Source organism: Actinia tenebrosa, unplaced genomic scaffold (assembly GCF_029948245.1).
Source record: "Actinia tenebrosa isolate PJP-AT-01 unplaced genomic scaffold, QUT_ActTen_1.0 PGA_scaffold13__45_contigs__length_12533684, whole genome shotgun sequence".
Lineage (NCBI taxonomy): Eukaryota > Metazoa > Cnidaria > Anthozoa > Actiniaria > Actiniidae > Actinia > Actinia tenebrosa.
Window position 1 is genome coordinate 3,837,068 of NW_028292573.1, and position 140,000 is coordinate 3,977,067.

Here is a 140,000-nt window from a genome sequence, read left to right on the forward strand (position 1 = left end):
TCGAGCTTGGATGAGTAGTAAACCATGGTTACCGTGACTATCGAGCTTTGTAGATGGACTAGCAGCCATGGTAACAGTGACAATCGAGCTTTGTAGATGGACTAGCAGCCATGGTAACAGTGACAATCGAGCTTTGTAGATGGACAAACGGCCATGGTAACAGTGACAATCGAGCTTTGTAGATGGACAAACGGCTATCGTTACTGTGATAATCGAGCTTTGTAGATGGACAAACGGCAATCGTTACTGTGATAATCGAGCTTTGTAGATGGACTAGCAGCCATGGTAACAGTTACAATCGAGCTTTGTAGATGGACTAGCAGACAACGTTACTGTGACAATTGAGCTTTGTAGATGGACTAGCAGCCATGGTAACAGTGACAATCGAGCTTTCTAGATAGACTAGCAGCCATGGTAACAGTGACAATCGAGCTTTGTAGATGGCCAACGGTTATCGTTACTGTGACAATCGAGCTTTGTAGATGGACTAGCAGAAACCAATACTATGATAATCGAGCTTTGTAGATGGAATAGTAACCATGGTTACCGTTACTATCGAGCTTTGTAGATGTACTAGCAGCCATCGTTACTATGACAATCGAGCTTTGTAGATGGAGTAGTAACCATGGTAACAGTGACAATCGAGCTTTGTAGATGGACTAGCAGCCATGGTAACAGTGACAATCGAGCTTTGTAGATGGACTAGCAGACATCGTTACTATGACAATCGAGCTTTGTAGATGGACAATTGGCTATCGTTACTGTGAGAATCGAGCTTTGTAGATGGACTAGCAGACACCTTTACTGTGACTATCGAGCTTTGTAGATGGGCTAGCAGCCATGGTTACTGTGACTATCGAGCTTTGTAGATGGACTAGCAGCCATTTTAATTGTGTGACTATCGAGCTTTGCAGATGGACAAACGGCCATCGTTACTGTGAAAATCGAGCTTTGTAGATGGACTAGCAAACACCTTTACTGTCAATATCGAGCTTTGTAGATGGACTAGCAGCCATGGTTAGTATGACAATCGAGCTTTGTAGATGGACTAGCAGACACCTTTACTGTGACTATCGAGCTTTGTAGATGGACTAGCAGCCATGGTAACAGTTACAATCGAGCTTTGTAGATGGACTAGCAGCCATGGTAACAGTGACAATCGAGCTTTGTAGATGGACTAGCAGACACCTTTACTGTGACAATCGAGCTTTGTAGATGGACAAACGGCTATCGTTACTGTGATAATCGAGCTTTGTAGATGGACAAACGGCTATCGTTACTGTGATAATCGAGCTTTGTAGATGGACAAACGGCCATTGTTACTGTGACAATCGAGCTTTGTAGATGGACTAGCAGACACCTTTACTGTGACAATAGAGCTTTGTAGATGGACTAGCAGCCATGGTTACTGTGACAATCGAGCTTTGTAGATGGAGTAGTAACCATGGTTACTGTGACTATCGAGCTTTGTAGATGGACTAGCAGCCATGGTAACAGTGACAATCGAGCTTTGTAGATGGATTAGCAGACACCTTTACTGTGATAATCGAGCTTTGTAGATGGGCTAGCCGCCAAGGTAACAGTGACAATCGAGCTTTGTAGATGGACTAGCAGCCATCGTTACTATGACAATCGAGCTTTGTAGATGGACTAGCAGACACCTTTACTGTGACTATCGAGCTTTGTAGAACTAGTAGTAACCATGGTTACTGTGAGCATCGAGCTTTGTAGATGGACAAACGGCTATCGTTACTGTGACAATCGAGCTTTGTAGATGGACAAACGGCTATCGTTACTGTGACTATCGAGCTTTGTAGATGGACTAGCAGACACCTTTACTGTGACAATCGAGCTTTGTAGATGGAGTAGTAACCATGGTTACTGTGACAATCGAGCTTTGTAGATGGACTAGCAGACACCTTTACTGTGACAATCGAGCTTTGTAGATGGAGTAGTAACCATGGTTACTGTGATTATCGAGCTTTGTAGATGGACAAACGGCCATCGATACTGTGACAATCGAGCTTTGTAGATGGACTAGCAGACACCAATACTGTGATAATCGAGCTTTGTAGATGGACAAACGGCCATCGTTACTTTGATAATCGAGCTTTGTAGATGGACTAGCAGCCATGGTAACAGTGACAATCGAGCTTTGTAGATGGATTAGCAGACACCTTTACTGTGATAATCGAGCTTTGTAGATGGGCTAGCCGCCAAGGTAACAGTGACAATCGAGCTTTGTAGATGGACTAGCAGCCATCGTTACTATGACAATCGAGCTTTGTAGATGGACTAGCAGACACCTTTACTGTGACTATCGAGCTTTGTTAATGTAGTAGTAACCATGGTTACTGTGAGCATCGAGCTTTGTAGATGGACAAACGGCTATCGTTACTGTGACAATCGAGCTTTGTAGATGGACAAACGGCTATCGTTACTGTGACTATCGAGCTTTGTAGATGGACTAGCAGACACCTTTACTGTGACAATCGAGCTTTGTAGATGGAGTAGTAACCATGGTTACTGTGAGAATCGAGCTTTGTAGATGGACAAACGGCTATCGTTACTGTGACTATCGAGCTTTGTAGATGGGCAAACGGCTATCGTTACTGTGACAATCGAGCTTTGTAGATGGACAAACGGCTATCGTTACTGTGACAATCGAGCTTTGTAGATGGACTAGCAGACACAAATACTATGATAATCGAGCTTTTTAGATAGAGTAGTAACCATGGTTACCGTGACTATCGAGCTTTGTAGATGGACTAGCAGCCATGTTAACAGTGACAATCGAGCTTTGTAGATGGACTAGCAGCCATGGTTAGTTTGACAATCGAGCTTTGTAGATGGACTAGCAGACACCTTTACTGTGACTATCGAGCTTTGTAGATGGACTAGCAGCAATGGTAACAGTGACAATCGAGCTTTGTAGATGGACTAGCAGACACCTTTACTGTGACAATCGAGCTTTGTAGATGGAGTAGTAACCATGGTTACTGTGACTATCGAGCTTTGTAGATGGACTAGTAGCCATGTTAACAGTGACAATCGTGCTTTGTAGATGGATTAGCAGACACCTTTACTGTGATAATCGAGCTCTGTAGATGGGCTAGCCGCCATGGTAACAGTGACAATCGAGCTTTGTAGATGGACTAGCAGCCATGGTAACAGTGACAATCGAGCTTTGTAGATGGACTAGCAGACACCTTTACTGTGACAATCGAGCTTTGTAGATGGAGTAGTAACCATGGTTACTGTGACTATCGAGCTTTGTAGATGGACAAACGGCCATGGTAACAGTGACAATCGGACTTTTTAGATGGACTAGCAGCCATCGTTACTATGACAATCGAGCTTTGTAGATGGACTAGCAGACACCTTTACTGTGACAATTGAGCTTTGTAGATGGACTAGCAGCCATGGTAACAGTAACAATCGAGCTTTCTAGATAGACTAGCAGCCATGGTAACAGTGACAATCGAGCTTTGTAGATGGACAAACGGCTATCGTTACTGTGACAATCGAGCTTTGTAGATGGACTAGCAGACACCAATACTATGATAATCGAGCTTTGTAGATAGAGTAGTAACCATGGTTACCGTGACTATCGAGCTTTGTAGATGGACTAGCAGCCATGTTAACAGTGACAATCGAGCTTTGTAGATGGACTAGCAGCCATCGTCACTATGACAATCGAGCTTTGTAGATGGACTAGTAACCATGGTAACAGTGACAATCGAGCTTTGTAGATGGACTAGCAGCCATGGTAACAGTGACAATCGAGCTTTGTAGATGGACTAGCAGCCATCGTTACTATGACAATCGAGCTTTGTAGATGGACAATTGGCTATCGTTACTGCTAGAATCGAGCTTTGTAGATGGACAAACGGCTATCGTTACTATGACAATCGAGCTTTGTAGATGGACAATTGGCTACCGTTACTGTGAGAATCGACCTTTGCAGATGGACAAACGGCTATCGTTACTGTGACTATCGAGCTTTGTAGATGCACTAGCAGACACCAATACTGTGATAATCGAGCTTTGTAGATGGAGTAGTAACCATGGTTACCGTGACTATCGAGCTTTGTAGATGGACTAGCAGCCATGGTAACAGTGACAATCGAGCTTTGTAGATGGACTAGCAGCCATGGTAACAGTGACAATCGAGCTTTGTAGATGGACAAACGGCCATGGTAACAGTGACAATCGAGCTTTGTAGATGGACAAACGGCTATCGTTACTGTGATAATCGAGCTTTGTAGATGGACAAACGGCTATCGTTACTGTGATAATCGAGCTTTGTAGATGGGCTAGCCGCCATGGTAACAGTTACAATCGAGCTTTGTAGATGGACTAGCAGACACCTTTACTGTGACAATTGAGCTTTGTAGATGGACTAGCAGCCATGGTAACAGTAACAATCGAGCTTTCTAGATAGACTAGCAGCCATGGTAACAGTGACAATCGAGCTTTGTAGATGGCCAACGGTTATCGTTACTGTGACAATCGAGCTTTGTAGATGGACTAGCAGACACCAATACTATGATAATCGAGCTTTGTAGATGGAATAGTAACCATGGTTACCGTTACTATCGAGCTTTGTAGATGTACTAGCAGCCATCGTTACTATGACAATCGAGCTTTGTAGATGGAGTAGTAACCATGGTAACAGTGACAATCGAGCTTTGTAGATGGACTAGCAGCCATGGTAACAGTGACAATCGAGCTTTGTAGATGGACTAGCAGACATCGTTACTATGACAATCGAGCTTTGTAGATGGACAATTGGCTATCGTTACTGTGAGAATCGAGCTTTGTAGATGGACTAGCAGACACCTTTACTGTGACTATCGAGCTTTGTAGATGGGCTAGCAGCCATGGTTACTGTGACTATCGAGCTTTGTAGATGGACTAGCAGCCATTTTAATTGTGTGACTATCGAGCTTTGCAGATGGACAAACGGCCATCGTTACTGTGAAAATCGAGCTTTGTAGATGGACTTGCAAACACCTTTACTGTCAATATCGAGCTTTGTAGATGGACTAGCAGCCATGGTTAGTATGACAATCGAGCTTTGTAGATGGACTAGCAGACACCTTTACTGTGACTATCGAGCTTTGTAGATGGGCAAACGGCTATCGTTACTGTGACAATCGAGCTTTGTAGATGGACAAACGGCTATCGTTACTGTGACAATCGAGCTTTGTAGATGGACTAGCAGACACCAATACTATGATAATCGAGCTTTGTAGATAGAGTAGTAACCATGGTTACCGTGACTATCGAGCTTTGTAGATGGACTAGCAGCCATGTTAACTGTGACAATCGAGCTTTGTAGATGGACTAGCAGCCATGGTTAGTATGACAATCGAGCTTTGTAGATGGACTAGCAGACACCTTTACTGTGACTATCGAGCTTTGTAGATGGACTAGCAGCAATGGTAACAGTGACAATCGAGCTTTGTAGATGGACTAGCAGACACCTTTACTGTGACAATCGAGCTTTGTAGATGGAGTAGTAACCATGGTTACTGTGACTATCGAGCTTTGTAGATGGACTAGTAGCCATGTTAACAGTGACAATCGTGCTTTGTAGATGGATTAGCAGACACCTTTACTGTGATAATCGAGCTCTGTAGATGGGCTAGCCGCCATGGTAACAGTGACAATCGAGCTTTGTAGATGGACTAGCAGCCATGGTAACAGTGACAATCGAGCTTTGTAGATGGACTAGCAGACACCTTTACTGTGACAATCGAGCTTTGTAGATGGAGTAGTAACCATGGTTACTGTGACTATCGAGCTTTGTAGATGGACAAACGGCCATGGTAACAGTGACAATCGGACTTTTTAGATGGACTAGCAGCCATCGTTACTATGACAATCGAGCTTTGTAGATGGACTAGCAGACACCTTTACTGTGACAATTGAGCTTTGTAGATGGACTAGCAGCCATGGTAACAGTAACAATCGAGCTTTCTAGATAGACTAGCAGCCATGGTAACAGTGACAATCGAGCTTTGTAGATGGACAAACGGCTATCGTTACTGTGACAATCGAGCTTTGTAGATGGACTAGCAGACACCAATACTATGATAATCGAGCTTTGTAGATAGAGTAGTAACCATGGTTACCGTGACTATCGAGCTTTGTAGATGGACTAGCAGCCATGTTAACAGTGACAATCGAGCTTTGTAGATGGACTAGCAGCCATCGTCACTATGACAATCGAGCTTTGTAGATGGACTAGTAACCATGGTAACAGTGACAATCGAGCTTTGTAGATGGACTAGCAGCCATGGTAACAGTGACAATCGAGCTTTGTAGATGGACTAGCAGCCATCGTTACTATGACAATCGAGCTTTGTAGATGGACAATTGGCTATCGTTACTGCTAGAATCGAGCTTTGTAGATGGACAAACGGCTATCGTTACTATGACAATCGAGCTTTGTAGATGGACAATTGGCTACCGTTACTGTGAGAATCGACCTTTGCAGATGGACAAACGGCTATCGTTACTGTGACTATCGAGCTTTGTAGATGCACTAGCAGACACCAATACTGTGATAATCGAGCTTTGTAGATGGAGTAGTAACCATGGTTACCGTGACTATCGAGCTTTGTAGATGGACTAGCAGCCATGGTAACAGTGACAATCGAGCTTTGTAGATGGACTAGCAGCCATGGTAACAGTGACAATCGAGCTTTGTAGATGGACAAACGGCCATGGTAACAGTGACAATCGAGCTTTGTAGATGGACAAACGGCTATCGTTACTGTGATAATCGAGCTTTGTAGATGGACAAACGGCTATCGTTACTGTGATAATCGAGCTTTGTAGATGGGCTAGCCGCCATGGTAACAGTTACAATCGAGCTTTGTAGATGGACTAGCAGACACCTTTACTGTGACAATTGAGCTTTGTAGATGGACTAGCAGCCATGGTAACAGTAACAATCGAGCTTTCTAGATAGACTAGCAGCCATGGTAACAGTGACAATCGAGCTTTGTAGATGGCCAACGGTTATCGTTACTGTGACAATCGAGCTTTGTAGATGGACTAGCAGACACCAATACTATGATAATCGAGCTTTGTAGATGGAATAGTAACCATGGTTACCGTTACTATCGAGCTTTGTAGATGTACTAGCAGCCATCGTTACTATGACAATCGAGCTTTGTAGATGGAGTAGTAACCATGGTAACAGTGACAATCGAGCTTTGTAGATGGACTAGCAGCCATGGTAACAGTGACAATCGAGCTTTGTAGATGGACTAGCAGACATCGTTACTATGACAATCGAGCTTTGTAGATGGACAATTGGCTATCGTTACTGTGAGAATCGAGCTTTGTAGATGGACTAGCAGACACCTTTACTGTGACTATCGAGCTTTGTAGATGGTCTAGCAGCCATGGTTACTGTGACTATCGAGCTTTGTAGATGGACTAGCAGCCATTTTAATTGTGTGACTATCGAGCTTTGCAGATGGACAAACGGCCATCGTTACTGTGAAAATCGAGCTTTGTAGATGGACTTGCAAACACCTTTACTGTCATTATCGAGCTTTGTAGATGGACTAGCAGCCATGGTTAGTATGACAATCGAGCTTTGTAGATGGACTAGCAGACACCTTTACTGTGACTATCGAGCTTTGTAGATGGACTAGCAGCCATGGTAACAGTTACAATCGAGCTTTGTAGATGGACTAGCAGCCATGGTAACAGTGACAATCGAGCTTTGTAGATGGACTAGCAGACACCTTTACTGTGACAATCGAGCTTTGTAGATGGACAAACGGCTATCGTTACTGTGATAATCGAGCTTTGTAGATGGACAAACGGCTATCGTTACTGTGATAATCGAGCTTTGTAGATGGACAAACGGCCATTGTTACTGTGACAATCGAGCTTTGTAGATGGACTAGCAGACACCTTTACTGTGACAATTGAGCTTTGTAGATGGACTAGCAGCCATGGTAACAGTGACAATCGAGCTTTGTAGATGGAGTAGTAACCATGGTTACTGTGACTATCGAGCTTTGTAGATGGACAAACGGCCATGGTAACAGTGACAATCGGACTTTTTAGATGGACTAGCAGCCATCGTTACTATGACAATCGAGCTTTGTAGATGGACTAGCAGACACCTTTACTGTGACTATCAAGCCTTGTAGATGGACAAACGGTCATCGTTACTGTGACAATCGAGCTTTGTAGATGGACTAGCAGCCATGGTGACAGTGACAATCGATCTTTGTAGATGGATTAGCAGACACCTTTAGATGGAGTAGTAACCATGGTTTCTGTGACTATCGAGCTTTGTAGATGGGCTAGCAGCCATGGTAACAGTGACAATCGAGCTTTGTAGATGGACTAGCAGCCATGGTAACAGTGACAAACGAGCTTTGTAGATGGACAAACGGCTATCGTTACTGTGATAATCGAGCTTTGTAGATGGACAAACGGCTATCGTTACTGTGATAATCGAGCTTTGTAGATGGGCTAGCCGCCATGGTAACAGTTACAATCGAGCTTTGTAGATGGACTAGCAGACACCTTTACTGTGACAATTGAGCTTTGTAGATGGACTAGCAGCCATGGTAACAGTGACAATCGAGCTTTGTAGATGGACTAGCAGACACCTTTACTGTGACAATTGAGCTTTGTAGATGGAGTAGCAGCCATGGTAACAGTAACAATCGAGCTTTTTAGATAGACTAGCAGACACCTTTATTGTGATAATCGAGCTTTGTAGATGGGCTAGCAGCCATGGTAACAGTGACAATCGAGCTTTGTAGATGGACGAGCAGCCATGGTAACAGTGACAATCGAGCTTTGTAGATGGACAAACGGCTATCGTTACTGTGATAATCGAGCTTTGTAGATGGACAAACGGCTATCGTTACTGTGATAATCGAGCTTTGTAGATGGACAAACGGCCATTGTTACTGTGACAATCGAGCTTTGTAGATGGACTAGCAGACACCTTTACTGTGACTATCGAGCTTTGTAGATGGACTAGCAGCCATGGTAACAGTGACTATCGAGCTTTGTAGATGGACTAGCAGCCATGGTTAGTATGACAATCGAGCTTTGTAGATGGACTAGGAGACACCTTTACTGTGACTATCGAGCTTTGTAGATGGACTAGCAGCCATGGTAACAGTGACTATCGAGCTCTGTAGATGGACTAGCAGCCATGGTTAGTATGACAATCGAGCTTTGTAGATGGACTAGCAGACATCTTTACTGTGACTATCGAGCTTTGTAGATGGACTAGCAGCCATGGTAACAGTGACTATCGAGCTTTATAGATGGACTAGCAGCCATGGTAACAGTGACTATCGAGCTTTGTAGATGGACTAGCAGCCATGGTTAGTATGACAATCGAGCTTTGTAGATGGACTAGCAGACACCTTTACTGTGACAATTGAGCTTTGTAGATGGACTAGCAGCCATGGTAACAGTAACAATCGAGCTTTGTAGATGGACTAGCAGCCATCTTTACTGTGACAATCGAGCTTTGTAGATGGAGTAGCAGCCATGGTAACAGTAACAATCGAGCTTTTTAGATAGACTAGCAGACACCTTTATTGTGATAATCGAGCTTTGTAGATGTGCTAGCAGCCATGGTAACAGTGACAATCGAGCTTTGTAGATGGACAAGCAGCCATGGTAACAGTGACAATCGAGCTTATTAGATGGACAAACGGCTATCGTTACTGTGATAATCGAGCTTTGTAGATGGACTAGCAGCCATGGTAACAGTGACTATCGAGCTTTGTAGATGGACTAGCAGCCATGGTAACAGTGACTATCGAGCTTTGTAGATGGACTAGCAGCCATGGTAACAGTGACTATCGAGCTTTGTAGATGGACTAGCAGCCATGGTAACAGTGACAATCGAGCTTTGTAGATGGACAATTGGCTATCGTTACTGTGAGAATCGAGCTTTGTAGATGGAGAAACGACTATCGTTACTATGACAATCGAGCTTTGTAGATGGACAATTGGCTATCGTTACTGTGAGAATCGATCTTTGTAGATGGACAAACGGCTATCGTTACTGTGACAATCGAGCTTTGTAGATGGACAAACGGCTATCGTTACTGTGACTATCGACCTTTGTAGATGCACTAGCCGACACCAATACTGTGATAATCGAGCTTTGTAGATGGAGTAGTAACCATGGTTACCGTGACTATCGAGCTTTGTAGATGGATTAGCAGCCATGGTAACAGTGACAATCGAGCTTTGTAGATGGACTAGCAGCCATGGTAACAGTGACAATCGAGCTTTGTAGATGGACAAACGGCTATCGTTACTGTGATAATCGAGCTTTGTAGATGGACAAACGGCTATCGTTACTGTGATAATCGAGCTTTGTAGATGGGCTAGCCGCCATGGTAACAGTTACAATCGAGCTTTGTAGATGGACTAGCAGACACCTTTACTGTGACAATTGAGCTTTGTAGATGGACTAGCAGCCATGGTAACAGTGACAATCGAGCTTTGTAGATGGAGTAGTAACCATGGTTACTGTGACTATCGAGCTTTGTAGATGGACAAATGGCCATGGTAACAGTGACAATCGGACTTTTTAGATGGACTAGCAGCCATCGTTACTATGACAATCGAGCTTTGTAGATGGACTAGCAGACACCTTTACTGTGACTATCAAGCCTTGTAGATGGACAAACGGTCATCGTTACTGTGACAATCGAGCTTTGTAGATGGACTAGCAGCCATGGTGACAGTGACAATCGATCTTTGTAGATGGATTAGCAGACACCTTTAGATGGAGTAGTAACCATGGTTTCTGTGACTATCGAGCTTTGTAGATGGGCTAGCAGCCATGGTAACAGTGACAATCGAGCTTTGTAGATGGACTAGCAGCCATGGTAACAGTGACAAACGAGCTTTGTAGATGGACAAACGGCTATCGTTACTGTGATAATCGAGCTTTGTAGATGGACAAACGGCTATCGTTACTGTGATAATCGAGCTTTGTAGATGGGCTAGCCGCCATGGTAACAGTTACAATCGAGCTTTGTAGATGGACTAGCAGACACCTTTACTGTGACAATTGAGCTTTGTAGATGGACTAGCAGCCATGGTAACAGTAACAATCGAGCTTTGTAGATGGACTAGCAGACACCTTTACTGTGACAATTGAGCTTTGTAGATGGACTAGCAGCCATGGTAACAGTAACAATCGAGCTTTTTAGATAGACTAGCAGACACCTTTATTGTGATAATCGAGCTTTGTAGATGGGCTAGCAGCCATGGTAACAGTGACAATCGAGCTTCGTAGATGGACGAGCAGCCATGGTAACAGTGACAATCGAGCTTTGTAGATGGACAAACGGCTATCGTTACTGTGATAATCGAGCTTTGTAGATGGACAAACGGCTATCGTTACTGTGATAATCGAGCTTTGTAGATGGACCAACGGCCATTGTTACTGTGACAATCGAGCTTTGTAGATGGACTAGCAGACACCTTTACTGTGACTATCGAGCTTTGTAGATGGACTAGCAGCCATGGTAACAGTGACAATCGAGCTTTGTAGATGGACTAGCAGCCATGGTTAGTGTGACAATCGAGCTTTGTAGATGGACTAGGAGACACCTTTACTGTGACTATCGAGCTTTGTAGATTGACTAGCAGCCATGGTAACAGTGACTATCGAGCTTTGTAGATGGACTAGCAGCCATGGTTAGTATGACAATCGAGCTTTGTAGATGGACTAGCAGACACCTTTACTGTGACTATCGAGCTTTGTAGATGGACTAGCAGCCATGGTAACAGTGACTATCGAGCTTTATAGATGGACTAGCAGCCATGGTAACAGTGACTATCGAGCTTTGTAGATGGACTAGCAGCCATGGTTAGTATGACAATCGAGCTTTGTAGATGGACTAGCAGACAACTTTACTGTGACAATCGAGCTTTGTAGATGGACTAGCAGCCATGGTAACAGTGACAATCGAGCTTTGTAGATGGACTAGCAGACACCTTTACTGTGACAATTGAGCTTTGTAGATGGAGTAGCAGCCATGGTAACAGTAACAATCGAGCTTTTTAGATAGACTAGCAGACACCTTTATTGTGATAATCGAGCTTTGTAGATGTGCTAGCAGCCATGGTAACAGTGACAATCGAGCTTTGTAGATGGACTAGCAGCCATGGTAACAGTGACAATCGAGCTTATTAGATGGACAAACGGCTATCGTTACTGTGATAATCGAGCTTTGTAGATGGACAAACGGCTATCGTTACTGTGATAATCGAGCTTTGTAGATGGACAAACGGCCATTGTTACTGTGACAATCGAGCTTTGTAGATGGACTAGCAGACAACTTTACTGTGACTATCGAGCTTTGTAGATGGACTAGCAGCCATGGTAACAGTGACTATCGAGCTTTGTAGATGGACTAGCAGCCATGGTTAGTATGACAATCGAGCTTTGTAGATGGACTAGGAGACACCTTTACTGTGACTATCGAGCTTTGTAGATGGACTAGCAGCCATGGTAACAGTGACTATCGAGCTTTGTAGATGGACTAGCAGCCATGGTTAGTATGACAATCGAGCTTTGTAGATGGACTAGCAGACACCTTTACTGTGACTATCGAGCTTTGTAGATGGACTAGCAGCCATGGTAACAGTGACTATCGAGCTTTGTAGATGGACTAGCAGCCATGGTAACAGTGACTATCGAGCTTTGTAGATGGACTAGCAGCCATGGTAACAGTGACAATCGAGCTTTGTAGATGGACTAGCAGCCATGGTAACAGTGACTATCGAGCTTTGTAGATGGAGTAGTAACCATGGTTACTGTGACTATCGAGCTTTGTAGATGGACAAACGGCCATGGTAACAGTGACTATCGAGCTTTGTAGATGGACTAGCAGCCATGGTAACAGTGACTATCGAGCTTTGTAGATGGACTAGCAGCCATGGTAACAGTGACTATCGAGCTTTGTAGATGGAGTAGTAACCATGGTTACTGTGACTATCGAGCTTTGTAGATGGACAAACGGCCATGGTAACAGTGACTATCGAGCTTTGTAGATGGACTAGCAGCCATGGTAACAGTGACTATCGAGATTTGTAGATGGAGTAGTAACCATGGTTACTGTGACTATCGAGCTTTGTAGATGGACAAACGGCCATGGTAACAGTGACAATCGGACTTTTTAGATGGACTAGCAGCCATCGTTACTATGACAATCGAGCTTTGTAGATGGACTAGCAGACACCTTTACTGTGACTATCAAGCCTTGTAGATGGACAAACGGTCATCGTTACTGTGACAATCGAGCTTTGTAGATGGACTAGCAGCCATGGTGACAGTGACAATCGAGCTTTGTAGATGGACTAGCAGACACCGTTACTGTGACTATCGAGCCTTGTAGATGCAGTAGTAACCATGGTTTCTGTGACTATCGAGCTTTGTAGATGGACTAGTAGCCATGTTAACAGTGACAATCGAGCTTTGTAGATGGACTAGCAGCCACTTATTTCTTTTTTGTAAAGAAAGCTGTGACGGTCAGGTTTTTTGGGTATGGGTTTATTTTGCCTGTTTAATAACTTTTCTTGGTTTTTCTTTTCTTCTTGATTGCTTTTGTGTTGTTGCTAGGTAAATGGTTTCATTAGATTTAATTATGTTAATGTCGATGCTAGAGGTGTGCAGTTCCCGTTTAGTTTCAGGGGTTTGGTCGTACGCTATAGCTGAAGCTTCCTCGTAAGTGCAGTTTTCTCTATCGGTGATAAGTTTAATGATGATTTCAGGAAAAAGTACTTTTGATATGTATTGCGGAGTGCAAAAGTTGTATCTTATGTTTGAAGTTTGCAGACGTTTGGCTAATTCTTGCAGCAAGTCATCCAAAGTGTTTTCCTCGAAGTAGGTTATTCCTGGAAATGTGTAATTTGTTTCAAGCCGTTCTTTGTGCGATGATTTTAGGTATATAAGATGCCTTTGCTGGCATTTGTCCGGTGATTCTTTAGAAGTCGGTGTGTTTATAATCTCTAATGCAAACGGGATGATGTTTTGGATTGTTTGTTCTACCTCTTTTATTTGGATTCGGGAAAATTTCCACTCACGGACAACTGCTGATATTCTGTACGCAATAGAGGTTGAGTAGGTTGTTGACGTTATGATGCAGGTGTTTGTACAAATGATGTCTCCAAAGCTACTTTCCATTTCGCAAAAGTATGATCCATCGCTGCTTTGATCAACAGTAAAGACTAGCTTATTGCTGGTTTCTTCAAGTGTGATGATCTCTCCTTCTGACGTTTCCTTCTTCCAAGTGTACCTTAGAAAAGCATCATCTTTTGCAATAAAGCGGAGAGTACATTTAGAGCCACGTTCGCACTGTTTTCGTTTGGGTAAGTCAATGTCAATTGTCAGTTTTTCGCAAAAGTTACGGTCATGTTTAATACCGCCTTGTAAAATATCATCCATGATTGATGCTCGATGAACGGCTTCAAAGGATGATCCAAGAATTTTGTTTCGAACAAATTTTAAACAAAAAACACCACAGCTAACGGCATCGTCTTGCTTTGGGTGGTGATTATCCATTGAAATATTCAAATCGTCAAAAAAATTACAATATCCCCTTACTATTGCAATCGCAGATAGATAACATTTAATCATTTTAGCTTCCAGCAGACATTCTTGAAAATCTCCATTATGCAAAGGATCGTACAGTGTGATCTTTTTGACATTGACATCCACAGCTGCAATAGCCCAATGTCTATAACGGATGGATCTGTGTATAGGGAACACGATGTGATCAACGCTTGTCAGGTCGACTTTCTTAAAGTGTGAATGACAGAGATTTAAGAGGTCTTGCGTTGTCTTTGGACTTGTTGGAGAATGGAAAAAAACTGACCTAAGCTGCGAAAAAAAATTGGTATCATAAACAACACATTCTTTATTTTCCAAAAGCAACGCTTGTTTGATCAAATATAGGTATGCCAAGATAATAGTGTCATTGAGTTCTCCAGGGTTGTCCGGTAATACATATGTGTTATTTAAAGGAGGATGTTCTAAGGTTTTCAAATCCCGTCCGTATATTTTAAGCGATTTCACTGTCCCAACGATTTCATTTTTTTTTGGTAATATCCAGTGCGTCATAGGGTGAAATATATTTGTGTTCTTGCTGTTTTTCATTTTCAGCTGTACGTGCGTCGTCAATACTTGTATCGTGAACTTCAATCTTGTGTTTGTTGTCGTTTTGCGCTCCGTCTTCGCTTTGTATGTTGTTTACACTGTCGAAACCACTTTTATTGTGAGAGAATTCACTTTTGAAATCGGTATACTTGCTCGCGTCCTCGATCTCCGCTGAGTGTACAGTGTTTTTATCTTTTTCTCCATCAACTCTAACATAAAACAGCATGTATACTTCTCTTGTGACTATTCTTTTAGACAAGTATGCAAGGTTTTTATGTTCGACCTTTTCGTCATCAAAAAGTACTACAGTATCATTGTCAGGGAAAATTTGTAGGGCAACATAATGACCTGAACTCAACGCCTGTCCTTTGTGGAGTATTACAGCTGCTAATATGTATTCAGTGGGTGGAGAGCCCTCGTGCTTCAACTGTGATACATCGATTGTGATGTCCAATGTCAATGGAGAATGATCTTTAGTATTTGCGGTGACATCATTACGTTTTAGTACACAGACAAAGTTCTGGGGGCAGGTTTTTAAAAAACCCTGTCGTGTTTGACAAGTCTTTTGACGACAAGTCCCACATTCTAATTTGTTGTCATCGATAAGAACTTCTTCCTTGAAATATTCAAAGAGGCAGTCCTTTACTGAAGATGTCATTCCGTTTCTGGGGAGCTCCACAGCAAGTGAATGAAATGAATCCTCTTCACTCTCTCTTGAATTTCCACAAGTGCAACAGGAATTCTTGTATTGCACTGCGCCCCAAAACGTAGAAAAAAAAGGAATGGGTGTTCCACCAAGGTCGAAAGAGCAGATTTCCATAATTTTGGAGAAAGCTTCATGAACATCGTGTTGCTTACCAATCTTCAGACCCTTTTTGTGTAATTGCTTGAGTAAATCAGTGGGATTCAATGGCCTTGTATAATCTGCACTTTCCTTAAGTCTTGTAAAAATCATGGCAAGGTAATTGAACATCATTGGAAATAGTGGTTTTGCGTCCTCTGTTGTAATATCACCTAAAGTGGTAACTGAGAAAGATTGCAACAAAGCGTTCAACCAACAGTTGTTGTGTTTGTTTTTCATTCCTATCGAAAAAATAGGACAACTTGGGCTGGTAGATGGTGGCGTTCTTTTACCTTTTGGCATTCTGGATTCGAGAGAACCAGTAGTTATGTCATTCATATCATAGCTATCTTTTTCCTCGGCAGTGAGTCGCTTCCACTTTTTAGAAGCTATTTTAGAGACTGCTGGGAGATCTTTACCTTTGTTTGAAAATGATTTAAAATTCTTGGTCAAATAATTTGAGTACGCTGAAGATTGTTTTTTTATTGGTTTCATAGTTGTTGTCGTTGACTTGTTTGAATTTCTAGAAGTGTTCTTGGTTAAATTTACTTTTGAGTTGACTGGGGTTTTTGGCATTGCGTTGGAAGGTGGCTGCTGGAACTGTCCACGGCGCTTATCTGGAGATGACGATCGTTTGACCTTTTTGTTCCATTGCTCGGTTGATCCAGAATAGAGATCGAGATCATCACAGCACATTTCTTTTCTTTTTCGCTTCAATTGCATGACAGCCCGTTTTTGTATTGTGTCGCCATATAAACGGCACCTAGCTTGAATAAACGTTTTTTGAAGAGACACAAATTCATCGACGCGGAGATGGTGTTTTCCATTGAAGTCGTCTGTTTTCATTAACTTCATGTAGTTCTCGATCGTACCTTGGGTTGTTACTTCTTTTGAATTTTTTTTAGATTAGAATCTTGATTTTGAAATTTTACAGAGGAAAAAATTACTCCACAAAGGTGCAATTGGGAGAAGACGCTTTAAGTATTCCATGAACTCTGGTGAATAGCATCGGTTTTCGTCTTTTCCCATGACAAGCGTACTGGAACGTTCTTCCATGCTGTGAGTTATCTCAAACAGCTTCTTTGCAAATGGACCTTTAGCATCAGGTTTTGTAAAAGACTCGTCCATGTTAGCACAGTCGTCTGTGCATTTGTGTTCTATCTGAGGTTCCTCTTTGTTTAATTTCTCAATTTTTTGTTGAATTCGTGTATATGCTTTTTGAACTTGGGGACAGTTGTGGGAGGTCAGAAAGAGAAGGGATATGTCTTCAAGAATTTGTTGGAACTCGTCAAATGTACAGGCATTAACAAGAAGAGATATTGAGTACAGCAAGAAAGAATACCAACGTTTGCTGTTAGTTTTACATATTTTTTTGCAGATGGTACTTGCGTTGTGCATCAAATGGCTACAACAGATATGAGGTGTCATTAAGGTAAAATCCTTCTCACTTCCTTTGCCGTGAACTATTCGCCAAGCTCGCTCGAGGTACGATAGCACAGTTTCTTTATTAAATTCCTGGAGGCATGCTAGTAGTATGGCTTTTCCCTGATCACTGACTATTTGCATTGGCGTTCGAACATTGTTGTGACCAAACAAAAGCCCCTCAGCGTACCTAAAGGATTGCAAGAAGTGTTGAATAGTGGGCACGTTGTGACGGCTCGTTATCAATTCTGCAACTGGTAAAGGTGGTTTTCCGGCAACAGGGCTGGGAACGACCAACGTGTAGTACAAAACTCGATTGTCATCCCAATTGGATATGATGGTACCTGTAGCGTCAAGAAATGCCACCATGTTGCGGCAGGTGTCGTGCCAAAGGCGAATCTGTCCTTCGGTCCAAAGATGAAAGACAAGTGGAGAGGCAGCTATATATTGCACATATCCCTTTATTTTAAGCGAAGAAAATCCTTCTTCGTTCATGAATGCTTTGCGCATTGAGTCCAATGACACAATGGCATTGTCGTTCAGTCTCAACGAACGCCTAGCTTCACTAGCAATTTGCTGAACAACATTGACACTTGTACCTGCACCTGACCAATTACCAGCACTAAATGACGAACTCTCAATGTTGTCTACTTTTTCATTGTGAGCAGTGGAGGGTTTTTCAGATGTTTTTTTAAAATGTTGAACCATTTCTTGCCTTGTTTCGCCGGTGATGGGACGAGCCTTTCTAATGCTCAGGTCGTGCTTCACATCGCCGTTAAAAGCAATATGCAAAATACGTTGCCTCTCTTCACTGCATAACATGAAAACTTTAAATTGGAGAGGGCAGGTTTTGAAAGCACAGCGGCCACTTGCAATAAATGAATAACTGGCAGTGCTCTGTCGACTAGAAAATCGCTTAGCTTTGTGCCCTTTAAATACAAAAGGGCAGTACGGGTTGAGTTTGTTCAGATATTTGTAAACGACATCAGTCCATCCTTTAGCAAGATGCGTTCGGCGAGAACGAGATGGTTTGATCTTATCCCAATCAAATGATTCCATAACGGATGTGGAGTTATTGGGTACCGATGCAGTGAAAAACACCCTGTCTGTTGTAGCAATAGAACGAGTAAGTCTTGAAACAGTCTCTACTGTGATGTCGTCCTTCATAAGAAAATAAAAAGTTATTATCAGAAACGTGGTCTAAAGAAAGGGTACCTTTAAAAATTAACTACCGCTAATGTGTTGTGTTTTTGCACTTTTGCCTTTTAACAACAAATATTTCACAAATATTCGAAATATTGTGCACGCGTAAGCAATCAAATGCTTTGGAGTATATTAACTGTCATTTACATCTAGTAGAACAAGTAATATGACATACCTTTAGTGTGACTTCTTCACATGGAACATCAAGCCCATTTGCGTCATCATTATTTGGCTAAAATACGTAAAGGGGAATTTTATATTAGTGAAAAACTTGCACAAAGAGAAAAGGGGTTTTCCGTTATAATAAAAAACGTTTAGGTCAGAAACATGACAAAAACAAGCATTCTGTTAACCACTAGTTAACCACTATGGTTAACTGTCTGTCACCAAAAAAAATGGTAAGATGGGTCAGTGCATCGTCCGTATAACAGTCACTAGTTCAGAATAATAAGTGATCATAACATATGCTACCGCTGTACACTCGCTCACCACTCAATCGACGCCATCATTCTGTAGTTCAGCAAATATGTCAGTTCATTATTATAGACGGCAGGCATACCTTTGTAATTAATGATTTTTTTCCTACCTCAAGCACTATCGTTGGTTTGAGTTTTTCACCACAACTGTCCATTTCAACATCATTTGTTGGCTGCAATGGGCAAAGAAAAACAATATATTTGTTTGTTTATGCAGCTGCTCTGGCTATTTCAAACGAGATGCACAGTAAGGTTGATGCAAGTTACTTCTGCTAATGGAGCTGTGGTGTCTTCTTGTGTCTTTTTTTGTTCTGCCACAATATTCTTCTTCTCCTATTTTGAACAAAATCTTTAGTCTTGATTATTTAGAGCAGGACGTACGATTTTTGGTAATTAAGTATCATACCTTGGAAACCGTATCTGCTAAACTCTGTACGACGCTTGATTTGGGTTTTCTTTTAGGAAACAAGAGTGGAGTGACCAAAAAATCTTTCAGTTTAACTGATTTCTAAAAATTTAAAACGAAAACGAAATTTTAAACGATATTGAGTTCTTGAAGTTAACTTTGAGTTTTAGTTATTCTAGACATTTCATATAAATTTCCATCGTGTAAACCTTTACCAAATAAGTCATTTGCTCTGGGTTATCGACGTCTTTTGTTTAGAGTGCACGCACTAAAACCGTGAACATTAAATAGTACTAATTAGTATTATTTCATACAGAATCCTTTGTTTGCTATTGTTTAATTATCACTATTTAGCGCTAAAAATTAGTATTTGCTTCACGGATATAATGTGAGCACTCTATTATCGAAATACCGTCACTAGAAAAGTATTCCGTAAGACTCCATTCTAGTAAGTTGTTTCACATATTTTGGTAAATATCTTGGTAATGTAAAAAAGTAGACTTACTTCTCGTTTTCTCCTCAGATTTCGTTTGTTTTCAAAAACCTACATTGGAAAACAGCAGTGAACATAAGCATAATATGTGCGCTATGTTAAATGAAAAAGGAAAGGTTATTGTAAGAAACAAATTAAAAAGTAATATGAAACTTAAGCATACTTACGTTGCTTTTCTCTTGGACAGCTTCAAATGATTCTTTTTCAACTTTTTGGCCTTTGGACAGACATTCGTACTTGTTTTCAGTATAAATGCCATCAAAACTCTACCGATTGAATTGAAAAATTTAAGTTCATTTGTCTCTAACATGTGCCAGATATAATCCAAATAATATAATACTATATAAAATATGATAGATTTTTTACTAGGACATACAATAGAATATTTCAAAACGTTCTGGCTAGTACCTTCATCACTTTTGAAAACGTTTTGAAAAATTTTATTATAAGTCAGACTCAAAAAACCTTTAATTAGAGTAAAGGATATCATCCTTTAATCTTTAAACATCATCAATGACGAAATAGTTGTTTAAAAGGCTAAATTATTATTGTAGTGTAATGCAGTGTTATATATAGTCCATTTCAATAACTTCTCAATGCACAGTTAGATACCGAACTAATTACAAAGCTAGAACATTCTCACCTTGATCATTTTAAGACCCTGAGTGATTGTCCGGCTGGAATTCGAACCCCGTCCTCCCGGTTGACAGATCTGATGACAGATCTTCCAACCCTTCAATCGGTTCATTCTTTCAGTCATTTGGTTGTGCCGTTGACCCGGGAGGAGGAGGTGGGGGGGGGGGGGACTCCGGGGTAAACTTACGGGGATGCTCGTCGGAAATTTTTCAAAATAACCCTAAAAGATATTGGACGTTTTTTCCAAAAGGGCGTGGCTTGGCAATTTTTAACCAATAAGAGATACAACAAAAACAATACTATCAAAATACAACATAATAAATCTAACATAATCTAACATAATGTAACATCATTGTCTTTGGTTTAAGTTTATTGCACGGCGGTAATAATTCCCGCAAAACGTTAGAAATGCGGCTTATTCACTCACTTGACACTGTCAGTCCCCATGGGATGAATCAACACTTCACTTTTAATTAGTCATGCTTCACTTTCCATTTCTCATTTATTGTTTTTTTCGGTCCTTTTGTTTCTTTTTATTTCTTCATATGCTTATTTCTCATTGGTCACTTTATTTTCCATCTTAGTATTTATAATTTATTCATCCCTTCTCATATTTTCTTTCCACTTACTCCGACGAAGGACTAACATCCGAAACGTCAGTTTCACAAAGCTTTTTACGGTGATTCAATTTATCCACGAGTTCCTACTGTTCTATAAAAATACACCAGAGATTCTTTTGTTAAATATTAATTAATGACTGGATTTGTATACATGCGATGATTGCGATGAGCTAGTTCCTTTTTCAACACCCTAAAAGATACCAGAAAGTGCTGAATTGCTTAATATATCAACTTTACGGCACTAAAAGAGACCAAATCGCTGATTTTTACCCCTAAGAGATACGACGAGCATCCCCGCACGATTACCCCCGGCGTCCCCAGGGCCGTTGATCCTTCGTATGTCAGTTCTCAATTTTATTATATGTCAGTTGTTATCGTTTTTGTTATTTGTTCACAAATCAAATCCACCTATATCTCCGTCCATTCTTCCTGCAGGTCATCCATTCATATCTTTATTTTACCATACATTGCACCCCTAAAATTCAGTCATGTGATCCATTTAGCCATCCATTCATTCACGCATTCATTCACAACATTCCCCTTTAATGCGTCCATTAAACAATTCATACATTCATTCATTTATTCATTCATGCATATCTTCATTATATCATTCATTCATTCAATTCATGTCATTCACTCACTAATCGTTTTATTCACGCACTCATCCATAACATTTACCCATCCATCCATTCATTTATTCATTCATCTTTTTCAACTCACACTCAATTATTTATTTTTTCATTTGTGCACTTATTTATGACAATCGGCCGTTTGTTATTTCACTCTGTTTGCGTCCGTCAAACCATTCTTTAGCAACTTTTGTATGTATTCATCCATTTGTTCTTTTATTAAGGGATATGGACCATTAGAAAAATGATAAGGGTGGGGTAATGGGCAATTTCCGTCTTGCAGGATTTTATTCCCCTTTTGTCCTTCTTTATATTTGTTAGACATTTGCAAATTCATTTTTCCGTTTACTTCTTAGTTCGGTTCTTCTTGTATTATTCTATTTACTCCTTCATTCATACTTACATAAATTCATCAAATTCACCGATTTCTGCTCATAACTGCCGGTGGAGTCAGGACTTTATAAAAAGATTTCTTTAGAAAAGAAATTTTGTACTCTTTGAATGATAATCTCGTAGGTGATAAACGTCATTATTGTTCATATTGTGTATTCATTTAGACATTAAAATTGCCAGAAATATTTTTTTTTACTCGGATTTGTGAATTATAAACGAAAATTTTCAGAATTTGGATAGAGGATGGTTATGTTTACACAGTTTATCAATGAATGGGAATGAATGGGAATATTTTAGTACATCTTAACGCTGGTGTTATCAAATTTTAGAAATTGTAAAAGAAAACTGTAATTAATCTAAATTTTTTTCTCCTTTCCTATTTCAGACCAATTATTGAGTTATTATTGTTAATTAAAAACGATTTATTAACAATGAATATCATTATTATTCATGCATTTTCTTCATTTTCTTTTTTCTTCTTTCCCAAAATTAATGCAGGCGTATTCATTTATTATTTAATCCGTCAAAATTTTATTCGACTCAATTAATGCGACCATTCATCCATTTACGTGTCGATCCACCCATTGAATGCATCCAGTCCGATTTATATAATAACTTGATTCATTTATTAGTCGTCATTCATTAGTTCATTAGATTATCTTCTATCAATTCATGCGCACATTCCCAGGTACTTTTCTATTCATTTAATACAACAAAAAACATTTATCTTATTTTTTGTTTTACAATGATTGACAACATAATTGAAAACAAATAAAACCTTTCCAAAATGATAAGATAAGAATTACCGGATAATGTAATTTAAACAAAGGTCATGATACGCCGAGGGATATACTACTCCCTGAACTGTCAACGTTGAGGAATTGTAACCCTAGGCTGTAGCTTAGATGAATAGTATAATAGTATAGTATAGCACATGTGTAGCTTTATATGTCGAGGGTACTCACTGATAAACTGTTTCTTTAGCTTATTGTGGTATGTTAACGCAGCTTTTGTTGCATTTGTTAATAGCCACTACCATTAAGTACACATACAAGCTTTGCCCACGCTCTGAGTTTCCGAGCTGGAATATAGCTGTCCTCATAAATATAACATACTTTGTCCCCAAAAAGTTTCATCAACTTTTGTTTAAAGTAACAATAAAAATTTAGTTTAATCATTTAAACAGTTCAGACGGTTTGTTTTGGCTCTGTTATCTCGGCATACCAAACTGCTTGATAGCTGGTAAAAATCTTGATTGGCATGATTATAGTTTAACTCTGGCATGTTTGGCCGGAAACCATTTTCACAAACAAAATTAAAATCCATTCAAATCAATAAAAAAAACTTATAAATTTTGGACAAATATATGAACCTACCTCGCCTTTTCTTGAGAGAACGCTACGAACACTGTTTTTTTCCTGAAAATTAAGTGCGTAGCTTCTAGCACCGCCGATGTCCTTTGTCCAAGCGTTGTAGACGGCTTTCACTTCCCGTGCTGAACATTCAGTCCTTCTGAAATATTCTTGAGTCGATCTTACAATAAAGCCATCTTTTTTGGATATCGATGGCTTTTCATTTTCATTGAAAAACCAACCAAAGATGGTTCCAAGTCTCAGATAGTCTATCGAGTGCTTTTGCAAATGACGCTTGGCCTGAAACGTGATGATCTTAAATGTGCTATCATTTAACTACAAATTTTACAAATCAGCCAATGAATAAGTTTACTTACCTTAAAATATTTCTTATTAGCAAACTTCATTATCAAAAGAAAAGCGATGGTAGAAAGAACTTGAATGAGAATTGAAACTAAATGCGCTATAAGAGTCAATAACGGCGTTACCTCACGCAAAAGATAAAGATCAAGTGCATGTTAACGTTAATTTTTAACTTAAAAACTTAAACAGTCACTTTTATTTCTTATAGATCTTTTAAATAGTATCATTCAATCAATAAAAAATAGACTTTGATTTATAAACTGATATTCTTTAAATAATACAAAACGACACTTGACTGGTGAGAGCATTATCTACTTTGTCCCATATACTGAACGCATTCCTTAAAAAAATGTCGATATAAGAATATGTTTTCATTGGAAAGCATGGTAAATGACACAAAGAAGCACAGTATACATTAAGTTCATATTTTACAATGCACGATGGTAAAGATAACTGTTTAGGTTAAGTTAAGTTTACATCATCAAGCATGTCAATGTTCATGATACTTATTTGATACTCAATGACTACTAAAATATATATGTTTCATTTATTTAGCTCAATTAAAGCACGAAACTCCATAAATTAACTTAGTACAGATGAATAATCTTATTTGAGTTGCATAGGATGCATTATATGACATTTTTGAGTTGGCTGCCGAGTTGGCTGCTAATTTCAGCCCGGTAACTTAAAGTGCCCGTACTGCTTGAGACAATACTTTTAGTATTGATTCTACATGAAGTGAATACTAGTAGTTGAATGATAAAACATTTTCATATGATTTGAGTGATGTATCTTGAAGATATCAAGGTTTACACTTTTAGCTCTGATGCAATCTGGGTATTAATTAAAAATACAAATTCTTGTTCAAGAAAAAAGTATTCAATAAATATCAAAATCATACTCATGGTTTACACAATTTATATTGTAAATTTGGTGTCTCATAATGGCCTGTGTTTAGCATTACAAGTTAAACAAATCTAACCAGATGTCGTCACATTCAAAAGGTACGCAAACTCAAATGCAGAAACATTTCACCATTCAATTATTCACTTCAAGTAGAATCAATACTAAAAGTATTGTAGGCAATAGGGGCACTTTGTACACCATGTCAATAAAATAATGCATGTTTTTAAAATCAATGTATGTTTATGTACTGTATCAATAAACCGATGATTCTTATCAAACCTAACCGAACAAGGTTTAAACTATCGTCCTTGCATCATTTTCTTCTTCCTGTTCCTATCTTTGCCCATTTTCTGTTTCTGCATGAGCCTTTCTTTTGCTTTTCTTGCTTTCAGTATTTGATCTTTGGATTTCAGTTCGTTTTTGGCCGAAGGAAAGGTTTTTCCTCCTTTGTGAGCGCCCTTCTTGTTAAACTTTCCTGAAATAAGGATTTTTGAAGTGTTTTAGGACCAAGTGAAGACGTAAGCCCCCTTGTTAAGTCTCGTTGCTTTTGGGGCAAATATTACGGTAAATATGTTTAAATAAAAATAAAGTGAAGGTTGAGCTTGATAAATACAATAAATGCATAACATTAAATGCATTAACACATCGAGTCCAACCAAGACTTGGAGTCCATGTTTCAAGGTCTATTTGCTCATGGAATATTGAGGGTCAAACATTTGTTAACTAAAGACTATTTAGTGTTATGCATGACAAAGGATTAAAAAAAATACACAGACACACAACATGATGGGATTTCACAGAGGCATATCTATAGGGTGTCTCATTTAGAAGTTGATATTTTTGGCGGGAAGGAAACTAGAAAACCCGCAGAAAAACCCCTTAAAGTAGAGGAGAGCACAAACTAGAAATTATAGGGAGAATAAGAGAAAAATATCAATGCCCTAGGCGGGAATTGAACCCACGTCTTCGGTATTTCAGTCCGATGTGTTGACCACTACACCACAAGGACCAACCACGTTGGTAAGGCAGCCGGAATATGAAATGTAGGGTATTCGCGAGGATCCCAGAGCGATATTTTCAGTCTCTATAGGTAAGTTGAACACCGTAAATATGTACGCAAAGAATAGACATAGAATAGAAATTATTACTACTAACTAGAAATTATAATTGGCCGGGTTGTACAAAGGGTGGATAGCGCTATTAGACGGATAAATCCTTATGCTGTTACCCAATAAATTTCCGTCGGATAGCGCTATCCAACCTCCATGCAATCGGGCCATCACGTTCAACTCTCAGTGAGGCGGGACCTCCATTACATGGTACGTTGTCATCCGCACAGAAAAAGAACCAGCATGGACGAAAAATCACCAGTTAATACTAACCCTTTTTGCCACGCTTTCCTACGCCCTCGTCATCACCCATGTCTCTCGTAGTGCCGGGCGCGTCCATACGATTTTTCTTGATCCAAGTTTTATATCTGTGCCCGTTAAGAACACAATGTTTTCCATTGATTTACTTGGGGTTCGTTATAGCGTATGAAGAGAATAAGGGCAACAGTCAAATACAAGGAAAGAGAAGTTGAATGGTAGAGGTGAAGGGAAAGGGCGTGGCCGAGCTCAACGTACGCTAATGATTGACATAGAGCTTAGAATTTAGACCAAAAACAAGGGAATGGCAACGTTAACGGTATGCTTGAAAATAAAGGCTTAAAACAAGGGCAACAGCAAGTGAATGAAAAAGAGGAAGAGCACGGTAGAAGCTAGCTAGATGGTGCACAAGAGGTACAATGCGTGCCGGCCAAAGACTTGAATAAGATCTAAAATTTAGATCAAATCCAAGTGCGGGGCCAAGCTATGCTTTGAAATTAAATTCTGAAATTAAAGGCGACTGTTATTGGATGGAACACTGGGAAAGACGAAGAATACGGCAGAAGCTAGTTGATAAAAGCATGCCATTTGAACTTAGAGTCCTGTACTGTCTTTATGTTAACTGAGATCAAGGATCAAGGTAAGTTCGAAGAAAAAGCATCCCTATGTTTGAATATTACGGCTTACAAAATTAGGTTTTGAATTCGCTATCATGAATGATTGTGAAATATTTTCCAAAAGAATTCATTTCCCAACCACATCGCTGATAATTAGCTTGAAAAAAGTTTTGAGCGTAGTTGGCTCCAAGGCTTGGCATTTCAGACAAAGCCGTCGAAAGTCCAATCAAAAAATGAGATACTGGTCACGCGTGAGGAGAATTAGCTGTAAAGGCAATAGGGCGTGGTCAAGTATAAGTACGAGAGGTAGGGAGGGAGGGACAACTGTTCAACAAGGATACATGTCTTTCTTGTAGGTGGCAGGGATCCGCGCCCCACTTTCTGTTTTGATTTTCTTTTTCTTCTCTTCATCTGCGCCGATAAATCTTTTCCTCTTTCGGTCCCTGCCAAGGAAAGAATCGAATCATGGAAAAAAAGGCATACAAGAGAATGTGAGAAAGATCGCTTTGTCTCTGAGCAAAATTGACGTGTGATGTGAAGTCTTTTATGTCCGGTTCTCACAAGGGACACCAGCCGAAGAAGCAGTAACGACTCAATGTTCTCAATATGAAAAAAAAAAAAAAAAAAAAATAGCGACGAAAGATGCAACGCAAGCGCAAGCGCACGGAAGATTTTGCTTTTCTTGCGTTGACTTGCGCTTTTGCGTCGGGTTGCGTCGTTAGTGAAAACCAGGCTTAAAAGACCAAGCGAATCAAGCAAAATCAAGCAAAAATTACTGCGTCGATAAAACACCATCACTGACATTATGTTTCGTTTATTGGTTGTTTGTTGTAAGATATTTTTTCCTTTTTTGTTTCGTTTCGTTTTGTGTTGTAAAGAGTGCCGCTGCTTTTATGGGACGTATCCAATTGAAGATTTCCATTTTCCTTTTTATTATCAACCCATGATTTCCTCTCAGCGTTTTACCTCCAATGATATCAGTGCATCAAAGATCTTAGGGGGTTCTTAGATTATAATCCTAATTGTCCCCCACCCCACAAGGTTTTCTATATAAGGTATCACTTCATGCATAACTTCATACCATTTCTTGACATGCTTGTTTTTCCGTAATCCAAGATCGTCGTCCCCATTGATTTCGATAACTGAACCGGCTGCTACTTTTTCAAATGTGCTTAACCCCATTCTACGACAAAAACAATGATATAAAAACAGTTTTTACAACAGTAGAACGAGAAGCCTATTCGTAGGAGACTAGAGCATAGGGAGCCCAATTTATATAAAAGTGTTAGCTTGAAAAAGAAATCTGGAAAAAAATATCCTTCACCGAATGTTTTTGTTTAAAGCCAAGAAAGAATAGAAGGTAATGGAAAGGAGAAGTAAGCCAAAAACAAAAAACAAAAAAACTTGTAATTCTACATTGCCCTTTGGGGGCGCGCCTCGCCGGGACCTCGAATCTAATCACGATTGTTTGCGTATGTATTTAACTTTTGTTCCTTTGTTCTTACAACTCTAGGGTGATGAAAGCCTCTAAATAAAATAAAATTTGGCCATCAACATGTGTAGGGCATCATAGTGGAATTATATGGGAAAACAAAAAAAAAATATGCATGATTTTCCTAGTTCAACAGACCAGTTTCGAGTTCCAAATTACCGCTGTGTTCCTTGATTACAGACTCATTTACTCAGGGTTAGCCTCGTATCAGTGTTTAAATATTCACAAATACCAACGGTACAGTAAAGAATGCACAACTTCAACAATACAAACACTTTGAAATTCCACGGACCTACACTGGAAGACCTGAATATTCTGAATTAAAAAAGAGGCTAACCCTGTGCAACAGACAACTCGAAACTGGAGTATTGAAGGGTATAGCACTTTGCAGTTAACGATCACGTGTCTGTGCTGGAATGCAAAATTTTTGTTTTTATATTAAATTGGTGATTCTTTTTATTTCACCCATGGGAATCAAAATGTTCATTCATTTGCTCTCAGTGAATTAATCAGCACGTGATTGCTTAGCTGCAAAGGGCCTATTCTGGATTTTATTTTGGTCTAACACACTTTTATCTAAATTGGGCTCCCTGTGATAGGGGCAACAAGGTCAATCGTGTCATTTACCCCAGTCCCTTCTCTGCGTAATGATCTGATGAACGGTGAGGTATGTAGTTCTCATCTCGGAAGTTAGAGGAAGATCCTGCAACGAGGAAATATTAGTCAACATGATTGCCACCACATACCTGCTCACCCCCCCCCCCCCTCCCCCCTCCGCCCAATCAAAAGACATGGCGGCCATGTTGGATGATATAACAAAAAAGACTAATGATGAATCTTTTGTTAAATTCATCCAACATGGCGACTGTGAAAACCATGAGTTGCAATCCATCTTAATATAAATCTGGGGTAATAATTCGGTTGTGTATCTCCTTTGTAATCCCTCTTGCGTACCTCCGTGATTCAATATATATAGTGTTACCGAGGTTTTCGATATTTCGCAAACTCAGACATTTCAACGGCTTGTTGTGACATTGGTTTTTCACTGCCGCCAGTCAAGAACATAAAAGGTACCAACTGATTGATAGCAGCCAAAATTTCAGCAAGCAAGCTCGCAACTACCGAGTTAGCAGAATATCGTAAACCGCTGTAAAAGTTTGTCGAACTCTTGTAATACTTGCCCGATTTTCCCCGGTTTTTGTTGCCCGGGTCAATCACTGTGGTAAAAACACCCTTAAACATCAAACAAAAATATCAATTAAATGAGAAAAAGCAACGCTGCTGTTGAAAAATTGGCTCGAATGTCAGCTGCATGGGTATATCACTGTAGGCACAAGTTTTGGAAAAAACGTTTTTACTGGAAAAAAATTGCATACCATCTCTTGACATCAAATTTTGACATCAACCTCGGGGCTTATCAAAGCAATAGGCCATTAAAGCCATTCTTAATCACACGCACCCTCTAGCGAATGTTTCTGTCGCGACGAAGAAGGTTTTGGTGGACGTCAATCACAAGGCGTTTCCATAACATCGTCGGAAAACACAAAGCTATAAGAGCACGTGCCTATAGAATGTCATGGAAACGCCTTGATTGACGTCCACCTAAAGCTTCTTCATCGCGACAGAAACAATCGCTAGAGGGCGCGTCTGATTGAGAATGGCTATAAGGACCTTTAAGGTCTCTTCATCAGTCAAGGCACTGTTAACCCGCAGATCGAATTGGAATGTAGCACGTAGTGAGGGAGAAAACTCACCAGAAAAACCCTCGATTCAAGGGAGAATGAAATCTTCTCACATGTGATGACAAGTTCAGGAATCACACCCGTGACCTCAAAGTTGACTCGTAGGGAGTGCACTACCACTACGCCACCCCTGATTTCTCAAAGCGCCCTAATGATGGGCCCTGATAGCCTTTTTTAGTATAGTTTTAATGCTACTCTGATTAATTTTACCTGCATATCAACATCATTGTCATTCACTCCATTATCAGCCGTCTCTGAACTTGTTTTCCATGATTCTGTTGTTTCATGCTCAAGCTTTCTTTGCTTAGCTTTCTCTATTACCTCTCCATGTCTCTCTCTGGAAAATATTAGTTTACGTTAACTCATTGAAAGATTCAGACTAATCTTGGAATAAGAAGAGATTAAAAACACTAAACACAACACTGAATGTGTTATCACGATACGGCGGCCATCTTGGATCGCAAGACATTATTGAAACTCTAGACTGCGAGCTAAGACCCTCTATTTCCCATATGGTCACTGTCGACACGGAAAGACAGACTTACAGTGACCATGGGAAATAGAGGGACTGCTCGCAGTCTATTGGAACTCTTTCTTCGAGATATTTTCCAGAGTACCTAAAAAACGTTTTTATGAAGCGTTGTCTTACGTTCAAATCGGTGAAAAAGTGATTTCTGCTGTGACTCGACATAATGTAGGACGTTCGAATCACGCTATATATATGTCACCAACCATAGAAATACTAAGCAAAAAAGGTGTTATGAATAGATGCATAAGTCATTAGGAGGCCAATAACGTGTCTATGTATCACAGGTTTGTTGAAATCAAGTTGTCAACGTGTTTATCAATGCGATTTTCCAAAGTCGAAAGCAAACAGTATTACCAATAGCCACCTCATAGTGCAGAAGAACTGGGACTGAATTTAGACACGAGATTGAAAAGTACCGCAATGGACCAAAGTCCACTTGGGACCGAATATCATTCCCTACAGTATCATTTCTTTGTTTAACTGTTGTTTATGTGAGACACATGAATATGGATACAGCTCAAACAAAGAGCCTTATTCTCGAGAGAATGACACGTGACACAATCCATAGCAGCACGACCAGTTTTCCTTTTAACTTCAGGGAGGCAAATTTGGAAGGACTTACCGCTTGGACCTCATTACTTTATGAGCCGAAGATTTCGCAGTAGGGCAAACTTCAAATATTGTCTGGAAACATAAAAGGAGGAGACAAACACTTAATCGTTTTGTTCTGTGGCAACAACCTATTATATTTTACTGAACTCCGCAACAACTTCTGGGCTGATCTAAGTCAGGGCACGGCTAACTCACAGATCAAACCCTGAAACAACCTCTAGGCTGATCTAAGTCAGGGCATGGCTAACTCACTGATCGTACCCTGAAACAACCTCTGGGCTGATCTTAGTCAAACCTTACAAATTCTACTCACATGTGATGACGAGTTTACAAATCGAACCTCCGCTACACCACCCTTGATTCAATACCCTACCTGTCTGGATTTGAAGTTCCGTACGCTATCAAGCAGCTGTGCTTGTGAAACAGTTGATTCATCATCAGTGGAACCTGAACAAAATAGAGACAAAAGGATAAAAATAAATAATTTAGCAAATTCTACTCACATGTAATGCCCAATGGAACCCCCGAGGCAAGTACACTTCCACTTCACCACCCAATATTCCCTTGAATGGCTCACTGCAATAGGGCTTTTAAGTCGTGACGTACTGTATTTCTTGGTCCAATCACACAAAAGTTCGCTAAAATCTTGCCACAGCTTATTCCCAGGATTTATTCTCTACCTTCAACAATTAGATATATGAACAGAAAATCCTGCTATGAAGAAAAAATACAGAAAAATGTCTGTAGAAGTAATTTTCAATTTGGGCCCGGAAGCTGTTTTTCGTTCGAATTTCGTCACACTAAACAGCTCTATATATCTTTGATTTAAAAAAACAGTTATGCTCTCAAACAACTATTACTAATACGTCTATTGACTTCTGTATATAAAAAAAAATTAAAAATTAAAAATAATAAGTAATAAATCAGTTATAAAATTACTTTGAGTTGAGCCATTTATCTTGTGACTTGCCTTACCTAGTATTGGGTGCACTGCTATCGTTGACGTCACGAGTTCTTTTGCTCTTTTAACTGACTCTGATGAAGGATTAGTTCTAGATCGTATGTACTGTTTGTACGCATTGGTACAAACTCCTTGTAACGAAAACTGGAAGAGAAAAAAACCTGTTTGGACAAGAAACTAGGCGATACACATCCACAAATCCAACTTCAGGTTATAAAGATTGATCGATAGATTTCTTGATTGCAAAGTGAACTTCAGGTTATAAAGATTGATTGACTGATTGATGGATTGATTTCAAAGTCAACTTCAGGTTATAAAGATTGAACATCATGTGAACACAACATAACCCTACATCCCTTTCTTATTATCATTATTAATAGGACCCTTGCATTATAGCATACCATTACCACTACCACAATCCCTTGAACACTTTTTTGTTCAGTTAATTAGTAGCAATCGTCTTACTATTCTCATGAGGGAATACAAATATGAATAAGAATTCGCCAAGCATCTAGGTAGTGGGACTCAAATGATGCCATCATGCAAACGGCCTATTCAATCAATCTGTTAAAATGTCCTTACCAGGTCATGTGACTGGTCATGCGCAGTTCTCAAAAAATCCTCTTCCTCATCCACAATCCTTTGCGGTACTCTACCCAATATCCCCTCATTGTCATCATCATTAGAATCCTTGGTAGCCACCTTGAGTGGTCGGCCCAAAAATAGATGTAGGTCCAACATGTGAGCTACCTATCAAAGCAAAGGAAACAATCTTTGTTTAACAAAGATAAGATACAGATACTGTACGGAATAGCTCCTTTGGTAATTTACCTCATCCATGGCTACAAGTGAGTAAGCAGTCCCTGATCTTCCTGCTCTAGCAACACGACCTGTTAAAATACAGTTACAGTATGGTAACATTAAAAGAAAGCCACACACTCTCATCTGAGAGAGAAAATAACTATATTCTAGAACATACGTCACTCCCTTCTGCATAAACACGTGCCAAAGGCAATAAAAAAATGTTCGTTCTTGCATTTTACCCCATTTCACAACATGTTCCGTTTGCTTTTTCTCAAACAAGTTCACACTGTCATTAAAAATGCAAACCCATGTCAAGGGGATAAAAAATGGGATTCCATTTCTCAAATTTTAAAATTCTAAGCTTTTACTTACCAACCCGGTGAATAAACAGTTTAGATTTTGCAGGGAAGTGGAAGTTGATCACATTATCCAACATTGGTATATCTATTCCACGGGCAGCTACATCGGTTACAACCATCACCATTGTCTTCTTGTGCTGGAATTTGCTTACGTTAATTGTGCGCGCTGACGACAAAAAGACACAGCTTATTAAAGAAACATTTCTCAGACCTTTTCATGACGACCTATTCTGGTCTACAACACCAGTTTTGACCTTTAGATTTTATCAAACCCTGAAAACATGCCTGGAAAATTACACCCATGGAAAACAGTCTACATCTATGTACAAGTGATTACATTTTTAAATACAGCTATTTCAAAAAAGATTTTATCATATAATTATCCATAAAATACCTATATTTCTCCTTTTCGAAAATCTGATATTTTTACACGTGAAAATAACATGTTATTTTCACGAGTGAAAATATTGTTACCTTGCGTATTTAAGCTATTAGTTAGTTAGTTATAATAATAAAAAGCTAAATATATAATAAACAGAATATTACATGGGCGCGCGGCGGAGATACGAAATTATTCTTCTCATGTTGAAAATCTATCTTTTCAACACTCGAAGATAAATTTCGTATCTCCGCACGCCTATGTAAGCTCTATTTCTTACATGTTAAACCTTTACCAACCCTTTTTTAAATAGCTGTTTATCAATTTCTACGTCTTTTAATATAAAATACCTGAAAAGTTGCTACCCTGTCATTTTAAGAAGACATTATTAGAAAGCATTACAAAATAGTACCTGTTTGATCCAAGGAGCTATATACATATGAACAGCAGATTCCACTTTGTGATAGTAACTGAATAAAAAGGAATAAAGAGGAAACACACAGACATGAAAAAAAGGCATTTAACAAGGCATTTATTTGTTCTCATTTATTCACCCATTCATTTATTTCGTCATTCATCTCATTCCTTCATTTGTTACATCCATCCATCCATCCATTCCTCAATTCATTCGTCTATCTATCAGTTCATATTGATTGTCATTTGATTATCTTTTTCATCTTTCTTACCTCTTTTAAATATTCCACATGGTGTTTGGTGGCCACAAATATCAAGGTTTGTTCATTCTGACTGATTACATTTTGTAATAAATGCAAAAGAATGGCTATAACAAATAAAGCATTAGTTTAAAAAATCAATGAGATACAGTTAATTGAGTCTTGCTATCTCCAATCTCCAGGTAACCAAGTAAAGGGTTCTAAATAATAAAAAAATAAAATTACAATGGAATTGAACAGTGGTATTTCCACAGAGTGGCTCTTCATTCACTGAATTCCAATTGGAAGTTAGAAGTTGATTTTTGTGAAGGGATGACAAGTTGCTTTGATGAGAGGAGAGCACTTTCACCACTAGTCTATTTCACCTATGCTTCATAATGGGGGCTCGAGGTATTCATGGTAAATGTAGTGATGCAAGTCCACGGAATATTGACTATGGACAGTTTGAGACACTGGGAAGTTCTAGGAAGATATCTGGGATTCAAGATAATGGGACTCTTCTGTACTGTATGTATGATATCTGGGGCTGAAGGGACCCAACAAGAGGAGCCATGATAGATTAAAGTAAAGGGAAGAATGGTATAACAACACATTACATGGAAAATATTTTATTACCTGGCTTGTCATCTGCTCTGCAGTAGAAAAATGCCATCTGAAATATTAACAAACAACCATGTAAAATAGAAATAAAACAGAAATAAAATATATGGGGATTAACAGTGATTCCACAGAAAGGCTCTTCATTTAACTGAATTCAAATTGGAATTTAGAAGTTGATTTTCGTACAGAGAGTAACCTAAAGTTCCCAGAGAAAAACCTTGAATCACAGAAGAGAACCAACAAGCAAGTTTACTCGCATAGGATGCCAGGTCTGGGAAATGAACCCAGGTCCGGTTAAATTGGTGAGAGCCACATATGGTCAACTATTGATAATGTGCTATTTGCAACTAATAAAGTTGCAATGCAAACAACAAGTTTCTATATGTATATTTCTATATGTATGTGTGTCTATATGGGTAGCATGGGTGGCGTTTGCGGCTAACACGTCGTCTTTCACTGCTGTGAGTCCAACGGGTCAGGTCGCTGATTCGAGCCCTGCGGTCATCACATGTGAATTGAGATTGTTTGATGTGTTGTTCTCTCCTATGCTACGAGGGTTTTCTCCGGGTTCTCCAGTTTATACTCCCTCCGTAAAAATCAACATGTGAGTTGAGCATTTGTGTGCATAGAATATTGAATGTAGTGGTAGTGCATGTGAGCAAAAAGTGTCCCCAATTAGTGCAAAAGACGACTAGACACTTAAATAAAGATATTTATTACACATTTAAGCTCGATATCCGTGAAATAAAGCCGTGAATAAAAACCATATCAGTGAAGTGATACGATATCACTTCACGGTAAACTGTAACTGTAACTTGACTACGATAGTAGTCAAGAGTGATGAGATAAATCTCTATTTAGTGTTTATTTCTATCAAATTCAAGATGAATTTTGTGCTTCTTACATTTTTAATTAAGCTTTAATATCTTGAATGATATTGAATTGGAAACGTATAATTCTTTAACATTTTGAAATGGTGTAAGTCGGTTAAGGATATTTAAGACAATAAAACATTTTGTGTGTGTTATATATCGAGCCTAAATGTGTAATAAACAAATCATTACATGTTGATTTATTCATTTTATTTTTTATGCTGTAAACAGCCAATTTGGCAACTACAGACACTCAATATGAAAGCTTTCTAGAGACCACTAAATCTCTTCAGTCTGTACATACGCACCTTTAATTGATCACTAATTTTTGAATCCACATCAAGACGAATGAGTGCTGGGTCAGTTAGTCCTACAATCAGAAAGAACAGCAAGTTTTGTAAACTAAAATATCAAATAGTAAAGATTAATCTATAACTTCTGACTTACCAGCTTTAGCAAAGTCTACAAGTATTCTTGGCAATGTTGCTGAGAATAACAGGGTTTGTCTGCGACAAGAACAAATAAACATCACCAGTAAAGCATGTAATATATAACCTTAACAGGGCTGAAAAATAAACGGCTGGTAAGTCAATGCCCATGATGACCAGCCAATTTGGTCTTAGCTTGTTCATACCTTGTTTCGGGCTCAATGATACTAATCAAAATGAACAGCAAGGCAAGGATTTGACCAGACAAGTTCCAATTATGGGTGGACATTGTCCAATGTCCAGCTGTTTTTTTTAAACTAGTTAAAAATATAGCTCACTTGTAAATCGATTATTGAAACTCACCTTGAATCAGGTAATTTATGGATTATTTCATGTAGCTGCTCCGAAAATCCCATTTCAAATAACCTATAAAACAAAATATTTGTAAATATTTTTATCATAAAAAGCCAAATGATTACAGTAATACTATAATAATAATGAAAATAATTTTATTAATGTCTCTATTTCTTCTAGCCGGGCACAAGTGCCCTACTAATCGGGGAGACATTGCCACATTATTACCACATCTACCACTGCAGTTCACAAATTTTCTCTCTTATTCAAATTTGCATTTTCTCATGAGAATAGCAAGTCATTTGTGCTAATTAACAGAATGAAAGAAAGAGTGCAAGGAATAGGCCCTTTGCAGCTAGTGGTCACGTGCTTGGATACCGCTTAGCAACACAAAACTGGAGAGCAAGCCTTCCAGTAAACAAAAGTTGTAATAGGTCAAGCACGCGTGGTTTTATACGATAGTTTCATCGTTCAAAACGCTTAATCCTTTTGCCCTATCTACAAACACAGTAAGATAATCTTAAATTCTCTCCTTTGGACTCGATTTTTGGTTCGAAGTAACGATATTCTTCGCGTTATCGCGAAAAAATTGTCACCGCCGGCCCGCTCGACGGCTGAAAAACATGGCGACTTCGCAAGGTATGTACTTCAAAACTCTCATTTTTTTTGGTTTCTTTTCAATTATTGGACTTCTAAAATCTCTAAAATAACAGTTTAGATTGTGAATGGTGATCGATTGTAATTGGACGGCATTTTAATGGACGATTTGTTTATTTTTTGTGAGAGTGATTCCACGTCTAAAGTCAAGACTAACCCATGTTTACATATATTCGCTGTAGATGTTAGAACTCCCGACGAGCCATCACATACCAAGAAAAATTCTTCGTACCATTGTTGTGTTCCCTTGTGTAACGGAGATTCTCGATATCATCCTGATTTAAAGTTTCACCGCTTACCAGGCCGTGCAAGGGATGAGCAATTGAAAAAGGAATGGCTGGTGAAGATACGAAGAGATGTGGGCCCACACTTCAAGGTATATAGGAATCTAACAATATCAATGCACAATACGAATTGCCTGTGGATCTTTAAAAAACTGTAATGAAGATAAAAATAGTTGAATACAGTTACATTGTTATTAAAAGGACATTTGATTTATAATAGGTTAACAAAAGTACCAGAGTGTGCTCAAAACACTTCACTGAGGAAGATTACAATCCTCCCACTGATTCTGGACGTCAGTTGCTAAAAAGAGAAGCTGTACCATCAATCTTTGACTGGTCAACCAAATCCAAAGCAAGAAGAAAGATAATTCGACAAGTAGATAGGTAATGAATATCACATATTTCTACTTCAATACATTTCATTTAGACTTGACTGATGGAATTGTACTTGATGTTTATTTTGGTTTAAACCAAAATAATTTTATAATTTTAATAATTTAGTCTTTTATAATTTTTTATTTAGTGTGAACTGAGTGTGAACTGAGTGTCATCATAATTTCAAAACCTTTTTACAGAGACACTCAGACAGATGAAAGTGATGACAATGAAGATAATAGTCCCAGCACTTCTACAACCTTCAGCATGGATGACCTACAAGCACAAGTCCAGTCACTCAGAGCACAGTTCCAAGATGCACAAAAGCAACTTGAACAAAGTAGAAATGAAACTGCAGCTGCCCTCACTGAAATAAAAAGGGTTAAAGTTGAAGCTGCAAAAGAAATTGAGGACATTAAGAGGCAAGCTGCAGAACAATTAGCACTTAATAAATTTGGGCTTGAGAGATTTGGCACAGACAATGAGATCATAAGATTTTATACAGGTTTCCCATCCTATTTACATATTCAGTTCTTTTTTAAGTTTTTGCAGCCATGTGCTGCACAAATGACATATTGTTATGCCTCTGGAGAAAGAGAAAGTAGACCAGACTCAAGAAATATGCTTCTTGTGGATGAATTGTTTATGTTTTGTGTACGCCTCAAACTAGGTCTATTCGGACAGGATTTAGCTCATAGGTTCCGAATACATAAATCGTCAGTTTGCAGGAAATTGATCACATGGACTAATTTTTTGTATTTTCTTCTTGGTAGTCAAGTGATCTGGCCTTCAAGGCAATGACACCGAGAGCTTCGTCGCGAATGAGGTCGTCGTACACCTGTTGCTGCCAGTGGATGGGTAGAACTGCTATTGTCGTTGTTTCGACCCGCGAAGATTGATGTCTCTCAGTTTGCCGACTAGAGTCTCGACGGCCGTTAATCTAATAACTGAAATTTAAAAACTGAGGAAAAAACATTGAAGGATATTTTAGATTAGAAAAAAAATCTTAATTAAATTCTTAATTTATTTTTTATTATATTTATATCATATTAGTATTATATTTATTTGTGCTATTTAGATTTTGTGTTTGTTCATTAGTTTTTTTTTTTGAGTTTTCATTTACAAACAAATTGAAATAGTTACAAAAAGCAATCCAAGACACATGATAAACCAACCTGCATTAAAGATTATCTAATGGGTTATGTAAGCCACATTAATCATACATTCACCAACTTCTTACAGACACTATGCCTCATTATTACCATTGGATAAAATAAGTGGGCCTTGAAAATTTGTAAGGAGGCAGGCTACAGTATATAACTGATTGACTGAACCTAAAGTGGACAATGGCACATCTGAATCAAAAAAGTGGTACTCTTTGACTCTTCTTATTGCCCTCTCGACATGAATTCTAAGACTTGCTAGTGTCTTTGTTTTTTGAACATCTGCGGCAGAGAATTGTTCCTGACTTTCAAGAAACGGAGGAATATTTAACTCTACCCGCTTCTCCCTAAGTAAATCTTCAATGTCAAACCCTTTGTCTGCCATGACTGAATCACCAGGTTCTAACAAATCTAGAATGCCGCTGCACCTTGTGATTTCCTTATCACTAATCCCCCCTGTGTAAAGGCTAGAAACGAAGCTAATAGCTCCATTAGGGGTAATGCCTATCAAACCCTTGAGTGTAGTATTACTCTTATAACTAGAATAAAGCTGCGACTGAAGTAGTAGGGAGGTAGGTGTTTGAACAAAAATCTCTGTACAATCTAAAATGACATGTGTGCTTGCATAAAGCTTTTTAAAACCTTCTGGCATAAACCTATCAACATCTTGCCTTGAAGGCCAGATCACTTGACTACCAAGAAGAAAATACAAAAAATTAGTCCATGTGATCAATTTCCTGCAAACTGACGATTTATGTATTCGGAACCTATGAGCTAAATCCTGTCCGAATAGACCTAGTTTGAGGCGTACACAAAACATAAACAATTCATCCACAAGAAGCATATTTCTTGAGTCTGGTCTACTTTCTCTTTCTCCAGAGGCATAACAATATGTCATTTGTGCAGCACATGGCTGCAAAAACTTAAAAAAGAACTGAATATGTAAATAGGATGGGAAACCTGTATAAAATCTTATGATCTCATTGTCTGTGCCAAATCTCTCAAGCCCAAATTTATTAAGTGCTAATTGTTCTGCAGCTTGCCTCTTAATGTCCTCAATTTCTTTTGCAGCTTCAACTTTAACCCTTTTTATTTCAGTGAGGGCAGCTGCAGTTTCATTTCTACTTTGTTCAAGTTGCTTTTGTGCATCTTGGAACTGTGCTCTGAGTGACTGGACTTGTGCTTGTAGGTCATCCATGCTGAAGGTTGTAGAAGTGCTGGGACTATTATCTTCATTGTCATCACTTTCATCTGTCTGAGTGTCTCTGTAAAAAGGTTTTGAAATTATGATGACACTCAGTTCACACTCAGTTCACACTAAATAAAAAATTATAAAAGACTAAATTATTAAAATTATAAAATTATTTTGGTTTAAACCAAAATAAACATCAAGTACAATTCCATCAGTCAAGTCTAAATGAAATGTATTGAAGTAGAAATATGTGATATTCATTACCTATCTACTTGTCGAATTATCTTTCTTCTTGCTTTGGATTTGGTTGACCAGTCAAAGATTGATGGTACAGCTTCTCTTTTTAGCAACTGACGTCCAGAATCAGTGGGAGGATTGTAATCTTCCTCAGTGAAGTGTTTTGAGCACACTCTGGTACTTTTGTTAACCTATTATAAATCAAATGTCCTTTTAATAACAATGTAACTGTATTCAACTATTTTTATCTTCATTACAGTTTTTTAAAGATCCACAGGCAATTCGTATTGTGCATTGATATTGTTAGATTCCTATATACCTTGAAGTGTGGGCCCACATCTCTTCGTATCTTCACCAGCCATTCCTTTTTCAATTGCTCATCCCTTGCACGGCCTGGTAAGCGGTGAAACTTTAAATCAGGATGATATCGAGAATCTCCGTTACACAAGGGAACACAACAATGGTACGAAGAATTTTTCTTGGTATGTGATGGCTCGTCGGGAGTTCTAACATCTACAGCGAATATATGTAAACATGGGTTAGTCTTGACTTTAGACGTGGAATCACTCTCACAAAAAATAAACAAATCGTCCATTAAAATGCCGTCCAATTACAATCGATCACCATTCACAATCTAAACTGTTATTTTAGAGATTTTAGAAGTCCAATAATTGAAAAGAAACCAAAAAAAATGAGAGTTTTGAAGTACATACCTTGCGAAGTCGCCATGTTTTTCAGCCGTCGAGCGGGCCGGCGGTGACAATTTTTTCGCGATAACGCGAAGAATATCGTTACTTCGAACCAAAAATCGAGTCCAAAGGAGAGAATTTAAGATTATCTTACTGTGTTTGTAGATAGGGCAAAAGGATTAAGCGTTTTGAACGATGAAACTATCGTATAAAACCACGCGTGCTTGACCTATTACAACTTTTGTTTACTGGAAGGCTTGCTCTCCAGTTTTGTGTTGCTAAGCGGTATCCAAGCACGTGACCACTAGCTGCAAAGGGCCTATTCTGGTGGTTATGGTGTCTCAAAAGTAGCTTTTTTAGCGACTACTGTATGCTTCCACTTTTCATTCTGTGAATTGATAGACTTCCCTAAAGCTGATTGAAGCGGCTTTTGCACCATTTATTCAGCTTAGATGGATGTTTTGATTGATCTCAATTTCAGGTTTAAATCTAGGAATTAAATTCAAGACCCCAGAGGCTGGATTATGGACTTAAATTTATATGTACTGTATCCTTCAGCCTATGAGTCTGATTGTCAAGTACATTCTTTATATTTACCGATCAGCTTCATCAAATACTATATATTCTACAGACGACAGCTTAAGATCCATCTCCATTATCACATGCAGGAATCGACCAGGAGTTGCAACAATACTATGAAAGAATAATGAATAAAAATTCAAATAAATGCATGAAATCATTAGGGAATCAGAACTACAGTTTAGACAAAAATCGGACCTACCCACCCCAATTACTTTTTTCGTGCAACAAGAAACACTTATTTTTTGTTTGGCCTTATCCATATCTACTGCCAAGGTGTACAGGTACTTACATATCTGGATTTCTGTGTATTGCAGCAAACTGTCCCTCAAAACTATCACCACCAAGGATCACTGCAGCCTTTATACCAGTGAAACGACCAAGCTGTTCATAAGACAAAGAATGATTTACAGAAATACAGTAGTATGCATGTCACACTTTACACTTTAACTGAATCAATGTTGATGATTTTTTTAGGTATCAAAGCTCAAAGTGCATAGATTAAAATCCCAGTTATAATCCATGGGCTTATACTCTGATTTATATGGTTATGTTATTGTTTCTCTTATGTTCCCAGTCAATCTTGTGTTTCATCAACAAAATAAACATGACGTTACAGAGATAGCCATAAACCTGATGGGGAGGGGGGTGCTTCTAACTGGTTAAAAGGATATTTGGCCTAACAGACTAGTGGGCTTCTGACCTAGAGGGCTTATGACCTTGGGGCTTATAGCTTACAACTCAGGGGGGGCTTATGACCAGGATTTTACAGCACATATTGTTCAAGTACAAACATGGCTTAGAATGTGCAAAAAGCTATTATATATACGTGTAGTACTTACTTCTTTTATAAATTTCAGTGTCTGAAGAGCAAGTTCTCGAGTTGGTGACATTATCAATGCCCTAGCACCAGTCTAAAAAACAGAGAAGTTATGGTGTTGGAAATGATCTTGTATACTCTATAACAGCAGGTTACTATGCAGAGTGGCATTGGTCATATGGGATACTCTATGAAAACCATGCTAAACCTCATTTAATAATTTTTACAAATCATACCTTTGCTGAGTGTGACTGTAACTTTTCAAACATGGGAATGAGAAAAGCTGCTGTTTTACCTGACCCTGCAAAATTATTGATAAATGACCATACATTCATGAGTAAATTGCCATACACTGAATCGAAATATGGTGAGCAATTTGAATAAATATTGTTCTGCACTGACTTAGCGACTGACTAATCTCTGACACGTGAAAATGCTTTTATGTTTCCACGTGAACATGAGGCTAGTCAGTTGCTAGTCAATGCAGAGCAATTCACCATTTTCCAGACATCAGTTCACTGGTCAGACATGAAGCATTCAGTTGAGGCTGCAAGGTTCAAATTTGAATAATCCTTTGAAAGTACCTTGGTGCCTCGCTTGAGTGCTTTGTATTTGACCAGTGAATCAATGCATGGAAAATGGTGAATAGTTATTCAAATTGGTCACCATATTTAGATACAGTATATAGCAAATAATTATTCAACACAGAGATAAAATATTGAGGTATGATCGAGGACCAAAATAAATCCTCCCAAGAGGCAATAACGCTGCATAAACTATGGTTAAAGTTTCCAAGAATGTACTCTTTAGTTCTTCTTCAATTAAGTTATATAACACACTGTTAGATTTATCATCAATGATACATGGCATAAATGACACAAATACCACATAAAACTAACCTGTGCGAGCCATAGCAACAACATCTTTACCATCCATTATCACTGGCATTGCCTGAAAATAGTATTTAGAAATATATGATAAAGTTTATGTTTATTGATAGACAAAAAATATAGTAATAGAAGACAAAGCGCACTTTACTGTCAGTTAAAATGACACACAAAAACATTTATGTAACAGACTGCTTTGATGATATGGCAGCCCTCTTGGATTGCAAGGCATTATGGGACATACAGGGGGCAAATATAAAGCTAATGTGAGAGTTGATGATATTGTTTTTCTTTATATCATCTATCATTAATACAACCAAAGAAGGTAAATCAATCTACCTTACCCACGAAAGAATGACAAACACCTAAAACTCTAACTCCTAAATGACCAATAATGCCTTGAGATCCAAGATGGCTACTGTATTATTGAAGTAGTCATATTGACAGCATACTGGACCTACATCCTTGAAAATTTTGCAAAATGTACAAGGTATGATTTCTGATTAACAAACTCAGTTTTTTACACATGATAATAATAAAGTAATGTGATATGATAGAATGGATTAAAACTGTAAATATCATACCTTTCTTTGAATTGGTGTTGGTATTTTATAGCCCTTCTTCATGATTCCCCTGTAGACAGGATTACTAAGACCTGAAAGAAAATAGTTTATCCAATACACTGTAGTTACAATTAATTTGTAATGATTAATTTGAATGATTGTGCTATTCCTTTGTTACATCAAAATTACCATATTGGTAAATCACCCCATTAGCTAACTTGTAAAGCATTGGTCTGTTTCAGTTCATTTTTATTTGACCCTGTAACAACTTCTGGGCTGATCTAAGGCAGGACATGGCTAACTCACAGATCAAACCCTGAAACAACCTCCGGGCTGATCTAAGTCAGGGCACAGGCTAACTCACAGATCCAACCCTGTAACAACCTCTGGGCTGATCTAAGTCAGGGCACGGCTAACTCACAGATAGAACCCTGAAATAACCTCTGGGCTGATCTAAGTCAGGGCACTGCTACCTCACAGATAGAACCCTGAAATAACCTCTGGGCTGATCTACTGTAAGTCAGGGCACGGCTAACTCACAGATCAAACCCTGAAATAACCTCTGGGCTGATCTAAGTCAGGGCATGGCTAACTCACAGATCAAACCCTGAAACAACCTCTGGGCTGATCTAAGTCAGGGCACGGATAACTCACAGATCCAACCCTGTAACAACCTCTGGGCTGATCTAAGTCAGGGCACGTCTAACTCACAGATAGAACCCTGAAATAACCTCTGGACAGATCTAAGTCAGGGCACTGGTAACTCACAGATCAAACCCTGAAATAACCTCTGGGCTGATCTAAGGCAGGACATGGCTAACTCACAGATCCAACCCTGTAACAACCTCTGGGCTGATCTAAGTCAGGGCACGGCTAACTCACAGATGAAACCCTGAAAACCTTGAATCAACCCAGGCTGATTAAAGTAAGAACACAGCTAAATCACAGATCCAATAGTCCCTTTGCAGCTAAGCAATCACATGCTGATTAATTCGCTGAAATGAATGAACATCTTGATTCCCATGGGTGAAATTTACTGGAGAGCAAACAAACTTTCTACAACCTGTTTAAAGAGATCATAATAAAACTACATTTCGTAACACAATGGATACACATTGTTTCAATCATTTTTTTACGAGTAGCTAAAAAGAATCACCAATTTAATATAAAAACAAAAATTTTGCTCACCAGTACAGACACGTGACCGTTAACTGCAAAGGGGCTATTGGATGGGCTTGTATCAGTGTTTTGATATGCAGACGATCATAAGTACATTTATATCTCCAAGCAGACGTCATTTGGTACACCAATAACAAAGTCTCTAATGTAACAAGAAGTATTGCTATAAAGAACCCAACAGTGTTTCTCACAGCCACTGCTTGAGTTACATACCCATTGATTGAAATCCTCCAGACTTCTTCTTCTTCCTGTTCTGCTGAGTGACAAGTTTTCTAGTCTCTTTATTCTCTATTTCATCACCATCATCTGATTTATCATCATCACAATCATCCTCTTCATCTTCAAAGTCTTTGACCTAAGGCAGAACATTTTCCAAAACTTTATTATGACCGATAAAGCGTACATTACATCAACATATTTCAGAAAGCGTAGAAATCAACCTATAGGCATTGAACTCCAGACCTATATAATGCATTCTTACCTGTACAACTTGGACTTCTTCATCTTCTTTGTCCTTTTGCTTTCGTCTATAAAACCTTCCATTATTATCGTTTGATTTCGTCTTGGTCGTTTTTCTACCTCCTTTGGTTTTCGCCATATTTTTCTAAAAGGTTGTCAAATTTCAGCTATATGAAATTAGTCATAGAACAAATTATAACTCTCCTTAGCTCATAGACGACTCGAGGACGATTTACTATGTATTTTTCTTGAAAAATTAAGAAAATTTGGTTAAAACTTCTGCGTGATGTTTGTCCGCCATGTTTCTTTTTTCAGTCACATGGTCGCCTGAAAAACGTGGCTTTCCTGGGAACGAGTTTGAAAATTTACATATAGATAATAACGTCATATCTGGTTATTTTGTCGCGCATCATGATCAGATAATAAAATCAAGAAAAATGCTTTACTTTGTGATATTTCTTCTTATGAATAAATCTATAGCCTTCTGAACGTAAAAATTATTATTTTTCAGCAGTCTATTTTTTTTATTTGATATTTGATATTTGATATATTGAACAAATAGTTACTCGTGCGTGACTTTAGCATCTTATTGTGTGACACGAGAGTTTGAATCAGTCGTTTATTGGTTCTTTCTTCTTTGAAACCATAGTTACAAATAGTCGCGTGTCAAAGTACAAATACTAACCAATCAGAAGTCCGAAAATTAGGTGAAAGCCAATCAAAAATGAGTATGTAATTGATTGACCGTGAGCGGGCTTCTTTGAAAGTCTTTGTTGTTCTCTGGCAAGAAAGTCGACAAGATTGAACTTGCTTGCCAGTTGGTACTTCGGTTTTACTGCTGAACGTGCGGATATTTTCATCGGGAAAAATGCCTGTGACTCTACAAGTAACTCCTCCGACAGAGAAAAGAGCTACCTATATTGACCACATATTATGGGCTCCAAAAAAGAAGCAAAAGTACCGAAGAAGGAATTGTGTTCGCCAGGAAACTCGCGTGCATTCGAAGTGTAGGAAACGGCTACAGTTTAACCATGTAGCAGACATCGAAGAACCAATGGAAGTGTCTCCAAATGAGCCCCCTAGAGTTTCTGTTGATAGCCAAAAGAAAGAAACCAAGCCAGAAGAGGTCCCAGCTACTCCAGAATTAAAGAGAAGACTAGAAACAGCTAACCAGATAGATTTGAAAGTTCGTCTTCGTGTATCTTCGAAACAAGATGGAGCTCGCAGCACTCATCCACAAGCAGCGAAAAGAAGGCTTTCTTTAAGTTCTTTTCGATAATCTTTTCAACCAGAACATGAATCATGGGATTAATTGTACACATTAAATGGAACTTTCATTCAACGTATAGCTGAACGAGTTCCTGTTGGAGTAGGAAATGGAATATTATGAAAATATTACGATAAACCAACTCTGCATTGAACATTAATATGAGAATTGGAAACTCACGAAAATAGGAGTAACTCCGGTTGAAAATTTAAATTTATTGTAAAGTACAAATAATACAGGGGATTGTTCAGAACATTTATAAAGTAAAATTATTTCTCTCAAGTTTTAAGAGAATAATGTATTCTTCATAGGCTTTCAAACACTTAAGCATTAGTAAATTTGAAAAAAAATCCCTTAAAAATTTGCTACAAAGTATCACTTTATCACCATCAAGATTCTAAATTTATTAAGCTTTCACGAAAATTATACATTGCAAATTAAAAGAGCAGAATTAAAACATTATTATTTTATTTAAACTTGCAATAAAGCGTTATTTTTATTTTTTTGTGACGGGAAGGTAAAAGCACAGGAAACCCAAGCCATGTAGATTGAGGTACAGTATAATCTGTTTGTTTTTTGAGTATTTTCTTAGAAACCAAATAATGGTAGCAGGAAAGGTCGTAGGCGCTCAAGCTAACATATCCTAAAATAAATGCTAAATAAAATAAAATCCTATACTGCACTAGATAGAGCATTACTGATACGACTTGCTAGGGAGGATACTGCCGTTATACAACTTCAGATACCAGGTCACAGCCCAAGACCAGTAAATGGATCAGCAATGACATATGCATCACGTCCTGAGTAAGGACCAATGTCAAAGTGCTTTGAAAACCTGGACTGGCGAAGAATGGCCGCTAAATTGGGTGTGATTGGGTGCGCTTTGTCTTTCTAGGTAATAAAGAAAAATTGAAAATAATTGAACTAATGGTATATAAAAAATTTGAAGATGAATCAATATTTTAGAAATTTTGGGGTAGATAATATTAATTTTCATTAAGTGCTTATTTGATTTATTTCAGCATAAATCCCATTCTTTTTTAAAATAAATAAAAGATGAAACACTGAAAATGCAGGAAATACTTGAGTAGATGAGAATGCCTTCTCATTGGTAGTTAATTTATTTGCATGTGTTCTGGGGGGAGGGGGTGTGGATGATTGCTGAGGTTGGTGGGGAGTGACCCCTTACAATAATGATATTTTACAACCACCACTCCCCATATGGGGTGCTTCCGTGAGGTTCCCCCCACACGCACTACCACTACATTCAATATTCTATGTACACAACGCTCAGCTCACATGTTGATTTTTACGGAGGGAGGAAACCGGAGAACCCATTGGGAGCTATGTCTTTAGAATATCATATGCAGGAATCATCATGACTACCTCAAAAGTGTTGTAGATATCAAACTTGTATTCATTTGGAAGTCCTTCAATGGTGCCTATGTAAAAAAAATAAAGAGGAAAATCTTGAAATTCAAATATGATTATAAGGATCAGAGATTTTTAGATCTCTTTAGTACTTGGATGTAATCCAAGAAATGTTTTCCCATTTCATACCATTAGTCATTCTCTTGAGAAATATAAGATTTTTTGTTTCAGTGGTATTCCTATATTTATGTGTCTTTGCAACCATTTAAAAAAATGATATTCTAGGGAATGACACATGGTTAGAAATGGGAAAACATTACCCCAGCTAAAAACATCAATATTTTATACCTTTGTATGTGGCCTGGAATGTATTACCAGTGTCCTCTGTGGTTGGGGTTTTGAACATCCTGTATGTACCTGAAACAAACCTGGTTTCGCCTACATGAAGACAACCAGACGTTGAAAAAGTAAACAAGTGAATTATTGTCAACGGAACTACTATGACTTATATGATTATTAAATTGTTCACAGTCCAAATCACTCTATCTTCTACCAGGTTTCTTCTGCTCTTAAGATCTAGATCCATTTTTAAAACCAGGGCTTAGATGTGGAGAGAAAGGGTCAAGTGAGACCCTACCAATTCTTTGTGTGCTGCAAGATGTTTTAAGGGGTTCGTACCCATCTTTTAGAGCATTCAAAAGAATTATGATAATCTAATTAGGGTTAAAGCGTAGCCAGGGGGGCTAAGGGCAATATTCTGACTAAACACCTGTAAGGGGTTTAAAGGGTACTGTTTAAAGTTGTCAACAGTTGGGGGTTCAATCATGCTTTTTGAGTTCAGATAAAAATATTTGCCCCAAATGCCCTCTATAGTCTGCCCCTGGATTGGAAATGTGCAGCTTTAACAAGAGCAAATGTAACCGGCGGCAAGGCGCTCAGCTATGAATCAGATTGCAAGTGGTTTTGACAAAAGAATTTATTGAAAAATTCACACAACTTTACAGTACACGAAAAAAAAAAACGGGAACGAGATTACAGGATATCTCTTTACATCGTAGAGAATTCCTTGTCTTGATATGTGCAACGTCTTCAAGAACTTTTACTACACTGATTTAAGCTTAGTTTGGGCCTACTTTTATGGAAAAACCTGCATTCTTAAGACCTTACACATCCTATGCAATGTTGCACGCCCTAGGCGCAAACAGGATGTCCCAAACACGAACTTACGTAAACAAGCGCCAAACCTAGGCATGACTCACTGTAATGTAATTACGTACGGAAATTATTTCTTGCTTACGCATTTTCCACGCAAACAGTTAACTAAAGAATTACATTCCTATGTGTACACGAGGCATTCCTAATTAAAAATATAGATTTATGTCTAAATAATTACTGTCCAAAATAGTGTCTTTTGACTCTGTCACACAATCGATATAAATGTATCAAACCTATCAGAGTTCAGATAAAAATAATTGCCCCAAATGCCCTCCATAGTCTGCCCCTGGATTGGAAGTGTGCAGTCCTTTAACAAGAGCAATCGATATAAATGTATCAAACCTATCTGTTCCTTCATTTCTTCATTGGAAGGAAACATTTCATGTCCAGTAACCAAGTATGGTCCACTAAACCCAATGTCTTTACAAAAGTCAACAAGTTCTCTCCAACACAGAGCACCACAAAAGCCTTCACCTTGAAAAAAACAAAACAAAATGATCAATAAAAATGTCTTCTGCTATTGAGATGTATTAGGGCATAAAGTTTTATATGGTCCTGGCCTATCCCCCCCTCCCCGGCACACATATATAAATCAATATTACAACTGTTTCTAATATAATACAGTCATCAAAAGTGTTCTGTTTAAAACAAACCAAATTTAGAATAGCATATTTACCCCAAAGTGCTTTATCACACTTGCTTGTATCACGCTGTCTGTCAGCATATATGTCACTGAAGTAAAGTTCACCACCATCCTGGGATAAATAATAATCATTATTAATATGATTTATCTAAAATAGTCTAAAATAATTCTGTTCTTATCACTGTTTTCGTTGCTTTGTGCTCATTGAGAAGACAGTTGTGACAGGGAAATAGAGTGCCTTCAATCAAATAAATTATTTGTTATCTTACATACCCTACTATGATTGACAGCAGTGCATAATTGTTCTATTGCAACTGTTGTTGTTCAAATCAGCATGTAGTAATGAAAGCAGTGGTAAAAGGATTGCTTATTATTTATCATTTATTGCTTATCAAATTTTAACTAAATACTGAATGAATGAATGAATGAATGAAAAATGAAAGAAGACTTGCTTTAATGGATGAAAGAATCGTTCAATTCCACTTGTCACAGAATTCTTTCTCAATGATTACCTTAAGAGCCCTGTAAGCTCCTTCAAACACTGCCTTTTTGTTTGTAGTAAGACATATTACGCAGTTGGATCTGCCATAAATCACGATTTAGTTAGAGTTTCAACTTAAAAACTTGAAGATGATACACAAATTCTAACCACCCCTCCCCCTCAAAAGAGAAATCAACTTCAGATCCTTACCCCAAGATTTTTAGACCAGGGTGTAACCGTTTGAAAAGTTTCATAGCATCATGTGAAGAATCATAAAAATTATTCAGTAATGGGTAAATTTTTTGGATATCAGCAGTATGTACAATGGCTCCCATTGTTCTTCGTTTTCAACATAGCTAAAGATGACCCCCCACACACACACATATTCAGGTTGACTTTTATCATACCAACTTACATTATAAGATCATAAGCATTTTTCTTCACCCCAGCATCAGCAAGCTCCTCTATATCACCCAGGATAAAGTCAGTATTTGGTTTGGTATATCCAAACTTCTCTGCATGGTACTTTGAATATTCATTGGCAATATCCAGCTAAAAATCATTGCAAATCAAAATTCTTCAGTTTCAGAAAGTTATATTCCTATTAGCCAATAAGGAAAAAAGTGGGTAGAGTTGGCATTGCAGTGCATCCTGGGACTGCATTAGTGGACGAAATAGTACGAAAATTTAACTTAAATGTTAAAACATGACAAGTCTTTAGACACGCTTATTACGTCAATTATTGGGGGGGGGGGGGGGATCCGTAAGAGGATAAAAGACGGGGGAAATACAAATGAAGAATTGCGAAGACCATAAGGAAAGAGTTCATCTGCTTACATTAGTCCTACGGAGTAGGGAGGTGATAAATCAAAAATAATCGGAGAACATTATCCCAGACCCGAATGCTGAAGCCTCGTATGGTAGCGCGAAGCATTTGAAGCCAGATATTTTCGACACCCGATACCATGTCGTCTTGGGAGCCACGTCAAACACGCATGCGTTCTCAAGCTTCCTTAGTACTTTCCCAAAGTGATCTTTTAAAAAGTTTACCTGTTTCAATTCGAGAATTATTTTTTTATTTTTTGATTAAAAATAACCGGAGACCATACTCCCAGACCCGAATGCTGAAGCGTCGTATGGCAGCGCGAAGCATTTACGGCTATGCCAGAGATTTTGATCCCGACACCGCTATCCCCTGTCAATTCTTTCCATGTGGGATGCATTTTAAAAATCTAGCCGCTAGGTATATATTACGCGCAAGCTCAGTAAGATTCAAATTCTTCGTCTTATCGATTCAACAGAAGGTAATTTTACATCTAAAAAAAGACGAGAAAAAACGTTTTGTTTATGTATTTGCCCCTTCCTTATATTGTTTCCTTTTCTTTGGTAGCTTTTGATTATCACTTTTTCAGCTTAGTTTTCATCCTTTGCACATCTAGTGACATGTAACAGCTTTCGTGCTTGCTATATAAATAAATCACTTTTATTTAAGTGTCTGGTCTTTCTAGCGCTTTCGCACTAATTGGGGACACTTTTCACTCACACGCACTACCACTACATTTAATATTCTATGCACACAACGCTCAACTGACATGTTGATTTTTATGGAGGGAGGAAACCGGAGAACCCGGAGAAAACCCTCGTAGCATAGGAGAGAACAACACATCAAACAAACTCAATTCACATGTGGCGACCGTAGGGCGGTAAAAAGCGACCCGAACCGTTGGACTCACAGCGGTGAAAGACGACGCGTTATCCGCGAACGCCACTCTAATCCTTGGTCGGAATATTAGCTAACGTCCGAAAAGTCAGAGGTTACAAATTCAGGTTTACACAATGATTATGTTTACTATATATTTTTGTATATTAATTTCAAACATAGCCTGGTTTAGCAATAAAACGATATGCATGCTATAGTCATGATATTTCATGAGCAGATGCAAAATAATTCATGCAAATTCGTTTCATCCCGAACACATACATGTCTTATATAGTTCGAACCAGTTGAGCTACATGCGCCACTGCGCATGAGTGCTGTACTTGCGATTTCTATGACAAGTTTTTATTTCCAAAAAGGTTGTGAAGGCTTTGTTGCAACTTGCACACCGAGCCCGAATTGCACTATGGGTGATGCGAATGTCACAAAGATATAAAATGTACCTGAGATATTGTCTGTACATTATTGCAGCAAGATTTCCTCAACGCTGACATTATTTAAGCATAAATACAAATACATTTCAAGCTTTTACCAATATGCATCTATGGCTTTATTTCCTCAGGGAAGTTGGGCAGTATACGATCAGGTTCGCTTTCATTTACGGCGGTGTATTGGCGGATTTATACCATGTCGCGACTGTTGTCTTGATCAGGGCGTAGCAATTAAAACAGTGATGAAAATGCTTACCAAATCTTGCGTCATGTCTATTCCAGTCACGTGACCCTTTGGACCAACCAGTTTAGCAGTGATGAAACAGTCACGCCCGGCACCACACCCTAGATCAAGCACTCTGCAGCCCTCAAGGCATTCTGGGAAGTTGAGGCCACACCCATAGTACCTAAAAATGAAAAAGAAATAATTCTTGGGTTCTTGGGGTGCAACCACATCGTTCAAAATTCCTTGAGATATTAATTGCAATGAAACAGCCGCCATGTTGGTTGATATGACAAGAGAAGCTAATGAGGAATAATAATAATAATAATAATAATAATAATAATAATATAAGTTCTTATATAGCGCGTCCTAATAAGCTTCATTATCGTCAACCAACTTGCACCTTGATAATAGGTATAAGCCTTTTTTTAAGCCATTTTTCCAATGAGTCATTCTCTTGTGAATAAAACACTTTGTTTAAGTGTATTCAACTCTGCTTATGCGTTATATATCGCGTTACATATATAAGGTTTTCAGTAGTCATACTCATTCGTTACACCCCCATCTCCCTACAATCTCTCTCTTTCTCTCTCTCACACACACACACCTTTTGACCAATATTTTTTTGGATTTAGGACCACGAGAGCTCAAAAACCGCTGAAATATGAATGTCAACCTTTAAAAGTATACAAGACATTAATTTTTCATAATTGTAATTCAATGTTAGGTCCTTTATGCATAAAAATCATTACTGTAATGAATTTCATTTACACTGAAATAGTTGCCGTTAGGGACAGACCATTAGATTTTTGAGGGGGGGGGGGGGGGGTTGGGCAAAACCCCCCAAAAAAATTCGAGCACAAGAAAAATCGTGCATAAGAAAAGTGCCAGAAAATATTCCAAATTATGTCCAAAAAAAATTCCTGTACAGCCATGTGGCTTTAAAAGAATTCCTGCACAAAATAAATTGCCCACCCCCCCATCTCAAAAATCTGATTGTCTGTCCCTTACTAGTATCATCAATTCGTGCAATTGATAAAATGGTTTCTGTCAAATATAATGTTTCTTGCGGAGATGAAAGTAGATTAATGATAGCTAACGGTGCAAATCAGTTACTGTCTGTTAATCAGCAGATGCTACTTAACATATATGCAAAAATCCATTCGAATATAAATATCCTATATCATACATTTTGATGTCACTTGAAAGCACTGACTTCCGCGTTATTGATCAGACTGTTCACGCAAATGTGCATACACGATTTGTAAGACGCCGTAATTTTGAAGTAGAACAGTATAATAGAGCCCTTCCAGACTAATACTACGTGTCTTTATTGACAGCTTGTCTTTGAGCCAAAATCGTTGTGTGTGTGACCCGTTTCGTCCAGAAATATCTATGTAAAACATGCTTCTTTTTACAAGCTTTTCATTATCGTCAGTCCCCAATAGTTCGGGATCTGGTTAGCTTAATTTTAAGAAAAAAAAGAATACAAGATTTATTTCAAAAGTACCTGGAAACGACGTCTTCATGGCAAAGCTTAATACAGTCTCGTATGATTTGAGGTACAACTTTTTGACTTTTGGAAAAAGCACAGGCATTCGACTGTAAGTCTTCTGTCTTGTGCAACTTTTTGCCGTAATAGTTCTTTACTTCTTCTTTAACATCACCATCCTCCAGCTTTTGTTTCTTGCTACAAGACATTGCTAAGGTTTCTTTGCTAAGCCTTTCTTTTTTAAAGAACAATGTAAAGTCGATGAGTCGAGCAAAAGCTGAGTAAAATGCTAGCAAAAGGCTAAATGGTTCGACTGTTACAGTCCTTTTCATATTACTTTTTCGCGGTGGGTTGGGAACTGTTGGACTGGACTGGACTGGACTGGACTGGACTGGACTGGACTGGACTGGACTGGACTGGACTGGACTGGACTGGACTGGACTGGACTGGACTGGACTGGACTGGACTGGACTGGACTGGATTTCAAGTTCGCGCAATTAGTTTCAGTCCGAGGCGCAGTTTTCAGTCCGATATTGGAGGCTTTGAAATGACTTCACACGCTCATTAATTATTCAACTTGGAGTAGCTGGAACAAAATTAATTCAGTCCTAGGACTGAATTAATTTTGTTCCAGTTACTAAAGACTGTGACCCAAAAATAGCCCATTGATGGGCTGGTTTCCTCATGAATTATTAATAAGTATGAGAATTTTAGATGTAAGCAGTTCACGGTTTACTGAACTTTTTTCATTTGAAGTTTATTGTTCGCATACTGTTAAATACAACAATTACAAAAAAGAGCATTTTACGGTAGGTTTTCTTGATTGACTACTAGCACAAATGGAGAGCAAAAAAATTAAGTTTTGAATGAATTCTCTGTTGCTCAGGATTAGCCTCAATTTTGCTTTCAGAATATATTTGTTTTAGCGAAGGTTTGTGGAATTTTAAAGTGTTTGTATTGTTGAAGTCGTGCCTTCTTTACTTTACCATTGGCATTTGTGAATATTTTGAAACTGAAATAGAGGTTTTGCACCATCACGTGACGGCAGCCATGTTAGATGGCAGGAGCAATGTAATCGTTTTACACGAGCAACCGATTCAATCCCCAAGAGTAAAGGGAATTTATTGTTCTGCCAACTAAACACAGGTAGCCCAAGCTGTATGGGCATGGGCACGTAATGGTTCAAAACCCCTATAAGGCTAACTCTAAGGACTAAGTCAAGGACAAAGCGGTAATTCACGAAGTCGTGAAAGAAAATGCGTTCTATACAGTTCATAGTCGTGATGGTTCGAAATTTTCACGGCGTTTGTTATCCGTCATGATCATCCTGTCTCGTCGTGGTGGACATGGTTCAGGAGATACTTCAGGATTTGGCATTACGCTTGACCCACTGGGCTTTGAAAGATGAAGACTTTGTAGCTTTGCGTGTACTTTGGAACGAATCTAATGGACACAGAAAAAAAACGAACCTTAAGCCTGCCGCAGCCATGTCATTTCTTGTGATAGTCAAAACCCTTGCTGCCGCCGCGGATGCGCGCGCATCCTGGAGCGCTTGAAAGCGAGGCTATGCGGGGAAAATTCTATTGTTGCAGGCCCATGGCTGCCGCCGTGAGAAAGGTCCAATCTCATGCTTTTTTTCTGCTTTTCTCCTACCAAGCAATTCAAAACAAAATAAAGTGTTTCAAAGAAAACAGGGGCTTCGCTTTCATGAAGTTCTCTTTCCGGGAATTGATCTGTTGTTTTCAATCCCAAGGGGGAGTTGGGTGAGGCAGCAAAAACTACTGAGTTAACCAGGAAAGGAGTAGGACCATAGCTTAATGAGATTCACTTTATCGTTTAGACTGTATCTTGGCATATCAAGATATGTCTTAGACGACGTGTTGTTATAGCTAGAATCTCTTACCTCGCTATTTCTGACGCAGCTGAGTATGAATATCAAAAATCCCTGAAACAATTCGTTAAGAAAATTATGAACATTTGGGATGGTTTTTTTCCCGTATCATATTATGCGTATTTATCAGTAGACTTTCGCAAAGTCAACAGCGCTTTGTGTATCTTGAGTCGATCGGGTACTTCGCTCGCTCGCTACGCTCACCAGATTCCGGTTTCACTCGAATAAACTAAACTCCTCGGGAGACAATAAGAGAGATCGACTTGGGGAAAATCTAATTTTTCAGTAAAATCCCATACTTACTGCAGACGAATGAACACTCATTTGTGTTGATAATCTTTAATGACGGAAACCTACTCACTAGACGTGGTCTTCAGTAGGGCCCTATTTCTTAATGAGCAGAGCTTCTGTTTGGTTAATTAATTTGGCTAACCGAGTCATTCATTATAATATTTGTCTTAGTTGGAATAATTTTTGAATCTGAATTTTGAACCGACCTGTTCAATGAGCAGAGCTTCTGTTTGGTTAATTAATTTGGGTAACCGAGTCATTCATTATAATATTTGTCTTAGTTGGAATAATTTTTGAATCTAAATTTTGAACCGACCTGTGTTGAATTCAGTATAGTGAAGATATAAAGTGCTGTCACGCCCACCTCCGACATGGTCAATATCCCGAATAACCACGTGATACCAAGAAGGGGGAAAAGCACGATGCAAGCCTTGGCTGTCTTTCTGTAAATCAAAGGAATGTTAGTGAATTTACACTTCAATGTCACGCAACCCGGATAGATTCATTTTCGTCACGTGTGGTCGATTGTGTACCGTTACTGTACCGGGTCGCGCTGTAATTTTTTTAATGACGTACGCATGGGCGTAGCAAGGTCTCGCTTATAGCGGGGGGCAATGTACCATGTTTCCCTACAAATCCACAGAAATCCCGCATGACTGAGTTCGAGGCAAATTTTGGAAGGGCACGTGCTCCTCGTGCCCCCCTTCCTACACTAGTGAACGTGCGACCGACATTCGGTTGCATGCTTAGTTGATTGCTCATCGGACTGTTGTGAGGGACTGTGGTTCCAGGTTGAATCCTCGGCCTGACCAACACTCAGGGTCTTAAAATGACTGGGGACAAAGTGCTGCCTTTGTGATTAAATCTACTAATGGTTAGACTTTCAAATGTTCGCTTTGACTACCAGTCCCGTCTCTCCAAACTTCATCGTTACCAATATCAGATGGACATGTATAGAACCACTGAGGATGTAAAGAAACCATGGCAGTGACCATCCTCAGTGCATACACTTTATACAAACCCTCCCTCATGATTGTAAACGCCTTGAGTATATACTCATTTCAAAAAGTGTTGTTGGTTGGAGATCTAAGATCTGAGACCGGGTGGAATGGTGGGAATCATCACTCACCGAACAATACTTAGTTGTGATGTAGATCCTCCTATCGTGTCATGCATCTTTGACATCTCTCTTATTACATGCAGCAAGAGAATAATGTTGATCTAGAGCCGGTCACAAGATAATGAAGATTATTCGGTTAAAATCAGGCATTCCTCAAGATAAGTTAAAACCTAATGTACTTACAAGTGTTATTGCTAAAATAGGTCCAGCGAATGTCCAGGCCAGCTTGTTTTTAAACGATAACCAACAACTAAATATTGAATGAATGTAGATGGAAAACAAACTAAGACAACAGCATGATAATAATGCAAAGTGTCATAGTGTGAGTAGAGTCGTTTGTTGTTTCTCTCCTGTGCTTCGAGGGTTTTTGTTCCCGTTTTGCTCCCTCTAAAAAAATCAGCTTCCAAACTCCAAATGAATCCAGCTAGATAAACACAAATGCCATCACTACTAGAGCGAAGGCATTTAACCCGTGAAATAAAAAATACTAGTCAACGTGTAATAGTCAAATAGACACAAAAGAAAACAATGGAATTAGGGTCTACTAAAGTGTATTAGTCTAACATCTATTTCACGGGTTTAATGACTTCACTCTAATGAACCCCAGTTGCAATAGTAACTAGCATTCAATAGACTTATATCTACATCACGGGTAATGCTACTTTGGGTTTCGGGGATTTACATGCTCGTTACAGAGAAACACTGGAGCGAGAGACCCTCTGCCAAGGCACCCTGGGGAAAGTATGCCAAACCACTCTAAGACTAAATCACTTACAATCTCTCGTTGATTAACCCTGCTGCGCCATCCTTGCTGGTCAGCGCTGCTATGACAGTTGCCATGACAACGATTGACGGGAACCCTATGACCACAAGAGAAAACATGCGATTTACCCAGAGGATGTTATGAATTTTGTCCCCAATTGGGCTTCCTGTGCGTACGGACGAAAAAAAGTTGGGCAGCACATGCAACGGAAGGGCATTAAAAACATCGCGGTCTCAAGACAAACAAACAAGGCGGATATGACGTACCCCAAGCAAAAATGTAGTTTGCAACCATTCCATGCTCGATGTTAAATACTTTAACAACATGTAGATATAACTGGACTCCTTCGACGAGCATCCAACAGAATGCGACCAAGTAGAAATACTGAATGAAGACAGCCACAGCTATACAACCACCCTGAAAAATAGACCAAGTACTTTGCGCTATAAAAATAGGATATCGTTCTCAATATTCTGCGCGGAATCGTCGTCGTGACAAAGAGCGTTTTGGTAAACGTCAATTAAGGCGTTTCCATGACATTCCATACGCATATGCCCTTGAAAACTTTGTGTTTTTCTACAATGTCACGGAAGCACTTTCTACTTTGTCATTCGTATCCAAAATAATGGTTATAATTTGTATTTTATAAAAGAGATTAAAATTCCATTTTCAGTAATACTATTTCAAGCGAAAGTTAAAATCGCTCGGTTCGTTGACAAAGAGCATTAACTTGAGTACGAAAAAAAAACATACCAAGTTTTGTGTCGCGTCGATGCCAGCGATGAAGATTATCTGCCCAATAGCGATCGATACCACAAGGTTGATACGAATCTGCGACAACTGCGCACGCAGATTCCTAGAGAAATGTTAACGATATATGTAAACAAACACTAGATCGAATACTCTCGTTCCTCCTCTACGTAAATGCGTGACATTTCTATAAAGTACAGATTTTGCTACAACTTTCTAATACGTGGCAATAATACTCAAACAATCCCAGGATCCTCTGCGCACAATCATCAGGTAGCAAACACAAGTTAGTCATATGGTATCGATCTTGCTACTGCTATATTTCAGAGGTTGCAACAATATACCCAAACAATCCCAGTATCCTTTGCGCGTTTCAGTGAAATAATATGAATGTGTACATATGGGGATACACTTGTATATAGTACTTACACAAAAGCAAAGTACAACAAGATTGTTAGTGCGCAGCCAAGTAAAGATAGTCCTAAACCAATGTAGGTGATGATGGATAAAGCATCTTCGTCTGTCTTGGATAACTGTATCAACAGAAAATCTCGTTGTAACGGCAAAACAATTGTCATTTTACGGAATAATGTATTACTATGAGGATAGCCCGCGGTGCTCCGCGGTCTGCGGTTTCTCTCCCAATTACTCTCCGATACCACTCTCTTTTTCGTAACACTCGCAGACCGTCCAGTAACGCAGGCTAGTTTAAGAAAGAATTACGTTACCGTTTGTTCTTGTATTTGCATGAGAATACCAAAGTGTGTCAGGTGGTTACAACTACATTCAGTCATGTGTTCATCTTGTCTTGACACCATACATCCTTGTTTTGACCATTTGTCCTTTTCATCAAAGCTTGGATCACGCAATAAACATAAATTAGCTTTTTCAATACTTATTTTACGTTCTTATTTCGGTGGGTTGGCGGGTTGGCGGGTTGGTGGGTTGGTGGGTTGGTTGGTTGATGGGTTGGTTGGGTTTGTCACATTGAGCCTGGACTGTCCACTTACGTAAAGTCCCAAAACACGCAGGTTTGATTGCTAGTGTGATGAGTCTACAAGAAAATAGAATGTAAATACGACTGAACAAGCAAAAACAACAATGTCTTAAAATCACACAGAATCTATTTATAACAGCAAATGTTTTTACCTTCAGTGATGGCAGAGTTTCAAATCGAAGAGTTACATTGGGCGCCATCTTTTTTCTAGGTGGTTTTACCGTCACAGACAAGACCCGTGTCCCAAGTTGACCACCACTGAAGACAAGTTGGTATAAGATCAGTACATATTGACAGAGCGTAAGGTCAGAACAGGGATAATTGTATGAAAAACTGATAAAAAGATCCAGTTGATTGATATTTTCAGTGCATGAAGAAAAAAAATAAACTTCAAAAGTAACCTGACGACAATAAGGTTCCATATCACTCTTCTTCACTATTAGCAAGCGTAAAAGACGCCCATATGATTGAGTAATATACTAAAAAAGTACCATATGATGCAACACGTTCTTCAACTCCTGACGGCTAATAACACATGTTAACCGCGCATGCGTAATACTTGAATATTTTCAAATTGTTCCAATATGGCCAGAGCCTGCGTTTGTTCTGGCCTGCGGCGAAGAACGAGGGCTCTCGCATAATCCATTTTTTGGCGCATGCGCAATTTTCCGGAAGTCTAATATAATGAATAATACAAAGATTCAATACAAGAAATCGAAAACTTTTTTTTTCAAGTCTTTTAACGCATGCGCTCAAATACCGGAAGTCCAAGAAATCCTGGTCTCAAGAAGTGGATTATGCCAGAGCCCTCGTTCTTCGCCGCAGGCCAGAAGAAACCCAGGCTCTGGGGACAAGATTGAAAATGTTCTTACTTGTCTCGTTCATGATGAATATCCAAAGCCTGTTGTAAATAGCGATGGAGGCTTTTGTACAGAATGCTGACGACGAAACTATCTGAAAATATGTGTAAAAGAGAAAGTCAACAAAGTGTGCTAAAGTCGCACGTGCGCAGATATAAATTCAGCGATCGAAGTTAGCGCATGCGCAGATAGATCAAGTCCTTAAAGTCGCACACGTGCAGCAAGAAGCACAGCAACCTAAAATTTTGCTTGTTCATTTATCTGTTATCTTACCTTTATCAGTGTAATGTTTGGTTGGTAGGACCACCATAGCGCCATATTTGTTTTCGTCCGTGTTTGGAAAGGTATATTCCTTAGAGCTGTTATTCGCAATGCGCTTGGCATCAAACACTATATAAGAAATAAAATAAAAACACTATGATTTCCACTAAAATGATTATAAGATAAGAATTAAAGCATGCCCTGGCTTTGATCAGCCCAGAGGTTGTTTCAGGGGTTCAATCTGTGAGTTAGCCATGCCCTGACTTAGATCAGCTCAGAGGTTGTTTCAGGGTTCAATCTGTGAGTTAGCCTTGCCCTGACTTAGATCAGCCCAGAGGTTGTTTCAGGGTTCGATCTGTGAGTTAGCCGTGCCCTGACTTTCGTCCCGAGGTTGTTTCGGGGTTCAAAATCTTGATTTCACCAACTGAACCCACCAATTCTATCGGTTTCCATTTTTATACTGTGATTTGATTCTTCTAGGTGGCGTGCAGCAAACCTGAAGCTAAACTCCTCCATTCTGGACACACAACACATTATGTAACTTTTGGGAATTGAATGCAGGTGTCTGCCGGATTGTAGAGCGTTGAGCAGATCATCCAACAAAAACGTTGCGTTCTAAAAACCGGGATAAAAATGTTTACAAATATTGTTCACACTCGCTATTTTCTGGTTGTGGATCCAGGGTTTAAAAAGATTCTAGCAGTGATTCTAAGATAGCAATTGCTCATAGACATTTCAGTAACCGATTTGTTCTCGCAGGGGTCACTTGATACGCTTTCATTTCCATTCCCCATGAAACAATTTTTCTCTGTGGGATGCGAAGAGAGAGCGCCGAACGCTATTATTTTTCAGTTTCCTATAGAGCGTTTTCACGTGACGCCACAGCGGCCATTATGGGGAACCTGAAACAATACATTTTCTATCCTCCGCGAATTGAACTCTATTTTTATGCAAATACTGTGCAGAAAGTTTCTAATGTTTATGGCTGCCTTCTGACGTGAGTGAAAACTCTGTATTATTAAAAGCAACTTCTATTGATGTGAGAGAAACCGAGATGGGCCAAAGAGTGAACCCTGGGGTATACCACAGGGAAAGTGTTATATGATCTTGTGTTTTTCTTTCTCTTTTATATAATTTTCTATATTTTATGTGATTATTAACTGAATCAAAACTGATCCTTTAATAGCAACATTAACCTGTAGTGACCGCCCGTGTTCAACATCGAGAGAAGCAATCCCATTAAGAAAAGACATAAGCTGAAAATAGAGCAAAATATCAAATATTTGAGCAGACATGTGAAAAAATATATTAATTTTTGAAGCTCAGAGCAAACATAGAAATGGTGTTACCTAGGTTATCTTTTGCTATATTTTAATCATTTTATAAAAATATTTGTATACATGCATGTAGATGGTATACTTATATATATATTTATATTGTTAACAAGAACTATTATTCGTGAATAATTTGTAAATGTTATTTATTATTATTTTTGATTATACGCAAACACATACATCTTTCTCTCTCTCTCTTACTTCTCTTGCACAGTGTGACACTTACATGTGTTTTGGAGTCATTCCTTAGCGTAACATTTGTTGGATCTTGTATTTTGTATCTTGATAAACTAAGGCATTCTTGTAATACTATGATAAAGAAAACATTGGAGAAATAAGACAGACAGACAGACCACACACGCACATACACAGGGGGAGCAATGAAGGAAAGACAGATGGGTAGATGGGTAGATGGGTACATAGATGGGTAGATGTGTACAGATGGGTAGATGGATAGATGGATAGATGGGTAGATGGGTAGATGGGTAGATGGGTAGATGGGTAGATGGGTAGATGGGTAGATGGGTAGATGGGTAGATGGGTAGATGGGTAGATGGGTAGATGGGTAGCTGGGTAGATGGGTAGATGGGTAGATGGGTAGATGGGTAGATGGGTAGATGGGTAGATGGGTAGATGGGTAGATGGGTAGATGGGTAGATGGATAGATGGGTAGATGGGTAGATGGGTAGATGGGTAGATGGATAGATGGGTAGATGGGTGGATGAATGGAGGAAGCACGTTCAGACAAGCAAATAAATAGGTTTCCAGACAGATAGCCTGTCCTCGTCAAACAGAAAGAAATACAGAGGCGACACAAAAGCAAACAGACGTCGCGCGAGCCGCCATCACTTCACATAAACCAACACAGACACCTAGACAATAAATCAAAGACTTACCAGCGTTGTTACAAGTGTAGTTGACAATTTCTTGCACTCGTCTTGTCAAGGAATCAAAATTATCAGTCAAAAACATATCCTCTGGTTTTTCCACCATCTCTTCCAGCTCGTTCTTATTAACGTTTATCCCAATCCCAACTACTAAAACACGCACCCCATTTTCCCTCAAGGGCCGCGAGACATTCAGTAATGGTATCGTATCACGCATTTTGGTTAGTTTACCATCCGTTATCACTAATGCAATTTTGACAACGTGTTTTCGCGCCTTAGGAAATACTTCCTTCGCGGCTAAAATCAAAGCCTTGTCAATGCGCGTTCTTCTGCTCATGTATGGAATATTTTGGACTAGATTATCGAACTGTTGCCGTGTCTTGGCCTGGTGGAAATCAATACTAAGCTTAGCGTCGTCGCCAAAGACGATGACAGCGCCGCGGCTGTGTGTTGGAATTCCAAGAAGAGACGCAGTTTCTTTGACGAAAGCTTTTTCTTTTTCGTAGTTGTGATGTCCAATGCTGGCCGAACTGTCGACTAGGAACGCCACGTCTACTGCGCACGGCAGTGCTGCATCTGATAAGTAGAATACAGTATGTGAAACCATGTGACTCAAAATCCCTTGAGATATTCATGAATAACGATGAAACAGCCGCCATTTTGGTTGATCTAACAAAAGAAGCTTATGAGGAATGCTTTGTTATCGTCATCCAAGATGGTGGCTATGACGTAACATTCACGGACCAAATGCACATGCTTTATATTGATTTATCAGTCGTTCGGTCGTTCGGTCGTTCGGTTTCAACAACAGATAAGTACTTACTACATAAGTTGCTTGCTAACTGTCCTACCAGCAAATAAACAAATACTACGAAAAAGAAAGAATAAAAATTAATAGCGGTTGAGAAATACTAATTTTTTTAAATATCAAACAACTCGCAGTATAAGGAATGAAAAATCTTAATTGCTTGGTTTTCGCTAGACGACAGTATTAAAGATACTTGTGAAATACTTAATAGTCCCTTTTACAGTTTCCGGTGCCATCTTGAAAGGTAGCCATGCCTGTGCATCAAGCGGTGAGCTTGCGATCATAGAGACCTAAATAATTCTCCCAGGCGTTTGAACAAGGTCTCTATCATTGCAAGCTCACCGTTCGTCTCGCTTCGATGCAAAGGCACGGCTACCTTTCAAGATGGCGCAGGGAACTGTGGAGGGGACCATTGAGCTGGTTTTTGCTTAAAAAAATAAAAAATAAAAAATTTCAAAAACAGGGGTTGTTTGTTTATTTTAAAAAATACTGAAAGATTAGAAACCATTGCCCTCGGAATTTCAAAGGCTTCCTGTTTGATTATAGATCTTGTTATCGGGTAGATGTGACTTAAGAGAATTTAAGAAGAGGGCTGTTAAAAGAACAGCAAATATATTCAAAGGAGACGACGAATCAAAGAAAAACCTACTTAAAGAAGTCCACCAGGAAGCGAATAGACGTATAAATAAAAGTAAATATACAAAAGAAGGAAGGAATCAAAGAAGAAACAAGAAAGAAGCCGGATTTAGAGGAGTTCTAAGTTAAATTTCGCAAGACAAATCGAACAGGGTCTACGGGAAGAAGGTCCGAATCCCGAATCACGCGCTATTTCCCCTCGAAATCCAGCGATAGTTGTAAGCGACGACCAAATTCATCATAGTCAAAGGCGTTTGAATATGTTTTTTTTATTAATGTTTTCACGTTTTTCCCGAAAATCATAAAGCAAAATCCCTGCCACATCCCGGACATTGAACTCGGCAATTCGCGAGTCACAGCCGTTGCCGTATGCAATCACGAAAGACGTTTTCTAGTTTCCCGGATCCCGCGCTATATTTTATCCATACGGACCATACCCTGACGGAACTGATCGAAGTTTTTCTAAAGAAACTTCTATGAAAGCGAAGAAATAAGTAGAAAATTAAACTGCATCTTTGGCGGAAAAAACAATCGCTACGGAAGACAACTACAAATATTTGAATTCTTAACAAAAACTGAAAATACATAGAAGTTTGTTAATGTGCTGCTCCACATCCATTGTCAAGAAAACCGTATCGATTTTCACCACAGGAAGTATGATTTGTATCAAGAAATAAGTAAGCAAAGCACTTTATTACGAGCCTAGGGGATTTCCTCCTTTCCTCAAATTCAAAATAAGTCATTATGAAACCAATTCAAAGAATAATAATGATAAATTTTCATAAAATGCTTAGTATAACAGTGCAATTTAATTTATTGTGAAGACAAAGGATTAGGAACATCGGTTGGCTCAATCATAATTTTTGTTTGTTTTCCGTTTTAAATCTTTTATTTTTTTAAGTTTGTATATGCTGGGTCGCGGTAAAAAGCTGAAACGGAAAGAGCTGAAAGAGCTGAAAGAGCTGAAAGAGCTTAAAAGTGCAGAAAAGCGCAGAACTTCTTATTATCATAGATAGTAATCAGTAGACAAATATTATGAAAGATGATATAATATAAATAATGTCAAACTAAACAAAAATAAAAATTATGAAAAATATGTTAACTGCAGAGATACCAGCCAATGGACCGACCAGCAAGGTCAATGTCACGCATTCTCTTTACCAAAAAATAAAATTTCTACATAGTATTAGAAGATAAATAAAATTAAATAAAGTCCATGCAAAGAGATTTCTTGTAAAGCCTTCTATCGTGCTGCTCAGATTTTGATCCTGGCTAGAAGAGCTTCAGTGCCGGACCGCTCGGTGAATGGTCAGCTTTGAAAATATTTCTTTGATACTGAACAGCCACTAAGAAGTCCAATTTTATATTGTGACGTTGATCAAGTTCCTTTTTCTGGAAGACCAAGCACCTTTTCTTAGCAACGGGCTGCTCATTGGTCAACATAACGTCGCTCGCCTACTGCGAAGACAGTTTAAAGCCCTGTCATTATACTGGGACTCTTTCACGGAACATATTTTTTACATAAAATGGCCCTGCCTTCACCTTCTACATTCGCCGTTTTCAAAAAAAACTGTTTGCTTATCTAAATGGAAGGTATTTTGACATGTGTACATGTCGTAAGTATTTTAGTTGAGTGTACAAAACCTTTTGCATGATGAAGTTAGGCACCTCAAATACCACAGTCCCTTTCAGTAGCTTCGTTTATTCTAGTAGCTTTACTTTTATTTTTGTCTTCAAGTTCTCAAAGAAAGGAGGTTTGACATTTGTATATAAAAAGATAATTTGAAAAAGATTGTGATACTATAGGTATGAACCGTCATCATACGGCCGTGCAGGCAGCTGGTCGCGGTCTCAAATTGGCAAAATCTTTGGCTATCCAAACTTTGGCCAATACTTTTATGAAAAAGCCGAATCAACCGCTATATCTTTGTTTAGAATGATCAGACCCTTCTCGGGAACGAAATAATAATCAATAATGGAAACTTTATTATAGCTTTTTTTTTTGCAATATACAATCATAAACCTCACTGCAGGTAGTTTACAATCGTCTACTTGAATCTAACATGAAACGAATAATAATAATAATAATAATAATAATAATATATAATAATAAAAATAATAATGATGATGATGATGATATTTATTTAGAGACGATATTATATTTACAGCATTGTTGATGTGGTCGGGTGTTTTGTTTTGTTTTATTTTTTCCATTCTTTTTATTTTTTTTGTTTTTGTTTTTGTTTTTATTGTTTTGTTTTGTTTTTGTTTTTGTTTTTTTTTTCTACAAAGAAACTACTAAAATCGTGATACTTAGTGTACCGAAGACTGAAAAAGAATCTTCCAAATTGTCGCCATCGATAATTTCATGAAAACATTGTCAAGCGCTTCTCGGACTGAGCTACTAGATGTATTGCTATTGCTGTTGTTGCTGTTGTTGTTGTTGTTGTTGTTGGTTTTTTTTTGGCTTTCCTCGGCATAGTATATAAAGGAAAAAATCAAAGCTCTTTCAGCTATTTCATGATAATAAGAGTGATGAAAGTAATTCAAGTACAGAAATAGGTTGAATTTATGACATTTCTGCACTTTTCAGCTATTTCAGCTCTTTCAGCTCATGCAGCTTTCCGCTGTTTCCGTTTCAGCTTTTTACCGCGACCCGTATATGCTTTGCCTTTTTCCTGATATTTTTAATCTAATTTGTGTTAGCGGAGATAGACTGATACTTCAAATTTGTTTTTTCATTGTAATTGTAGGTCCAAATGTCTTTTTATAATAGAGAGTCGAGTTCTAACTTGTCATCGATGCAAAAAAGCTTCGTCTAAACTTTGTAACCATTACTCAACCGAAATTATCAAAATAAACTCGGGCGTATGAAATAATCCAACACATTACTCTGTCAAAATGACTGAGTCCTTGAAAGTTGACGAAAAATATCAAAAGATTAAACAGATGGTCGAGAGAGAAAGATCATTACATCTTCGCTTACTATTCTGGCGAAAATAACACAAAACAAGTTAACTTTTAAAACAACTTAGAATATTTTTCGATTCAAGAGTCAAGAAATATTCAGTCAGGCTTATCATTTTACGTAGGTAAATTTTAATCCATTTATCCCCTTGGTGTTCAAACATTGGATATTTAAACTTGTTATTTAATCTTCAATCCAGTAAAATTACTAATATCAGTTAACTTGGTTGTAGATTAAATTAAGATCATTTGCTGAGGTTGTTTCAATCGTCTCTGTGGTTGGAAATGTCACTTCATTGAAAATTTCTATTGTAATGTGTCATCTTTTGGTTTAAACTTTCCCCCCGATATTGAAAAAGAAATCTTGGTTAGAAAATTCAAGAATAATTGATGACCAAAAAGACGTTGGTACGCAGCTAAACTAGATATTGATATAACTTTATTTTAGCTTCTTCTTCAAAACCACAACTGGCTTTCAAAAGAGTGGTAAAAACTATGATTTTCTTAAGAAACAAAACAATTTTTCTCGCTTCACAATTTTTCCCCCCGAGAAATATTAGCGTGAGGATACAAAATTAACATCTGTTACTTTGGAATAGTTATAAAGTTTTTTTTTTCAGGTTTCTTACCATGATTGTTTTGGCCCGAGAAATAGTAGCTTGAAGAAACAAAGTTTATATCTTTTGAGTTTAAAAGTTTTTATCAAGGTTTTACCTTTAAAAATCGATTCCATTTCCAGCACTGGTCGTGCGATCTTGACAGACTGACTTTTTATCTTTATAAGATCCTAACCCTCTCTTCACTCCAAGAGACGGCGAATTAAAGATCTTATCGGCTTTTCAAAGTGAGCGGAAAACGAAATTCTGTGTCCTGTTCTAGTTAGATTCCCCGTAAAAGTGCAATGTTTTTTCCGTGCGATGTGTAATGCCTCGAAGCACATCACATTACCAAAATGAATCATCTGACTAATGCATTTGATTTGACACCGGTGTGGTTTCAATTGCTCATAAAAAAACCTAAAGTTTGTTGGCTCATATTAACGTAAATTAACCGGATATCATTAGAAAATTCGTGGTCAGAGCCAACGGATACTAGTTGTATGTTTAATATATGTTATGTTCAATATATGATTAGCATATTCAGTGTATCGATAAATTACATTTCACCTTGTTCCTTTTAACCGCATTTGTCATAATAAAATGGATTGAATCTTTCTCATGACAGCCTTCCAAAACTACAGGACAACCAGCTTCCAGGTTAAGTCTATACCACATCATTATGGTGATGATGGTGATGATAGTGAACATGGTGAGGATTGTAGTGATAGTGATGATGGTGATGATTGTGATGATGGTGATGATGGTGATGATTGTGATGATGGTGATGATGTTGATGATGATGATGATGGTGATGATGATGGTGATGGTGATGATGATGGTGATGATTGTGGTAATTGTGATGATGATCATGATTGTGATGATGGTGATGATGGCGATGATGGTGATGATGGTGATGATGGTGATGATGGTGATGATAGTCATGATAGTCATGATGGTAATGATGGTGATGATGGTGATAATTGTGATGATGATGATGATGATGGTGATAATTGTGGTGATAGTGATGGTGGTGATGATTGTGGTGATTGTGATGATGATGATGATTGTAATGATTGTGATTATGATTATGATGATAATAGATGTTGATAATGTATAATGATAGTGATGGTGATGTTGATGCTGGTGTTGGTAGTGGTGGTGGTGGTGACTGGTCAGTGTGGATGCTGGCGATGAGATAATAATTGTGAAAATGATGACGATTTATAATTAGCAATGATGAAGATGATGTTGATGATCTGTTAACAAACATTATCTGAAAACAAAGATGATTTGTTATTCTAAAGGTATGCATATGATGACCATGACGATGATAAACGATTGAAAATATAAATGACGATTGAAAATCTTTCACCATCGTAAAACATTGGAATATTTAATTTCGAGAAAACCGCTAGACTTTCATGTGGTTTTTGAGTGTTAAATGCAAAACGATTGCTATTTCTTCCGCTATTAAGAGAAATAAAAAGCCGTTTGAAGGACAAATTAATTATACAATCGATTCTATGGTATCAGACTACACACGTACATATCATACTGGGCATTAACTAATCTAACGGCCTAATAACAGCGCCATCAATCTACCTCATATTGACAGCTACGTTGCCCACTCCTTCTGGTCGCTAATTGTCTATGAGATCATTAAGCTATGAACAGGTTTTCCTTGTATTTTGTGAAGGGTGGTTTTGACTTTGAGAAAGCTAGAAAGGCAGACAAGTAAGTCTTTTTAGACGTCCATGATAAGATTAAAGAATTTCAGTGAATATTCGCGTGCGGAAATGACTTTTTTTCTTTATCAGATTTTGGCAATGATTGTGGGGGTTTCGACATACATGTTTTTGCCTGAGAATCAATTTAGGCACAAATACAAAGGAAGAAGGAGTAATAATTGGTTAAATTAAAGTGCGGCTAGTTTTCATCTACAGGGCTACTTTAAGGTTGGTCTAAGTCAGGGCATGGCTAACTCACAGATCTAACCCTGAAACAACCTCTGGGGTGATCTAAGTCAGGGATTGGCTAACATAACTCACAGATCAAAAGGCTGAAACAACCTCTGTGCTGATCTAAGTCACGGCAGGGCTAGCTCACAGATCGAACCCTGAAACAAATTCTGGGCTGATCCAATTCAGGGCATGGCTAACTCACAGATCTAACCCTGAAACAACCTCTGGGCTGATCTAAGTCAGGGCATGGCTAACTCACAGATCGAACCCTGAAACAACCTCTGGGCTGATCTAAGTCAGGGCACAGCTGATTCACAGATCAAATCCTGAAGCAACCTCTGGGTTAATCTTAGTCAGGGCAGGGCTAATTCACAGATCGAATTGGAATTGAGTGTTGAGATCGATGCGGAGGCAAACCAAAGATCCTGGAGAAAAACACTCGAATCAAGGGAGAGACTTAACGGCTATTCACATATGATAACCGGACTCCAGAAATCAAATCCTAGACCCCAGAAGCTGGAGAGGCGAGTGTATAATACCCGCTACGCCGCCCTGAATCATAGGATAGAAGAAATACAGGATAGATAATTTCAAAACTAAATGTAACATCTATAGCAACATCTAGAGCTGTTAAAAATGTCTGAATTCTTCTTCCACAAACACTGAACATAAACATGATAATTACGTGGTCGGCTCATAAACTAGTTTCGCCTTGGAGTGAATAACCCACAAAATCTGCGTAAATAGGTTTATGCCTGAGTTATATAGAACAAGGAAAGCTTACCAATAAACTTCATAATCGACGCAGTGTACTCGGAACACCCCAGCCAAAATATGAAAAATTTTCTTGGCATGGGATAAATAATGCCGCTATATATATTCAAATACTACAGCGCGCATGCATTAATCATCTTTAATATTTCATACGACTATATTGAAAAAGACGAGTAAATAAAGCAGTCTAATTACGATCAAAGACACGTTCGAACATAAAAATGCTAGCGCTAACTTTACTTTTCTTCCCCCAAAAGAAATCCCCAAATTTTCCTGAAAGTATAACGTTGCGATAGCAACTGGAATCTCCCGGACCTATCTTTATAATTACAAATAATTGACGACATAGTCTTTCAAGATCAGAGTCGAAGATAATCGATCAGTACCAATTGTCAGTTCCGGAGGAAATTTCATTTCTGTTGTCCGCATGAAGCTAGGTAAACTATTCTTTACTCGTAAGATCTTAAATATAGAATGCCGCGCACAAATTCAGAAAAAATGTTATGTAAATATCGTGATTCAATTTTCGTTGCGATTTAATAACACTAGCTACATTTGGTTAATAAACATGTCTGTTTGTTTGTGTTGTATGTTTTGCGCTTTTTATTGTCGATCTGGATCATTTAAGACATTTAAGTCACCGTAGTCGCCAGCTACGACGAGCTACGGCAGTTCTTCGAGGGCGTTTGGTTTCTCATATATCTATTAATTAATTTTTAACGTTTTAGAATAAATATAAATCTCGTTTATTGAAGTGTCTTGTTATTCTAGAGCTCTTGCACTAATTGGGGACACTTACGTTTCAAGATTCGCTATTAAAACGATTAAATTACAATAAATTATTAGGGTGGATGTTGCGTCATCCCCCTGGTCCTCCAGGTTGGGGCGGTTTGGCTGAGAGTTGATAACCCGCTCCCATTAAAAAAGCTTTACAGAAACCAGAAGCAGATTAAATTCGCCGGGGCACCACCTCATGTTACGTCATAGCCGCCATCTTGGTTGACTTTTCCGGCAAAGCATTCCTCATTAGCTTCTCTTGTTAGATCAACCAACATGGCGGCTGTTTCATTTTTATTAATTTATTATTATTTCTTTATTATTAATTATTAATGGGTTTTAATGCACTTCCAGAATTAATGTTCTAATGGTAAGTCACAGTAAATAGTTAGAAAATGCTTTAAATATTGCCTTGTGGACTTGCCCCCTCTTGACATAGGCTTGTATCATGGTGCTGCCCGCAAAATTTGTGGTCTGGGAGGCAAGTCACTCATGTCCTTTTTAAGTACTGTGTGAACAAGCAAACTGATTGGTTAGATTGGGTTACCTGTGTTAGCGAGCAACATGCACAGGAAGCCCAAGCTAGTTTTTCACAAATACTGGAATATTCCAAGCCAATCAGGAGCAAGCGAGAAATTAAACCATGTTCGGATTATATATCTGACAAACAAATCAATATGTTAACAACACCATGTGGAGAAAAAACCTTGCGATTTGCTGATTGGTGAAAATACATGTCATTCTACTCTCTGATTGGCTCCAGGATTCACTTTACATCGATTGGCTACCTTTCTAGTGGTGCCACGGTTGGTGTAATACTACTCTTCTCCACCAATCAGCACGTCTAATTCAACAGCCTCCAGCAATGACCAGTCTTCAGTCTCCAGCAATGACCAGTCTTCAGTCTCCAGCAATGACCAGCTTTTAATATGCGTCGTTTGCCACGCTAATATACGCTAAAAAGACTTTTTAAGGCTCATTCAAAAATTTTGGGATTAAATACTATTGAAGAAAAAAAAAGGAAGAGCTAAGACCTATCAAGAGGTTCCTGTGGAATAATGACGAAGTCCTGTTGTCAATCTATAGATCGTTGTTGTTGTTTTGGGAGAGAGTAAAACAAAAGCAGATGTGTGTTAATAAAAAGAAAACTGATGCAGACAACGTAAAGGAAAGACGAGAAGACAGCTCAGAGGTTGTTTAAGGGATCGATCTTAGAGTTAGCCTTGCCCTGACTTAGATCATCCCAGAGGTTAATTCAGGGTTTGATCTATGAGTTAGCCTTGCCCTGACTTACATCATCCCAGAGGTTGTTTCAGGGTTACCCAGAGATTGTGCCAAAGCTTGATAAGATATGTGACCAAATTAAATGTGTGAAGAAAAGAATAAAAGAAAAAAGAAAATAAAAAATAAGAAATTTTGAAACAGAACTAAAAGTAACTTAAGGCCGAGATACAAGACTCGGTGCACGGAAAATGGATTTCACAGCAGATACGGTATACTTTATTTTTCTTGCTCCAGACAAGGTGGCTAAGTTAGTCAAGAGATATTGTTCCTACATACGATAGAAATAAAAAACCTCCCGGCTTTGCTTATTAAGTACCTGTTAACCATCACAACAAGTGAGAATTAATGGACATCTCATAGGAAGTCATTCAACAAGCTGTGAGTTATTTAATTCTATAAGTATATCCGGTGTTTTAGTTTTTTGTATCTTAGGTGAATATAGCTCTCACGTCTAGAATATTCCTGTATCTGCCATTGCACTCATTTGATATTATAGTGCCCCTCGTTCAAGACGGAAAAAAAAGAAAAAAAGAACCTGGGGTGCTAAGTGAAACCAAAAGAAAATAATTAAAGAAGGAAAACTGCCAAAAATTATGATAATTTCTTATTTTATTTCTTATTACCATGCTGATAAATTTTTCAAAAATGTAGTTAGAGTTGGAGTTGAAAAAACAAGCTGTGCTGCTGGTGACTTACGCAACAAAATGGACCGAATTCTAAAAGTGTCATCTGGCAAGACCAGGTGAGCTATGGTGACGTACTTAGTTATATTAGTTCTCATAGCGCTGGAGGATCGTTTATGATATCAGTCGTATATATATTGTTTATCAATATTGTCACGAAATTAGTATAATTATTAAAAGTATTAAAGCTGCATGATGGATGTGCTTGATATAAAAGAAAAGTTGGAATAGTACAAGCGGAAAAATTACATCACGTTTATAGAGATACATATGACGAGTGAGGGCAGTAATGTTTTCAGAGTGACAAAGCAGTCCTGTTGGGACATGCCATCAACCAACCTTTAGGGCACAAATCATCCAATATGGTCGGTCACAAATTCTTAAAAAAGTCTCTATTGGTTTATATACCGCCATGATGTTGATGTAAAATATTCTAAACTGGAGTTAAAAACACAAGCTTTGCTGGTGTCAAACGCAATCCAAGGTCTTAAAACCTTGGCTACCTACATTGGGGACAGTGAAACCCTCGTGGCTCGGATGACCACGTTAATTGGCAGGCACGTCTCCAATTTGGGGACGTAAAAGAACCACTGAGGACGCAACGAACCATGGCAGTGACCACCCTCAGTGCCAGCAATGAGATAAGCATGGCCATGGCTAATGTGTGTCACAGGCAATGCTATCCTAATGGTGTCACAGGCAATGTCATCCTAATGGTGTCACAGGCCATGCCATCCTTATGGTGTCACAGGCAATGCCATCCTTATGTGTGTCACAGGCAATGTCATCCTAATAGTGTCACAGGCCATGCCATCCTAATAGTGTCACATGCAATGTCATCCTAATAGTGTCACATGCAATGTCATCCTAATAGTGTCACAGGCAATGTCATCCTAATAGTGTCACATGCAATGTCATCCTAATAGTGTCACAGGCAATGTCATCCTAATAGTGTCACAGGCCATGCCATCCTAATGGTGTCACAGGCCATGCCATCCTAATGGTGTCACAGGCAATGTCATCCTAATGGTGTCACAGGCAATGTCATCCTAATGGTGTCACAGGCAATGTCATCCTAATGGTGTCACAGGCAATGTCATCCTAATGGTGTCACTGGTAAAGTCATCCTATTGGTGTCATATGTCATCCTAATCGCGTTGCAAGCAGTTTTGAAATTTAATGTTGCGGCTCATGGAAGTAACTGCGTGATACATCAGGATTTGCTGCATTATAGGAGTGATTAATGAAAAATAAAGACAAAAGACGATGAAAGAATAAGGAAAACAAAAAAAAAAAACTTTCACTTTTTCAGACCCGACAGAGCCTTCACAGAAGGATATTTTTCCGTCGCTGTTACTGTTTTGTGTAGGAGTTAATAAATTGCACTAAGAAGTCAAAGTACTTCAAATATTTTGCATTTTATCGACAGGTGATCGACAAATGATTGATAATTACACGTAGGCAGAGAAAATAATAACGTTCTGTCTGTACTGAGAAAAAGCTTTCAACAGACTTCTAGATGAAAAAGTGAGCAGTTCGAGGTCAAACTTGGCAACTATCCATCAGAGACTTTATAAAAAATAATCTTTACTTCATAATCAATATCACAATCGATATCAGACTGTATCATTTCAAATGCAAGTACAATCATACCACGTGATATTTACTTACTCTCCCAGCACCTGACACTACTATAAAAACATCGTGTATATTTTATATTTTTACCCAGACGGATCTTCGATCGAGTGAATTTAAACCAAGTTGGTTCTCTTTAAGTCTTCGCTCCTTGAAGGAGAGTCGACCAAAAATCAGGTAAACTACAATCATCTTGCCTCTTATTTCGCTTTTAATTTCCAAGAAATTAAAAATCTTGTCGTTTCCTTCTAAAGTAGCTCTAATATTTGCCATAATTAGAAACATGAAGCACTAGAAATCGTTAAGGAACAACTTCAAAGCCACCCCATATGGTATATTTTCGCCTAGGGATTAAAAATACATTACAAAATTCTGATCCAATTTCGATAGACATCTTCAAGTTAAATTATAAATTATAAAATGGATCGACTCTGAATTTTCGATATTTGTTCAAGTGTTCTTTCTGTGTATTCAGTGCAAGATACTGAATATAATATTCAAAGGGCAAAATCTAAGTACCGATCAGAAACTTGTTATTTCGGGACAAAATTCAAATCATTTCGTAGTGGAAAATAAGGAATTTTGAATGCTTTTAAAAAAAAATTTAAAAATTAAAAAAAAATTAATTTGAAAAGTATTATTGACATAAGTTTGAACAGTAAACCACGACTGTCAGTTTACCATCGGTTAGATATCAAGATAGTTTTCATTTTTTATCGTTTCGAAGATAATTTCCTCGGTCTTTAGTATATCTATAACTCTAATTAGACTTAAGGAGATTAAACTCTATTTCCAAAATCGGAGCTCGAAGATGCCTTGTTTATTTGCATGACATCGTATAGTCATCGTTATAGCATTTTCACTTTCCTCAAAAGAAATATTATCAAATTTTTATAGTTTTCAAACAGTTTTCTTATAATTTTCTAACGAAATATAATCTACCTTTGCAATATTCGGTTCAATTTCCTGTAAAAAAAAAAGGGTTTTGACGCTTTTACTGGTATATTTTTGTCGAGTGAGTTTAAAACATTTACAATATTTATCGTTGTATAAATGGATATCCCTACATCGTTACATGGTTAATACCACTCAATGCTTAAATACCCGTAATTTCAGTATCAAAAAAAGTTTTGATTTTCTATTAATCTTTCTTAATATTTTCTAGAAAATTGTTTTTCTTTCATAACGTTTAGAAAGTTTTTTAGATAAAATTAACCAAAACTCACTTTACTGTACTTCATTATTAAACCTACTTTCTTGCTTCATACATATTCCCTCAATTTTCCAAATCACCTTCTTTCATAATGTTCCGAACTGCTTTGGCAATAAGATAAAACCCAGTTTCAAAGACAATGCAAAATGACAGAAAACGAAGCGTTACAAGTAATAAATCTACAAATGAATCGAAAAATAAATCGTATGTACGGAAAACACACACGGTCAAGAAAAAGTGCCGTCAGCTAAACGATGTTTTCTTTCTTTGGTTTGATCTTCCTTTCCTACTGTTTTATGTTATGTCTTATAGCTCATAATACGTGCAGTGCGGCTGAAGGAGAGACTCGATATATCATAGATAAAGAGTGGCATACTGCGCTGTGTTCAAAGTAATCCCTCGTTTATGCTTAGCTCTTTCAAGGTAATTTCCACAAAACACAGCAACGCATCAAACAAATAATGCCTTTTTAATCTCATATTTTCCCATGCAAATGCTTTTCAAAAAAAACCTTTATATTCGTATTTTTGAGTTGCGAGAAAAGCCATATATTTAATTCCTGAGACCAAACTTAAGGTAGAAACTTGAAATTCCGAATTCATTATTCAGGTATAAGTCAATATATATTTACAAAAGTAAAGTCGGACAAGTCATGGTAAAACGTTTCATAACGTTAAAGAGACAATTAAGAACTTAAGCCGATACAGCGTCAAGATTTATCGATTTATCGATTTCTTGCAATGCTATTCTCAAAAACTGTATCTCGTTATTCTACTTGTCAAGAAGTCATGAAATACCCTTTCTCGTATTTCACATCTATAAAGTAATTTGTGTTCTATTTTCACCTAAATTACTTTCGAATACAAACACCTGCTGGAGGATGTCTCATGGTTACTCCTTGACGCCCATGTGACATTGACAGCAATAATTGAGAAAGTTAAATTACTTTCCTGCTTCAGTTTTCTAGGTCCATGCCATCGATCCGTTCACGAGTCTTTTTAGATGCAACTTCTTGATGAAGTCTAATGAATATACGACCAGCCTTGTTCAACGGCAAAATCCTTCTATAAAAAAATCTCTATAAAATCCGAGCGAACATCTCGACCGACCTCTATGGCTTAGACTGCTTCGAAAAGGTATACATCTTTTTATTCATTTTGAAATGTAAACTGTTAATGAGCTTAACACGCACACATATCTATATCTTCTCCCTTGTTCTGGAATATAATTTTTCCCATGTTTTCATTTTCATAGCATTTTAATCTTCGATTTTTTAATTCATGCCGTGTAAAAAAATGAAACTTGAAAAAATGAAATAGAACACCTTTCTCCGCTATTTTCTAAATTCGAAATGTTACGTTATTGCAGTTAAAATACGACTTAGAGAAGATATATCGATGGATCAAAAGATATCAAAAGTTTTCATGCCTGTGCGGACAAAAGGCAGGGTAAACTCTCTCTCTCTCTCTCTCTAGATTTGTCCTTTTTTTAAACGAAAATTCTTTTGAAAGCCGCAGAATATGAATAAACAGCAATTACTGAATGATTTGTTTGTGTTATCATCAGTTACACCAACTAAATACAGTTTCCCCCTAGTAATATAGTTGCAGAAATACTCGATTGAAATTTAACTTCCATACAAAAATGCTCAATTATATTTGTAAAAGATCAATGATTTATCTTCAGTTCCGTTAAGAACTTGTTCGCTTATCGAAAACATCTGACCTCAAGGCACTAACTTGCGATAACAAAACACCTTGCTCATATAGACAAAGAAACGTCGCCTCAATTCCCTTACTAACAGAAACGATTGAGATTCCCTAAAATTAAACGAACCGCTGTCTGTTGACGTTTACTCAATTGCAGTAACCATAGCTTAACTAAAACGTCCAGGTGATAGCTAATCTGAAGTCGTTTCGTTCGTCGACTTCATACTGAAAAATATATATCCTGTAAACATATATGTAATTTGTGGCGGGTTTTCATTCAGGAATTGAATAAAAGAAGATGAGAAGTTTTTTGCATCAGAATATCTAAGTATAATATATCTTGTAAATGGCTAAATGTGTTGGTAATGATTGAGATATTGAGGGATAAAGAATCATGTCAATGGCCAGCGATATGATTGGAATATGAAGACTTGTAATTATACACAAATTGAAACTAAATGTTTGTTATGACGTTGTCATGGAGATGTCTAATTGCTGCCTTCTGTCGCCAAATGAACTTGAATTTAACGTTCACCAATTTATGCCTCCCATGAAAAATTTTGAATTTTTGGGAAATATTTCTTCGTTTCAATTCAGAAAGATTCCTTGATTTTTTAAGTCCCACTGTCAAAGAGTTTCAAAGTTTCATAGTTTCAAAGAGAGTTTCGTGACATGTTTCTTTTGACCAACTGAACAGCTCATTCTTTTTCTATTTATTCAATTCTACTGTCCTTCTAGTTCTTCCTCTCTTATGTTGTTATTTCTTCCTTCTAAGACCTTCTCTTTCTTAGTCAAAGTTTTTCGCCATCGTGTTCTTCAGAATCTTTTCATCATTTTCTTAAAAGCAATTTTCCTTGTCTTGGCTTTTTCGCATAAACAGTTACAGTAATGATCATGGCAATCAGATGGTAGTTACTTTTTCATAGTTAATGGGGTTGTTATACATTCATTCATTTATTCATATTACCTTAAACGACATAATTAACTTGGAGTTCCGAGTAATCATGCAGTTGTTAGACCTACCATTAGTTTCCAAAATTCACAAGATTGTATGTCATGTGTAATAAGAGAAAGGAACCAATTTCTGCTTCCGTGCCAGTTACTGCCAACTCGAAGGCTAATTGAAGAACTGAAGATGCCCTCAATTTTCGAGACACAGCAGTTTATTTAGACAGCCCGGTATGGTTGCGCTTGTTTGTCCTCCTGCTCATTCCTCCTTCTCCTCTTACTCCTTCTTCTTCTTCTTCTTCTTCTTCTTCTTCTTCTTCTTCTTCTTCTTCTTCTTTTTCGTCTTTCCTACCTTCTTTGTTTTCATCTTTTGCTTTCTTTTCCATCGTCTTGCTATATCCGTTTTTCGGTTTCCCTATCTTGTTTTTTATTATTCTCCTCATTTGCCATCTCCATTTCCATCCATCCCCCTCCTTCTTAATTTTCATCTATATTTTCTACTGCGATGTAGTTTCAACACTCTTATAAAACGCAGTCTCCAAATTCACACTTGTCTTACTAATGTATTTCTCCCTTTCTTCTATAGATTAGAATCTGCGTCAAGATATGTAAACAGTAAACAGAAAGATGAATCGAAGTCAGTACATAGAGTACCTAAACAGAGAACTTTACATTCGCGAAACCAACCGTAAAACCGTCTCTACATCATTAGCAATCGTTTTCATCGTGCTTGAAGTGGGCGGCAACTTCGTAGTGTGCTATGCGGTCCTCAAAACGAAAAAGCTCTATTCCCTAACCAACTTCTTCCTCGTGATATTATCGCTATCAGACCTTGTAAGAGGAATAGTCTTGATGCCAATATGGATCGATGTCTTATTGAATGGACAGAAAAACTTTACTGACAACGGCTGTAAGTTCACAGGATTTACATCGTCATTTTGTATTATTGGAAAACTTTTTACAGTACTTTTGATCTGCATGAATCGTCTAACAAGGGTTTATCGACCATCGACTTATGATTGGTTGTTTCAAAAATGGTTTGCCGTAGCCATGGTGACAGTCACGTGGCTAACTGCGCTTACAGTCGTCATTATTCTAACGACTTCAGGTCTCGCCAAGATCGAATTCCATCCCGGAAGAGCGATATGTCTGCTCATATTTGAAGACCAAAGTGTTTTTCAGGACCTCGTTGTAGCACAGTTTATCTTCAGTGTCATCATCCCTCTATGTTTGAACGTTCTGTCACATTTCAAGGCCTTCAACGATCTAAAAGAACACAAGAGAGAAGCAGGAGGAAAAATAAGAGTGCAGATTTTCAACAAAAGACACGACGAAGTTGAAAATGAACTCGAAAACCATGGCCATGACATCGAAGCTACACGAACCCTCCTTGGAGTAGTATATGGGTATATATTTTGTAGTACCATTACAACGAGTATTATCCTGGCCGATGCATTTAGACCTTATTATTTTGACCGAGGTACTCATCTGGCTTTGACATTCTTTTTATTTGTAAATGGAATCATAAATCCAGCGCTTTTTAGCCGCACGAACAAGCCTTTTCGGGACGTTTGCCTGGAAATCTTTGGCTGTAAATGGAGCAGACGAGTTATTCATGTACAGTAGGAAGAAATTGAAAGACGTCAAAAAGATCAAAGATCTTTAACTCTATCAAATCCCAAAACTACTTGATTTTAGAATGGGACTCCAACACTTGCTTTGCTCCCTTCAGGACACAATTCATGCGACAACAACGAAGAAACTTTCCTGGCGGCGCACCTATGCAGGACTTCATTTTGAGCTAAAGTCAAAATCGTCAACAACGTTCGTTGTGGATTTGCATGGGAACAACAAGAGAATCGGTTGGCTAATGTACAGTTTCAGTTTACTTACTATTTCGCTTCTCATTGGTCGATAGCCTTCAGTCAATGTCTAATATCGTGTGAACTTGACATGATGTATGATAAATGTATTTTCTGTAGGTTTTCCTGCAGATAACACATTCTTTATGTCAAGTTTATTCAAGGTCATATTGGAGATTGAAATACGTTTGCTATTTTTGCTAGCAGAATTAAATCTTTATTCTTAGTCTACAGAATTTAAAATAAAACAATTATTTGATGGATATTTGATGCTTACTTCTCCAAGAGTGTCGTCTCAAGACAAGGTGGAGATCTACAATACATTTATTTGTCTATCGTGGTCTATGTTTTCCCATTTCAGTTCACGTGTCATTCCCTTGAATACCAGTTGTTTTTTTTTTTGTTTTTTGTTTTTTTTTGTTTTTGTTTTGTTTTTTTTTTTTTTTTTTTTTTTGTTTTTTTGTTTTTTTTTTTTGTTTGTTTAACTTTTGTACATGATAAATCTTATTCTCAAGGGATTGACACGTGGTCAAACTTGGGAAAACATTACGGCATAAGCCGTTAGACTATAGTTAATGTCAAGGCATAAAGCAGCCAAAAAGCTGCATACAACTACAATAAGTAATGAAAATACTGCAAAAACTATGTCTAATTGCCTTTCAAGACTACTACCAAAGAACTCCTTGTTTAATAGAACGCTGTGATGCCTTTAAAACATATTTTTTTTAAACTTTGGTTAAAATTTATCATAGATTAGGAATAACTTGTCTCTCATCATCATCTGGTGAGCTTGGTATATTTCAGTACCCTTGATAGTGGGTTTCCAGATTAATTGTTTTTTTTTTTTACTATAAAAGCTAGTTGAGAATCAAAATAAATAGTAAAACTGAAACTTTATCTTGGTGCTTTTATTTATTACTTTAATTTTTTTGCGGATTTCGTAAATCCGAAGAAATAAATTTAATTTTACATCTTTTATTACTCTGGGGTCTAGAGGGGTTAGTTTATTCTCGCTCCGGTGTTTGCTGTTATAACTGAAAACTGAAGAAGATAATTGCCAGTTTTCAGACTCCGCCATCCATTGCCACGGAGATTTCATCTCCGGGTTCTCCGGTTTTCCTCCCCCAGCCAAAACCTGATATAACTCAATAAATTAAAATTCGATCTGTAAAGAGCCGTTTTTGACTTTGATCAGGCCAGAAGCCGCTTCATGTTTCGATAAAGTTTTAATTTACTTTAGGTTAGACAAGAGACAGATGTTCGCCACAAGTGACCTGTAATGGTTTTTCACCATCACGCAAGGGCAGCCATGTTAGATTACATAAACAATGCGATCGTTTTATATAAGAAAGAATTCAATTCCCGATGGCAAAGGGATTTCTAACCACAAGCAGACTAAGCTTTATTATGGGCGTGGGCACGTGATGGTGCAAAACCTCTATTACATGTCAAAAAAAAAAAAAAATTTCTATCCAAAAATAAATTATCATAGGGTAGTGTTATTGAGGGCCCCGTCCACACTATGCAGGATAAATTTGAATCCGCAACTTTAACACCGAAACCGAAAAAAACGTTTTTCGTCCGCACATGAAAACGGATAAAATGTTTCGCGTCCACACTGAGTCCGATCAGAGGCGGCAAAAAAGCTGAAATTGAGCCTGCGGTGAATTTTTAGACTTCCCGCCATGTCCCCATGACAATCATGACGTCATCGTATTCGAAATTGGCGTTTTCAAATTGTTCCACTCTGGAGACCGTATTCGAAAAAAATCTTTTTCAGTGAAGAATTGTTCCGGATTCGCCCGGACTAGTGTGGACGGTAGGCCTAACCTAATAAATAAAAATTCGGATTCAAATTTATCCGGCATAGTTAGTGTGGACGGGGCCTGAATAACAAAATTACATCCCCTCATAGCCATAATCACCATGATCATAATTCTCCAGCAGACATTGACATTAATGTAAGTTATTATAATGGCCGAAACTTAATGACTTACACCAACATCTGATGAGAATTACTCGGACGCACGGAAATTAAATTGATTTTAAAATATATCCTAGAATATCGTATTGACAATACCTTCCATCTCAAAGTACTATCCTCTCAGTAAAAAAATATCAGAGCTTGTATTCCGGCTATCGAAACATTGTCGAGAACTCTTCACTACGCGTTTATCTGCTTACCCGAAGAAACTGGTAGAAACAAATATCGCGTTTTTGAAAATAACAAAAATATAACACTTAGTGTTTTTATAGTTAGTCCCAAAGCAAATTAAAGTAGCATAAAATTAAATATATCTTGATGAAGTATAACTGCACTGTAAATGTGATATTTTCAAAGCTTTTCGTTTTCCTAGGATGGTTTTTTGGCAATGGCATTTTCTCCCTCTTTGCGGAATGATAACTAGATAAGACACTAGAAGATTTTTCAACGAATAATCCGTTTTAATGAATGAATTACAAGAGGTCAAGGTGTGGTAGAATCCTTGCTTTGCTGTTAAAGGCAGTGACCCTAGGCAGGAATTTCCATAAGGTTCAGTGTCTCTTGTATTTTTGGACAACATTTTAAATTACTTAGCTGCAAAGTATTACTAAGTGTTCGTCTGCCTACTTGGCATTACCTCAACCACATTACTTCTAAAGCAGAATGGGAGCAGTCTGATTGCTGCTCTTCTAAACGGACGGTTTAAGGTCCCGTACAACACAGGGTTAATAGCACTAGACAGATAGATAAGGTAGACATAGGCCATGTAGGTAGAGCGAGAAAAGGATCCTAAGGGAAGAAAAGCTTCAAGTATTTCGACCACAACACATGGAATCCAACAAGCACCGAAGCCTAACACCAAAGCAAACAGCAGTCTAGTGACTTTGAGCTCTTCTGCCGATACTTGTCCATGCAATTGCAAACCGTTTGCGTTTTGGTCCGCGTTGGTACGAGCAGCGTGGAGGTTGTTGTTCGTCGTGTGGTGACGGATTTTTCGAAAAACGGAAGCGTAGCAATAAATCATTAAAGAAAAAGGCAAAAGCATATAGAAAATAAAGCAAAGAGAAATGAATATAATATTTTGATGGTTTTCTTGTATGTACATGAAACACGAAGATCGACCTGGTTCGAAGTGGAATCCGCCTGTACCGGTGACTGGAGGAAGAAGACTAGTCAACAAGGCTATAACCCAGACAAACACAAGAACACCAACCAAAAATTTCTTTTGAAACCATCGTCTAAAGAGAGCCGGTTTAACTACGCAGAAATATCGGTTCGCGGCTATCAAAGTCATGGTATGAAGCGAAACAAATCCCAGAAACATGAAAAGGAAGCCTTGAGTTTCGCATAAAAGATGTCCGAACGACCATTCGCCCTTGATGAGCGTCCCAGTAGTAAATGGAATAACAAATAATGATGTTAACAGACCCGATAGAGCGAGAGAAAATACATAGAGGTTTGTCTTGCTTTGTAACGAAGGTGTTTTGCAAATAACAACAAGAACCAGGATGTTTCCTGCAACAGCGACTAAATCGATTAAAATCAATGAAAGATATTCAGCCAAGACAACTTCTATTCCCCGACTGGCTAGTTCTTTTCTCATCTCTTCTGCTTTGTCTTTCCATATTGATACGTTTGCTGCCATGCTCAAAACTTCTTCACAAGTGAAATACTGTCTCGAGGTAATTTCTTGAAACTACTTGAACAACGTCGATGGGGACTTTGAGTTTCATCGTGGGGATTGACTAAATATATTCGGGCATAATGAATGTAAGGCTAAACGATGCCCAGCAGTTAGTTATTTAATGAAAAATCATGATCTTAGATGTAATTTTCCAAAATTAAAAAGAGTTTTGAGCTAAAACGAAAGAAATGAAGGAAAAGTAAGGAATAAGAAAGAAGGAAGGAAGGAAAAGAAATTATCAGTAAGAAATTCCAAAGAGTTCATAATTAATGCGACAACTTGTTCAAAATTTAATTTGCTCTCAGCTTATAGCAATTACTGAACCATCCTAAAATTATCGAAGGTTGTGCTTACTGTTTAATAATTAATCATTGCTCTATGCTGGAGTTCGGAAGACACAGGAGTAAATGTGGAGATGCAAAAAAGAGAATCAAGTGCGGCGGAGTGCTATTGACCTCGCCTCTAACCTTTGGTATCTCGTTAATAGGTCTCTCCTATTATCCCAGGGTTTTTCTCCAGGTTCTCCGGTTTTGCTCCCTCCAAAAAAACCCGGTGTGATCGATCAGTTAGACGTGTGATCAGCCCAGAGGTTGTTTCATGCAGGGTTTGATCTGTGAGTTCGCCGTTCCCTGACTTAGATCAGTCTAGAGGTTGTTTCAGGGTTCTATCTGTGAGTTAGCCATGCCCTGACTCAGATCAGCCCAGAGGTTGTTTCAGGGTTTGACCTGTGAGTTAGCCATGCCATGACTTAGATCAGTCTAGAGGTTGTTTCAGGGTTCTATCTGTGAGTTAGCCATGCCCTGACTCAGATCAGCCTAGATGTAGTTTCAGGTTATAGATAAAACTGAATTCGAATTTGAATGTAAGTGGTGGTATTAATTGACGGCAACGAGGTTGTTCTTACGGCAGCACGAGAAAAGTTTAACAGTTGCTTTTCTAAAAGGTCGGTTCAGGACACCATACAATACAGGGTTGATAGCACACCCAAGGTATATATTGGCCAGCATGGTTGATCGGGAAAGAGCCCCTCCAGGAAGGATCGTATCTGCTAACTCAATCCCAAACCATGGAATCCAACACGCGCTGAATGCCACCACCAGGACGAACAGCAATCTTGTAGTTTTGATTTCTTCAGCGCTACCACCAGCTGCAGCATGAAGGCTGTTGTTGGTGTTATGTTGGTGTATTTTACGAAAGACCAATCAATGCCATGGTTTGAAGCGATATCATGCCTAAAGACAAAGAAACAAAACTCTTGTATCTGACACACTAGACTACCAAAGATCCACCTGCCATGAATCAGCACTCCAACAGTCAATGGCATCACCAACAGCGCCATCAGTGTATCAGATACAGCTAGGGCAATGATATACGTGTTGGTTCTGGTCTGCAGAGAAGGAGTCTTGTAGATCACGTAACATAATGTTATGTTGCCAACAGCAGATATGAGATTGATCAAAACCATTAAAGAGCTCTCGACAACTGACAAGGCTTGAAGCTCGGTTTGACAACTCAGTCGCTAGATCTTCTTTCCACGTCAAGTTGGCCATCCTTTAAAGTTATAGTAATTCGCTGTAATTTCTTTGGTAGGCATGCAGCATGAATGTAAAAGACGTAAGCTCGATAGCTTATCTCAATCGTTGCATTCGGTTCTGGTCTGCAGAGAAGGAGTCTTGTAGATCACGTAACATAATGTTATGTTGCCAACAGCAGATATGAGATTGATCAAAACCATTAAAGAGCTCTCGACAATGACAAGGCTTGAAGCTCGGTATGACAACTCAGTCGCTAGATCTTCTTTCCACGTCAAGTTGGTCATATCCATTAGTTCAAAGTTTACAAAACTTTCAATTCAAATCGTCAAATTGTTTTGTTTATCTCTGTCTCGAGTTTTTTCAGATTGCTAAACGTCGGCCTTTCCTTGTCCAGCGTTATGCAACATTTTTTCAGTTGAAAGTCGTAGTTCTTCTGATAAATATATTTCAATATATATCTATATGTGTGTATTCTCATTCATATGTAAAGCTGCTGCCGGCGAGCTAGTCAACACTAAATAATGCATACCACTTCTCGATTCGGCTTTAACAAGAACACTACCCGTAACGAAGAACCAATCCGTTTTGTAGGCTTGAAATATTTATTGATGATTTTTATGCAAAGAATTTTTTAGGCTCAAAATATTTAACAATTATTCGCCGAAGGCGAAGTGAAAATCGGGGAACATTTACCGCGAGAAGCGAGTCTTCGAGCAGCGAGCTAGTTTAACATGAGCGAATAACTGAGAAAGAGTTTATTTTAGTTCCAGTTCTATTTATTTATGCAAGCAGCACAAATCAACAAACGAGCGTGCTTCACCTCTAGGTGAAAAAATTGTGTAAAAATACTAAAATCAATTCAGTCTTGTAAGTCTTTAGTAACTTATAAAATCTGAAGTTGTGAAAGGCCCATTGGCCCTCTTGTTCAGTCGTTTCATACAAGGCTCGTAATTTACCTTTTACGCATGTTCTTAGTAATTTTTTTTGTCAATGTTGTATAGTTAATATAATCTATATGACCTTCCACCCTAAAACTTAAAACCTAGTTATTTCAATAAAATAAGGAAATATATATATATTTATCCTCGTTACTTTCCAGCTTTTATGTATTTATCTCCCCGCCAAACTGAAAAGCAAATGATGGTATTTATTTATTGAATCCTGATAAATTTAAAGCTGAAATATTTAGCCAGAAGTGTCATTGATTGGCGCATATATTAACAATCCTGCAATAGAGAAGCTCCGCGATTACCTTTTTGCGTTTTCGAAAACAAAATGAATCAAATTCACGCTGGGATTTGTTGAATTAGAAAGGCACAAGAAAAACTGTTAGTTATATATCATGGCTAACTTGACATACACTCACTAGGTGGTCTTCAATCTCACATGCGCGTTTTATTGCTTTTTGATTAGTCATTGGTCCAAAGTCTAAATTAAATTCTAAATTAAAAGTTGCACTCCTACTTACCTACTTTGAAGCGCAGTTACTTACGACCCGAGCAGCTGCTGTTCATCCTCTTTCCAATTAAAATACATCTTTGAAGAAAGCGATCATCGCCGATCTTAAATCGAATGCGACGATTGAGATAAGCTATCGAGCTTACGTCTTTTACATTCATGCTGCATGCCTACCAAAGAAATTACAGCGAATTACTATAACTTCAAAGGATGAACAACTTGACGTGGAAAGAAGACCTGGCGACTGAGTTGTCAAACCGAGCTTCAAGCCTTGTCGTTGTCGAGAGCTCTTTAATGGTTTTGATCAATGTCATATCTGCTGTTGGCAACATAACATTATGTTACGTGATCTACAAGACTCCTTCTCTACAGACCAGAACCAACACGTATATCGTTGCCCTAGCTGTATCTGATACACTGATGGCGCTGATGGTGATGCCATTGACTGTTGGAGTGCTGATTCATGGTAGGTGGATCTTTGGTAGTCTAGTGTGTCAGATACAAGGTTTTGTTTCTTTGTCTTTAGGCATGATATCGCTTCAAATCATGGCATTGATTGCAATCAACAGATACTTCTGTGTTGTTCGTCCTTCCTTGTACTCTAAACTGTTCGGCAAGAAAAGATCCCTAGCGATGATGATTGGTATTTGGGTGGTAGCCCTCGTAACAGCCATGGCGCCTCTGGTGCTCCAGATAGGCAGTTTTCAGTTCATGGCTGGTCGTGCGTCTTGTTTCATCAGCATCCCAGAATTTCGGTCCAACATAGTTTATACATCGTTTTGTCTGGTTCTGTTTATTTTGTTTCCATTTTTTGCCATGATCTGTTGCTACGCCCTTGTCTTTCGTAAAATACACCAACACAACACCAACAACAGCCTTCATGCTGCAGCTGATGGTGGCGCTGAAGAAATCAAAACTACAAGATTGCTGTTCGTCCTGGTGGTGGCGTTCAGCGCGTGTTGGATTCCTTGCATCGTGATTGAGTTAACAGATTCCATCCTTCGTGGAGGGACTCTTTCTCGATCAACATACTTAGCCTATACATACCTAGGAAATCTTTCCAGTGCTATCAACCCCGTATTGTATGGTGTCCTTAATCGACTGTTCAGAAAAGCAACAATTGGACTTTGCTCTCTTAGAAATAATGTTGTTCATGTAATGCAGGGACGTGGTGTGTCAGGATAGACAGAACACATAGTCTCGCTAGAACTGTCCCAACTGAACTCGTTGTATTTTTTCTAATTAACCAAATTATTTCGAACCGTAAAGAAAAGCTCTAGGTTGCTGTAAGTCAGGGCACGGCTAATTATATGTCAGCTTTTTATATGTCAAAGAAGACACCTAAAAAAACTCTAGTGACATGTCATGGAGATTTCAGGAGTGGAAACAGACATCCTAGAGGATGGAAGCTATCCGGCATCCTCAGGCCTTGGTTTCCAAAAACCGTGTATTTTTATGTTTTTGTGTGTGTGTGTGTGTGTCTTCCTTGGCTCAGTTTCTCGACTAATATATATTTTTTTCGTCAATTTTTCTTTCCTTTTTCCATTTTCCTTCGAAGGTTCCAGCAGGATATAACCACTTAAAGTACCTGAGAAGCTTGGCAGTTACATACAAGTGGCGAAAATGCAGACCGGAAAAACATTCCATCTCTGCTAAATTTAATGGAATATGGTACTAAATCCCATCACACACTTCTGTTATATCAATTCAATATATCAATTGTTATTGTTATAGGGACTTGACATCCAAACAGAGTTTTTAAGTATTCTTCCGAGTGAAACTAAAATGATTTCTACAAAATTCTATAGCTACTTCTCACCTTCATATTCAGTTCTTGAACTGACTTACTGATTTATAATTACTTTAAGAAAAAAAAGAAAAAAAGAAAAATAGAAAATTAGAAAATAGCAAATCTATCTAATCTAATCTAATGCGTTTACCACTTCTGGCTGGACAGTTTAATGCCTAACAGTCCTTGCGACCCAATTGATAAGGCAGCCGGTAGATCGAATTAGGACTTAGAAGTCGATTTTTATGGAGGGAGGAAAAACCGGAGAACCCGGAGGAAAAACCCTCGAAGTCAAGGAGAGAACCAACAAACAACTTTACTCACATACGACACCGAGATCGGCAGGACTCGAACCCGGGTAGCATTGGTGAGAGGCGCCGCATTAGCAGCGCACGCCACCGGTGCTTCCCTCTTTAGGAACAGAAGTTCTCAACCCCATTAGATTGATAAAAATAACTATTTTAGTATATTAGCATATATACCAATAAGATGATATCAAAAATGTCAGTCTATACCTTCAAAACATCGAAATAAATGCACTAGTTTTGCTTAAAAAGTCAATCCCTATTTGATATTTTTTCTTCTCATATGACAACGCTCTTGCAATTACACCTACTTGCAAGAACGTTGTCATACAATATTAGAACATTACGTAATTTAGTGAGAAAAAGTTCAGCTTCAGTGATCTTCTTTTGTTTTTTAATATAATTCCTATCCCACTAAATCACTAATGTTCTATTTTCGTATGACAACGTTCTTGCAAGTAGGTGTATGTTAGTCGTACATTATACTCATTTACCGATCTAGTGTATTTCTGAAGAGCCCCCTCTGGATATCAGCATTTTAAGCTGAATGGGCCACCTGCCCCATATAAATAAAGATTACTTAATATATAATCATCACGGACGTATTTTATAATCATAAATAGTACAATTTTAGAATTGAACACTAGAGTTTCTCGCGCTGTGATTGGTCGAGTGACCAGCGATTCTGAGACGACATTTACTGCTTGAATGGTGATTATAAGGTTTGTAATACTAAAAGATTTTTTCATCCAGAATTTCAACTTTTTTGATATTCAAGTCTACAATTAAACTAAAACAGTTATTCCCCTCAGGCTCAGTAATTATAGTGAATATTTATCTCCTGCTCAGCTGGAAGACTCGCGGCTCGGTAAATATTCCACCAATAATCACTTCACCTTCGGGGAATAATTATTAATTATTATTACTATTAAAAAGTAAGAAGATAAAGTGATTATACGTTAAGTAAGAATTCTTTAGGAATTGAATGAAATACCTAGTAGAAATCCAATTAAATTGTATTTCATGGATAATAATATAGTAAAGTGCTACTATGACGAAAATCGCTCAAACTTGGATTCAGCTGAAACTTCCTAAGAATATTCTTTAAAGGTCCAATAATCACTGTATGAAGTGTTTTCTCGATATTCTGGACGAAAGTATGATATTTTTACGATTATTTTTTGGAGTCTGTGACGTCATACACTCAACATCAAACTTTGCTACATATATTTCTGTCATTCTGTCATTTCATGTTATTGTCATTACGGAGACTTAATGATGCTATAATCATAGTTAATAGAGTATCATTGTTGATAGATGGGACGAACAAATTCGTACAATTTTACAAACATTGTTGATAGATCTGCAATTGATCTTTGCGAGACGTAATAGATAGTCCTTATCAATTTTCTTATGCTTGATAAGATTTAGAAGCCAATCGGAATCGCAGGTTCCGTGTATATCCTATTTACTACCATCTGCGCACGGTTAATGCTTCACACGATCTTAGTCTAATTTCGATTTAAACTTTACTGAAGTCACCCACAAATTAGATTTAATAAGCTCGTTTATTTACTTCAGTGGAGATAAGTTCGTAATCATAGGTTTTTTTAAAAACAATTTGGAAAGACAAAAATCAATTATAGGTAAAAACAATTCAGAAAAAAGAGACGGATAAAAAAAATTATCTGGCATAATTAATTTATGCATCGTAGCAACTGCAGAGGTTAAACCAGAAGGAGGGCAGTTAATGACATCTTCGTAGCATGATCAGTCGAGAAGAAAATATTTACTTATATTACTAATAGTCGGTTTGTCTTAATACTATATTAAGGCAGCGAAAAGCTGAGGAAAAGTCTTTATTTTTGCTAGAAATTGTGCTCATTTCTTTGGTTGCCAGATGAACAACAACTTGACGTGGAAAGAAGACCTGGCGACTGAGTTGTCAAACCGAGCTTCAAGCCTTGTCATTGTCGAGAGTTCTTTAATGGTTTTGATCAATCTCATATCTGCTGCTGGCAACATAACATTATGTTACGTGATCTACAAGACTCCTTCTCTACAGACCAGAACCAACACGTATATCATTGCCCTAGCTGTATCTGATACACTGATGGCGCTGATGGTGATGCCATTGACTGTTGGAGTGCTGATTCATGGTAGGTGGATCTTTGGTAGTCTAGTGTGTCAGATACAAGGTTTTGTTTCTTTGTCTTTAGGCATGATATCGCTTCAAACCATGGCATTGATTGCAATCAACAGATACTTCTGTGTTGTTCGTCCTTCCTTGTACCCTAAACTGTTCGGCAAGAAACGTTCCCTAGCGATGATGATCGGTATTTGGGTAGTAGCCCTCGTAACAGCCATGGTGCCTCTGGTGCTCCAGATAGGCGGTTATCAGTTCATGGCTGGTCGTGCATCTTGTTTCATTGTCATTCCAGAATTTCAGCCCAACATAGTTTATACATCGTTTTGCCTGGTTCTGTTTATTTTGTTTCCATTTTTTGCCATTATCTGTTGCTACGCCCTTGTCTTTCGTAAAATACACCAACACAACACCAACAACAGCCTTCATGCTGCAGCTGATGGTGGCTCTGAAGAAATCAAAACTACAAGATTGCTGTTCGTCCTGGTGGTCGCGTTCAGCGCGTGTTGGATTCCTTGCACCGTGATTGAGATCACAGATTCGTTTGTACCACCCATTCGTTCGTCATACATGGCGTACATTTACCTTGCCTACCTCTCTAGTGCCATCAACTCTATCTTGTACGGCATCGCAAATAGAACATTCAGGAGAGCGACAATAGGACTATTTGGATGCCATCGTAAGATAATCAATGTAGTTCAGGTTGTACCTTGCTCTGAAGTAAAACCTACTTATCGGCCGTCATCACATGTAGAATGTTGCAGTCGCTATCTAAAGTCAGTAACTGATGATTTACAAGAAATAAATGTGACCTTATCGAAAACAACAGTAATTAGTAAAAGCAACAGCAGTAAAAGCAACAGCAGCAACACTGATTTGTAGATTCGATCTAGCAGATATAACAGAGTTCTTTTAAATGATATTTGCATTTCGTCTATAGAGATGGGGATGGGGATGGGGATGGGGATGGGGATGGGGATGGGGATGGGGATGGGGATGGGGATGGGGATGGGGATGGGGATGGGGATGGGGATGGTGATGGTGATGGAGATGAAAAATTGTTTTTTCAATAGGATAAGATGCTATGGATTTGTCTGTAAGATTTGCTGCTATAAAATAAAGGCCAAATAATTAAAAGATCCTTTTTATCAACTTTTCTTATTTGTTGATAAAAGTAATAGAAGAAAAACACTAGCAAATCCTAAGCATCATCATCTTCAGCATCATCATCAGCACCGTCATCATTCGCAGCAGCAGCATCATAATCATCATTAACAACATCATCAGCAGCAGTATCATAAACATCATCATCCCCGTCATCATTAGCAGCAGCAGTATCATAAACATCATCATCCCCGTCATCATTAGCAGCAGCAGTATCATAAACATCATCATCCCCGTCATCATTAGCAGCAGCAGCATCATCATCGTTAACATCAGCAGCAGCAGTAGCATCATCATCATCAATAGCAGTAGCATCATCATCATCATCATTAACATCATCATTAACAACTTCATCAGCAGCAGCAGTAGCATCATCATCAGCAGCAGCAGCATTATCATCATCATCACCGTCATCATTAGCAGCAGCAGTATCATAATCATCATTAACAACATCATCAGCAGCAGTAGCATTATCATCATCTCCGTCATCATTAGCAGCAGCAGTATCATTATCAGCAACAGCATTAACGTAACAGGATCATCATTATCAGCAGCAGCAGCAACAACAGTATTAGTCATCAACATCAACCCCAGTATTAACAATAACAACAGCAGTAGCAACGTAGCAACGTAACAACAATGAACTTCGATGGCAACTGACAAGCATGCAATATTAGAAGCAAAGATTTTGTGTCTTTTTTCCCCATCCTTTTACCATATATTCATTTTTTCGCGGTCCCTGTTTAACTGCCATTGAGTTAATTTAACCGCATCAGCTACACTGATCCATCAACCTTGTCGTCCTTGAATTCATATAAAACTCGTCACTGATTGCGTTTTGTAAAGACAAATTTTTTGACAACCGATTTGATAATAATGACGAACTGGCCATGTTGCCTCAATCCAATATCTAACAAGAATTCAGAGTCCATGGAATAAAAACATTAAACCTCGCTAAATGTCCTGGGAGTGCGTAGATATAGTGCTTTTGATTTCATTGTGACATCGTCGAGTGGTTTTAAAACTGACTAACAAAACGTCATGTATTATAGAACGCTGTATTCATTACGTTTATTCTACTTGGTAGTCTTTTTTGTGTTTAAATACATGGAGTAGCATTCGTAACTTTAGAAAACTCATTAATAATTCATGAAGGAAACACAATAGGAATCATGACTATGAAGGTGATTTTACATCTGATATAGATTCGTCTTCATTAGCATAAACTTTAACTTGGATTTTCTCTATCAAACTTGGTTCATTTCGTAAAAAATTCTGTACAATATGAAAACATACATCATGAGCTTTCTAAGCCGTTTAATAAACTCGCAGATCGTGTTTTTTCGGGTCTAAAACCACTCGGCTGCGCCTCGTGTTTTATACCCGATAAAACACTCCTGTTAATATGTACTAAAAAATATTCTGAGCGTTTGCTGGCTATTCTACTTTTCTTCGTGGATTGATACGGGTTTTAGGACAATTTTCGGTGAATTTGCGTTGATTTGACCCCGTCCGACGACAATGATCCTTTGCATTTGAACAATAGATTGTTCGTTGATCGATTTACATGCAAAACTCAGTATAAAAATGCAGAAAAATAAGTCACTTCAATACTGGAACTATCATTGAAACAAGGAGACGCTTTGACTTGAACCAACCACTAGTCTTCATCAAAACGTGCAAGACTCATTTATTTGATTTGCACAAGAGACAATTAGACAATATCACTGACACATTAATGAATCTCGTGCTGTGCTTAAAGGCATGGTTCCTTGTTTGACACCTTCAGGCCGGATTAATCAAGAGTGAGGATATATATCCATGGAGATCAAGGTCATCCAGGAAAGGGGGCTGAGGCGACGAAGAGAAAGGATAGAAAAAGGATTTCTTAATGTTCACATTTTGTTTAGGAAAATTCAGGCATTTACTATAAATATCTATGTATACTCTCGATAAATCTAGATTAAAGATTATAGTGTTTAGAGTATCATTATTTATCTTTATTATTAGCTTTAGCTCACAGCCAACAGTTTGAATAAAATATTTTTTGAATGCGTTTCCATCAAATTGGAGTCCTACAAGGATCAATTCTTGGACCACTTATGTTTCACTAATATTTACGTAATACAAAGATTACTCAGTCTCAATATCTTCACTTCATAATCATTCCGTCGTACCAAGGTTTGGATCTTGAAACTTCAAGACAAAATAATCACATGAATTTTCCATTCATCGACTTCGCGTGATGCTCATCACTCTGCATATTCGACAAGACCGGAACTGCGAGAATTAATCAACATGAAAAAAAAAAATCCTTCGAGACCGTTTAATTGCTTTTTTTCTTTAAATTTCTCACCAAGGCACAATGAGATATCTTGAGGCACTTAGACGATTCAAGACTCGACAACATCTACGATTTTCAGAGATACTTCATACTACAGAGATACTACTGGGCTGAAAAATAACAAGAATAATACGGTAACAAGTGACAGTCACCTCATGACCGGAAGTGATTTTGTAATTTTTTTTAGAGCGGAAGTGAATTAGTGTGTAATGTGATAGGGTGTGTGTTGTGAGTGTGTACACAAGCTGAGAGGTTTTATAGAACGAATGTTTATTGCGAAAGACAGTGAGTTTTAGTGAATTTGTGAGTGAATAAATGTGAATCAATAAACCAAAACAAGTGACTATTTTGCGGCGAAATCAACTTTCGTGAGGCTTCATAGTGTAGTTTGAAATACGATAGCCAGAAAAATCTACTTAATTCGATCAGAGCGAAAATGGTCTTTAAACAGGAACAGCGAAAATATAAATGAAAGAATGGTGAAAGAATGGGAAAACAAGGACTTAGAAAATAAATTCTCGTATAACATAGCATTTTTGTTTGTAGTAGTTCGTTGTTGTTGCCGCTTTTGCTGTTGTTCTTGTTATTACTGTTGGCGATGTTACTGTTTCTGCTGCTGCTGTTGATGATGATGATGATGATATTGCTGCAGCAGCTACTGGTGTTGATGATGCTGTTGTTGATGCTGCTGCTGCTGCTGAATGGTGTAGATGATGATGATGATGGTGATGATGATGGTGGTTTTGATGATAATGATGATGGTGTTGATGCTGACGATGCTGATGATATATTGCTGCAGCTATTGGTGTTGATGCTGCTGCTGCTGCTGATGAATGGTGTAGATGATGATGATAATGGTGATGATGGTGGTAGTGTTGATGATAATGATGATGGTGTTGATGCTGATGATATATTGCTGCAGCTACTGCTGTTGATGATTCTGCTGAATGGTGTAGCTGATGATGGTGGTGTTGATAATGATGTTGATGATAATGACGGTGTTAAATTTTTTGGCCTTTATTTTATAGCAGCAAATCTAATAGACAAAACAATATCTCATTCAAGAAACAAATTTAATGTTTAATTTTTATTTTTATCGCCATTTGAGTCGAAAATGGAAATATCTTTCTTCTTCTTTTCCTGTTATATCTGGTAGATGCTACAAATCAGTGTTGCTGCTGCTGCTTTTACTGCTGTTTCTTTTACTCTAATTACTGTTGTTTTCGATAAGGTCACATTTATTTCTCATAAATTATCAGTTACTGACTTTAGATAGCGACTGCAACATTCTACATGTGATGACGGCCGATAAGTTGGTTTTACTTCAGAGCAAGGTACTAACCTGAACTACATTGATTATCTTACGATGGCATCCAAATAGTCCTATTGTCGCTCTCCTGAATGTTCTATTTGCGATGCCGTACAAGATAGGGTTGATGGCACTAGAGAGGTAGGCAAGGTAAATGTACGCCATGTATGACGAACGAGTAGGTGGAACAAACAAATCTGTGATCTCAATCACGGTGCAAGGAATCCAACACGCGCTGAACGCCACCACCAAAACGAACAGCAATCTTGTAGTTTTGATTTCTTCAGCACGACCATCAGCTGCAGCATGATGGATGTTGTTGGTGTTGTGTTGGTGTATTTTACGAAAGACAAGGGCGTAGCAACAGATCATGGCAAAAAATGGAGACAAAATAAACAGAACCAGGCAAAAAGATGTATAAACTATGTTGGGCTGAAATTCTGGGATGACAATGAAACAAGATGCACGACCAGCCACGAATTGAAGCAGCAGTAAGGGGGACTCGCGATCGATGCCGTATATTTGCGGGTTTAACCCGCGGAATTCCGAACGCGGGTACAGCAGATTTACGGGATTTCCCGCGCGACAAGTCCTTACTGCTGCTGTGCTGGGTACCGCAAACGGAGGTTAAAATATTTGTCGGATATACGATGCATGAATGTAAAAAGTTCGCCAATGACTTCTGTGTGATTTGCCTAAGATTCAAAGTTAACATTCCCAAGCCGAAGGGTTTCTGGTGTTGTGGTAAAAAAATGCAAATAGAAGACGACACGTCAGCACAGTGTTACGAGTGTGGTAAGAATATTCGTAATGCCGTACCGAATGCTACCAAAGAGCAATATTACGCCAATGGAGGTCGTACGAAGACCCCATACAAAAGAATAAAATACTTCCGAGACTGGATGAGTCATATCCAAGGTTTACATCCGATATATTTAAGCGACGAAGTAAAGAAGAAAATCATAGACCATTTAGAAGAGCCAACCCCACAAAGTCTACGGAAAACGTTGAAAAAATTAAAACTAGGGAAATATTACAAAGCTATTCCCTATCTTTTGTCTGAAATTACCGGTAAGTCTATTCCTCATGTCCCAGATATGCAAAGGGCCGAGTGGATGTTTTGTCAGCTGGATAAGGATATTCCTTATTATCCTGACGTAATTTACGAAATATTTTACAAAATAGACCCCCAGCACCCCCTGTTAGGATGGATTCCGAGAAGATGAAATGTGCAGCCGAAATCCACCTACGCTTTTTTCAAAGCAAATGTCTACTGAGCGAGTTTTCTTTGTAGCTCCTCTTTTGCCTCCTGGTAGATCTTTTTGCGAGATTCCTCGGAAAGATCTTTCACGATGGTTTTTTTATTACCCGACTTTAGCTCCCCGTATTTCTTTTCCTCCGCGAGGATCAAAGAAAACTCCGTGTCGTCTATGCGGCGGTCCCGCAAAGCTTGGGAGACCAAGTCGGCGATGGTGTTAGCCTTTGCTTTTGCTAGGGCTATATGAGTGTCGTGCTTGGATATCTTACCGGACAACTGTTTCATAATACCTGTCGTAACAGCGGAAACAATGCCGCAGACGGCTCCAACGCTGGCCAAAGGAACGCCAACGACTATTCCAGGTCCGGTGAGTGAGGTAGCAACGCCGGTGCCTGTTAACGCCACGGACATGGAGCCGGAAGTTATTGCGATTTTATGTAGTATGCTTCGGGCTCTAGCATACTTTTTCCTGACCTCCTCATAGTGTTTTGTTTGCCCCTCTAAGTAAGCGAGGATTAAATTTGCTTTATTCAAGCGGAAGTTCTCGGCGTTTAATTCGTTAGGTCCCTTCCTAGGTAAATCAGGATAAAGTGGAGGTGCTGATGGTATAACATCCATTATATATACTAATGTACGACGCCTTTGGGAATAACGTAGAGGAGCAGCCGCATCACGATAATCGAGATTACTGGAACTGGAGGGCCTTTAGGAAGATGTTTCCACATGCAGACCCTAGTAAGTTTGAAAGAAGACCCGGTGGGATTTACTATAACGGCTCCAGAATGTACAGCAATGCGGACTTGAAACCTACGCTGGTCGATCAGATAGACTCTCAGCTGAAGCATCCCACGCCTACTGTGCAGCATTCCACGCTTACGGTACCTGTGCAGCATCCCACGGTAACGCAAGGTTGGTCGCAGGAATTATTGCTTGGTACCAGTACTTATCCAATACCCGCGGTGTCATTCGATAAACATCCAAGCTTGAACCTAACGCTGAATATGCGGATCTCTAACGATCATTCCTTTCTGTTAAAGGTGCGAGATATCTTCAAAAACGTGCCCATTAATCATACCACCGCTAAGGAATCTCATGAATGGTTAAGTGGTCCTAACATGCGTTATTGGCCGCAGCAGCTGAACTTTGCGGTTTGGTGTGCCACTAGCGGCTGCGGGGTAAGCGCAAACTTGATGAAGAATTCGATATTTATGTTTCACTTTCACTTCACGGTTAGAAGAATACTGCATGAGATGGGTGTTATTGCGCTGCCGGGAGATGCCACGTTTTATCCAAGAGATAACAAATACAGCGTGCCGGCTTATGATAGACTTTGTAAGGAGTTTGGTGTTGTAGGGAAGGATTTCCGATGCACTACGGGCGCTAACAATGGGCTGGGACACGTTTGGGCTTATTGGGGGATTGGTGGGCACGAGCTAAGCGATAAGGAAGTGCATACGCTGCGGTTGCAGTGGGACACTGGGTATCACAAAGAAACCTACGACAGCAGCACCTTCTTCGAACCAAATGCCAAAACCACTAAGGAAGTTCGCGATGGGCCTTTGTTCAAAGACGAGGGTGGTAAGTATGCAGGGGCCAATCCACTGATTATTAAGATTACCAACGACGAGCAAACGAAGCAATACTTTAATTTCATACCCCCAGAAGGTAAAGGACTAACCAAAGCTGGCCTTGCCCGTTTAAACCGCAGCATAGAAGCTTACGTGTATTCCATTTTGGGAGCTCAGGTAAACACCCGATCGAGTATAATTGGAAATACGGGCGCCGCAGAAGAAACGCGAGCCGAAGCTTTGATTCTATTCGAAAGTTCAATCTTGGAGGGCGACATTAGCAAGGGCGTACAGCGTTACCAACTAGCTATACAAAATTCTAAGGCGAGGTTGGACTACGCAGTAGCCCCGGGTTGTTGGTTAATGCCTAGTAATTTATCTATAAATACTGGTTCTGTAGTAGGATACAACAACAAACTGCAGCGAGCTACCAAAGACATGAAGTTTGGGGTGAATGACGTGAACTCTGACACCATCAGGAGGCACTTAGTTGAACAGCCTAAAAAAGTGCACGAAACGAAGCTACCATTAAAAAAGGCGTACGTAGAAAAGCCACCAAAGAAACCAGTAAAGAAGGTTACCGAGGAATATGACCATGACTTATTAAAAGCCGGCTTAGCAGCTGCGAGCATTGGTCTGAGTTATTATATATGGCGATGAACAACCCCTACGTAGCTGGAGTAGATTGTGTCTATACGACTTACGCAGGTGAGAAAAAATACACCCAGGCGTCTTGGGTTGATGTCACTGGGATGTCCGTGAATTTGAACTACTCGGGAAAGAAATTGATCCTTTGTAGTATTTGCATTGGCACGAGCAGCCATGCCAACGTGGGCTTCAGGTTCCTGGATGACAACGGCATACTGCAGCCTATGCGCGCGAAGACAAACAACAGGGAGCCTGTACATTTTTCCGTAGAACCAAATGCTAGTAGTGCTGAAAATCTATCAGTTTGGACTTTCCACATGGTAACCAATTGTCATGGGAAGGTAAAGCTGCAAATACGCGTAGATGACACCGGTAGCGTTTGCGTAAATAGCATAGAAAATCAAAGGGATGAAAGATATAACCACGCCACCATTAGCACTTTAACGGTAATGAGTCTTTAGTATATATGAACCCACACGCGAAGGAAGATTGGTTTCTTTATTATTTGAAGGAAAAGGTGTACTTACACAATGACGATTGGGTTGACACTGGATTGTGGGTGGAGGCTGGAGGTTTAGCATTGATTATATGTAATATTCACGTTAGCGTGAAGGAGGAACACGCCATTGGATTTAGAATTGTAGATGAGAATAATTATACGTTACCACCTTACAGGGAAAAAAAGAATAATAGAGATCCAGTTCATTTTTCATACGAACCCGGAGATACTCTAGATGACATAGCGTTGATAACTTTTCATATGATAGTCAATTGTCGATACGCAAAGCTTCAGATTAATACTTACGCGGAAAGCAATTTTAACATTTACATTTTGATAAATGCTGTTGCATCACAATCCTCTATACCGGGTGATTCTGCTTATAATCATAAACCCATTTCTACTATGACTGCCATACCGCTAGTTCCGCATTATCAAGGCGGAGCGAATACTATCTTTACTTATCCCCAGTCGAGGACGCCCAGGAGGACTGACGACGATTATAAGCCGCCAGTAAAATACAAGGACAAGATCAGCCCTTCATCTTCTTCAGGAGTACCACCCCAATAGCTACTACGAGGATCCAAATGTTATTCCCCACGAACTTCAACAGTTCGCCGCCGGTTCTCAATACCAGGCTTAAAACGCTACCAAGCAAGCCCGGAATGCCGGCTGCCATTTTTTTACCTAAGTCCGTTAGCCCATTGCCTAATTTCTTTCCCATCGCCTTTGCTGCTTTACCTGCAGCATTAAGTGTGCTAAAGATTACGCCTACCACGCTGGAAATAGCAACCGCGAATGCTAGAGGAACGCCATACTTTAAAAGACCTCTTAATACTTTTTCCTTGGTGGTAAGCCCCAGCTCCTTTTCCAGCTTTTCCTTTTGCGCCTGCAATTCTGCGCGGCGCACCTCAAGCGTTTCTATTTCCTTTTGAGCTGCTTCCCTTTCTTCTTCGGAGCGAGTTAGGTCCTCGATTATTTTCTGTTTTTCGGATATGTTTTTTTCCAGGTCTTCGATGGCCTGAGTTCTTTGCTGGATTTGCTCTTCTTTGATGTTGATTTCGGCAACCAACTGCCGCCGCTCTACTAAAGAGCCCTCTATGATGGTGTCTAATTTCCTAACTTCCTCCTGACTCATGTTTAGGTCCTGCAGGGCAAGGCGAAAAGCCTGTCGAGCTGTATCCCTTTCATCTAAAGCCTTTTCAGCTTCTCGCCTGATCGTTGATATGCTTTCGTCTTTACTTTGACCCAGCCGCAACAATTGCTTTTTATAGCTTAACTCCTTTTCCTTTAGCGCTTTTTCTAACGCCACCGTTGGAGCATGTGATTTCTTAGCCTCCTCCAACTCCCTTTCTGCTTTATCCCGATCACGTAAAGCCTGATCTAAGTGTTTCGTCATTTCTTCCATTCTTACGTCTCGTTGACTAAACTTTTTCTCAGCATTAGCAAGTAGTCGACTTTGCTTTTCGTACGCCGCCTCTTTTTCTTCCAGCGCCTTTTGCAGTTCCTCGGCGAGTTTTTCTATCGTGACCCTTTCGGTTAGGGCTTCCAACCTATCTAACATGCTTCGGGTGGCCGCTTGGAAGCCCCTTAACCTTTCCACGTTAACCTTAACTGCACCATTTTCGTCGAAGAGGGTCTGTGGTTTTGTCCAGCGGTCTTTGTCGGGAGACCTCATGTCTTTAACGCTTATGAGGACTTTGTTTCCTTTTTCCGTGAGCCTTATCTCGTCGTCGTCAAGGTGGGGATAAAGCTCATTTAGCTCTTGCGTTGCCCACTCTACGGTTTCCCGCGCGGCTGCCTCCGGCTGCTCCACGTTTCCCATTTCCAAGTACTCAGGGGCGGGTTCATTAGGCTTCTTAGTTCTCCACATGTCTCTTAAGGCGGCTTTGACGCTTTTCCATCTACTACCAAACTTATTTTCTAAGGCTGCGTCGTAGACTAGGGGGTCGGTTTCCGCGCCTTGGGTCCATGCGTCGAATTCGTCGTCATTAATGTCGACTTGACCTTCTTCGGTAAGGGGATCGAAATCCGTTCCTTCTACTTCCATTATATATGATAAGCTCAAAGTTAAATCCCAACGTATTACCTAAGCAGGTTGGCGGACTAAAGGCGGAACGCACCTTTCACCGGGTCACCTTTACGCCCAGCAGCGCAAAGCCGGGAGAAACGCTGTACGTGGGCGTGCCCCGCCTAACGGATAACCTAGTATTGGTTCCTGGTACCTTGGCGCTAAGGTTTGACCTAGCGGTGCAGCCCAGCACTGCGGATGAAAGGATTATTGTTAACAACGTGGGCAGGAACCTTGTTTCTAAGATGCGCGTAAATTTCGCTGGGGAAACCCTCTTGGACTTGAAAAGGTACGATCTGTATACCACGTATAAGGATCTGTGGCTAACAGCCTTTGACCGCGCGCAAAAGATAGAGCAGGGAATTGGTAGTGTCATTCTACGTAAGGTCCGCACACCTACGAAAACGCAACCTACTGACGGCAGTGGGGAAACCGCAGTGGCAGACGCAAAGCGAATAAAGACAGCCTATGGTAGCAAGTATGTCATACCACTGGACTTTGAAGTGATTACGAATCACGGTGTGTATTACCCAAGACAGTTATCCGAACTGCAGTTTGAAGTAACTTTAGCAGATGCTAATAACATCATTGGTGGGCTGACCACTGCACTTACCACAACAACCCCATACTCTATTACCAGCCTGGAGCTGCAGTACGAAACCGTGTACAGCGAAGATTTAGCACGTAGCGCTGGCATGGAATACAGCTCCGGAAAGGCATTCCTTTACGACCACGTAGTGATGTATAAGACATTTAGCTTCTTGGATAAGACGGATGAGGTTATCAACCAAAGCATTAACCTCCCCCGAAGAAGTCTCACGGGGTTGATGTTGGTGTTTGCTAAGCCCTATGAGGCCGGTAAGCGCGACTCCGAAGCCTTCCATAACCCCAACATTACTAACGTGGGGGTAAATATCAACGGAGTACCAAACAAGATCTACTCACAGGGAATAAAGCCTGCAGACGTGTACCGGGAGGCAATGCGTAAGTTTGGCGACCAAATTAGCCCTGAGGAATTCTTTAATGATAAGTACGCGCTGTGGATTGATATGCGCACCATTAACGACGAAGACCTACATGGCCAGGGTCTGCGGTTGGTAAATACGCAGGATGGCATAACATTGGAAATCAAACGCACCAAGAATGCTTCCGCGGGCAATGATGATAAGATAAACTGCTACGTCTTCGTCGTCTCAGACGCGCAACTGAGCGTGGAAATGAACCAACTTAAAAGTGTTGCATATTAAGGTTAAAATATTTCTTAGATATACAATGCTTCGCGTATTCGAAAACAACGACACCAAACTGCAATGCATAGTGCAAGGCGAAACTTTGTACTTTAAAGCGAAGGAGGTGGCTGCTGCATTAGGATATGAAAAAACGAGAAACGCAATCAGGGAGCACGTTTCTGAGAAATACCAGAAAAGGTCGAGTGAGTTAGGAAGGGCCCTAAAACAGGGCGCTTCTACTATGCACCCACATTCTGTGTTCATATCTGAGCCAGGTTTGTATGAACTGATATTTAGCTCTAAGTTACCCCAAGCCGTTAAGTTTCGCGATTGGGTCTTCGAAGAAGTCCTACCCGCGCTAAGAAAAACGGGTAAGTATGAAAGGCGCTTTGATGGCCCAAACAAGTTAGTATTCAAAATAGAAAATGAATTCGACCTGCATAAAAAAGTAGTGGACTACATCCGCAGGTTTTACCCCCAAATGCTCGTGACCCCTGGTCTAGGTGAACTGCAGGATTCGGACGGCAAACGCATAAAGTGCTGGCAGAAAGGATATCAACGAGGGCAACCCGACTTAATGATCTTGAATACGCACACACATTACTGTGGATTCTGCATAGAGCTAAAGACCCCAAAAGGCAACGGCAGGTTATCTGAGGATCAGCAACTGCTCTTACAGAGGTATGAAGAAAACGGCCATAAGGTGCTCATAAGCAGCGACTACGATGTCATTTGCAGGGAGATCACTGCGTATGCTGAACACCTACGAATTCCCTGCAGGTGGTGTTGTAAGGTCTTTAAAACCTCGGAGACTTTGGCAACACACTTAAAGATATTTCATAGAATATATGGACAAGGATAAATTTAACGAGTTAAAGTTTATACAAACGCACTGGAGGGATTTGCAGGTGGGGGAGATTTATGAGATAAAGAATTATGTGGTCTTTGAAGACTTGGACCGCCTGCGTTTGGTCTTAAAGAATAAAAAAAGAACATACACCCTTTGGGCGCCTGATAGGATAAGGTACGCTATTGAAGGGCAGGACGTTACCCATGTTATGAGTCATGGTAAAAAGGATGGCAGGTGGGTATTTGACGTGGTTAAGTATGAGCCTGAGAGTCCTCTGCATTCGTAATGTCTGCTAAAGTCCGCTGCGCTTTAGGATCCGCGGAGCACCAATGCCCCACAAAGGATCCTTCAAGAAATACCTTGCCGCAATGAAGGCAGGTGTATTTTTTACGCGGTTTTGGGGGCGTAATGCAATCGGCTGGTAGTTCACACGTAATACAGTCCATATATTGAAAGGGTGATTAGGAATCCTCCCAGAAATGCCACGAAGTAGGCTAGCATATACCTTTAAAGGGGGTCCTTATTTTTCTTGTTGTTTTGATGATACTTAACAAACAACAAGAAAAATAAGAATGGGGTTTGAGACTCTTTGCACAAACCCCATTCTAAAAGGGTCTCAGAATGTTGAGTATAAGGTTGTTATATTGTTAAGGACGTTTATTTGTCGAGGCAGTTGAAGATATGTTCCTCTTCTCTGGCACAACCACAACGATCGCACTCCTGCCTCCAATACTCCCTTTTAGTCCACGGAACGCCTTCGGCGCGTTCGAAAGAGGGGAAAGTACGGACTATCTTCTTATGGTAATCTATGCGATTCCTTAAGTAATCCTCTTTATGCGGGCAGCGACTCATCAAATCCGCACATTGGTAGCAATCCACGCCTTCTAGGTCGTAGCTCCCAAAGAGAAACCGATAGTTGACTTCATGTGTTTTCCGATGCGTCTGTAAACGTTGACGACTGCTTAGTATCTTATTACAGAAACTACACTGTCTGCTTTGTTCACAGACGCCCCTTTTCAGGTGCTCGGAGGTGTTAGGAAATTCCTTATTACAGCCCTTACAAAGCCCACAAATGCGTTTGTCTTGATGTTGTCGCATCTTTTGAACGGTACTGAATTCTTTACCACAATCCTTACAAACTTTACTAATTGGTTTCTTTGTGCAAACGCCACGACGAACGTGGTATTGTAGTCTTTGCTTGGTGCTGAACACCTTTTTACACATCGAACAGTTCATTTATACTTAAGTGTATCTTAACCACAATATAACGTATTTTCAACTTTATTGTTAACATTCTGCAGTGTCTTTTAAAATAGGTCTGCAGGAGCATATGCGTGTGTTGTTTAAAAGACACCTAAGAATGTTAAGTATAAGGTTGTTAAATTGTTAAAGATATATGCATGAGTCGTTTAAAAGACACCTAAGAATGTTAAGTATAAGGTTGTTAAATTGTTAAAGACTATTATCTTTTTTTTTTTAAGAAAAGAAATATCCTTATTCTTAGGTATATTTTCTTAAAAAAAGAAATAATAGTCCTTAACAATATGATAACCATACACTTAACATTCTGAAGTGTCTTTTAAAAGACTCATGCAGTATGTCTTAACAATATAATAACCTTATCTTTAACATTCTTAGGTGTCTTTTAAATGACTCATGTAGTATGTCCTTAACAATTTAACAACCTTATACTTAACATTCTGAAGTGTCTTTTAAAAGACTCATGCAGTATGTCTTAACAATATAATAACCTTATCTTTAACATTCTTAGGTGTCTTTTAAATGACTCATGTAGTATGTCCTTAACAATTTAACAACCTTATACTTAACATTCTGAAGTGTCTTTTAAACAGCACGTGTGTATATCTTTAACAATATGATAACCTTATACTTAACATTCTGAAGTGTCTTTTAAACAGTACGTGTGTATATCTTTAACAATATGATAACCTTATACTTAACATTCTGAAGTGTCTTTTAAACAGCTCTACAGCGGATATCGCATGAAGTCCTTAACGGACTCCTTAGCCCACGTTGCCATCGTCAAGAGCGCACCAAACCGTTCTGCACGCTTCAGACCGCACATTTCATCGTACAACTCCTGCACGCGCTCCCGCAGCCGGTCTATCTCTTCCCTTTGCATTTCTATGGTGTCTCTTTTATCTTTTGCGTCGCCGGCAATCCTTCTTACTGCGTCCACTGGGTCCATCGTATATATAATGGATCCGAACCATATTCCCTGCAATGCGTTGATAGTAGGACCCACCGGCTGCGGCAAAACGCAGTTCGTGGTGGAGCAGCTATTGGGACCCTTTAGATACCGCTTCGACTACATAGTGCTATTATGCCCCACCTACGTGAATAACCGCACCTGGGAAGGCATAGGAGTGAAAGATGACGACTTCTTCGTAGATATCTTAGACCCCAATGAGTTATCCAGCCATTTGAAGTTTTGGCATCGACAATTCCCTAAAGATACACAGACACTCCTCATATTGGATGACATCGCCTGCGGGGACGACGTAAAAAAGCGCACTTCCGAATTAGTGAAGCTCGCCTTTAGCGGCAGACACGACAATATCAGCGTTTGGTTGCTCTCGCAGCAGCTTACCAGCGTCTCTAAGCCTTTTAGGGAAAACATAGGCTCCCTGGTCGTATTTTACACGCCGAGCCGGAGTGACCTGGAAACCATCTTAAGCGACTACGGCGGCGAGATAAGCAAGGAACAGTTGCATGAATACATGCGGCATTTAAAAACGCACCAACATTCCAAGATGATCTTCTCTTTGAGGTTTCCGTATTCCGTTAACATATATGGATATTGAGCAGCTCTTAGATGAAGTCCCCACACAGCTAGATGAAAGTAACCTCAAGGAACAACTTAACATCCTGGTGTCTTCGGGGAAGTGTAAAGAAATGATAGGCAAGGAATTTACCCATGAGCAGGTTAATAAGTTGTCAGAAGAGGAAGTCAAAAAGTTCCATAAGAGATACGAGGCTGCCCTTGCAAGTAAGACCACGGACGCCGTAGCAGATTCCGCTATCCGACTTGCCACTAAATTGCTTGGACTTGCGCTGCCCATAGACGACGTGGAGCAACTGCGGAAGGACATAAGCGAGGACTATGTCATCGCCCAAGAACTTAAGATAACCTGCGGGTGGTTGTCTTTGAAGTGCGGTAAGTTAATGGCAGTCGCCTCTGTGGCTTTGCACGTAGCTCAGCACGTTGACTTGAAGGAGGTACTAGGTTCCTTCGGAACATCTTGGAAGGACTTCAAGAAGGACAGAGAAGTCGAAAAGGTCTTCCAGGCAGCACTTACTGAGGTACCTGATCAAGTCGCCTCAAGTACTTAGTCAAGTCGTCCTTAAGTACTTAGTCAAGTCGTCCTTAAGTACTTAGTCAAGTCGAGCAGCAGTAAGGGGGACTCGCGGTCAATGTCAAAGATTTACGGGTTTTACAGGCGGTTTAAGGAAGGGGTCGGCAGCGGGAATAAGCCGCGCGATAAGTCCTTACTGCTGCTAGTTGTCGAACCGCAAACGGAGGTTAAAATATCCTTTACATATAGATGGACACCATCACAAGCATTCGAAATAAAACTGTGCGCCGACTGCGAACTCAGGTGTTGGATCGCCTGGATGCTGACTTTGCCTTCACAACATTTATGGAGGGAGATACGGACGAGACGATGACAGAAGAAAGGGCTGAAAGAATAATTAACTTAATACCCGAAGGTAACTACCGGTTGGAGCTAACGTTCATAAAGTATTTAGACGGCGAGTGGATGATAGAAAAGGGGCGCAATCCTATCAGGGCGTCTGGTAAGAAGGACCTGTTTGTCTTAAACGAAAACACACGCCCGGGAGCATTGGTAGGAATAGACATGTTGTTCTACGAGGTTGCTTACCCGGTTACCGTAGTCATTTACGGTGCGTACGAGATAAAGACGCCAGACGTTAAGAAGTTGAAACCGATGCGACATCCCGGTAATTGCGTAGGGAAGTTAGTAAGAGAGTTCTTTGAAGACTCCTCTCGGGGCGGTAAACTGACTTTAAAGAGAAGAGAAGCCATCAGGAAATGGGAAAAAAATACTAATAGGACCGGAGGGTCGATAGACAACATCAAGAAGTTAGAAACGGCGCTGGAGAGGCGAATCCATGTGAAAGATATCACCGACGGCTTTATTTACTCCGGAACACACAAATATGGGGGCCGTGGTGCGCCTATAGTCATCTACCAGCACAATGGGCACGCCTGGCGCGAACTGCGATTCCCAAGAAAGAAGGAAACGAAGGTCTATAAGAATTCTCCATTGGCAGAGTTAATCCATGAGAATTCCATTTGGTTGATGGATTCAGAAGGAAGTCAGTTTATGACGCAAGACGGCACTTTGTATCGACCCGAAATTGAACAACAGCGCATTCAAAGCGCCTGTGAGACCTTAGGGGAAGACTTCTCTGACGAGGTCCTTAGCAGTCGCAGCTTGGACTTCTTAGCCGCAAAGAAAAGAAATGGATGGAAACCTGCCCCAAAAGAGTTCGGAGACATAGCCAAAGCCTGTGTAGAACACGGTCACGGTGGTCTGTGGAACATGGAGTACGACAAAGATGAGTATGTGTCGCTGGATATGAAACACTGTTACCCTGCAAGTTTTAAAGGTCTAGGGGATTGTAAGGAATATTACGACCGTTACGGACATCCAGACTCCCAATTCTTCCGCGTTTCGTTAGACGGTCACTACGACGCCCCAGCAACTGGATTCGTACGATTAACGTCTTGGAAGTTGGCTAAAGACTTACATCCCATAATTTACGCGTGGTACGGAAAGCACCTGCAGGAGAAAGAATGGATACCCGTACCTCTATTGAAGTTCTTTGAAGAGCGCAAGCTTTTAAAATACACGGCGCATGAAGCCATACTTTGTCATGGCGCCTTTACGCAATGGCTCCCAGAACACAACCCCACAGCACGCGTTGTCATAGGAAAATTCACGCAGGGCGCTAAGGAGGGCGAGAAACACATGCAGCGACGCCTGATAACAGACGAAGGAGAGTTAAGCTTCCTTATTAAGCGCGCCCACGAACAAGGAACAATGGTGTCTGTGGAGAAATGGGACTACTTCATAGAAGGTCAGAAAGAACAGAAATGGAATGCACTTTGTTACTACCAAGACCACAGGCCGCAATATTACCACCTGCGTGCGAGTATGTTAGCATATGCGCATATTAACCTACTTGCGATGCTCCTACGGTTTGACAAAGAGGACGTTCCGCGCGTAGCCACGGATTCCTTGTACGTAAAGCCTGAAGTGTTAGAGAAGATGAAAGAATTCTACACCGAAGATGAGTTGGCGGAAAGTGGTCAATGGCGCGTTAAAGATGAGGAGATAAGGTCTTGGAGGGCACGTGTAGAATATCACGGCGAGCACACCCAGGGCACCGTAACGCCGACGGAAGAGCCACTGCCCTCAGTTGCCGACCCCATTTCCTACCAACGCTTCTCTTACCTCTACGGTACGGGAGGCAGCGGTAAGACGACGCGTGTGTTAGAACTCTTTCCTAAGATAAAGGTGCTAACGCCAACGCATCGTTTGGAAAGAGAAATCTGCGAAATGGGTTACGACGCGCAGACCTACCACAGCTTCTTCCGTTGGAATGGCCAAAAGTGGGTACCAGAAGCCATCCACGACATACCTCCGGTGATACTTTGGGATGAGATTTGCACCGTTCCTTTAGAAATCCTCAAAGAATTCGTAGAATTCCTCCGTGGAAAGTGTCAAGTAATATTCGCCGGAGATCCCTGCCAGCCTCCTCCAATAGCCGGAGAGATGCCCCACGAATGGCTAAAGGGGTTCGTAGACTACTCTGAAGAAATTAACGCCGACTACCGCAGCAAGGATCAAGTAAGGAACCTGAAAGCGGAATTAAGGGGCCTTAGTGACGCCGACCAATGCAAAACACTGCGCAAACGCGTACGAGCGAAGAAATACGAGGACTTCCTTTACGCATGGCATCCAAAGGATCTGGTGCTGAGCAGCAAACGCGCAGCACAGTCTCGCATACAGAAAGACTTACTCAATATACACCGAGAGCGCTTCCCTACGCATCCCGTACCTGTTTGTTATAAACCCCACGACACCCGCATGCAAAAAAGAGACGTCTGGGTACCTGGTACCGACATCCAACTGCAGAACGCGGTAACGCATGACAAAGCCTGGGTACCCATAGAAAAGGTGGAAAAAATAACCTCCCATCCAGATTGGCGCTTAGGCTATTGCATGACAGTCCACAGCGCGCAAGGGCTTACCATAAAAGAAACCTTATGGATCATAGACCAGCGGCTGTGTTGGAGCAACCTTATCTACACTGCCGTAAGCCGCGTAGAATATGCCAAGCAGTTAAAAAGAGCCTGGGGTCCGCAACTGCGCTACGACCGCACCCCAGAGGACGTAGCCAAAGAGAACATTACTAAGAAACTCCTTCGCTACAAAAGACACGACGAAGAAAAAAATATGACGTTCGACCTATGCGCGGACGACGTCTATAAGAAAGGGGCAAGGTGTGCCAAATGTAACATACCTCTACTATGGAGGTTTGACCCAAATGACGATCAGCAGTTCTCCGTGGATCGCATAAATAATAAACGCGGCCATTGTAGAGGCAATGTAAGACTGACATGCCTAGAGTGCAATCGGGCGCGTGGTGCTGCGCTACTCTGAGTCTTTGGGGACTATGAGCAGCTCTTCCATGACAAATCCGCGACTTGGGCCATTTAGGTAATACAACACGGGTTGCCCTTCCTTGGTGACGGACTTCGAAATCTCATATGTTTCCAGGGACCAGTTAGGATCCGTGGCTCTCTTACTGCCACCTTCGAGTTCCCCCGGCTGATAGATGGTATCTGACCACTATGTTGCGGGGGAGCTTTTTTTCCTTCAGTCCGACCGCCCTTGAACTTCTGACGTAGGACTTGTGTTCCACGTGTTTCTTTTTTATAGCATCCTTGGGTTTCATTCCTGTAGCCCTGGCCGCCTCGTTATTTAAAGCCGCGACGACCTGGGGGAGTCTCTGTGTCCATTCCCTGTTGCGTTTGGAGGGATCTTCCAGCTCTTTCCAATACTGGTACCCAAAGAGACGCTCGGCCAGGGTCTTATTAAATCTTTCAACAATGCTCTGACCCCTGTGGTACTCTGCTTCGGCTCTCCTAATTTTAGTGTCGTGGTCTTTCAGGGTCTTAGTAACCACGCCCATGAACTCTGTCCCCGCATCCACTTGCAGCAGCTTGGGCCATTTCAAGACGCGCTTATAAATCCTACCTAGGGCTTCTGCGACTTCCCCAGAATCCTTGCTGGTTATGGGTTCGGCGTCCTTATATCTGCTTGCGATATCAACTACGGTCAAAGCGTACCTATAGGTCTTTCTTCTCACCTTGTCGTGCGGCAAGAAAAGCAAATCCGCCTGATGAACCTCGTTGGGGGTATTTACGGTAAAGCTGGGCCTGGGAATGTACTTAGGCACGGGAAGATAAACCTGCCAGAGGGTTTGTTTTCTTAGCCAGTTCTTAGCCGTTTCATCTGATACCCTGGCCGCGGTCGCGAGTTTCTTGATGGCCGACGCTCCTTTCCAATAGCCTTCAGGCCCATAGTAAATCCTCTTGAGTTTGTCCTCTACGCGGCCCATTATATGAATAGAATCGCGCTTCGCTTGATTCAAGCGAAGGATAGGACAAGATTGATCTTTCGCCCGTTGAAATCCACCGTCTTTCCGTCCACTTTAATGGTGATGTTTATGCTTTCTACCAAATTAGACAAATCATAACTCAAAGAAATGGGAGTGTATTCTACTGGGTCAAATGGATTACCTTTGGGTAGAAACTTGGACATAAGAGAAGACTTTTCTCCATTGTTGTAACTATGAACCAAGTCGCAATAGACTTCGTAAGAGGATGCGACTTTCCATTTCACATCATATGTACTGCCGCTATTTATCGTGGTACTAGTAAGGCCCAGGAGTTCTACCAATGAACTGTCCTTCAAATTAGCGCTTCCACTATTTTTCTTGAACTTCATTTCATGGGGTAATCCTGTGGTAAGAGTATATCCATGCTTTGCTAGCTCCTTAGCCAGTGTTATGGAGGTGTAATGGGAATCTGGTAACTTTGGCTTGGCGCCGGAAGTTCCGATGACAAAGCCGCCAATCAAATTATACCAAGAATTGTACAAAGAGCAACTAACCAACCGAACCCTTTCCGCGCGGATGGGAGGATTCAGATAAGTGGTAAAGTTATTCTTATTGCTTTCCAAAAAGACGATCATATATTACAGGGGACAAGTCCCCTTCTAGTGATCTGAGCGCAGCTCAGAGCAGATACGCCAAAGCCACGCCTCCCGCCAGCCCTGCGACTCCTACGAAGACCAACTCACTATCTTTTTGTTTCTTAGAAGGCTGGTAGTAATTCTTAAACTGAGGCTTTCTTAACCTAAAGTCGGGGTGTGCTTGCGCATAAAGTTTGAAGGCGTAGTCTGTATTTTCGAAGTTCTTATCCGCCTGCATTTTGTCTTGGTAATTCTTGTCCAACCAATCCCTGTAAGCTTGTCTTTTTTCATTCCAAGCCGCCACGTCTCGCTGATATTTCTCCAGCGCTAAGTCGTGTCTCTTCCTTTCGACGGCTAAATCTCCGCTGCGATCACCTCTGACTAATCTATCCAAATACTGACCACCATAATTAGCTCCAGTGAATGCTAAAGCTGCGACGACTCCGCCTACGACCACGCTAGCCATTATATATTAGAAAATCACAGGGATTTTCACACCGTAGGTAGGTACTTTTCCTTCCGTAGGTAATCCTTTACCATGATAGCCCCGCCTACGGCAGCGGTCATCTTAGCAAAGTTAGCGAAGCTCTTGCTTGGGTCTTCAGTAAAGTCTTCTTTGAGCACTTTCTTACCTACCCAACCAATACCCGCAACGATGGAAGTAATGATAGCTGCTTCTTCAACAGTTTTCAACAACGCGGTCGACATTATATTACAAAGCGAGAAGGAAAATCTAGGTCGCCGCGGGTGATAAATCTACTCCATTTCAGGGATCTTACTTTTTCTAACAGCCGGCTCCACAGGTGCGTGCACGGGCGCGTGATATGTTGGTGGTTCTACCTTTTTCGTAGCCCGCCATTGTAAGTAGAGGCTGCCTGCTGCTATAGCAACTCCTAACGCGCCAATGACGTACCCAGGATTAATAAAGGATTCTTCTTCTTTCTCTTCCACCTTTTCTTCTTTTTTGGCTTTGTTCTTCCTGTTCATCTCCGCGAGCTTCTTACCGGCAGCGACTCTGCCTGGAGATTTAACCTTGGTAATCTTGGTATCTTCTACGGGAGCCTTTTCTGGTTGTTCTTCGGTGCCACTCATCTTATATTAAGGGACTTGAAGGACTTGACAAGTAACTTGATGACGACTTGACAATGACTTGGCAATGACTTGACAACGACTTGATTAAGTACTTGAGGTGACTTGACAACGACTTGATTAAGTACTTGAGGTGACTTGACAACGACTTGACTAAGTACTTGAGGTGACTTGACAACGACTTGACTAAGTACTTGAGGTGACTTGACAACGACTTGACTAAGTACTTGAGGTGACTTGATCAGGTACCTCAGCAAGTGCCGCCTGGAAGACCTTTTCGACTTCTCTGTCCTTTTTGAAGTCCCTTCCAAGATGTTCCGAAGGAACCTAGTACCTCCTTCAAGTCAACGTGCTGAGCTACGTGAAGTGCCGCAGAGGCGACTGCCATTAACTTACCGCACTTCAAAGACAACCACCCGCAGGTTATCTTAAGTTCTTGGGCGATGACATAGTCCTCGCTTATGTCCTTCCGCAGTTGCTCCACGTCGTCTATGGGCAGCGCAAGTCCGAGAAGCTTGGTGGCCAGCTTAATGGCTGAGTCTGCTACGGCGTCCGTGGTCTTACTTGCAAGGGCAGCCTCGTACCTCTTATGGAACTTCTTAACCTCCTCTTCTGACAACTTATTAACCTGCTCATGGGTAAGTTCCTTGCCTATCATTTCTTTGCACTTCCCAGATGACACAAGGATGTTAAGTTGTTCCTTGAGGTTGCTTTCATCTAGCTGCGTGGGGACTTCATCTAAGAGCTGCTCAATGTCCATATATGTTAATGGAATACGGAAACCTCAAAGAGAAGATCATCTTGGAATGTTGGTGCGTTTTTAGGTGCCGCATGTATTCGTGTAACTGTTCCTTGGATATCTCACCGCCGTAGTCGCTTAAGATGGTTTCCAGGTCAGACTTGCTCGGAGTATAAAATACGACAAGTGAACCTATGTTTTCCCTGAAGGGCTTAGAGACGCTGGTAAGCTGCTGCGAGAGCAACCAAACGCTGATATTGTCGTGTCTACCGCTGAAGGCGAGTTTAACGAGCTCGGAAGTGCGTCTTTTTACGTCGTCCCCACAGGCAATGTCATCCAGTATAAGGAGGGTTTGCGTATTCTTGGGGAATTGTTTGTGCCAAAACTTAAGATGGCCGGATAACTCGTTAGGATCTAAGATATCTACAAAGAAGTCGTCATCTTTCACTCCTATGCCCGTCCAGGTGCGGTTATTCACGTAGGTGGGGCATAATAGCACGACGTAGTCGAAACGGTATCTAAAGGGTCCTAATAGCTGCTCCACTACGAATTGGGTCTTTCCGCAGCCGGTGGGTCCTACTATCAGGGCATTGCAGGGAATATGGTTCGGATCCATTATATATACGATGGAGCCAGTGGAAGCAGTGCAAAGAATTGCCGGCGACGCAAAAGATAAAAGAGACACCATAGAAATGCAAAGGGAGGAGATCGATCGGCTGAAAGAGCGCGTGCAGGAATTGTACGATGAAATGTGCGGTCTGAAGCGCGCGGAAAGGTTTGGTGCGCTCTTGACGATGGCGGGCTGGGCTAAGGAGTCCGTTAAGGACTTCATGCGATATCCCCCGTAGAATGTTGACATTTAGGTTAAATCTTTGTTAAGGATACCTGGAAACTATTTCAAAGAGTGTCTTAGAATGTTGACAATAAGGTTAAATCTTTGTTAAGGATGCCTGGAAACTATTCCAAAGAGTGTCTTAGCTTTACTATTTTGAATCCTGCAAGCGCCCTTTAAAGGGGGTCCTTATTTTTATTTATTATTATTAAATATCCTTAATTATTCTTAATAATAATAAATAAAAATAAGAATGGGATTTGAGACTCTTTGCACAAACCCTACTTTACTATTTTAAGCCGCCTACTAACCATTACGGGCTTTCCAGGCATCCTTAACAAAGATTTAACCTTATTGTCAACATTCTGAGACACTTTTGAAATAGTTTCTGGCTGTTAAGGACTTCATGCGGTATCCCTTATAGTGGTTATTAAATCCTTATTATATATGGAGTGCGTGCACTGCAACAAGGAGTTCAGCTCGAAGCAAATGTTAAAATACCACGTTGAAAAAAAGGTGTGCGCTAAGAAGGCACGCGAAAGGCGTTGTAAGGAGTGTAATCGACTCTTTAGCAGCGCGCAAATGTTGGATTACCACGTGGATAACCGCGTTTGCCTAAAGAACGTATGTGAGCGCTGCGAGGAGGACAAGAACGACGAATGGCATCGACATCGGTGCCGCGGCAATTACGACCTGCTGAGCGTGGCTTGCGAGGAGCACGGCGACGTTGCTGCACGATGTTGCCCAAAGGAAACCCAAAGGAAGTTAACGCGCCGGAAGAAGGAAATTGACCAGCGCTTTGCGGAGTTTGACTGCGTCGAAGGCGTAAGGTGGGAAGATAGGGAATATTGGGAGGCAACCTGCGAGCGTTGCGGCTGTCAAAGAAGTGACCAGCATATTTGGCAGTGCCTCTACGACGGTCAAGGCGGCTTTAAGGAGTACTTAGATCGCTTTGAGGCCTGGCATGCCGGCAATGAGGCGGCAAGGAAAGCCCGTAGAAGTTAGAAAGGACCTAAGATAGTAAAGTAGGGTTTGTGCAAAGAGTCTCAAATCCCATTCTTATTTTTATTTATTATTATTAAGAATATTCGATAATAATGAATTAAGGATATTTAATAATAATAAATAAAAATAAAGACCCCTTTTAAGGGCGCTTGCATAATCTAATAATAATAAATAAAAATAAGGACCCCTTTTAAAGGTATATGCTAGCCTACGCAGCCGCCTTTCTGGGAGGCATTCTAATTACCCTTTCAATATATGGACTGTATTACTTGCGAACTACCTGCTGACTGCATTACCCCTCGTAAGCCGCGTAAAAAATACACCTGCCTTCATTGTGACAGGGTATTCTCCGAAGGATCCTTTGTGGGGCATTGGTGCTCCGCGGATCCTAAAGCGCAGCGGACTTTAGCAGACGCGCTTAACTACAAAGAGGAGATGGAGTGACTCTTCTTTCAATGTCAAACTTCCATCGGCCATTTACCTTACCATGGCTGCGTAAGTGGGTGAATTCCTCGCCCTGAATTACGTACCGCACGCAATCCGGCGCCCAAAGGGAATATTCCTTGCCTTCTAAGTCTTTGAGGACTAACCGTAAACGGTCAATGTCTTCGAAGACGACGTAATTTTTTATTTCGTATGCTTTACCGTGGACAAGATCACGCCAGTGAGTCAAGCTGAGCTTCATTATACCTATGGAATATCTTTAGGTGCGTTTTCAAAGTGGCGTAGGACTTAAACCGCTTTACACAGCCCTTACAGGGAATACGAATGCCATCCGCGTAATCCATCAGGGCACGGCAGATAATGTCGTAATCGTTGCTAACCATCGTTAGGTAACCATTTACGTCAAGCTGTGAGATTTTCTTAGATTGCTTCGCGGATAAGACGCCGTTTCCTTTTGGGGTTTTCAACTCAATACACAACCCGCGGTATTTCTTATGCGCATTTAGGATCAAAAGGTCGGGTTGACCGGCTTGGTAGCCTTTTCGCCAGCAGGTTATTCGCTTGCTGTCTGAATCTTGAAGTTCGCCAAGACCCGGCGCTATGATGAAATCGGGGTAAAACCTACGTGTGTAGTCGACGACCTTCGCGTGTAGGTCGGCTTCATTTTCGATCTTGAATACTAACTTGTTTGGGCCGCCAAACCGCCTTTCTATTGCATATTTACCCGTTTTCCTTAGCGCGGGTAGGACTTCTTCGAAGACCCAATCACGAAACTCCACAGCTTTGGGTAGTTTGGAGCTAAATATCAGTTCATACAAACCAGGTTCGGATATAAACACGGCATTTGGTTGCGCAGTAAAGGAGCGGTGATTCGCAGCCCCTTGTAGATCAACCCATTTTTTCTGGTATTTCTCAGATACGTGTGCTCTAATTGCATCTCTAGGGCGCTCATAGCCCAACGCCAAAGCCACTTCCTTTGCTTTGAAGTACAAAGTTTCGCCTTGCACTATGCATTGCAGTTTGGTGTCGTTGTTTTCAAATACGCGAAGCATCGTATATCTAAGAAATATTTTAACATTAATATGCAACACTTTTAAGTTGGTTCATTTCCTACGCTCAGTTGCGCGTCAGACACGACGAAGACGTAGCAGTTTATTTTGTCGCCGTCACTCGCACCGGCGTTCTTGGTGCGCTTGATCTCCAATGTTATGCCGTCCTGCGTATTTACCAACCGCAAACCCTGGCCATGTAGGTCTTCGTCGTTAATGGTGCGCATATCGATCCACAGCGCGTATTTATCATTAAAGAATTCCTCGGGGCTAATTTGGTCGCCAAACTTGCGCATGGCCTCTCTGTACACGTCTGCGGGCTTTATTCCCTGCGAGTAAACCTTGTTTGGAACGCCGTTGATATTCACGCCGACGTTAGTAATGTTGGGGTTGTGAAAGGCTTCGGAGTCGCGCTTACCGGCCTCGTAGGGTTTGGCAAACACCAGCATCAACCCCGTGAGACTTCTTCGGGGGAGGTTAATGCTTTGGTTGATAACCTCATCCGTCTTATCCAGGAAGCTGAACGTCTTATACATCACTACGTGGTCGTATAAGAATGCCTTTCCGGCGCTATATTCCATGCCAGCGCTACGGGCCAGCTCTTCGCTGTACACCGTTTCGTACTGTAATTCTAGATTAGTGATAGAGTATGGGGTTGTCGTGGTAAGTGCACTGCTTAGCCCACCAATGATGTTATTAGCATCTGCTAAAGTTACTTCAAACTGCAGTTCGGCAAGCTGTCTTGGGTAATACACACCGTGATTCGTAATCACTTCAAAGTCCAGTGGTATGACATACTTGCTACCATAGGCGGTCTTTATTCGCTTTGCGTCTGCCACTGCGGTTTCTCCGCTGCCGTCAGTAGGTTGCGTTTTCGTAGGTGTGCGGACCTTACGCAGAATGACACTACCAATTCCTTGTTCTATCCTTTGCGCGCGGTCAAAGGCTGTCAACCATAGATCCTTATAGGTGGTATACAGATCGTACCTATTTAAGTCCAGCAAGGATTCCCCGGCGAACTTGATTCTCATCTTAGAAACGATGTTGCGACCCACGTTGTTAACGATAATCCTTTCATCTGTGGGGCTTGACTGCACCGCTAGGTCGAACCTTAACGCCAAGGTGCCAGGTACTAAGACTAGGTTATCTGTTAGGCGGGGTACGCCTACGTACAAGGTTTCCCCTGGCTTTGCGCTGCTGGGGGTGAATGTGACCCGGTGAAAGGTGCGTTCTGCTTTCAGCCCGCCAACCTGCTTAGGTAATACGTTGGGATTTAACTTTGAGCTTATCATATATAATGGAAGTAGAAGGAACAGACCCCGACTTCGATCCCACCACTGAGGAAGGTCAGGCTGACATTAACGACGGTGATGAAGAACCGCTGCTTCCCACCCAACAAGTCGACGATTCCCTAAGGGATAGGATTGCAAAGGCCCTAAGACATCCCAAAGCACGCGAGTACGCGTTTCCGCGTGAGCACATAGAGCTTCAAAACATGGGCGAGCCGGAAGCAGCCGCGCGGGAAACCGTAGAGTGGGCAAAGCAGGAGCTAGAGCTGCGCTACGACAACTTTGATGCTGACGACGTAAAGCTCACAGAACGCGGAAACAAAGTTCTCATAAGCGTTCAAGACCTAAGATTTCCTGACAAAGACCGCTGGACGAAACCACAACCCCTCTTTGATGAGAATGGTGACGTTAGGGGCGACGTCTTAAGATTAAAAGGCTTTCAGCATGCTACCCGAAGCATGTTAGAAAGGTTGCAAACCCTGAATGAAAAGGTTGCGCTAGAAAAACGCGTCGAGGAACTACAAGAAACGTTAAAAGAAAGGGAGGAAGAATACGCAAAGCAAACTCAGCTAATTGTCGATGCTGAAAAGAAGTTCGGCAACGAAAGAATGGTAGAAATGAGAAACCAGTTGGATAAAACCCTGCGCCAAAGAGATAAAGCACAAAGGGACTTAGAAGAAGCTAAAAACTCAGGCGCCTCGGTGGAAGCACTGCGGGAAACGTTGGAAGAAAGGGAGGAGGAATACATGAAGCAAAACCAGCGGCTTGCCGACGCACATAGAAGGGAGGTCGAATTCAAAGAGCAAGACATAAGGGATCTGGTAGACCAAAGGAATGAGATTCGACATGAAAGGAATAAATTACAAAAGGATCTTGATCTCACCCTGCAGGCGTTGGACGTAAAAAGCGAAAACCTGCGGGCTGAAATGTCTGACTCCTTGGTAGAAAGGCGAATGTTAATGTCTGAAATCAATGCAAAAACAGATCAAATTCAACAGAAAGATCAAGCCATCAAAGACTTAGAGTATGAAATAGAACGACAGCGGGGGGTAATCGAAGATCAAGAACGCCCTGAGGAAGAAAAGGAGGCAGCTCAAAAGGAAATAGAAAATCTAGAGGTACGCCTTGCGGAATTGCGGGTGGAAAAGGAGAAGTTGGAGAAAGAATTAGGGCTTACCACCAAGGAAAAGGTAAAAAGAGCCCTTTTGAAGTATGGTGTTCCGCTGGCATTTGCGGTTGCTATTTCGAGCGTAGTAGGAGTTATCCTTAGCTCCCTTAAGGCTACAGGCGCGGGCGTAAAGAAATTAGGCAGTGGGCTGACGGACTTGGGAAAAAAGATGGCAGCCGGTCTTCCTGGGCTGCTGGGTTCGGTTGTTTCCTTGGCACTTAGGGCCGGCGGCGAACTGTTGAAGTTCGTGGGGAATAACATTTGGATCTTGGTCGTCGCTATCGGCGTGGTCCTTTTGAAGAAGATGCGGGGTTGATCTTATCCTTGTGTATTACTGGCGGCTTATAATCGTTGTCGGGTGCACGGGGTGTTCTCGACTGGGGATAAGTAAAGATAGTATTCGCACCGCCTTGATAATGCGGAACTAGCGGTATGGCAGTCATAGTAGAAATGGTCTCATGATTAAAAGTAGAATCGCTTGGCGCAGCTGATTGTGAAATAACAGCGTTTATCTTAACTTCGACATTAACGTTAGATGTTGCGTCAGTATTGATCTGAAGCTTTGCGTATTGACAATTAGCTACCATGTGAAAGGTTATTGGTACTATATCGTCTAGACTATTTGGCGGTTCATATGAAAAATGAGCTGACCGTCTAGTATTTTTCAGTGTTCTGTATGGTAACAATGGATCGTTATTCTCATCTACTACTCTAAATCCAATACCATATTCCTCCCTTACGCTAATACAAATTGTGCACATAATCAATCCCAACCCACCAACCTTCACCCACAATTCCGTGTCAACCCAATTAGCATTACGCAAGTATCTATCTTCCTCCAGAAAATAAAGGAATGAATCCTCCTTAGTATGTGGGTTCATATATACCAGCAAATAAATTTGCTTCTAGAGACTCGATCATTACCGTAAGAGTGCAAATGGTTGCGTGGTTATATTTTTCATCTCTCTGATTTTCTATGCTATTTATGCAAACGCTCCCGGTGTCATCTACGCGCATTTGCAGCTTTACCTTCCCATGGCAATCGGCGACCATATGAAAAGTCCAAACCGATAAATTCTCAGCGCTGTCGGTGTTCGGCTCTACGGAGAAATGCACAGGCTCCCTGTTGTTTGTCTTCACACGCATAGGCTGCAGTACGCCGTTGTCATCCAGGAACCTAAAGCCGACGTTGGCGTGACTGCTCGCGCCCATGCAAATACTACAAAGGATCAATTTCTTTCCTGAGTAGTTCAAATTCACGGACATGCCCGTGACATCAACCCAAGATGCCTGGGTGTATTTTTTCTCGCCTGTGTAAGTCGTATATACACAATCTACTCCAGCTACGTAGGGGTTATTCATCGCCATATATAATAGCTCAGACCAATGCTTGCAGCTGCTAAGCCGGCTTTTAATAAGTTATGGTCATATTCCTCGGGTATGGTTGGCATAACCTTCTTTTGAGGCTTCTTCTTTGGTTCGGGTTTTTCTGCGTGTTCCTTTTTTGGTTTCTCTACGAAGTGAGGAATGCCCTTGGTAGTATCAGAGTTCACGTCATTCACCCCAAACTTCATGTCTTTGGTTGCTCGTTGAAGTTTGTTGTTATAACCCACGACGGAATTGGCGTTGATGACCAAATTACTAGGCATCAACCAGCAACCAGGCGACAAAGCGTAATCCAGCCGCACTTTAGATTGCTGCACCGCTAATTGATATCTTTGAACTGACTTGGATATGTCATTTTCTATTATTGCGGACTCAAACAGGGTTAGGAATTCTTGTTGCGTTTCCTGTGAAGCACCTTGGGCACCAACAATGGGGCTGCGGGTATTTACCTGCGCTCCCAGGATGCAGTAGACGAATGCTTCTATGCTGCGGTTAATCCTAGCAAGGTTCTTCAAACCAATGCCCTTTGCGGCAAAGAATGGCGCCCAACAATCGTCTTTATTTTGTATGTAATAAAGTAGGTTATTCTTAGACGATGAACCTCCATCGTCGGCAAACTTGAAATACGGTATGTTTCTCTTCGATACCTCCGTAAGCTTACCATCCCAAATGTAGTAACCTACTCCCATACCATCCCTACCGGTGTCCTTATAACGAAAGCTTTGATCCTTAAGCTTAAACTCGTTCTTCAAGCGCTCAAATGCCGTCTTATCATACGCATTACTCAATTCATTAAACGCCGTTTCTCCTGGTAGTGGCACACCCAACTCCTTCAATATCCTACGCATCGTAAACGCTACGTGAAATCTCAAGAACGAAATGTCAAACATGTCGACCGCTATCCCACACCCCTTGGTTGCAGCCCAAACAGCAAAGTTCAATTGCATTGGCCAATGCCCCATTTCTCCTACTGATAACCACTTATCGACCATCTTTTTGGAAGTAAACTTTACCTTAGTAAATCTAAAGATGTCACTAACTTTCGTCTTAAACATTCCAGAACCTACGTCAATTTCCAAGTTAGTTACCATTTCAGCAAATTTACTTGATCCGCCTTTATTGTCGTAAAATGGGTAATCCTCCGTCGTTGGTAACAAGTTTGCAGGAAAGTTGGGCTTAGCAGGTGGTGAAGTCTTAGGCTTAGGACTCAAGTCCGCATTGCTGTACATTCTGGAGCCTTGGTAATAAATCCCATCGGGTCTTCTTTCGAACTTACTAGGGTCTGCATGCGGAAACATCTTCCTAAAGGCCCTCCAGTTCCAGTAATCCCGGTTGTCGTGATGTGGCTGCTCCTCAATATCATTCCCAAAAGCGTCGTACATTAGTATATATAATGGATGTTATACCATCAGCACCTCAGTTGTACCCAGATGTTCCCTATACTACACCTAACGAACTAAACGCCGAAAACTTTCGTCTGAATAAAGCGAACTTAATCCTGGCTTACTTGGAAGGGCAGGCAAAACACTATGAAAAAGTTAGAAAAAAGTACGTTAGAGCCCGGAGTACGCTACATAAGATTGCGATAACTTCAGGATCCATATCTGTTGTGTTAACGGGCTCTGGCGTTGCTACTTCGCTTACTGGGCCGGGAATAATCGTTGGAGTTCCTTTAGCCGGCGTTGGGGCAGCTTGTGGTATCATTTCGGCTGTTGCTACGGGCATTATGAAAAAGCTATCCACGAAAATATCCAAGCATGACACGACAATAGCTCTATCTAGGGCTAAAGTAAATACTATTACCGATCTTGTCTCAAAGGCTTTGCGTGACAGAAAGATAGACGACGTAGAATTCTCGCTTATTCTGGCCGAAGAAGACAAATACGAGAAATTAAAGACGGACATAAGGAATAAAAAAACAATCGTAAAAGATCTTTCCGAGGAATCTCGCAAAAAGATCTACCAGGAGGCAAAAGAAGAGCTTCAAAGAAAGCTTGCTCAGTAAACATCTGCTTCGAAAAGAGCGTGACGGGATTCTATTTACATATCGAACGTCAGTCTAGAAAATATGCAGATTAAATATAATAATTTTCACATACATAAGCGTCCAGATGTGTCTGGCGTTTGCTTGTGATCGTGGACTTTGGGGCTGGGGAGGCCTAAAGTCCCGAGTTCGAGCCTCGCTGTAGATGCATTTGGACCGGTTGCTGTGAGTGAAAAAAAAGCCTCCCCCACTCACAGCAACCGTGGGGGGAGGGGTGGAAAGTGCGATTCAACCCCGCGATGGGGGGTTTCGCGATTGGAAAAGTCAGGGGGTGTCTCGGGACGCTGTCCGGAGTTCACCCTCTGGTGGGTCGTAAGAAAGATATATGTGTATGTACTAGAGGGCCTCTGGCGCGGGATGAAATAAGCCCCGTAAGCCCAAAATGCAAAAAACCCCACTGGGGATAGCTTGGTGTTCTGCGCGATGCATTCCCCAGTGGGGTTTCTGGCAAAATAAACGCCAGTTTTGCATTTTTATTTTCTCGGAATCCATCCTAACAGGGGGTGGTTGGGGTCTATTTTGTAAAATATTTCGTAAATTACGTCAGGATAATAAGGAATATCCTTATTCAGCCGACAAAACATCCACTCGGCTTTTGTCATATCAGAAACCTCAGGAATAGACTTACCGGTAATTTCAGACAAAAGATAGGGAATAGCTTTGTAATATTTCCCTAGCTTTAATTTTTTCAACGTTTTCCGTAGACTTTGTGGGGTTGGCTCTTCTAAATGGTCTATGATTTTCTTCTTTACTTCGTCGCTTAAATATATCGGATGTAAACCTTGGATATGACTCATCCAGTCCCTGAAGTATTTTATTCTCTTATATGGCGTTTTCTTACGACCTCCATTGGCGTAATACTGCTCTCTGGTAGCATTTGGTACGGCATTACGAATATTCTTACCACATTCGTAACACTGCGCTGACGTGTCGTCTTCTATTTGCATTTTCTTACCACAACACCAGAAACCCTTGGGCTTAGGTATGTTAACTTTGGATCTTAGGCAAATTATACAGAAGTCATTCACAAACTCTTTACATTCATGCATCGTATATATATCGTACATTTTTATAAACACTTATCTTTGATTCCCAACACAGCAGCAGTAAGGACTTATCGCGTGGCTTATTCCCGCTGCCGGCGCCTTCCTTAAACCGCCTGTAAAACCCGTAAATCTTTGACATTGACCGCGAGTCCCCCTTACTGCTGCTAGTCGTCCTTAAGTACTTAGTCAAGTCGCCTCAAGTACTTAGTCAAGTCATTGTCAAGTCGTTGTCAAGTTACTTGTCAAGTCCTTCAAGTCCTTAGATATAAGATGAGTGGCACCGAAGAACAACCACTCGTAGAAGATACCAAGATTACCAAGGCTAAATCTCCAGGCAGAGTTGCCGCGGGGAAGAAGCTTGCGGAGATGAATGAAAAGAACAAAGCAAAGAAAGAGGAAAAGGTAGAAGAAGAGGAATCCTTTTGGAATCCTGGGTACGTCATTGGCGCGATAGGAATTGCTATAGCAGCAGGCAGCCTCTACTTACAATGGCGGGCAGCAAAGCCAAAAGTAAAGTGGGAGGCCACAACATATCACGCACCCGTGGAACCGGCTGTTAGAAAAAGTAAGATCCCCGTAATGGAATAACCTTCTCGCTTTGTAATATAATGTCGACCGCGTTGTTGAAAACTGTTGAAGAAGCAGCTATTATTACTTCCATCGTTGCGGGTATTGGTTGGGTAGGTAAGAAAGTGCTCAAAGAAGACTTTACTGAAGACCCAAGCAAGAGCTTCGCTAATTTTGCTAAGATGACCGCTGCCGTAGGCGGGGCTATCATGCTAAAGGATTACCTACGAAAGGAAAAGTACCTCCCTACGGCGTAATATATAATGGCTAGCGTGGTCATAGGTGGAGTCGTCGCAGCTTTAGCATTCACTGGAGCTAATTATGGCGGTCAATATTTGGATAGATTAGTTAGAGGCGACAAAAGCGGAGACTTAGCCGCCGAAAGGAAGAGACACGACTTAGCGCTGGAGAAATATCAAAGGGACGTGGCGGCTTGGAATGAAAAAAGACAAGCTTACAGGGATTGGTTGGATAAGAACTACCAAGACAAAATGCAGGCGGATAAGAACTTCGAAAACACAGACTTCGCCTTTAAGCTCTATGCGCAGGCGCACCCCGACTTTAGAATGAGAAAGCCTCAGTTTAAGGATTACTACCAACCGTCTAAAAAACAAAAAGACAATGAGCTGGTATTCGTGGGAGTTGCAGGGCTGGCGGGAGGCGTGGCTTTGGCGTATCTAATATAATGATCGTCTTTTTGGAAAGCGACAAGAATGACTTTACCACTTATCTGAATCCTCCCATCCGCGCGGAAAGGGTTCGGCTGGTTAGTTGCTCTTTGTACAATTCTTGGTATAATTTGATTAATGGCTTTGTCGTTGTGAATGCCAACAAACCAAAAATACCAGATTCCCATTACACCCCTATAACACTGGCTAAGGAGCTAGCAAAGCATGGATATACTCTTACCACAGGATTACCCCATGAAATGAAATTCAAGAAAAATAATGGGAGCGCTAATTTAAAGGACAGTTCATTGGTAGAACTCCTGGGCCTTACTAGTACCACGATAAATAGCGGCAGTACATATGATGTGAAATGGAAAGTCGCATCCTCTTACGAAGTCTATTGCGACTTGGTCAATAGTTACAGCAATGGAGAAAGGTCTTCTCTTATGTCCAAGTTTCTACCCAAAGGTAATCCATTTGACCCAGTAGAATACACTCCCATTTCTTTGTGCTATGATTTGTCTAATTTGGTAGAAAGCATAAACATCACCATTAAAGTGGACGGAGAGACGGTGGATTTCAACGGACGCAATATCAATCTTGTTTTGGAATTCATATAATGGGCCGCGTAGAGGACAAACTTAAAAGGATTTACTATGGGCCCGAAGGCTATTGGAGAGGAGCGTCAGCTATCAAGAAACTCGCGACCGCGGCCAGGGTATCAGAAGAAACGGCTAAGAACTGGTTAAGAAAACAAACCCTCTGGCAGGTTTATCTTCCCGTGCCCAAGTACATTCCCAGGCCCAGCTTCACCGTAAATACCCCTAATGAAGTTCATCAGGCAGATTTGCTTTTCTTACCACATGACAAGGTGAGAAGAAAGACCTATAGATACGCTTTGACCGTAGTCGATATCGCAAGCAGATATAAGGACGCCGAACCCATAACCAGTAAGGATTCTGGGGAAGTCGCAGAAGCCCTAGGTAGGATTTATAAGCGCGTTTTGAAATGGCCTAAGCTGCTGCAAGTGGATGCGGGGACGGAGTTCATGGGCGTGGTTACCAAGACCCTGAAAGACCACGACACTAAGATTAGGAGAGCCGAGGCAGAGTACCACAGGGGTCAGAGCATTGTTGAAAGATTCAATAAGACCCTGGCTGAGCGCCTCTTTGGGTACCAGTATTGGAAAGAGCTGGAAGATCCGTCCAAACGCAACAGGGAATGGACACAGCGGCTCCCCCAGGTCATCGCGGCTTTGAACGAGGCGGCCAGGGTACGGGAATAAAACCCAAGGATGCTATGAAGAAGAAACACGTGGAACACAAGTCCTACGTCAGAAGTTCGAGGGCGGTCGGACTGAAAGAAAAAAAGCTCCCCCGCAACATAGTGGTCAGATACCTCTATCAGCCGGGGGAACTCGAAGGTGGCAGTAAGAGAGCCACGGATCCTAACTGGTCTCTGGAAACGTATGAGATTTCGAAGTCCGTCACCAAGGAAGGGCAACCCGTGTTGTATTACCTAAATGGCCCAAGTCGCGGATTTGTCATGGAAGAACTGCTCATAGTCCCCAAAGACTCAGAGTAGCGCAGCACCACGCGCCCGATTGCACTCTAGGCATGTCAGTCTTACGTTGCCTCTGCAATGCCCGCGTTTGTTATTTATGCGATCCACGGAGAACTGCTGATTGTCATTTGGGTCAAACCTCCATAGTAGAGGTATGTTACACTTTGCGCAGCGGGCACCTTTCTTATAGACGTCGTCCACGCATAGGTCGAACGTCATATTTTTTTCTTCGTCGTGCCGCTTGTAGCGAAGGAGTTTCTTGGCAATGTTCTCTTTGGCTATGTCCTCTGGCGTCTTATCGTAACGCAGTTGCGGACCCCAGCTTCTTTTCAACTGTTTGGCATACTCCACACGACTTACGGCGGTGTAGATAAGGTTGCTCCAACACAGCCGCTGGTCTATGATCCATAAGGTTTCTTTTATGGTAAGCCCTTGCGCGCTGTGGACTGTCATGCAATAGCCTAAGCGCCAGTCTGGATGGGAGGTTATTTTTTCCACCTTTTCTATGGGCACCCACGCTTTATCGTGGGTAACTGCGTTCTCTAGTTGGATGTCGGTACCAGGTACCCAGACGTCTCTTTTTTGCATGCGGGTGTCGTGGGGTTTATAACAAACAGGTACGGGATGCGTAGGAAAGCGCTCTCGGTGTATATTTAGCAAATCCTTTTGTATGCGAGACTGTGCTGCGCGTTTGCTGCTCAGCACCAGATCCTTTGGATGCCATGCGTAAAGGAAGTCTTCGTATTTCTTCGCTCGTACGCGTTTGCGCAGCGTTTTGCATTGCTCGGCATCACTAAGGCCCCTTAATTCCGCTTTCAGGTTTCTTACTTGATCCTTACTGCGGTAGTCGGCGTTAATTTCCTCCGCATGGTCTACGAACCCCTTTAGCCATTCGTGGGGCATCTATCCGGCTATTGGAGAAGGCTGGCAGGGATCTCCGGCGAATATTACTTGACACTTTCCACGGAGGAATTCTACGAATTCTTTGAGGATTTCCAAAGGTACGGTGCAAATCTCATCCCAAAGTATTACCGGTGGTATGTCGTGGATAGCTCCAGGTGCCCACTTTTGGCCATTCCAACGGAAGAAGCTGTGGTAAGTTTGCGCGTCGTGGCCCTGACTGCAGAGTTCTCTTTCCAAACGGTGTGTTGGCGTTAGCACCTTTATCTTAGGAAAGAGTTCCAAGACGCGCGTCGTTTTACCACTGCCTCCCGTACCATACAGATAAGAGAAGCGTTGGTAAGAAATGGGGTCCTTTACGGTTGGCATGGGCCTCATTGTGGGCATTACGACGCCCCAAGTATTTTCTCCGTGATATTCTACACGTTCTCTCCATGCTTTTATCTCCTCATCTTTAACGCGCCATTGACCACTTTCCGCCAACTCGTCTTCTGTGTAGAATTCCTTCATCTTCTCTAACACTTCGGGCTTTACGTACAAGGAATCCGTAGCTACGCGCGGGATGTCCTCTTTGTCAAACCGCAGGAGCATCGCGAGAAGGTTAATATGCGCGTAGGCTAACATGCTGGCACGCAGATGATAATACTGCGGTCGATGGTCTTGGTAGTAACACAAAGCATTCCATTTGTGTAGTTTATCATCTACGAGGTAATCCCATTTCTCCACGGATACCATCGTTCCTTGATCGTGGGCACGCTTGACAAGGAAGCTTAGCTCACCTTCGTCCGTTATTAGGCGCCGCTGCATATGTTTTTCGCCTTCTTTTGCGCCCTGCGTGAATTTACCTATGACCACACGCGCCGTGGGGTTATGCTCCGGTAACCACTGCGTAAAGGCGCTGTGACAAAGTATGGCTTCATGTGCTGTGTATTTTAGGAGTTTGCGCTCTTCAAAGAACTTCAATAGGGGTATGGGTATCCATTCTTTCTCCTGCAGGTGCTTCCCGTACCACGCATAGATTATTGGATGTAAGTCTTTTGTAAATTTCCAGCTGGTTAACCGTACGAACCCCGTTGCTGGGGCGTCGTAGTGACCATCCAACGCAACACGAAAGAACTGTGAATCTGGATGTCCGTAACGGTCGTAATATTCCTTACAATCCCCTAGACCTTTAAAACTTGCGGGGTAACAGTGTTTCATATCCAGCGACACGTATTCGTCTTCGTCGTATTCCATGTTCCAAAGACCACCGTGACCATGCTCTACACAAGCTTTAGCTATATCTTTGAACTCCTCCGGCGTGGATTTCCACCCATTCCTCTTTTTGGCCGCTAAGAAGTCCAAGCTGCGGGAGCTGAGGACCTCGTCTGAGAAGTCCTCACCAAGGGATTCACATGCACTTCGTATGCGCAGGTGTTCCATTTCCGGTCGGTATAAAGTACCATCTTGGGTCATAAACTGACACCCCTCCGCGTCCATTAACCATATGGAATTCTCATGAACTAATTCTGTCAATGGTGACTTCTTATAGACCTTTGTCTCCTTCTTCTTTGGGAACCTTAACTCTCTCCATGCGTGTGCGTTGTGCTGATAAATGACTATAGGAGCACCTCTGCCTCCGTATTTGTGCGTTCCTGGGTAGATAAAACCGTCGGTGATATCCTTGACGTGTATGCGCCTTTCTAACGCGGTTTCCAACTTCTTGATGTTTTCGATGGTTCCTCCGGTTTTACGAGTAGCATGCTCCCATTTCCTGATGGCTTCTCTTCTCTTTAAGGTTAATTTACCACCGCGGGAGGAATCTTCGAAGAACTCTCTAACCAGCTTCCCTACGCAGTTACCTGGATGGCGCATTGGTTTTAACTTTTTAACATCCGGCGTCTTTATCTTGTACGCACCGTAAATAACCACGGTAACCGGGTAAGCAACTTCGTAGAACAGCATGTCTATTCCCTCAAGTGCTCCCGGTCGCGTGTCCTTGTTTAAAACAAACAGGTCCTTCCTGCCAGACGCCCGTATTGGATTCCTGCCCTTTTCTATTATCCACTCGCCGTCTAAATACTTTATAAACGTCAACTCCAAACGGTAGTCGCCTTCGGGCATCAAATTGATTATCCTTTCTGCTCTTTCCTCGTCCATCGTCTCGTCTGTATCTCCCTCCATAAATGTCGTGAAGGCAAAGTTGGCGTCTAAGCGGTCCAGCACCTGAGTTCTGAGCTTGCGCACAGTTTTATTTCTAATGCTTTTGATGGTATCCATCTATATATAAAGGATATTTTAACCTCCGTTTGCGGTACCCAACACAGCAGCAGTAAGGACTTGTCGCGCGGGAAATCCCGTAAATCTGCTGTACCCGCGTTCGGAATTCCGCGGGTTAAACCCGCAAATATACGGCATCGATCGCGAGTCCCCCTTACTGCTGCTATTGAAAACTGCCTATCTGGAGCACCAGAGGCACCATGGCTGTTAAGAGAGCTACCATCCAAATACCGATTATCATCGCTAGGGATCGTTTCTTGCCGAACAGTTTAGGGTACAAGGAAGGACGAACAACACAGAAGTATCTGTTGATTGCAATCAATGCCATGGATTGAAGCGAAATTAGGAATAAAGACACAGAAACAAAACCTTGTATCTGACACACTAGACTACCAAAGATCCACCTGCCATGAATCAGCACTCCAACAGTCAATGGCATCACCAACAGCGCCATCAGTGTATCAGATACAGCTAGGGCAATGATATACGTGTTGGTTCTGGTCTGTAGAGAAGGAGTCTTGTAGATCACGTAACATAATGTTATGTTGCCAACAGCAGATATGAGATTGATCAAAACCATTAAAGAGCTCTCGACAACGACAAGGCTTGAAGCTCGGTTTGACAACTCAGTCGCCAGGTCTTCTTTCCACGTCAAGTTGTTGTTCATCTGATAACCAAAGAAATGAGCACAATTTCTAGCAAAAATATATACTCGCTATTCTCTTAGCAGATTTCGTTTCTTCAATATAGCATTAAGTCAAACCGAATATTAGTAATTATACATCTTTTCTTCTCAGCTGATCATGCTTCGAAGATGTTAACTGCCCTTCTTCTGGCCATTCCTACTTCCGCAGTTATGTAAAGAGAAGAATATTATAATGACTATATTCGCTTATTAGCTGTTTACTGAAACTTGGCCTTAGTTTGCCTACTTTAATGGTTTGTCAATAGACAAACCAATTGGCAGGTGTTCTAACCAATAAAAAGTGTTCCGACTTGTTTGGCATCTTGGAGATATCAAGGTTTATAGTTCCAATATATTATACTTTCTGTATTTTAAACAGACATCCCTTTTTTTTTCTTTTTTTTTATTTATTTATTTATTTTTTAATTTTTCAATTTTTTATTTATTTACAAACATTTTAATTGAAATTTACAAGCTATCCCAACAGACATCCCTATTTCACAGTATGAGGCCTATTCAGTGGCGGGTCTAGAACGATTTTAAAGTGCATATGACACGAAAAACTCTCAATGTTGAAAATGTGTAGTTTATTGGTATTAGTATATGTAATAGGACTCCATGCTGTCCAATTAAGAAATAATACACAAGAAAAAGACACAGTGCAGAATAATCAATTTAATGTAGTAGAAGAACTAAATGCGAACAAAAAAAAAATCTAAAAAAATTTTTTTGGTTGATTTTTTTTGTTTTATTTCATTGTTTAAAAAAAATTATTTTTTTAGGATGCGATTAAGAGCTCCTAAGGATGCAATTTGGGAATTAATCGCACTCCTTTGAGCCAATCAGATTGCAGGATTTGGTAGTGATTACAAAAAGGATATGATTAAGAAAATAATTGGAATATATGGGATTAATGAGAAGCTGTATAATTAATAATAATATCACGGTTAAATTTGTTTCAAAAACGTATCTCAGAAGTATCTCTGAAAATCTCTCTCAGTTACGGTCTTCTCAAATATTCAGAGAGTTAAGCATCACGCGAAGTCGATGAATGGAACATTGATGTCATTAATTGTCTTGAAGTTTCAAGATCCAAACCTTGGTACGACGGAGTGATTATGAAGTGAAGATATTGAGACTGAGTAATCTTTGTATTACGTAAATATTAGTGAAACATTAGTGGTCCAAGTATTGATCCTTGTGGAACTCCAATTTGATGGAAACGCATTCAAAATATATTTTATTCAAACTGTTGGCTGTGAGCCAAAGCTAATAATAAAGATAAATAATGATAATTTAAACACTATAATCTATAATCTAGATTTATCGAGAGTATACATAGATATGTATAGTAAGTGCTTGAATTTTCCTAAACAAAGATGTGTTTGAAGGTTTCAAACAAGGAACCATGCCTTTAAGCACAGCACGAGATTCATTAATGTGTCAGTGATATCGTCTAATTGTCTCTTGTGCAAATCAAATTACTGAGTTTTGCCGAATGTCATTAACGTTGTCCACCAAAAAAAGGACATTTACACATTTACACATTTAGACATTTAGACTAAAAAAATATCACGTGTTTCCTCGAACGTTCTGTCATAAAACAAACGCTGAAATGCAATTCTCCATCTTAAATCCTCACTAAGTGGTCGGGGCATTCTGGATTTTCGATTCACGAGTTGAATTTTACATTTAAAGTTCAGGCTCACTTTAGTCTAAATGTGTAAATGTCTAAATGTCTTTTTTCGGTGGACAACGTTAATGACATTGACTGTATATATATATATTAAAAAAAAAAAAGTTTTGAATGAAATACGAAACGAAGTTCGCTAGCTCGTTTCCCAGCATCAGACAACAGCACATTCGATAACATGTATTCATCTTTATTCGGTTATTTTACAAATAAACTGCTTTACAATGGTTGATAGCATATTTTGCCAGTCTGTCCAGATTTACTTAATTATTCTAAAAAAGCCGATTCTACAGAGGCAGTTGACATATGGTATAGTTCTGTCAGTCAGGTTTATCTCGTCTGGCTAATTGTTGTTCTTTAGTGGACAACGGTTCGTCTAGTCTGTCAGTCAAAGTCGTTGTGCTGTCTATGTGGTATAGTCCGGTCAGTCAGGTTTGTCTGGTCAGGTCAGTTGTTGTGTAGTGGACAACGGTTCGTCTAGTCTGTCAGTCAAAGTCGTTGTGCAGTCTATGTGGTATAGTCTAGTCAGTCAGGTTTGTCTAGTCAGGTCAGTTGTTGTGTAGTGGACAACGGTTCGTCTAGTCAGTCAGTCTAAGTCGTTGTGCAGTCTATGTGGTATAGTCTAGTCAGTCAGGTTTGTTTCGTCAGGTCAGTTGCTCTGTTCGTCTAGTCAGTCAGTAAGTCGTCAGTTGTGCAGTCAGTGTGGTAAAGTCCAGTCAGTCAGATTTTATTCGTCAAGTCATTATGCAGAGCAAGTGTGCAGCAGGGTTTAAAGTAAGTTGTGAAACAAGAATCCTCGATTCTTGTATATCGTGAAAATCACAACTCAATGTCCAGGAGGTACATGCAAGCCATGTGGAAAAAGCGGAGAGAACAAAGAGGGAGGACTACAAATCGACCGCAATTTCTGCGGTAAAGGACGTAAATAAACGATTTGTAGTTGAAATAAGCAACCAGGTACAAGAGCTAAAAGAAAGGCCAGTATTTTAGCCTCCAAGTGCAGCAGACTTGAAGACATTGCAGTACAGTACGTCAATTGTCAGCTTTTCATTGTCGGTTGTGTGGGTCCTCGGTTGTCCGTTGGTCCTCGATTGTCCGTGGGTCGTTGGTTGTCCGTTGTTCCTCGGTTGTTTGTGGGTCATCGGTTGTCTGTGCGTCGTCGGTTGTCTGTGGGTCATCGGTTGTCTGTGCGTCGTCGGTTGTCTGTGGGTCGTTGGTTGTCCGTTGGTCCTCGGAGTGTCTGTGGGTCGTCGGTTGTCCGTTGGTCCTCGGTTGTCTGTGGGTCGTTGGTTGTCCGTTGGTCCTCGGTTGTCTGTGGGTCATCGGTTGTCCGTTGGTCCTCTATTGTCTGTCGGTCGTCGGTTGTCCGTTGGTCCTCGGTTGTCTGTGGGTCATCGGTTGTCCGTTGGTCCTCGATTGTCTGTGGGTCGTTGGTTGTCCGTTGGTCCTCGGTTGTCTGTGGGTCGTTGGTTGTCCGTTGGTCCTCGGTTGTCTGTGGGTCATCGGTTGTCCGTTGGTCCTCTATTGTCTGTGGGTCGTCGGTTGTCCGTTGGTCCTCGGAGTGTCTGTGGGTCGTCGGTTGTCCAATGCTATATTGGCTGTCACTCTTGCGAGTGGTCTGTTGTCCATCGTAGGTTGTCTGTTGTCCAGTGTCTATGTCCGTAATCTCTTTCCATTGTGCCCAGTCACTTATGTCGTTTGTTCATCGTCTGTTGTGTTCCATTGTTCATTCACCATAGTGCATTGTATATTGCCCAATGTAGAGTTCATTGAGTAAAGTAGGTTTTCTTATCAACCAAAGAGAGTCTGGTAGACTTGATCGTAGTCCAGGGTCAGTAGAGTGCATTGAGTAAAGTAGGTTTTCTTATCAACCAATGAGTCTGGTAGACTTGATCGTAGTCCAGGTCAGTAGAGTCCATTGAGTAAAGTAGGTTTTCTTATCAACCAATGAGTCTGGTAGACTTGATCGTAGTCCAGGTCAGTAGAGTGCATTGAGTAAAGTAGGTTTTCTTATCAAACAATGAGTCTGGTAGACTTGATCGTAATCGTAGTCCAGGTTAGTAGAGTGCATTGAGTAAAGTAGGTTTTCTTATCAACCGTTGAGTCTCAGTAGTCTTGATCGTCGAGTCAGTAGAGTCCATTGGGTAGATTTATTATCAGTTACTCAGTATAGAGTTCAATATATTTCATTTGGGTAAAGTAGAAGGTTTTATCAACCAGTGATTTCAGTAGCTATTTCAGAAGTTCAGTAGAGTCTGTTAGTAGAATATATTTTTCCAAAGCCAGTAATTCCGGTAAAAACAAATAAAGAAGCTATTCCCCGTCCAGCCAGCATGCGAGCTTGTCTTGGCTTGATCTTGACTGAGGACAGTGATTGGATGATGTTATGTTGGATGCTGTAATGCATGGTCCTCAGTTATAGCGAAGTGCCTTCCTGCTTACACGTCGCTGGAGCAGGAGGAAACAGCCTCATCGGCCTTCTCTCCCTTCTGAAAGAAAAAAAAAACAGAGGAAAATTAGAGACGGGAAAAAATTGGCATTGTCGCTTTTGTGAGAAAACTTATGCAATGGAATAGCTAGTTAGACCAAGTTTAAACGTCGAATTTCACATGAGCTAAGCCTAATGGCACAAAAGAAGACCGCCTTGTTATACGTTGTTTCAATTAGGTTCGGCTCATGTAGAGTTCAACGTTTGACCTGAGCCTTAGTACCAAGAAGTGAAAATCACTAACGCTTTTCGTGCGTTTCAAAAATGAACTATTTCACTAATGCCGTACGTACGTACCTTGACGTCCTTCTTGAAGTAGCGGTACAACATGTAACTCGTTGCACCAGCCACCACTACTGCTGCGGCCCCCATGCACAGGTTCTTCACCAAACTCATGTTAAAGCTTAGCTTTCACCGTGAAATTCAGTAAAATGTGAACAGGGTTTCTGATTAATTACTTCTTAATTGCTTCAGTAATGAAGTAATTGCCTTGTGACGTCATAACAGACCATTTGCATTAATTGTATAATTGAGTTATCGAAACTCTTGACCGATCGATATGTAGTCGTTGGGTAATCGGTCTTACTTCGTATTTTTTAAATCGGTACAGTCAATCGTTAGAGCGATCCTTGTAACATCCGTAATACTCGTTAATTATTCAGCCTATTTTTCAAATAGAAATTCTGGTCTTCATTGAAAGAAAACATGCGGAAGAAAGCATGCGCAACCAACGGAATCGAGCGTGCGCGAGGAACATGTTGCCTGGCAACGTAAATTCATCCGTTCGTCACGTGTAACGTCACAATGACACAATTTCGATTTGCTTGTTTCTCGGAGACTCATTCAACGACCGACCTTGAAAGCGTTTGGTTTTCTTGGCTCTGGAATTCTCTTTTTACATTAATGAGCGATCTAAAGAATGTATCAGTTGTCCAATTTCCATTGATTCAACTTTAGAGAACAATTTTTTATTTTCGCTTTTAGATTATACATTAGAAACTTTGCCTGGAGAAATTTCAAATTTCACTTTTTTTGTCTTAGTTCCAGTAAAGCTAAACGTGAAGCAGTTAGTATAGGTTGGTATGTCGCCTACGCCATTTTTGATTGGAATAAGCAACATAACTGCCTATTCTCGCAAGCTTCTTGTTTCAAATTTGCCGTTACAGCTTTTGGGATCGCAGGATACTTTGTCGAGAAGCCAACTTCGAGATATCATAAAAATGAAACAAATTTTACTAAATAAAAATGAACCTGTTTAGATGGCTTAAAGTTTACTTTTACACTAATAAGGAAAGCATTAATACAATCAGGATTTTTCGACGCTCATACAATCCTAGATATTTATTGATTGTAAACGAATATGCCGAAGATATTTTTTATATAAAAGATTTCCTATCTCAGACGGGTATATGGAGGGATAAAACCCGTTCATCGCCCCTCTTCAAAGTGCTGAACGCGTGAACGCAGAAATCGATCATTTGTACCCAAATGTGGAGCCAGTGCTAAACATTTTTTATGCTTCCCAGGACTCACTTCACTTGTGTTGACAAGGGCTTCCTAAATACTTATTGGCACCCAAAACACGATTCTTGGCACCCAAATGTGTCACAAGACTCCACTTGTGTTGACAAGAGCTTCCTAAATATTTATTGGCACCCAAAACACGATTCTTGGCACCCAAATGTGTCACAAGACTCACTTCACTTGCGTTTACAAGGGCTTCCTAAATATTGATTGGCACCCAAAACACAATGCTTGAGAGCAGTTACATGGGTTACGAAAAACCTGGATTAAAAAATCTTAGCTCAATGGCCCTCAAAACGATCTCCATTGGAAATTCCTTCGAATGTATTGTAACTATGTCCGGGTAAAAAATTAGGCTATAATATCCCAAAATTTAAAACTTTGTTCATTGGGAAATTTAATCTGAATGGTTTACATTTAACTGTCTCTTGAATATACGAGGGGGACAAATGCCCAGTAACTGTTTTAAATTTTAAAAAAAGATTTCAGTAGTCATATTAACATTTCAGCTGTGAAGAGAGATGGGGAAAAAGATGGGAGAAAAGATGGGAAAAAAGATGGGAGAAAAGATGGGAGAAAAGATGGGAGAAAAGATGGGAGAAAAGATGGGAGAAAAGATGAAAGAAAAGATGAAAGAAAAGATGGGAGAAGAAAGGACCGGAGCAGTTGTCAAAGATTTCATTGAGATGTGACGGGACGAAATATTCCAGAACTATAAACATTTCCATTTTGGATAAGATATTTACAACACTGGATCACTTCTTGTACACCACTTTGTCTTGTTTGGGGAAGTTTGTCATAGGTTTGTCTCCAATTCCACATGTTCCAACACCAACCTGGTTAGATAATCATATTTGAATTTATAATATATTTAAGCAGGACTCTATGAAGAGTTTGGATTACTTTATTAATGTTTTCCACATGCATTTATTGTTTTTTCTCCTCTTATATATATAAGGTCTATTGATTTGAATGGGACAATGTTGGCGCAAATAACAAAAATAGAAAAAGTTACATAAAACAAAAGTGTACTTACTCGGCCTGTCAAAGTCTCTGGTGATGCAAATATACTTTTCTTTGAGACGCCTTTTAAGTTCTTTGGTTGTTTGCTGCTGCTTGCACCACCCTGACACACACACAAACAAGCACTGGTTCATGTATTTTGCTTACATCTAACAGCACAATTTGGGGTGTCTTTAGGGTCACAAGATGAGATTAGCTGATCCAAGGTTGAGGAAAATAATACATGTAGTTCAAGTTGGCATCACAGCGCATTGTGGGACCATTTAGGGAACACATTTCCAAGATGGTGTCTATTTCTAAACATTCCCACAATGCACTGTAATGCTAAATCGACCTGGTTTGTTTCTCGACGTCAGGATGGGGAGGCAGGGGGAGTGGTTATTGTGAACATAAGACAATGTACAAAATGATAAGGCTTTTGATTGAGGGTTTTATCCGAGTAGGGGGATGGTATGTTGTGTAGACTGTAAAGTTCCTAAAGACAATCAATATATACACCTACTTGCAAGAATGTTGTCATACAAGAATAGAACATTAGTAATTTAGTGAGAACGGAATACATTAAAAGACAAAAGAAAAAGTTCAGCTTCAGTAATCTTCTTTTGTTTTTTAATATAATTCCTATCCCACTAAATCACTAATGTTCTATTTTCGTATGACAACATTCTTGCAAGTAGGTGTATATATGTTCTATAGATATAATGTACAATACCTTTGAATTATTAAAGAAGT

The 140,000-nt window shown here is 40.1% G+C and overlaps 11 protein-coding genes, 1 long non-coding RNA gene and 1 other non-coding gene across 21 annotated transcripts in view; 4 read left to right on the forward strand and 9 right to left on the reverse strand.

Annotated features, from left to right (window-relative positions):
• Positions 1-19,402: 19,402 nt before the first annotated feature.
• LOC148911648 (uncharacterized) lies at positions 19,403-20,323 on the reverse strand. The gene is made up of 4 exons (XR_016119601.1): positions 20,199-20,323; positions 20,044-20,082; positions 19,539-19,640; positions 19,403-19,465 (listed from the first exon to the last, which is right to left on the reverse strand). It is a non-coding gene; the product is annotated as an uncharacterized LOC148911648 (long non-coding RNA).
• A 4,827-nt stretch (positions 20,324-25,150) lies between these two features.
• Positions 25,151-46,104, reverse strand: LOC116293294 (ATP-dependent RNA helicase DDX54). The gene is made up of 27 exons (XM_031700702.2): positions 45,827-46,104; positions 45,559-45,700; positions 44,188-44,258; positions 43,616-43,667; positions 42,953-43,017; positions 42,739-42,810; positions 42,189-42,280; positions 41,915-42,010; positions 36,730-36,792; positions 36,386-36,444; positions 36,247-36,308; positions 35,082-35,118; positions 34,479-34,573; positions 34,205-34,262; positions 33,427-33,579; positions 33,082-33,140; positions 32,833-33,000; positions 32,265-32,394; positions 31,663-31,736; positions 31,300-31,361; positions 30,359-30,485; positions 29,588-29,639; positions 29,034-29,109; positions 27,996-28,097; positions 27,256-27,357; positions 26,313-26,407; positions 25,151-25,405 (listed from the first exon to the last, which is right to left on the reverse strand). The coding sequence occupies exons 1-27, from the start codon at positions 45,941-45,943 to the stop codon at positions 25,230-25,232; spliced, it is 2,457 nt and encodes an 818-aa protein (XP_031556562.2). The 5' UTR covers positions 45,944-46,104; the 3' UTR covers positions 25,151-25,229.
• Positions 25,868-25,939, reverse strand: Trnaf-gaa (transfer RNA phenylalanine (anticodon GAA)). The gene has a single exon. It is a non-coding gene; the product is annotated as a tRNA-Phe (tRNA).
• LOC148911649 (uncharacterized) lies at positions 37,069-39,072 on the forward strand. 3 transcript variants are annotated; one of them, XM_089028937.1, is made up of 4 exons: positions 37,069-37,359; positions 37,560-37,753; positions 37,882-38,045; positions 38,237-39,072. In XM_089028937.1, exons 1-4 carry the CDS (start codon positions 37,344-37,346, stop codon positions 38,835-38,837), a joined length of 975 nt encoding a protein of 324 aa, XP_088885063.1. In that variant the 5' UTR covers positions 37,069-37,343; the 3' UTR covers positions 38,838-39,072. The 3 variants fall into 3 exon arrangements, with proteins under 3 accessions (XP_088885063.1, XP_088885062.1, XP_088885064.1); XM_089028938.1 differs by lacking the exon at positions 37,069-37,359 and having other exon boundaries at positions 37,378-37,753; positions 38,237-38,458; positions 38,810-39,072; XM_089028936.1 differs by lacking the exon at positions 37,069-37,359 and having other exon boundaries at positions 37,376-37,753.
• LOC148911650 (uncharacterized) lies at positions 39,147-41,604 on the reverse strand. The gene is made up of 4 exons (XM_089028935.1): positions 41,342-41,604; positions 40,948-41,141; positions 40,656-40,819; positions 39,147-40,464 (listed from the first exon to the last, which is right to left on the reverse strand). Exons 1-4 carry the CDS (start codon positions 41,355-41,357, stop codon positions 39,282-39,284), a joined length of 1,557 nt encoding a protein of 518 aa, XP_088885061.1. The 5' UTR covers positions 41,358-41,604; the 3' UTR covers positions 39,147-39,281.
• A 1,356-nt stretch (positions 46,105-47,460) lies between the features above and the next one.
• Positions 47,461-55,128, reverse strand: LOC116293296 (arsenite methyltransferase). Its single transcript, XM_031700704.2, has 9 exons — positions 54,663-55,128; positions 53,186-53,336; positions 51,197-51,333; positions 50,813-50,882; positions 50,334-50,412; positions 50,000-50,131; positions 48,791-48,880; positions 48,458-48,513; positions 47,461-47,962 (listed from the first exon to the last, which is right to left on the reverse strand). The coding sequence occupies exons 1-9, from the start codon at positions 54,974-54,976 to the stop codon at positions 47,822-47,824; spliced, it is 1,170 nt and encodes a 389-aa protein (XP_031556564.2). The 5' UTR covers positions 54,977-55,128; the 3' UTR covers positions 47,461-47,821.
• A 224-nt stretch (positions 55,129-55,352) lies between these two features.
• LOC116293292 (adhesion G protein-coupled receptor E3) lies at positions 55,353-71,615 on the reverse strand. Of its 5 annotated transcripts, none has more exons than XM_031700697.2 (21): positions 71,554-71,612; positions 64,622-64,666; positions 63,808-64,374; positions 63,191-63,220; positions 63,113-63,129; positions 62,774-62,833; positions 62,012-62,192; positions 61,590-61,706; positions 61,329-61,410; positions 60,609-60,714; positions 60,470-60,513; positions 60,188-60,314; positions 59,889-59,992; positions 59,463-59,565; positions 58,976-59,126; positions 58,722-58,806; positions 58,130-58,196; positions 57,956-58,047; positions 57,143-57,269; positions 56,548-56,589; positions 55,353-56,087 (listed from the first exon to the last, which is right to left on the reverse strand). In XM_031700697.2, exons 1-21 carry the CDS (start codon positions 71,564-71,566, stop codon positions 55,917-55,919), a joined length of 2,331 nt encoding a protein of 776 aa, XP_031556557.1. In that variant the 5' UTR covers positions 71,567-71,612; the 3' UTR covers positions 55,353-55,916. The 5 variants fall into 5 exon arrangements, with proteins under 5 accessions (XP_031556557.1, XP_031556556.1, XP_088885332.1 ...); XM_031700696.2 differs by having other exon boundaries at positions 63,092-63,129; XM_089029206.1 differs by lacking the exon at positions 63,113-63,129 and having other exon boundaries at positions 57,191-57,269; positions 63,138-63,220; positions 71,554-71,615.
• A 4,143-nt stretch (positions 71,616-75,758) lies between these two features.
• On the forward strand, positions 75,759-82,551 carry LOC116293284 (melatonin receptor type 1B-like). Of its 2 annotated transcripts, none has more exons than XM_031700686.2 (2): positions 75,759-76,099; positions 80,379-82,551. In XM_031700686.2, exon 2 carries the CDS (start codon positions 80,420-80,422, stop codon positions 81,416-81,418), a length of 999 nt encoding a protein of 332 aa, XP_031556546.1. In that variant the 5' UTR covers positions 75,759-76,099; positions 80,379-80,419; the 3' UTR covers positions 81,419-82,551. The 2 variants fall into 2 exon arrangements, with proteins under 2 accessions (XP_031556546.1, XP_031556547.1); XM_031700687.2 differs by lacking the exon at positions 75,759-76,099 and adding an exon at positions 78,042-78,271.
• Positions 82,552-83,980: 1,429 nt separating this feature from the next.
• On the reverse strand, positions 83,981-87,263 carry LOC116293305 (high-affinity lysophosphatidic acid receptor-like). Its single transcript, XM_089029195.1, has 2 exons — positions 86,967-87,263; positions 83,981-85,291 (listed from the first exon to the last, which is right to left on the reverse strand). The coding sequence occupies exons 1-2, from the start codon at positions 87,145-87,147 to the stop codon at positions 84,246-84,248; spliced, it is 1,227 nt and encodes a 408-aa protein (XP_088885321.1). The 5' UTR covers positions 87,148-87,263; the 3' UTR covers positions 83,981-84,245.
• Positions 87,264-88,508: 1,245 nt separating this feature from the next.
• Positions 88,509-90,113, forward strand: LOC148911651 (neuromedin-U receptor 2-like). 2 transcript variants are annotated; one of them, XM_089029237.1, is made up of 2 exons: positions 88,509-88,781; positions 88,885-89,000. In XM_089029237.1, exons 1-2 carry the CDS (start codon positions 88,526-88,528, stop codon positions 88,944-88,946), a joined length of 318 nt encoding a protein of 105 aa, XP_088885363.1. In that variant the 5' UTR covers positions 88,509-88,525; the 3' UTR covers positions 88,947-89,000. The 2 variants fall into 2 exon arrangements, with proteins under 2 accessions (XP_088885363.1, XP_088885362.1); XM_089029236.1 differs by having other exon boundaries at positions 88,509-90,113.
• Positions 90,114-92,190: 2,077 nt separating this feature from the next.
• On the forward strand, positions 92,191-93,443 carry LOC116293299 (melatonin receptor type 1A-like). The gene has a single exon (XM_089029201.1). It carries the CDS (start codon positions 92,310-92,312, stop codon positions 93,435-93,437), a length of 1,128 nt encoding a protein of 375 aa, XP_088885327.1. The 5' UTR covers positions 92,191-92,309; the 3' UTR covers positions 93,438-93,443.
• A 38,575-nt stretch (positions 93,444-132,018) lies between these two features.
• Positions 132,019-132,522, reverse strand: LOC148911652 (beta-1 adrenergic receptor-like). The gene has a single exon (XM_089029196.1). The coding sequence runs from the start codon at positions 132,520-132,522 to the stop codon at positions 132,019-132,021; it is 504 nt and encodes a 167-aa protein (XP_088885322.1).
• Positions 132,523-137,975: 5,453 nt separating this feature from the next.
• Positions 137,976-140,000, reverse strand: part of LOC116298160 (survival of motor neuron-related-splicing factor 30) — a 13,273-nt gene continuing 11,248 nt past the window's right edge. The window contains exons 8-10 of the mRNA XM_031706538.2: positions 139,981-140,000; positions 139,282-139,371; positions 137,976-139,081 (exon numbers count right to left, since the gene is read on the reverse strand). The exon at positions 139,981-140,000 is cut by the window's right edge and continues 43 nt beyond it. Of these exons, the coding sequence (XP_031562398.1) occupies positions 139,001-139,081; positions 139,282-139,371; positions 139,981-140,000 (191 nt within the window). The 3' untranslated portion in view covers positions 137,976-139,000. The remainder of the gene's footprint in view (positions 139,082-139,281; positions 139,372-139,980) is intronic.

Excerpts from the sequence above, each read along its gene's own strand:
- LOC148911649 (XM_089028936.1), top strand. The coding sequence starts at position 37,478 with ATGGACGATTTGTTTATTTTTTGTGAGAGTGATTCCACGTCTAAAGTC. Across the intron at positions 37,754-37,881 it reads ATGTGGGCCCACACTTCAAG|GTTAACAAAAGTACCAGAGT; the intron begins GTATATAGGAAT and ends GATTTATAATAG. Across the intron at positions 38,046-38,236 it reads ATAATTCGACAAGTAGATAG|AGACACTCAGACAGATGAAA; the intron begins GTAATGAATATC and ends ACCTTTTTACAG.
- LOC148911650 (XM_089028935.1), bottom strand. Across the intron at positions 40,820-40,947 it reads ATGTGGGCCCACACTTCAAG|GTTAACAAAAGTACCAGAGT; the intron begins GTATATAGGAAT and ends GATTTATAATAG. Across the intron at positions 40,465-40,655 it reads ATAATTCGACAAGTAGATAG|AGACACTCAGACAGATGAAA; the intron begins GTAATGAATATC and ends ACCTTTTTACAG.
- LOC116293294 (XM_031700702.2), bottom strand. The coding sequence starts at position 45,943 with ATGGCGAAAACCAAAGGAGGTAGAAAAACGACCAAGACGAAATCAAAC. Across the intron at positions 35,119-36,246 it reads AAATTAGTGATCAATTAAAG|ATGGCATTTTTCTACTGCAG; the intron begins GTGCGTATGTAC and ends TTAATATTTCAG. Across the intron at positions 31,362-31,662 it reads GGAACTTCAAATCCAGACAG|ACAATATTTGAAGTTTGCCC; the intron begins GTAGGGTATTGA and ends TTATGTTTCCAG.
- LOC116293296 (XM_031700704.2), bottom strand. The coding sequence starts at position 54,976 with ATGAAAAGGACTGTAACAGTCGAACCATTTAGCCTTTTGCTAGCATTT. Across the intron at positions 50,883-51,196 it reads AATGCTTATGATCTTATAAT|ATCCAACTGCGTAATATGTC; the intron begins GTAAGTTGGTAT and ends GATTTATGGCAG. Across the intron at positions 50,132-50,333 it reads GTGTGATAAAGCACTTTGGG|GTGAAGGCTTTTGTGGTGCT; the intron begins GTAAATATGCTA and ends GTTTTTTTCAAG.
- LOC116293292 (XM_089029207.1), bottom strand. Across the intron at positions 59,993-60,187 it reads TGCAAATACAAGAACAAACG|TTATCCAAGACAGACGAAGA; the intron begins GTAACGTAATTC and ends CTGTTGATACAG. Across the intron at positions 58,048-58,129 it reads CTATTTTAGCAATAACACTT|ATCAACATTATTCTCTTGCT; the intron begins GTAAGTACATTA and ends GACCGGCTCTAG.
- LOC116293284 (XM_031700686.2), top strand. The coding sequence starts at position 80,420 with ATGAATCGAAGTCAGTACATAGAGTACCTAAACAGAGAACTTTACATT.
- LOC116293305 (XM_089029195.1), bottom strand. The coding sequence starts at position 87,147 with ATGGATATGACCAACTTGACGTGGAAAGAAGATCTAGCGACTGAGTTG. Across the intron at positions 85,292-86,966 it reads TCTGCAGACCAGAACCGAAT|TTTTGAGCATGGCAGCAAAC; the intron begins GCAACGATTGAG and ends CTTGTGAAGAAG.
- LOC148911651 (XM_089029236.1), top strand. The coding sequence starts at position 88,526 with ATGAACAACTTGACGTGGAAAGAAGACCTGGCGACTGAGTTGTCAAAC.
- LOC116293299 (XM_089029201.1), top strand. The coding sequence starts at position 92,310 with ATGAACAACAACTTGACGTGGAAAGAAGACCTGGCGACTGAGTTGTCA.
- LOC148911652 (XM_089029196.1), bottom strand. The coding sequence starts at position 132,522 with ATGAACAACAACTTGACGTGGAAAGAAGACCTGGCGACTGAGTTGTCA.